The sequence below is a fragment of the Protomyctophum parallelum genome (assembly GCF_964188405.1).
Source record: "Protomyctophum parallelum genome assembly, chromosome: 9".
Taxonomy (NCBI): Eukaryota; Metazoa; Chordata; class Actinopteri; order Myctophiformes; family Myctophidae; genus Protomyctophum; species Protomyctophum parallelum.
In genome coordinates this window covers 17368186-17489751 of record NC_139706.1, presented here as the reverse complement: position 1 = coordinate 17489751, position 121566 = coordinate 17368186, and the positions used below count along the sequence as shown (strand labels likewise).

Below are 121566 nucleotides of genomic sequence, written 5' to 3'. Positions count from 1 at the left end.
CAAATCAAAATGCTATGCACTGGAAACACAATTCGTACTGAGAAAAACATTAACAACAATAAACAAGAAAATCTTAAAATAAAACGTGTTCAGCTATTTACAAGTCTGCACCTTTCCTCCTAGTGTTTTGCGATTGTTATGTCCATACATGGAAAGTGTTTCAAAATAATAACATTTTTTTTGGAAAGTGTTTCAAAAGAATAACTTTTTTTTTGTATGCACTATCTAGCTGTACAGGATAAATACTCTCAGGCAACAGGGTATATGGATGATTGTATATTTGACGATCATTGAATGACATTAGTGACACAGCTCTCTCTCTCACCACGAGTGTGCACGTGGCAAGAGTGGACGACACGCCTCGATAATTAGTACCTGTTCTCTAGTCCCCCAAGTTAAGGTTTCGCTTCTTATTTTACAAATTATACACATTGAAAAAACCCTGACAAAAGGCACACCATGGATAAAACGTCAACATCTCAATTATATCACTAAGGACTAGTTATACATAATCTTTCTATGTATAATATGTACAATTAACTGTGGAGGATTGACATACGGCGAGTCCATCCAAAAAATCCAGAATCAAGATGAATGCAAGGGGTCTGTTAGAGACACAGCTCCACCCCCTTACTGCCTTGTGTCACTTGGTCCATCTTGTACTGATAGAGGTGATGGCTGCACTCGGAGTGCTTAGGCTGCTAATGAGGAACGGCGAAAGGGACTCAGAACTTATTTGTTTTGTTGTGTGGATGTAGCACCCCCCCCCACCCCTTTGTAATTCACTTGACCTTCATAATATCACACTGTTCTGGTCCAATCTGCCAAAGCTGTTCAAGGTGAGAGCTATTGGCATTTCTCCACCCAATACTCAAGTAATCTGAAGAGTCTTGTAATTAAGTGGAGGGGAGGGGGGGACGACGACGACAGTGGATTTCCTCCCACCCCCAAGGGCCAAGTTCATACACGTGTGTGTGTGTGTGTGTGGGGGGGGGGGGGGTCCTGTGTATTATGTACAGTTTACATCTCGTCTTCCAAAACACCAATTGTTTGAGGATTCTATTCACAAAAAAGGAGACTGAAGGACTGAGACAATGACACACAATGGCTTATTATTCACCTTAGGCCATCTCAAAGCTTCAAATATAAAACAGAATCTCAGTCAGAGTTTTAACTTTGCCCTCACAACTTGTATTCCCCCATTCACTTAATGCTCCTGATGAAAAATCCCCCTCCCCCCCCCCCCCAAAGAATTAAAAATAAATCTCTTGTTCTCTCTCAGAGACCACAACGACAACAACGACAACAACAACAACAGGATCAAACTAATAAAAACTGTAAAAAGAGAAGTGCAGCATGAAGTCTGGCTAATGGGCCAGGGAGGGCATTGTTCTCTCTCTCTCTCTCTGTGGGTTTTCCTTTGTTTGTTCCCCCCCCCCCCCCCCCCCCGTTTTCATGGTTCATACTATTTTCTTGATGCTGGGTCTCTTGAAGCTGCCGGCGCTGCGCTGCTTCTGCACCTGGCTGGCCGAGCCGTGGCGCGTCCGTCCACTGCTGGACAGAGCCGAGCTGGGGGACAGCTGGACGTTCTCCTTGTCCACACCTGGGAGGAGGAGGAGGAGGAGCAGAGCGAAGGTTGAAAAAGGAAGGAACAGCAGTGGTGGGGAAAAAAAAATACCAAAATCGTTTACTTAAGTAAAAGTATCAATAGTGAAATATAGAAATACTGCTTGAGTAAAAGTATTGGCCACCAAAAGCAAAAGTAATAATTTTGCAGAATGTCCCATTTCAAGTTTTCAAATGTATAATAGTTAGTCTAGATAGATGAAACGGGGGAACCACGCTCATTTTATTTTTCTTAATCGCTGGAGGGTGTATTTTCAGATTCGGTCAAGTAACAGGCTATACATAAGAGTTGATTAAATCAATTAATTATCAGCTGCATTATTATTATCTGCTGGGCCTGCTATAACAGCCTCTGTGTCAGTTTCAGCGCAGATAGGAACCAAAATTCTCTAAGACGGAACTATTGTGTCCAAAATTTGGTGCCCAAATGCTGAATCGGCGAAAAAAGGCGGAAATAGACGGTCTTTCCGGTGCTTCAAACGCCACTGAGCAACTTCCACTGACATGAATAGCGGGGGGGGGGGGGGGGGGGGGGGGGAGATCAGTCTATCCTTTTAATACTCTATGGTATATACTGTATGAATAGTAACGGCACCCGAGTGCATTCTGGGATGGAATGGGCCCAAAATTCACATGAATGCGCTGCCGTTGACTATCATTGCACGCATTCACGTGCGTTCACGTATGAAACAGCGTTCACATGTCATCGTGAACGTGCACAATGATAGTCAACGGACCAGCGCGTTCATGTGTTTGGGCCCGCGCTGCAATACCAAATTCGGCCACTATGTCCATTTCGCCTCAGGGTTTCCTCCGGGTGCCGTCTCTATTCATATATACTCTAAGACACACGCGTATCTATTCTACGTCCGAGCATAGACATGGTAACGCCCCCGCCTGCATCTGATTGGCCTACCGACAAATGCCGGCCTTTCCAGACTTTCCTCCGAGGTGGATAGCTATATGCTGGATAGTCTGCCATGAGGTTACTCCGTGGTGGGAATTAAATAAATAATACAAGTATGATATAATACAAGAGAATGACAGCTTGGCATGCGCTTTTATTTTTTGTAGAAGAGGCAAACTAATATATTGTCCATGCTGTTTATTTGTATACATGTGTACAGTGTAAACTTGAAACATTATTGTACTGTAAAAAGGTCTCTTTTCCTTGATCTTTATCTTTTTTATTATTATATTAACAGTTTCCGTGCTTTGAATGGATTACTCCAGGTTAATGTCGCTGCCATATCGGACATACGCGACTTTTGTTTTATGTGTTTAATCCGCCGCAATGTAAAAAATAAATAGAAAATCCTTCTTCGCCGCGGAGAAAGAGAATAGGTGCATCTGTTTTGACGAAGAAACCGGAAATCGTCACATGCTGTGGGCTGCTAGGGCTTCTGGGAAATTGAGGCCAATGCAAACGCATGGGGTTCAACGCCTCATGGAGGAGGGTCCTGTGCTGCGTCTTCCGGGTGTACCAAGATGGCGGGTGGTCCGGCCGTTCATAACAAACGGGGGAAGCTTTTTTCGCTCGATTTTCGCGGATTAAAAGCCCAAATAATTCAGCGTATGCTCTAAAGGTAATACAACAATCTCGGCAGTGAAGGGGGGTTGATTAAAAGTCTGGTAAATCGTTTTCCGCAGTCAAACTGTTAAATTAATACATGATCATCAACATTGACTAATTTAGAACACACCCAAATCAAATCATACAACGTACGTGTTCAATCAATCATTCAATCAAAGCAAACGGTATAAACAATATTAGTTTGCCTCTGCTACAAAAATAAAAGTTACAAGTTACTGTCGCGCGTGACAAGCTGACATTCTCTTGTACTTGTATTATTTCTCACCACGGAGTGACCTCGCCTCTCGGAGGACAGTCTGGTGAGACCATGGGGGCAAGACAGGCCAATCAGAGGCAGGCGGGGCGTTACCATGTCTATGCTCGGACGTAGAATAGATATACGCTACACACACACACACACACACACACACACACACAAAAGTGGATGGTTGGCTAGAGTTGCGGCAGCCAATGAGAATGATAGCTTGCTAGTACGGCCACTACGGCAGCCAATTAGAGAGATAGCTTGCTAGTCCAGAAAGGCAAAGCGATCGTTCATAGACCAGCTCCGCTGTGCTTCACACTGGTAGCTGGTAAAAATGTCCCATGGGGTTCATTTTTAACCCCTTCTTACTGCATCTGTAGAGCACTCTAGTGCATCTGTACACCACTCTAGTGCATCTGTACACCACTCTAGTGCATCTGTACACCACTCTAGTGCATCTGTACACCACTCTAGTGCATCTGTACACCACTCTAGTGCATCTGTACAACACTCTAGTGCATGTGTACACCACTCTAGTGCATCTGTACACCACTCTAGTGCATGTGTACACCACTCTAGTGCATCTGTACAACACTCTAGTGCATGTGTACACCACTCTAGTGCATGTGTACACCACTCTAGTGCATGTGTACACCACTCTAGTGCATGTGTACACCACTCTAGTGCATGTGTACACCACTCTAGTGCATGTGTACACCACTCTAGTGCATGTGTACACCACTCTAGTGCATCTGTACAACACTCTAGTGCATGTGTACACCACTCTAGTGCATCTGTACAACACTCTAGTGCATCTGTACAACACTCTAGTGCATCTATTCTGTAGAGCACTGTCGTGATCTGTAGAGCACTGTAGAGCATCTATTATTTTTTTCATTTTTTTCTTTTCATCCATATTTTGAAAATTCCTCTAAAATGGGGTACAGGTGATGACATGCACATTACATGCATAATAGAATTACAAATTCTTTCTTTCTTTATAATGGGCACTCAGAGCCTAAACTGGTGACCACCAGGTGGCGCTGAAAGAGTTTTTAATAGCCACTTTAATTAATTCCTTGGGTCCAAATTGTATAGAAAAATAGGTTAATTTATCTCAGTAGGTCGTTTCCTTCAAAAGTTATGCTTGTTTCTATTGTTTTCATCTTGCAGTTTAGGGTCAGGATATGTGTAAGAAAGGTTTCAAAGTCAACCTCATGGGACTTCCCCCCCCCCCCCCCCCCCAAATACCTGGCATAATCATAAAATACACCCTTCAAGGATTAAGAAAAAACAGGTGGCGCCAAAATCCAAAATCCATCCTATGCGTGTGGACTGTGGACCCCCGTTCCATCTAGACTAAATCTTTTGAAAATAGCAGATCTACATGCTCACAAAGTGTTGCATCGCAATGCATTGTGAACATGTAGATTGGCTATTTTCAAATGGACAAAAGCTATAGGCTGTAGTGGTTAATGTTTTGTAATAATATAAAATCTACAAAAGTAACTACTAACTAAAGTTTTCAAATAAATGCAGTGGATCAGAGATGTAGTGGAGTAGAAGTAAAACTATTAGAAATTGGAAATACTGTAAAGAACAAATACCTCAAACATGTACTTAACCCATTTTGGGGCGGGAACCCCTTTTGGTGTTAGCATTATGTTATGCTTCAGCTATTGAAAAATAGCAGACCTACAAGCTCATAGCGCGCCACAGAGTGGCGCGCGACGAGCTTGTAGGTCGAAGAACCACTGACATAGATTTTTCAGAAAACTGTCAGGATGTAGAAGATTTTTTTTAGAATCTGATCACAGGTCAAAATGGGTTAAGTATAGTGTACACCACTGAACAGCAGCAAGAGCAGTTAGAACAGATAAACGCTATCCTGAAACAACACTTCAATCCAAGCTGCTTTTGCACTTGGTGGCAACTTAATGTTAATATCACTTAACTGTGAATATCCATATAATTTGCGTAAAAAAGATTATCTAAGGGTTTACATCGCTGGCGACATTTGATAGCCTATCCCTTAAATAGAAAAGGAGACAGCTAAATGTCACATCCTTTAAACAGTCACATGACACAACACAGGCTTATTCCTAGTGGGGGGATCAGGTTTCTGAGTAGTGTTGCTTTATGCAATAACACCCACTAGAGGGCGCCACCGTACAAACATGGGTAAACTGCCCTTATCCCTGCATTTTAAAAAAGGCGCTCATGGCAGAGATTCATTTTCAACAAAAAAAAAAACAACTGTACCCGCTAAGAACTTACTGCTAGAGCTGAAAGCTAATAGAACATTAAAGCATATTCTTCAGCCTGGGGCAAAACTATGAAGTGAACCCCGAGATATTCGATTGACACTGGGATCATTCCAACCAATGGGGAAGGGGCTGAAGGGACGTGATCGACCAATGACTGACCTCCAGGGTCACAGAGGGTTAAAGGTCAAAGAAGAGTACCTGGGAGGAAGAGGAGGTGTGGCGCAAAAACGGCAGACTTTGAGCAAGACAGAGAGGCTTTACAAAGAGAGAGAGACAGACACAGAGAGAAAATGGGAGAGAAAAAATAAATGACAATGATGACAACGAGAACCAAACAGGAACCAAAAAAATCCGCACATGAGAGCAAAAAATATAATAAAAAAAAGAATACGTGAATGACTAAGTGATTCATCGTCACTGGATAATTGGCATGAACTGATCAGGGAAAAATAAATGAGGGTATATGGTTTACACTACAGGAACACATACGCACAGCAGGTAGAGGTACGGTACGGCGGGAGGGAGGGGGGGATGACTTTTCACACTGCAGTCAGTCAGTCAACCCAGCCCAATCAAGAGGAATAGAACCAGTAGAACTCAGTGCCAATGTTATAGATATATATTTTTAAGTGCATATATTCTGTTCGCGAGAGGACTAAAACGTCGGTAGGTTTTATGTACCGACCTGGGATTTAAACCCAGGGTAGGTACCAAACATTTACTGCTCAGTCGAGATGGAAGTTCCACATGGACAACCAATAGGTGTCCTACCCGACTACAGACAGGGTCTCGAATAGATTAAATCGTTGGAAGAGACCAACCACTGCAGAGATGCTAGTTATATAATAGTATTAACATACTCTGCCATACAGGTTGGTTAAATTAACCTTTAATTCATTATACTAACAATCTTTAACAAGCGTTGGCCCAGTGCTAATTGTACAACTTAATAAAACACTAGTTGTACGCATTGTGCATCATGTCTGAGAATAAAACAAAACTATAAATGTGTGCAGACTGGGAAATGGGGAACTCCTTTTTCCACACACTTCCAGAGCTGCTACAGATAACATTGACAAAGTCATTCTGAACTGGGCCTGTGTTAAAGGGTTAAGCTCAATTTATACATAAAGGACTAGTCCGTACTAAATAACATATAGGCTCATTTTGGGGCCATGGGATCGAATTGCCTGTTGTCCAGTGTAACCAGCAGACCTCATAGCATAGAGTGGAGACCATGAGCATATTACTACTTGAACTCAGACCCAGCCAAAAGTGTACGTATTTTGGCGGATATTTCTTCCAAACCCCACACCGCCCACATTATGCTCCACTTCCGCCAACATGGCATTTTCGACGGACGAAAACAAAGGAAACGCATGGATTAGTGGATCGTTTATGCATTTAATTAATTAATCAGTTTATTAGTTGTCGTTACACATGAGCCGCCACAATCTCGTAAATCATTGGTGTGAGCGTTCGGTACAAAACGCCAATCAAAGTGACTGTACTGGCCAATCACAGTGCGCCTTTTCCTGGGACTCAGCAAAACACATAACATCTGTTTATCAGACTGTGGCGGCTTGTGAGGGAAAACCAAGGCATGGATGCATGGGTAACGACAACTAACAGGGTCTACAGGGGAAACTGGAAGACGGGGGCAATTCACCCGTGGGTTGTGCCCCTCTTCACACCCATTGGTTGCTGTGTCACGGTTGGACAAAAATCCTCTCTCTCTCCATCCACTACCATTGAAATAACAGGTGTTTTCAGTTGCTTCGTATTGACATTCTGTGCGTTCAATTCATATTTTAAACGTCGTGTCGGTAAAAAGGAACATCACAGGCGCAGCATGGTGACTGGGCATATCATCATATCGTTTGTTTTTAGTTTTTTTTCCAAAAAAATTATGTTTTAGTAAATTCAACATAAACAAGGCGGAACCAGGGTCGGGCGGAACAAGGCATTAGAGCCTGCTGGTTAGTCAGTCAGGGACCAATCAGAAGGCTGACAAAGGGGTGCAAATAGATGGCCAGTTATTTGGGGATCAATATACTGCAAGTAGGAAAATGAGTCTATACGTTACTTTGGTCCGGACAAGTTTAATAGTACACTTGTGTCACGCGCCAAAATCTAAGTGGTGCAGCCGTGCAGTGTGAAAAGAGGCTACACTAGCCTTTGGCTAGTGGCTAGCCCAGGGATAGGATTACTGCTGGACTTGCAATATGCAGGGGTGAATATAGCATTACAATTCTCATCTCCATTTTCTAGACGGTCTATACATACAGTTCAGGTACTAAATGTGTATATCCCAAAATAGCGCTCAACGCTAAATTTGTTGTTCATTTTCAGCAGGATGTGGGCATGATGGGGGGGGGGGGGGGGGGCAGACAGAGGATGACCAAAGTCCAGTTTCCTGGGTTTTATCTCATCTCAACTGCCCCAATAAGAAATTCAGCCAATCCAAGAGCGCCGTGGCGTGGCAAACTGGCAAAACATCACTTTTTATACAGCACCTGAACTGTGCGAGGGAGTCTGGCTGGTATAGTATGCATTACGATGTCTTAACTTGTACTAATAATCACACACACACACACGCACGCACGCACGCACGCACGCACGCACGCACGCACGCCCAACTACTGCTATCCTAAAGGCAGACAGGTGAGGTTATCAAAGCAAGCACAGTGAAAACACACAGAGAATGGACACATGAGTTACCACAGCATTTCAGACTACAGGCTGGGGGGGAAGGGGCATTAGCTGCCCAGAGAAGCTCTATAGCTGGGCTTTGTACCAGATGTTTTGGCCGCCATCTCCTCAGCAGGCTTGGGGTGCGACAGGGTCGGGGAGCATCTACAAACTACTCAACCCACCCGCACGCACGCGCATGGAAATGTTGTTAACAGACAAAACCAAAAAAGGCAAAAAGAAGAAAAAAAGTGAGTGGATTAGAGGCAAACAGTGGCCAGAAGAAAGATGAGAGAAGCAAGAGAGAGAGAGAGACAACATGTGAAAGCACACGCAATGTCACGTTTTGAAAATGGGAGCATGTGTTCCTCGATTTGTAACGGCAGACTTCTGAAGGTTGCGGTTTTGAATCAAGCTAGCCCCCTTTGGTGCTGTGTACACTACTAAACCCAGTAGACATTTACTTATAGTGTACTTATATGTTCACAAAACATGTCTTTCACTTAAATGAAAATGTCAGATGTTATGCAGCTCTACGGAACTTGTTAGTTCAACGTTAATCAACTGTAACGCAGACGGCGTTCATTTACCCTGTGCATTGTGAATAGAGGCTAGCTTGAGCAATACCTAATTCATACACAATAACAACTAGATACTGTATGTATGTTAAGCAGGCCGGGGGGGGGGGGGGGGGGGGACTGAGGGACATTCACACAGTCATCGACCGTGACTTCTCTGTGATCACACATTAGAGCTTACCGATGGACACACTACTATAAATGACAGACCAGTTATTAAAAAAGTATAATTATCACAGTAACTAATCAACAAAGTAAACATTTTCTTTAACCCCATTCTGGGGGCGGGAACCCCTTTTGGTGTTTTAAAGCATTATGGTATACTTTAGCTATTGATATAATATAATAGCAGATAGCTATATAAATAGCAGATCTACAAGCTCGTAGCGAGTGCCGTGCTATGAACTTGTAGGTCTGCTATTTTAAAAAAATCGTGAAAATGTGCCTCAAATCTTTGAATATATATTATTACAGAGTGGACATTTTAACTCAAATCTTTGCTTCTGGGGAGGTCCCTGGAACAATATATTTTCAGATCCGCCAGGATTTTGAATTTCGACGTCAGGCCTAAATGTTTTTTTTTATAAAGAAATAAATGTGGTCATGTGTGCCGTGCCGCGCATACCTGGCGAGTGCTGCGAGGTGGCCAGTGAGGTCATGGAGTTGGACAGGTTGAGGTTAGCGGTGATGCTGAGCTGACTCTGACTGGTGGGGGGGTAGGGGGAGGTGGGCGTGCGGAGCAGCTCCTCGCTGCGCTCCTCCTCCGCCGTGGGGAGGTAGCTGTCAATCAGCGCCTCCAGGAACTTCACGATCAGCTCGGCGTAGTCCGGGATCTGGGTTTGCTGAGGAAGGAGGAAGGAAGAAAAAAAAAAAAAAAAAAAGAGGGAAAAAGGAACGGGAAACAATTAGGGAGGAGGTACTGTAACGTTTTATTTGTATAGGCCACGCCCACTGCTATGCTCTATGGCTCGTCGCAGTCCCGCCCCCTTTCATGACGACGCCAGGTACAAAGGACTGTCTAAAGAGGACGAGACGCGAAGACAGTACGGGCGACGCCATGTTGCTCCATGGAAGGAAAGAAACATGCGCAGTTGAGACCAGGAAGTTGTACATGCACACATTTGGGCATGTACAACATCCTGGCAACATGGCGTCGCCCGTACGGTCTTCGCGTCTCGTCCTCTTTAGACAGTCCTTGGCCAGGCCCAGGAAATAATTCCCAATGCATTTTTCCCATAGACATTTCAAAATTAAAAAGACCTGTTAAGCGTCGTACAAAGCCAACTCGAGTCGTGACAAATCAACAAACAATATTTAGGACCAAACAACAAAACAACAAAAAAAGTGTTTTTTTCGAATTATTTGTTCGGCCCAAAACATTGTGTTTATCGTCATGATTTGTCACAACTCGAGTTGTCTTTGTCTTTAAATACATACTTTTTAAAAGTATGAGGAAAATGAACGGGTAATTCTTTTCCGGGTCTTTCGAGGGGGCGGGATCTGCGACACTCTATACCAGAGGTTCTCAACCAGTGGTCCGCGGAGCGCCAGTGGTCCTTGAGGGGGTTCCAGGTGGTCCCCAGCTAAATGATGGAGAGTTGGTGACCAAATGGACCCTTATAGATCTTTAACTCGAGAGCGTAAAATGTTACGCAAACCGAACTGTGAAATTTGTCAACCATATCACCCATAATTGTAATTTCATCAAACATGATGGCACGTACACAAACATGATACAACAACTACGGTCAAAGCACCATAGTCAATTAGTGAAGTCCTTGTTGGTACAGTCATTTTAAAAAGAAAATTAACTGAATGCTGTGTTTTGTACAACTGATCCGTGGTTATAAAGGCCAACTATCTCCAACTCCTCCGTTTATGGTGTGTGTCTGAGTGTGTGTGTATGTGAGCACACTGATCGATACATCTCCACACCAATGGGCTCCTGTGTTGGGAGTGTAATTGCTATAGCACATTGGATTGCTCCAGTGTGTCTCTGCAAGGATGAGATAGTAAATAATAATATGATGAATGAACCATACCTTTGAGAAGGGCCCAGCAAACCTCCACAGTCCGTTAAAACCAAAGCCTGTGAAAGGAGAGAGGTGGGGGGAAAAAAAGGTAAAGGGAGGGGAGAGGAGAGGAGACAAGGTGAGAAAGAACAGAAACAACCATAGACATTTTATAAAGGCTAGATGGCTCAAGGCGGTAGTCTCTGATGTAGTTACCCGGCGGCCATCTTGCTGAGGGGCTACAGTACAGTATGTTCTATGCAGCTCCTCAAACTAAAAGAGTCAGAACTCCCTCAAGTCTTGACGGATATTACAAACGTTGTCAACATGGCTATGATTCAGGACGCTTATCTGCTTCATTTAGTGTTTTATATGAACGTGGTATAAAAGCATATAAGTATGCGGACGTCTGACGTTTATAACGTGTAATTACTAAGCTGGACAAACCACATTAGCCATGTCTGTAAGAAAATATCAAAATCCATTGGCATTATTGGCAAATTCCGTAGTATGGTTAATCAAAACTGTCTCTTTATTATAGCTTAATTTATCCATATCTTATATATTGCAATATCATTTGGGGAGCTACTTATAATACACATCTTCACAAACTCCACATTTTGCAAAAAAGATTCTGCAGGATTGCCACATACAGTGATTGGTCTGCTCATTCTGCCCCTCTTTTTAACCCATTCTGACCGGGCACCCATTTTGGTGTCGGCATCATGTTATGCTTTAGCTATTGAAAAATAGCAGATCTACAAGCTCATATCGCGCCACCGAGTGGCGCGATACGAGCTTGTAGGTCTGCTATTTTTGAAAAATCGAAGAGCGACTGACATTTCTAGAATCTGATCTCAGGTCAGAATGGGTTAATCAGACCAGTGTGTGTCCAGCGGAAACCTCGTATGAATCTGATCTCAGGTCAGAATGGGTTAAACAACTCAATATTTTACCAATCTTTAATTTAAAATGTTAAATACATACCAAACCTGCAACTTTATTTTCAAAGTATTGTTCCAGCCAGTTTAATTTCCTTTGCCATGTAAAGACTTTTTCCAGTTCAACAGTGATGTGCACCACTTCAATACGAGACAGTCAAATCATTTACATCTCCCAAAGTTCCGTACTGGTCTGTGTCAGTTCTCCATCAGATACAGGGGGGCCCAGCTATGGAACACCTATACAGCAATCTCATCAAATTCTACTTCATTAAAAAAAATTCAAACGTAAGTTTAGGACCCACTTAATTGACCAGATCACCTAATTATATTTCTTTGTATCATCTATTCTTTTCTCTAATCATGTAAATAACCAAAAAATCTTATATTCTTATTATGTTTTATATACTGCAATCATGTTTTCTGGATATTCTATATCTCATGTACAATGTTTCATTTTAATCTATATAGGTAGAGGCCTCGTATAAGCCCCTTGGGCTTTTTTGCCTCAGCCTAGCACCTTACCCTTCTCATATTTATATGTTCACTGTGTTGTTTTTTTATACTGTGCAGAATAAATAAATACAAATACAAATAACAAACCAAACCGTTTGAAAATTGGCTGAAGTTATGGTTATTTAAAAGTACATGCCCCATAGACACAATGTTATGAGAGGTTATTTAAAAAGTACATGCCCCATAGACACAATGTTATGAGTGGTTATTTAAAAAGTACCTGCCCCATAGACACAACGTTATGCTGCCCCGAGGTAAGATGGCCGCCACGTAGCAACGTCGCTCTCCATTGGCCAGAGTGCGGGTGAGCCATCTAGCTTTCTTATATATATATGGAAACAACCATAGCAAATTGGTGTGTGTGTGTGTGTGTGTGTGTGTGTGTGTGCGTGCATTACTCTGTAGGTAGGAGGGCTGGTACTGAGGTGGAGACTCCTCATGATAAACCACACTCTGAACGATGCCGTGCACAGGGTTCAACAGGTTGGTGTCCTGGCACATGGACAGCAGAGTGTTTATCTTGGAGTCCAGGAGGTTGTGGCTATGAAGGACACACACACACACACATTGAGGATTATTGCCATCAAACATTCATTGTAAAATGCTTTGATAAGATGAGTACAATCATTCAGATGACAGAATCTCACACACACACACACACACACACACACACACACACACACACACACACACACACACACACACGTCCATCCCAACGAATTAGAATAAAGGATATCTGAATCAGCAGGTCGTTTTGAACCCTTGTGGCCTGGAGAATAAATTGTACATTTGTGGTTGGTGTGGGTGCTGCATCTTTCCCAGGGCATGATGATGCTTGCTGGGGTACTACTAATAATAATAATAATACTTACACCACAGGAAAAACCTTTGGGAAGACAACGCTAGCTTCGGCCAGATACTCGTAGAGAATCCTTTGGTCAAAGTCGTCGGTGGTATATTTGACCTGGGTGGCCTGGGGGGAAAAACACACACAGACAGAGCCTCTTAGAAAACCTCAAAATGCACATTCGGCGCACGCTCAGGCAAATAATTTAATTAATTAATCCATGCAAATAATTTAGGTAAAGTGTGTCAAGTAGAAAAGTATGACAAACTGCTTAATATGTTTACCCAGCAGCCAAAAACGACATAATATTATTCCAAAACATGGAACAAAGACAAGCATTTACATAATGAGTGAAGTTGTAAACGTCACAAATTATTATACTACCAACTATTCAATTATTAAAATCTGTCCATCGATTAACTGATTACTTGATTAATAATTTGACCATTATCTATGATAGGTATGTATTGTATTTGTGAGTGAATGAGAGAGATACAGCGTGTGTGTGTTGTGTACGTGCGTTTGGGTTGTGTACATGCGTGTGTGTTGTGTACATGTGTGCGTGTGTGTGTGTGTGTGTTTGTGTGCGTGCGCGCTCACCAGCACAGTGAGCAGTAGGGCTTGGATCTTGGGGTCTGTCAGCACCTCCTCATCCAGCAGGACGTTGGACTCAGACACAGATACCTTACGCAGGTGGGAGTTGCCAATTCTTTGGGTTTCTGCAAGGGAGACAGGTGGTGTTACATCAGAAAACTATCCAAACGCCGATCCCAGTTCAAGGGGAAAAGAACAAAATCACTGTTTAAAAGCACAATATATATTTTTTCCTTTGACCCATTTTCAACCTATCTTCATATAACAGGTCCTCACTAATGTCCATCGTATGTGTGACCATTTTTGTCTCCTCTGTCTGTATCTCAGAGGAGGGCTGTGGACAGTCCAGAAACCCGCCTACCAGGAACAGAGAGCCTGCCGTTCCAATTAAATCCTTTGCTGCCATCTAGTGTTCAAAAAGTTTGACCGCTTCACTGCCGCACATTGACTCCAATGTTACGGAGCTTGTCGTCCTTCCGGGTTAAACAGGAAGGTGAGGGCTTCCGGAAGTGGAACGACTCATCACAACACAGCCCACAGCCTTTAGCTAGCAGAACAACCAGCTACATTTTCGATGCGATGCGATACAAAAGCACATATGATTTATGATCGTCGGCAATAAATAGCGGCAAATACAAGCGGCCGAAATGAGTTTTCTTCGACAGGTGGCTGCCATCTCCCTTAGAGATAGGGTGAGAAGTTCAGTCACACGAGAGCGACTCGGAGTAGAACCGCTGCTCCTTCGCCTGGAAAGGAGTCAGCTGAGGTGGTTCGGGCATCTGGTTAGGATGCCTCTCGGGCACCTCCCTAGGGAGGACCTCGAAGCACGTCCCACTGGGAGGAGACCCCGGGGCAGACCAAGGCACAGTTGGAGGAAATCGACTCACTGGCCTTGGAACGTCTCGGAATCCCCCAGGAGGAAGTCACTAATGTTGCTCTGGAGAGGGAAGTCTGGAGCTCTCTGGTGGAGCTGTTGCCCCCGCGACCCGACTACGGATAAGCGGTTGAAGATGGATGGATGGATGCATGCATGCCGGCGCACCATGGACAGCTCTCGAACCTTTGGAGATACGGCGCTTTGAAAATCGGGTTATAATGGATGCTCAACGGAACTGGATTAAAAAAAAAAAAACATTGCTGAGATACGTGCAGGGGCGGGGTGGGGGGGTGGGGCGGGACGGCGGGTAGACTCCTGGGGGACGGCGGGTCAACAAAGAAGCTCACCTATCTCATAATCGTTCTCGGCCACACGCCTCATCTTGGGCGGGGTGGTCATGCCCGATTCCATCTCTGGCCTCTTTGGTGCTTTGGAGTCCGATATCAAGTGGTCGAAGCTCTTCCGCGTGCCTGGGCGCACACGGCATGAAACAGGCGTCAGCCTACAATCAATTTATTTCACTTTAATAACACCTGACTTAAAGCCGGCCGTCATTCATGAGGTGGTCCGCTTTCATAAATACTGCACTGAGTCACCGCCTATAAATACAATTGTATTTCAATAAGTGTTGAAAGACAACAGAACTGCACTGGGAATTCTTACTGACAATGTGTCACTCTGCTTTGTACTATAATAAAAAATCGAGCAAGCTGGCTAGCCAACATCAGGCCATTATTTAATTCACCCACGTCAGGGCTGTTTATATCTCGCTTAGACATATCGCTGTTGAAGATTTAAGCAAGGTAGAGCCAAATAAACAATGAAATAATCAACAAAATCACAAAATGTCTCCAATGTAGTTTATAGTAGGAATAAAAAGGAAAAAAATAAATCACATAGGAATGAACGCTGTTAAATAGTACAGCTGTCACGTTCTTCTCGTTTCTTGTCCGAATCGGAGCCAATAAGAGCCATGCCGATGAGACATTTTGCATAGTATCCGTCTGGGTGGTCATACCCAGGAGTTTCTTGGTGTTGGCCTGGGAGGGCTGGCCCATGTCCAGGCTCATGGACTTGCGCGTCCGAGGGCTGATCTGTCCCACCGTGGGGTAGTGGGCGGACAGATACCGGTCCGACACCTTTGGGGAAGTCCATGGCTGGTTCTCCCGCAGGGCTCTTGAGGGGGAGGGGGGGTTGCAGAAGAACATCTGGTCACTCACATTTTCATGTCAAGGACCCCGAAAAATATATGTAATTGGCCGTCGACCCCAATCTGAAAACATGTGGTTCCAGGAACCCGCCCAGAAGCAAAGACTTGAGTTTAAAAAAAACGTTCGCTCTGAAAGAATATATATTCAAAGATTTGCGCCACATTTTCGCGATTAAAAAAAGAAAATAGCAGACCTACAAGCTCATAGCGCAGCACTCGATGCCGCGCTATGAGCTTGTAGATCTGCTATTTTTCAATAGCTAAAGCATAAAAATGCTTTAAACACCAAAAGGGGTTCCCGTCCAGAATGGGTTAAAATCAGCCCTAAGCAGGGAATCAAAACACGGTTTGCTACCTGTACCTGCAGCTGGGGGGGTCAGTGTGGTGGACGGAGTAGGTGTCCATAGGAACCGTCTCCATCGCGAGGTCAGAGAGCAGCAGCGACTTCCGGTGCTTGAGGCTGCAGCGGCTCCTCACCTCCTCGGACACAGTGAGCAGAGCTGCACAGATGGAAAAAGCACTGTGACACACCAGAACCCCCACACACACACCCATAGCACTGGGTCAGACACATCCAACCCAGAGCAAAGCCAACTCATCACTCTAAAAGTCTCATTTCATAGTCTGGATTTTTCGGTTGGTGAGGTGACCACCGCTCCGGTGGTGAGGTGACCACCGCTCCGGTGGTGAGCTGACCACCGCTCCGGTGGTGAGGTGACCACCGCTCCGGTGGTGAGCTGACCACCGCTCCGGTGGTGAGCTGACCACCGCTCCTGTGGTGAGCTGACCACCGCTCCGGTGGTGAGCTGACCACCGCTCCGGTGGTGAGGTGACCACCGCTCCGGTTGGTGAGGTGACCACCGCTCTGGTTGGTGAGGTGACCACCGCTCTGGTTGGTGAGGTGACCACCGCTCCGGTGGTGAGCCGACCACCAGAGCTGAAATAATGTTGAGGGGTGATGAGTAAAAACAGAGAGAAGGGCTTGAGCGGTGGCGGTGGTTTGCTCTTCACCGCGGCTCGTGACGGCATGTTGTAGTTCGGCGGTCACCTCACCACCGACAATCCAGACTATGGGCCGATTCATACTCCTATTTTACCGCTGTTTCGGCGCTGTAGTGCCGAAATGATTTCGGCTCATCAGAAATTTTCAGTAGCACCGAAGAGCCGACTTTAGGACGGTACCCGCCCCCCGAACCTCAAATGACGTCACATTGTAGGCTCTACAGAGCCGAACCGACGTTTATTCGGCTCTATAATAGGAGTATGAATCAGCCCTTAGAATGAGCCTTAATGAAACACTGCAGGTTCCCACCCATGTTTTTTTTCCCCCCAATGAAATTACAAAACCTTTCCAGGATATTTTAAGCCAATTTCTAGGACTATATAACAATCAGTCGGGGCATTTTGCTCTCATGCGCTGCAGCTGCACAGGTTGGTGTCGTGTGACAAAAGGAACAGACCTACAAACTAACTACACATCACGCTGAAGCGAACTGTGAGCTTGTAGATCTGTTCTTTTTGTCACACCCTATACATTATGCTGCAATCACGCAGCCCGTTCTGAGAAAAAAAAAACTACTTTTGTTACATATTTTGTGTAAAAATGTATTGGAAATGTTTACAAAATAATTACTTGATATAATTCCTAGGACCTTTGATCCATTTCAAAACTTTTCCAGTACTGGAAAAAGTTTTTTCTAAATTTCTAAACTTTTCCAGGAATTTCATGACCGTGGGAACACTGTATAAACAACTTCGCTTATTTCAATTGTTTCTGTATTTAATCCATACGTTTCTTTTTACTTTGTCTTGTGTATTTTTCATGATGTTTAAGTGCTACATAACAATATTTGTATTTTATTTAAGATGAGACCGATAGCCCAGCTACAGTATGTCCGATACCGGACACCGATCAACAAAGTATATATAGATTGAAGTTGTTATCAGTCACCCCAAAAATAGATCTGAGACAACCCGGTTGGCGAGAAGCTTGTCGGGGACTTACCAGCCAGGTAGGCCACACTTTGAGTGTTGACTTCAAACTTGTCACATTTCAGATGCTTGCCGATTAGAGCCAGCAGCGTGTGGAGAATACGAACAGTCCTCGCAACGGTGTTGGTGGACGGGTGACGGTAACCTAGATGCATACAAACAAACACACACACGTGCAAGCACCGTAAGCACGTACAATTTATTTAGAAATGTAGTTGGCTGCATCACGCATGGGCTTATTCACACTTTTGAAGAGAGGAGAGTCCGCACACAGGTTTGCTCCAAGGTGTTTGCTTTTTATTCAATACACCATAAATAAGGCACAACGTTTCGGCCGTGAACGGCCTTCATCAGGTGACAATTGTCACCTGATGAAGGCCGTTAATATAATAAACGTTATTTTACTGGTGTTTTTCAGTAGAAACAAATTATTTTGAGGCATAAAGGTGACAGCATGCAGTGGAATAGGAATAATTAACCCAAATGTGACTTCTATGGTGCGCACCATAGAAGACATGACATGACTTTGTCACATCTGGGTTAATTATTCCTAGTGAAGAGTAGAGAATAGTGAAGAGTGCAGGAGCATCAAGCCTTTCAGTATTTTACCACCCTGTTGGAACACCTATTCTATTGAGAACAGACTAACAGCAGCCGGGAATGTGGGATGGGACGGGAGGGAAGCCTCTCCCCCGTGGGGGCGAGGCTTCCCTCCTCGTCACCTCCCGGGACCCCTCCCCGTGTGCAACCGGAACTGCCGCACACACAATCGCAATGCATTATGGGCTGTATAAAAGTGTGAATACATGCATCTCATATAGAGCGTCGCAGTCCCGCCCCCTTTCATGACGACGCCAGGGCCCAGGAAATAATTCCCAATGCATTTTCCCCCCCAAAAGTATTTATTTAAATACCTTTTAAGCATCGTACGAAGCCAACTCGAGTCGTGACAAATCATGACAACAAAAAAACTTCTTTCTAATTATTTGTTCGGCCCAAAACATTGTATTTATTGTCATGATTTGTCACGACAAGAGTTCTTTGTCCGCGGGGAATTATTTTCGGCACTGCGACGCTCTATGCACCTCTGCAGTCTGCATAAAGTCTCATGACAATCACTAGCTTCAGTTGTTGGTACACACAGTTAGCCAGACATTAATGTAAACAGAGACAGAACCACACAACAACAAGACCTAGTGCTGCTGCCAGTCTCGACATAACCAGGCCACAGTGATACATTTGTCAATAAGCCTCGTTTAACTCAAGTATTTACACTCTCGAGGAAAATGGCTTTTCTTCACAGACAGGTGTTTCCCTTACTTTGATTGAGTGTCAATTTACCCACACAGAGATGGTACAATAAGAGCTTCATTAAACCCCAAACCAACAAAAAACATTATGTCATAAACATTTGGGACAACAGCAAAAATACAACAGAATAATGCACAAAAAAAATAATACCAGTAGCAAGGAATGGAGATCATAGAAGAATAAAAAAATGAGTTAGCAGTGGAACTTAAAATGTAATCATTGACACACACACACACACACACACACACACACACACACACACACACACACACACACACACACACACACACACACACACACACACACACACACACACACACACACACACACACACACACACACACACACACACACACACACACACACACTATTTTGAGTGGCAGTCCGTGTCTTTACCTTTAAGCAGGTGTCCCACGAGGGCAAAGTTGAAGTTGGAGCTGAAGTTGAGTCCCACAAAGTGATCCATCTGCTTACAGTGCCACTCCAAAGGATGGCGGATCTCCATGAACACCTCCTCTGGACTCTGCACCGTCACGCCAAGGTTACAGAAGATGGGGAGGGAGAAGGAGAAAGGAGATTTAGGAAGTTATATTTGCACAGGCATTGTCTTCGGTCGGCTATTGGTTCACGGCAACCAATCGAAATAGTAGCAAAAAGCAGACGACGTCGTTGTCAATGTGGCTAACCCGGTTGCTAACCAAACAAACGCGGTCAACGAGCGCTTACCATGCATGTGAACAAACACGGTACATCAGATCGGTGAACCAATATTCGCCAGCGGTTGCGCCTTGCGCGCCCCGCCCCTCTAGACCCAGAAAGCAGTCTGGGCTAGGCCATGTTTCTATGTCACAAAATATATATACATATTTTTTTTAGACTGGAGACTAGAGAGTATAGAGACAGGGAGAGGAGCCCTGTGTGTGTGTGTGTGTGTGTGTGTGTGTGTGTGTGTGTGTGTGTGTGTGCTTGCGTTAACCTTGTCATTGAAGACGCGATGCGTGTCCAAGGTGTGGAGGTTCTGCTCCATCAAGGCCGTTCCAGCAGAGTACAGGTTGATCTCATCCAGCTGAAGAACAGCCACAGCCACCCAGAACAAGGCCTTGTGCATGGGAGACTCCTGCAGTGACACACACACACACACACACACACACACACACACACACACACACACACACACACACACACACACACACACACACACACACACACACACACACACACACACACACACACACACACAGAGAGGATGTACCATGCCGTTGTCCATTAATCAATTAATCAATCAACTGAATTCTAACAATCTACAGTGATGAGTTTGGTGATGCATCACAAAATATTAAAAAAAGTTCTGTGTCGTCTCTAAAAGCCATTTTGACAGACAGCCACCTATGTTCTTGCACTGATCATTTCATAAACCTTATAAAGTAATCGGTACAAACGGTACCGTAAAGATTGCACAAAGGACAGATATTTAGATTTCCATTACATCGGTGGATTATGTGCAAAAATACAGAATACAGTTGTCTCTCATTTTCTTCTCTCGAAGGTTAAGAGCGGGATAAACAACGTGCACACGTCCATATGAAGTGTATACCAGCTGCATTACTGTACCTTGTTGAGGAGAGGCTGCAGCTTGGTCAGAGCAATGACGGTAGCCTCTATTAGCACCTGGCTGTTGTAATTATCTGGTCCCTTTAGACAGCTCTCTAAACCCTGAGAGAGACAGACAGAATGTGAGACGGAGGACAGATGAATTCATGCATTCATTAGACTGATGAATTGGAAGCTATAGGAGATTTTTGGTGTTTGCATTGAAAAAAACCTATAGACATCCAGCATGACAATGAATAGATACACGATACATGTCCAATTATAGTGTGTGTGCGTGTGTGAGAGTGTGTGTGAGAGAGAGAGAGAGAGAGCACAAACCCGGTCTATGCTGAGCAGAGGGCTGGCCTTGCTTAGAATGCGGATGATCTGTTTGATCTGTCCGTGAGACACTCGTTTACTGATGCAACCAAACACAACCAGGGCCCGGGGCTGAAGAGAGGGGTTGTACTGGAACGCAAACCTGGACACGGCAAAACACACACAAACACATTGTTTATGTCCTGGGATGTCTTTTTACAGTCATGTATATTATAAAACATATTAAGATATTAGAGGTCCATACTTTTGTGCGAGTTCTGTCCACTGGTCCAACCACTTGCATGCTGGTATGTCTCTCATACACGCCTAGTAGAGAAACGATGAAATTAATGTTCGACAATTAAAAATAATAATAAAACAAGTTTGGATTTAAAACTAAAATGGTCAAGGCTAGTACATGTGTGACATGTCTACATTGTGTGTGTGTGTGTGTGTGTGTGTGTGTGTGTGTGTGTGTGTGCGCGTGCGCGTGTGTGTGTTCGTGTCATTAAAACCCAATCCTATAATTTATATATTTTTAAAAATAACTTTTTTTCAAACATTTAAAAAAGGGGAAAAAATGAACTTGTAGATCTACTATTGCCTGAATTTTTGTGCAACACTGTTGTAAGTATTAAATAGGGTTTAAGTGGTTAATCACACATATATATTGTCAATATTATAAATAAAAAAGTGGTGCAACAGCACCCCTATTGGTACTCATCGGGACATGTGTTGGACATTATTTAAAAATAGCAGATCTACAAGCTCATAACGCGGCACCGAGTGACGTGCTACAGGCTTGTAGGTCTGCTATTTTTGGAAAATCGTGAAAATGTTGTGCAAATCTTTGAATACATATTCTTTCAGAGCAAACGTTTTTAACTCAAATCTTTGCTTCCGGGGGGTCAACTGAAACAACATATTTTCAGACAGGGGGGGTCAATTATATATAGTGTGGGGTCCTTGACATGAAATATTGAGCACCACAGATATAGAAACATGGGTATTTCAGAACCGTCAGGATTGAGAAAAGGATTTTTCTTGACAAGAATCAATTCATCTAAAACAAAGAAAATAAAAGTATAGTCGCAGCGCTCCCTCCTCCTCACCTCCATGATCTCCAGCAGAGCCTCAGTGACGGTCTCCAGGGACGAGAGGGCGAAGGTCTCCCTCTCGTACGAGCCCGGCGAGAACGAGCGGTCTCTGTAGCTGGAGCGGAAGGCGATGACCGCCGCCGACTTCACCTTGCTGATGCCAAACAGCAGGTAGAACTTGGGCAGCGAGAACTCCGTCAGGCTCAGCCGCAGCACCTGTTTGGTCTCCTCTGCAAAAGGGATTGAAACAAATGACACGGTTATTGCCAAGGAGAAAAATTACAATAGTCCTGACGTCACTCGCTGACCCCCCTGGTTCGCTGAAGTTTTTCCTCTATGGAGCGTAGCATTGGGTCATCTTAACGGTTTAAAGGACAACTTTAGTTTTTTTCAACCAAGGTTCATGTTTTAGGTTGTTATTAAAGAAAGTAAATGTGTCCATCTTTTTATTTATTTGCTGCTTTCTTTCGTTCTAGCGATTTTAGCTATTTTTGACAGGGGGGCAGGGGCATTCGAACATGGGGCTAAATATGTAAATCGTAAAAAAAAATAGCTATAAGATTGTGTAAAAAAAATACATATTTGTGTAATGCCCCCGCCCCTGTCAAAAATAGCTAAAACGAAAGAAAGCAGCAAATGAAAAAAATAATAACACTCATCTTTTACTTTCTCTAATAACAACCTAAAACATGAACCTTGGTGGAAGAAAACTAAAGGCTAAAGTTGTCCTTTAACTGCTTGTGACATAACGTTCCGCCATAAGGAATCCAACCGGCAACTGCTTCTGGCGTAATGTTCCGTCTGATAAGCTTTATTATTGATATCAAACCGGATCGCTGATTTCTATTATTTTTATAAAAAATTTGGCTTGGCCTTTCTTTCTTTAGCGATCCTAGACCGGGTTGCGCAACCGCGCTCCCGTCTGCCTCCCATTATACAGGCTGCTTAACACTAGGACGTCGGAGCAGCCGTTCTGACCGAATTTGAGATTTAAACGTTTATTTTCTTAGCCCAATAACTCCTAATCTATGGAGCTCTCCATGGTTTGGATAAAATGCCCGATGTTCGGAGGTCTTTGCTGATATCCGGTGGTTTAGATGGAAACATTGGCGCTTTCTAGAGCAAGGATGGCTTCATTTGCATAGCATTGACACTAATTATTTAGCATTAAAGATGGACGCTCCAAACAGGATGTCAGTGGAGTGTGTGCAGCATTGAAATAGGCTCGGCAGTCTGCGGTTGGCTCTGCGTCCAGCAGGAGGCAGTATAAGGGTTAATCAAATCAAACTGGTTGATATTTTTTTTTTAAGATTTTTTTTTGCGGCTTACGCCTTTATTGATTTTTTAAGGGATAGAAAGTAGGCTGACAGGAAACGGGAGAGAGATGGGGGGATGACATGCGGTAAAGGCCGTGTCGGGTCCGGGAGTCGAACCCGCGGCACACCGCGACTGGATCACCAGTCCGGTGCCCAGACCGTTACGCTACGGCCTGGGCCAAACTGGTTGATATTTAACCCACATTCTGACCTACGAGCTTGTAGGTCTGCTATTTTTGAAAAATCGTGAAAATATTTATTTCAGAAAACTGGAGGATTTAGAAGATTTTTTTTTAATTTCGAGGTCAGGCCAAAATGGATTCATCTATGAAATTAATTGACACCACGGTGGTAAAATGACCTAACAAGCAATGAAGCACAATAGACAGACAGGTGTCAGACGGCAGAACATATTGTACACTACATTCAAACAACTGACTCAACGAGAACATTACGAGAAGTGAAACATGCTCCATACACAAAATAAGCTGACAAATTGCCAACTGTGCAAATATCTACGTTCACAGCACAGACTGTAGGGCTGTCCCCTCCCGTTTTGTGGTTATTGAGTCGGACAGCAGGAAGACGGCCCAGACGACACAGGCAGTCAGGCACAGGAGAGCACATTTTCAAGACTTCCGAGACACAAACAGGCCAGCAAGGACATTTGTGACCAGATTTGACTGAGAGCCTGCCATCGTGCAAATTCCAGCTTTTCACCAGAGGAATCTTTTATTTATTTATTTTTTCCAAAATGAGTTAATAGCACAGGCAGACTCTTCACATACTAGAGCATGTCTGAAATAAGTGTCAGAGCTGAAATCGACATGTAAATATGAAATAAATGCTTAAACATGTAGCTAGGTGTAATGTTAGAGACCACAGAAGTGAACCTTTCAAGCCTGTTTTCTCAACTCGCCGTTTCTCTGCAAGACATTACTCTATTAAAGCGCAAATAACATGCATTTTAAAACGGCTTTTAATATTTAATATCATATTGTCTATGTCCATCAAAGTTATTTCTAATGGTTTGAGCCTCAATCACCACTCTGATATAACCAGGCCTTGTCATTTCTTTCTGGACTTTGAAAGCAGTTTTAGCTGCAATACCACAATGTCCTGAGGTGGTGGGGGTGCTGATATGCAGAATATTTAATATTTGAGTCATTATAATACTGATGCTAGAAAAAAACAGATTCGTTTCCATTCCATGCCAGCTTGGAAAATCAACAATGGTGGACATTGTAAACAAAGTGGAAATGCAAATTTGAAACTGAAGACTGAAGAAGGAGGAAATATACAAAGTAGGGTGACATTGATGACATCACGATGAGACCAAAATCAGTTGAGCTGTTCCTGAGAGCAATTTCCATTAAAGCACCTATATGATATGAAAGCCTGATTGTTCAAAATTGGTTATTTGTGGGGAGAGAAAACACATATGGGAGCCCCAAAAACACAAAATAAATTGAAAAAGTTGAATTTTATGTTATAGGTCCTTTAAGCCATATCTCTGAAACTGGTGGGTCAAACTGAACAACCAATATCTCAATTTGAAGCTATGATTCCCTGCTTCGACATGAAAATAATAATAATAATTAAAAAATAATCCAATGGCCCTCAGTCAAAATTCTGTCACATGTACCGATCATGAGAAATCATAGTATAGAGCAGGAACAGCATGACTCACCACCAGTGTTGTTTTTGGCAGCAAATTTCTATTTTAGTTTTAGTCATATATAGTCTCTACTCTCTTGAATAGTTTTCGTTTAGTTTTAGTCACATTTTAGTCACCCGGCATGTCTTATTGTTAGTCTAGTTTTAGTCAACTAAATGTCATAAGATTTTAGTCGACTAAATTTACAGGTGATTTAGTACTGAAATGTATATGTATATGCGTTTTATGTATATATATCATATCATATATTATGATATATGTATCGGCTATTTTCAGCATGCAACCAAGTGTAAAATGACTCATACTTGTCCACTAGTCCCTTCCTAACATTTTAGTCTAGTTTTTATTTGTTGACGAAATTGTAAATATATTTAGTCTAGTTTCAGTCATCATAGCTTAGTTTTCATTTAGTTTCCGTTTAGTTTTCGTCAGTGAAAAAAAAGGTAGTCGGCGAACATTCTTCGTCTTGGGTTTCAGTCGACGAAAACAACACTGCTCACCGCTGAAGTTGAGCTGGGAGCAGGTGCACAGGGAGTGGATGATGTTGATGACCAGGCCGTGGGTGGACGCGCGCAGCGAGAGCGGCCCGGTGGCCACCAGCAGCGTCACCACGTGGAACAGGTAGGGCAGGTGGGCCGCCACGTCCAGGGAGTTGTTGAACGACAGCATGAGCATGTACCGCGCCAGGATGGCGATGTCGTCCCACATCAGGTGCTGCTCCAGCGTGGGCGTGGGGGACAGGCAGGTCTTGTCGATGATCTTGCACATCCGACCGATGACCTGGGATCGAGAGAGAGACGGGGGGGGGGGGGGGGGGGTCAGTAGATGGCTTGTTTAACCCATTCTGAATCTTTGAATATATATTCTTTCAGAGCGAACGTTTTTTGCACCTGGGGGGGTCCCTGGAACAACATATTTTCAGATGGGGGTCGGAGGCTAATTGCATCTAATTTTGGAGGTCCTCGACATGAAAATGAAAACGACTGACGGAAACATGAGGTTTTTCAGGATTTAGAAGACATTTGTAGAATCCTCCTCAAGGTCGAAATGGGTTAATTGGCTGGAATTCAATATAGGCCTTTTCCTTCCTCGCTTATCATGCAAGGAGTGGTGTTTGGGTAGGGTCCGGGGGTCCAAGATACGGCCATGGCAGGCCCTAATGTAGCACTAATGGGTGCAGTATCCCGCTGACTTGGGGGTTTACCACCTTGATCCAGCCCCCACCTTCACTTAATGTGGCCCTCAGGTTAATGTCAGAATACTGATACAATATTGGTTTCAGCTGTTACAATTACACAACATGCAAACATGACCCACTTCAATTACTTCAATATAAATTAGTAGCTCATTGCTCAACAAGTATAATTAAAGGCATTTGAAATGACATAATTAATTTTCAGGATTCCAATTCAAAAACAGCAAAAAATAATTAAAGATTTCAATTCGATTATAGCAAAAATAGCCGCTCAATCGGCTATTTTTGCTACGAAAGTAATATATGGCCCTAGAGAGTGAGTGTGGAAATATAGTGGCCCTCTCCATCGTCAAAGTTGCCCACCCCTGATCCAGCCAATGAATTCTCTGAAAGTGTATAATAAATGCTTCTGTGATCACGCCAGGGGGTGCTCTCCCATAGGCGACACATTTAGTAAATAATATGAAGGAATAAACCACGTTTAGCAAGCAGCTGCGAGAGCAGGACAGGTTAAAAATTACAATTATGTCATATTTTAATAAATTCAGCTATTTTCAATTTCTAGCGAATCGGTCCTGAATGGATAGAGAGAGAGTTAACCGTGTGGTCGCCCCATCCATCCCTAATAATTGAATGCTGGTTTTAATATCTAATGACAAGGGTAAACATGGTTGTTATCCGTCAGGAAAATGTAATTGGTGTAAAGTCTGGGGTGACAGAGGCTGACAGGGACAGACAAGGGTCTATTGTGTCCAACAAGACTGGCCTGTCATGACATCAGTTGCGGCTGGCCATGCCATCCACATAAGAGACCGCCGTGTGGATAATATGAATATATAAAACACTGAAAACCCTATCACACACACCATAATCAACTTGATATCCTAAAATACTTTCCAATAAAGTATAAAATAATCCCCATAACATTTAGGCGAGGGGGGGGGACCCTGCATTTCAGCACCAATAGAGTGTCTGTTCATTTCTTCTGAGGAAAAACAACTTCACAATGGCTACCATTCACTGCCATTCCTTACAGTGTGCGACCATAATAGGAGCCGGGGCCTGGCTTTGCTATTGTTGCATCTGGGGCTGTGTGTGTGTGTGTTGCGTTTGTTTATCTCAGTGCGAGGGTGAATTGGGATCCAGAGCACACAGATAGATGATGGACATTGAGTGGAGGACGTCGTCACTTTGTATACTGTAACCACGGGAAAGGATTCACCGGGAAAGGGATAATTTGCCTCAAGTGGTAAGCGTACTTTCATTTAATTTGGGCAATAATTATCATTCAAGATCAAGATTAAATGCGTTACTTAGTGTACAGTATACTAATACTACACAACTGCTACTGCTACACAAGAATAAAAGTAACTGGTTCCGGATCCTCGACACTGTAAATACGCGATATTTAGAATTTCACTATAGTATTGGGACTAATCTATAGCTATAATAAAATCTGTTCCAGTGGGGGGGGGGGGGGGAGAAAAAAGCATTGATATGAAAATAATTTGTGATTAGACTGAAATGTAATAACAGTCAGTAGTATAATATAATACTGACTGTTTGACCATATTATGGTCAAACCGAAAAGTGTTTTAGTTCACTCATATCTGTTTGGGACACAGAGATCCCACGTCTTAATTAATAAATGGTTAAATAATATTCTAACAGTTTGTTCCTCTCTGATTGGCAGTATTTCTTTAAAAGTGCATATTTGTTTGTTACAAATCCCTTTTTTGTGAGCGGCTGATACAGTGCGTGTTTGTTAGAATGACCCAACCAATCACTGCAGACATATCTCCTCTGTAATCAAAGGGAAACTAATCTAATGTATACTCACTCGCACGATGGTGTCCCGCGACAAAAACAGCCACTCTACATGGACAAGCTCACAACTCGTCACGATGGGACACATTAGGAGCTTGCCGTTGTACGACTAAGTATAAATGATACTAATTATTTTAGGTGTATTTCTTTTTTTATGCTGTGTTCCCTTTTTCCTGTTTTTTAAGCCTAATGGGCTACCGATGATACTAATTGAGGCTCTGTTCCATTTAGTTTGCAGTGGTTCTAAAACTTTTTTTAATTTCAAGGACACCCCATAACTCTTGAGTGTACAAATGGAACCTTTTCATTTGTACACGCTCAAAGTTACACACCCTTACAGGGGCCATTTGGAACCCACTCAAGAACACTTTGAGAATTGAGACCCACTGTTTTTCACAGTGAGCCAACATGCACAATAGCAGCACCCTGACTCTGTTTGACCAGAATGGAATGGAGCCTTCATTAGCATCATCGGCAACACCTGTGAAGGAAGTAAGGAAGTGGACCAAGTTATTTCCAAAATGGCGTGTGTGTGTGTGCATACACAGTAGCCCATTTGGTGGCTAGCTACAGATAGTTCGAGAAGGAAAAAAAATCCCATGCACAAAATCTACCTCCTGTAAAGCCCTAACCACACCAAAGGGTCACCATGGAACTCCTTGGGTCAAAACGGTTCCAAGGAGTAAACGTTAAAAACGTCTTGACCCTTTGGGTGTGGTTTGGGCCATTGAATTCCATGCGTTGAATCACTAGGGTCAACGTGGGTCAACGTGCAACAAGACATATCACACCGCAGGGACAACGCTAAAACCGTCTTGACCCTTTGGTGTGGTTAGGGCTTAAAGAATAAGAACCAGGGGGGGGGGGGTTGCTAGTGTACACCTGATGAGTTCAGAGTGGACAGTCTCACCTTGCTGGAAACCAGTTTGACATTCCCTGAAGCCAGAGCCACCGCCGTGTCAGCCATGACCTCAGCCTTAATGGAGCCCAGACCCCCTGTGGCGCTGGTCTTTATGAAACTGTCCAGAACCACGTCCAACAGGTCCGTTATCTGAGGGTTAAAGTGGAGGCCAGAGGGAATGGGAAATGACAGAAATAAGCAGGGCAAAATGTCAAATATTTACCATCGGAATCTCAAAATCCACTTGAAATCTAAATGTGTGTTGAAATATGTCTTTCATTCTCCTCATCTGCAACGTATGACGGCCTCCCATCTTGAATGTAGTTCTTTGTAATCATATTTCATACGAGTTACTGGACGAGGAGGCATTTTGCATTAAGCAAATTCATGCTGTTTTACAGTGTTCCCCTGAGGGGAATTTATTTATTTTTTACGATTTTTGAAAAATCGTAAAAATCTTTGAATATATATCCTTTCAGAGCAACGTTTTTAACTCAAATCAAGTTTCTGGGGGGGTCCCTGGAACAACATACTTTCAGATGGCCGTCTGCGGCCAAATACAGATAATTCTGGGGGTTCTTGACATGAAAAAAGGTTGAGCACCCACTGATATAGAAACAGAGGTTTTTCAGAAATCAGTCAGGATTTTTTTGTAGAATCGGCTTCAGGTCTAAATGGGTTAAAAGAATGCAATGACTTTAGCGTCTTTAATATCTATGCAGAGGTTGAGAGAAGGTGTTAGGTATGAAGGCCCCACCTGTCCCAGGCTGCCCCAGATCTTGGCCTGGATGGAGGGGTACATCTGCTTCTCATTGATGGTCATGGTGATGAGCTTGTCCAAGATGGCCGTGACTCGCTGGCGCTTGGCGTCGTCGTTGTGCTTACAGAAGCGCACCAAGTTGAGCAGCCAGGGAGTCATGTACTCCAGACACAAGTGCTTCAGCTCAATACCTGACAAGACGCACGCACTCGTTACTCTAGAGTCAGACAGACATGACATAACATACTGTACAACAGAACATATGCCCTGAACAGCAAAATCACAGATTTCTCATCATTTGTTTCTCAGGCAATTCTCAGTATTGGAGCAGCAGGATACTTTAAATGTGATAGAGAGGATGACAATGGTACAATTCAAACCCGTCTTTCTTGACGGCCTGTCCCTATGTGGTACACTTTATTTAAGGGAAAATTGTCTTCCAACATCTCATGCCAAGACAAAACCTGATGTTTGGTGAAACAACACAGACTAAGTGTCATACAAGAATGTATGCACATCAAGGACAGACTGGGAGATAACATCAGCTCCACTGCCCTTGGGGCAGTGATGGAGCACCACCTGAAAATGGATGGACGCTGCAGCAGAGAGCAGGAGGGTGTCTGTGGACATGCATGAGTCTCGTCTTAAGTGGTGGTTTGTTCATCGAGTGAATGCATGGCCTGTGATTGAAAAGCGTGGGCGAGCGAGGAGTAGATGGTCTGCACCCTCGTGACAGCCACGTTGAGTGATACGCGACAGAAGGAGCACACCACACGGCTAGAGTGGGTATTCGTGTGTGCGTGCATTGTGTGTGCGTTACTGCCAGAATGCACATTTTGGCCCAAGACATGCTGAGTCACGCCACCACCAATCGACTCACTGGATTTGCTGAAGCCGGAGATGCACTCTTCCAGGAACTCCAGCGTCAGGTGCGGCTCGTTGGCGGCTAACGTCTTGCTGATGGACACTATGAACAGGGTGTTGTTGGCCGGGATGCACAGGCCCGACGTCTCCAGGAGCTGGCCCTCGATCTTCAGGTTGAAGGTGCAAGTTAAAGCACACAAGAGGTTGTAGGCTGCAGACCTGGAATAACAGTAAGGGACAGATAGGACTACTTCAGTGGATCCCGAGACATCATGAGAAGGAGACGCACATTATAATGTGGTTTTGGTTAGATTTACAAGCTCATAGCGCGGCACCGAGTGCCCTTTTTCTTGACATGAAAAAGGCTGAGCACCACCAACATAGAAACATGGGTTTTTCAGAAAACTGGCAGGATTTTAGAAGACATTTGTAGAATCGTTCCCAGGTCTAAATGGGTCAAGCCAAAACTTAACTGAACGTCATAGTGACAACATAAACCATGGTCAAACCGAGACGTAACCCACAGATTAAACATCCCAACTATGGCCAATAAATGGCCTCATACAGTGAAAACACACACAGTCCCTTCGAGTCCCAACCTGAGACTGGGGTCGGAGCTGCCCAGGTTCAGCAGGGCGATGTTCAGCAGGGTCCCGGGCACGTCCTTGGGTCTGATCTTGGTGTGCTGCGGGATGGAGTCGGGCTGCGACAGCTCCCAGCGCGTGCGGATGTGGATGATGGACTGGACGATGGCGTCGCACTCCTGGTGCATGAAGGTGAGCGGCGTGCCCTGGTTGGCCATGGTCAGCGTGAACTGGCTCTCGTCCACCAGGCAGATCTCCTCGATCTCCGAGGCGTAGTAGACGTCGTTGAGGAAGACGGGCTGGCCGAGGACGCGGGTCCGCTCAGCGGACGTCACCTGCACCGCCGACGAGCCCACCTGGCGATGGGTTACAGAGACGGGTTAACACATGTTGTGCACTTGTATTCTTTCAGAATGGCGATGTGGACCCCCCCCCATGTTAATTGGATGATTTTTCAACACAAAATATACCCATAGTAAAGTTCAGTAGAGTACCCAGCCTTTTTTGGACGATGTTTTTTTTTTTAAGTAAAAAAAAAAAGTGTGGGTGTCTATGGCTAACTAGAGTCACACATACTTTCACGATTAAATCAAATCGCCTTATAATCTTGTGAGAAACCAACAGACCACCTCTAAACCCACTTGGTTTAAAGTGCACCCAAACAAATCCAATCCAATCATGAAAATCAGGGCACTGAATACGTGACATTACCGGTACCTACCAACGGTAGAAGGCTTGTTCAGTACTCTGCTTTGTTCACCCTTTTAATACGTTGGTGGTTTGGCTTCTCTAACAACATTCAAAGGTCCATTCAAATACCCCTCCACCTGCCTCGGGGCATTACCTTAATGGAGACCTTGGTGTCTTTGTGGGCCAGCTTGAGGGCGTTGTGGAACACCTTGAGGTCTTCCTCCAGCGCCAGCGTGGCCGCGGGCAGCTTCTGCTGGTCGGGCTCAATGTGCTCGGCCAGCTTGCCCGGGGAGTCGATGAACTGGAGCCGCTTGCTGCCCTTCAGGCCCGTCAGGAGCCTCTCGTGGTACTTGGTGTACTCCCGCACCCAGGTGTTGCAGTTGTACACGTAGACGGCCGCCACGTTTTCGTAGGCGAAGCCCGGGAAGACCACGAACCACTTGGAGAGGAAGTCCGTCTTGAAGCGATTGCTGGGTCCCACGTGCGTCAGGTCCACCACGATCTCGTAGGGCTTGGCGTAGTAGGGCTTGAGGGTGAGGAGGACGTGGTAGATGAGCAGGTCGCCGTTGATCTGACCCGTTTTGAACCTGAAGACAGGACAAAAAAAATAATCAGTCAAATCAGCGAGCATCAAGCCTGTTAAAGCAGCGATGAAATGTTCTCATTTCAACATGAGTGGGTAAGCAATTTGAAAGCCTGCTCAAAACCCCTCCTTGCACATTTTATTTCTCTTTTTGAGCGGTCTCCATTAAAGGAGAATTCCATACTAAAAGGCTTTCTTACCTTTCTTTGTAGTTGTTACGTCCCCATCAAAGAGGTCCAGGTGTTATTTTGTGCAAAAGCTCCTTATTGGCTATTTCCCCTACCATAAACCCTAAATGAATTGCATTGAATTGAATGGGATGTATGGGGTGTTGTGCTAATTTGCTTATTTCCATCGCTCAAAATTATATTCTTTTTGTATATATCCTCTCTTCATAATGTAAATAATAACCCAAGCGGCACACTTTACTACTTATTTAGATGGAAATAAGTGAATTAGCACAACACCCCATACATCCCATTCAATTCAATGCAATTCATTTAGGGCTTATGGTAGGGGAAATAGCCAATAAGGAGCTTTTGCACAAAATAACACCTGGACCTCTTTGATGGGGACGTAACAACTACAAAGAAAGGTAAGAAAGCCTTTTAGTATGGAATTCTCCTTTAAGTGACTTTGTGTGTAGGTCTGTCTGAGTATGTGTGACCCATTGAACCCTGCAGCTGCACACTTGAGCAGATTGGCGCTCGCACACACACACACACACACACACACACACACGCACACACAATAACAACATTATAATATTTGCACCAGTTCGCACGGGTGTGATTCTTTATTTTAATGCCCGATTTGGAAGCAGCACTGAAATGGCCTGCTTTGTAGTAATTACATTACTTTTAGGTAATTCAATTGAAGACATTGTGTAAAACAAACAAGCATGTACAATGCTTCCTTCTTTATCTTGTTTCTCTTACAGAATGCATTTAAAGAGTGGTACCAAGATAGAGACCAACAAAAAATAACTTCGCTGAACAGATCCCTAGAGAAGGGACGAGAAGTGTGAGTCTGGTTTGCAGCAGGTGTCTCCTGTCTCCCGATATTCACACCACATCTTTCACTCAGCAACAGACCCAGAAATCAAGGTAAAAAAAATAATATATATATATTTTTTTTTATGAACTCGCTGAAATATTAATTCAAAAATTCTAAATGGAGAAAAATCTATCTTGGCAATGGATAGTCATCATCATAAACTCTTCAATTTGACTAGTTTGAACAGAAGTTTTAATGATTCTATCTTATTTTTTTCTTGCTTCGTTTTTTCCCCCTCCCATTACAGAACACAGAGCACAATGGAGAACTCTGCCATCTCGGTGTGCCTGTTCCTCCTGCTCAGACTGTCGGCGTCTCTCGTCACAGCAAACCAAAGCGGTGTAACATCACCACACCAGCCTTACGTCGACCCAACCGAAGCTCACGAGGAGAACTCCACCGCCGGCACAGGGACTCGTCCCGCTACCGCCGACCAGGCAGACCCCTTCTTCCCCGTCCCGGACAACGGCACCCGTGCCGACTGCCTGATCGACACCGAGATGGGGCTGATCGCCGTGGCCTCCGCCGGGGCGCTGATCCTCTGCCTCCTCGCCACGACCGTGGCCCTGGCCGGCCAGGTGTGCTACCTGCAGCGGCGGGCGTGCGCCGCCCCGCGCCGCTCCCGAAGCAAGGCGGACCTGGCGAGCGCCGCGGGGTACTGGGGCGCCGCCGCAGACCGCTCCAAGGCCGAGGGACTGGTGGGACCCTGCGACGCCAGCGTCATGCTGGAGGAGGTCAGGGCGGACAGGGAGGTGGAGGGCATGAGGAAACCAGGGGAGGCGCGGCCAGAGGCGGAGGTGGGGCTTCTGGAAGGCGTCGAGGAAAGCGACGGCCAGGAGGGGCCGCGGGCGCCGCGGGCGAGTTCCAGCTCCAGAGACTCGTGCATGGACAACCCCAGAGATCTGGAGGACATGCCCCTGGTTGTGTGAGGACGGAGCAACACCGTTGCCACACAGCACGGATGAGCAGATAAGGCAACAGCTGAGCTCCAGTCGGCGCAGAATCCAGGACAGCTCAGCAGTACACCTCCATGAAATTTTAATGAAATGTTCCATTTCTAATCTTACTATTTCATATCCCAGCAACATTGTCTTTTAAGATTATCTTTCATGGTTCATTTGGGTTGTGGGTAAATTTCACCCTGTATAATGGCATTAGATTGTTATTAGTGAATATGTTATGGATTTGATGTATGGTAGTGTCAATACTCAAATGTATTCATTTCTCATTTTTTGGACAAGGAGGACAAGGTTGGTCAGCGTAATAAGGATTACATTGGAATGTGTGTCAAGAATGCCAACTGCACAAGTTAATCGCACTCACATTTAAGGTTTTAGAATAATTAGCATGGGAGAGTGACTCATCTCAAATGGTCTCCTTGACAGCTGAACCCCAAGTGGAAGTGAAAATATTTTAACTAAATAGCCCAAGGGAGGTGTACATTTTCATTATATCAGATGCATACTGACAAAGCAAGCAACTTGATTTTATATTGATTATGTATAATCTTTAATAGATCTAGCAAAGGGGAACAACATTATACTAGCATTATGTTGTTGCTTGCAAACATCCAGACAAAACCACAGTACTTATGCATATTTTGTTCACTTTCAACATACATACACATTCTGCTTACATACTGTATAACAAATTAAAGCGACTAGATCAACTTTAGACACCCAAACGACAACAAGAGGGCAGTATAACGACAACCAGAACCGCAGACCGATTAAAGTCTCATATCTGAAGCCATCTCAATCCCTGTCCACGTTTTACACCCGAGTCCTTGTGCACGGCACTCCCAACTGTAGCGCGTGCATTTTTCAAAAGCTCCGTTGCTGCGACAGGCGAAGAGTCAGGGTCAAGTACATCCTTCAAACTCCTGTGCTGACCTTCACGCATCAGTAAACTGTTCTCTCAAGTCTTCACTCTACTGCAGACTTCCTTTTTGCAACTAAAGCTTCTAACTCTGCTCTATGTGGGTCCTAAATAATAAACCTTTGGATCTTTTTGAATAGTTGCTGGTTTCAAATCAATGGATGGATGGAAACGGTCGTCAAGCAATCGATGTGAGGCGAAGTGTTACTGAAAGACGTTGCTGGAGCAGATGTTAAAGACGCTTAATTGTTCATGCCGTTAAGCTAATCACATTGAGATAAAGATCTAATGACTGCCTGCTGAGTTGGCCTGAGGCAACCTCATGTCATTTCAATGGATGTCTATGAACTCAATTACTATTATCTGAACATGTCTAACATGCATGGGGATGTCAGAAAGACTATGAATTAGAATCTATGAATTATCATTAGACATAAAAAAAACTGTTTAGCATCATATTTAGCAAGCCCAGTATTTTGACATAGAATAATAATTGAGTTAAAATACAAAATATTGTAATGTCCAAGAAAAAAATTATTTTCATTGCAGGTGTTTTTAAAAGAGACACACCAACCTAACACATTTTGGGCGGGAACCCCTTTTGGTGTTTTAAACATAATTAATGTTAATAATTTAGCTATTGAAAAATAGCAGATCTGGCGCGCTACGAGCTTTTAGGTCTGCTAATTTTTTTTAATCGTTAAAATGTGCCTCAAATCTTTCCGAAAATTGTCATGATCTAGAAGATTTATTTTTTAATTTCGACGTCAGGCCTAAATGGGCTAACTGTACAGAACCCTGGTGGCTGGTGTACATGGACACATCACATACAGTACACAGTACTATATATAGATCTATAGTAGAGTTCTATTGATCCTGCAGGGGAATTTTAGTCGGCCAGAGCCAGCACAGCAGTTACAGGTACTGTGTAGACAGCACACACACGTGCACACACATGTGAACGCGTGCACGCACGCGCCATCAATTTTGCACCCTACTTAATTCCAACGCAATATAACAAAAACTATTTAATCTGTGGAGAAGTAGCCTCGGTACCAGGCTTTCATTTTTGTTGGTGGAAAAATTGAAAGCCTGGAGGAACGCATTGGCCGCTCTGGTCTAAAAGTGGGAGTCAACCCTTCCGGGTGGGCGTCGCTCCAAATGATGTGACGTAGCGCTGCACTAGGGGGGAGAGGAGGGGCCGGGGGTGACGGACAGATCGATGAGATCCAATCAGGGCGTGCGCAAATCTCAGCCGCGACACGCCCCTCTAGACCAGAAACCTAACACGTTAGCTCAGGCTAGTGGAGAAGAGGCGCACTTTGGCGCCCCTATAGGGATTTGCCACCCTGGGCATTTGCCCATACAGAATCATAGACAGATATTACACACACAGCCATACATCAGATGAGTATAGACGCAGACAGGGTATCGAACCATAAAGGCATAACTGTATCTCTCCATCCCTGTAGGTTTCTACAGAGCGGTGCTGGAGCACAGCAGAGCACAATACAACACACGACACAAGTTACACAACACAACACAACACAAGTTACACAACACAAGTTACACAACACAACACAAGTTACACAACACAGACGGGACATCTACACACGGTAGATGTCCCGTGTATTGGTGATGCAGAGGAACACACGCGAGCACACACGCACACACGCACGCAGGCAGGCAGGCAGGCACGCACAGAGCATTTTCCCAGTTTACCTAGTCGGTACATACTACAGTATAGGCCAGCCGTGCTTGTCGCCTATTGTCACATTTTTACTAAAATATGTATACATTCTGCTTTGTATATAGACAAAATCATAACACCATATGTGACCGGATATGCAGCCGCCCTGCGCACCTCCACCCGCTCCAGAGACCACATCACTCCAGTCCTCCGTGACCTCCACTGGCTCCCCATCAAACACAGAATTGAATTCAAACTACTCCTCACCACCTACATGTCACTGCACAACCTGGCTCCCCCCTACCTATCCGCCCTCCTCGATCCTCACGCACCATCCCGCTCAAAAGAAAAAAAAGAAAAAAAAAGTGATGTCACACGCATATCCTCTATTCATTAACTGGAATTGCCGTTAAGCAGAAATCAATATGCCATCAGGCCACAATGGTAAACGAAACAGGTATTTTGGTCTTCCACGATGAATAATAATAAAGTGTAAATCTATTTATATTGAGGAAAGTGAGATGGGGTGAAACATTTCTTCCTTGGAGACACTCAAGGCCTAGACTTTTAAACTGAGTTCTTGAAGCGGTTTGTCAGCTCAAACAAGTCTAGGAAAACGGTTTCATAGCGGATATAATGGTAAAGTAAGTGTAACGGACTTTCTAATGTTTATAGTTTAACTATAAATACGCGCAGACGATATGTATGATGTATGAAATTGCTCAAATAATAGTGAATATTAAACATTAAAATGGAAATGCAACGGGCCCGGGGCGGTTAGCTCAACCGTCTGGGCACCTAGGCTGCCAAGCCAACCGGACGGCGTGCTGCGGGTTCAACTCCCGATCCCGACAGCCTTTGCTGCGTGTCACTACCCATCTCTCTCCCCCTTTCCTTTTCATTACTGTACCACTACCCTATCAAAAAAGGCCCAAAAATATATTTAAAAAAATAAAGGAAATGCAATGCACACGACAAATTAAAACTTGTTCAAGGGGCCCACAACTCCACAGGTTTGTGCTTCATCTCTCTACATGGTATACACTTTCAGAGAGAACAGGTGGCTTCTGATGTTACGCCACACCGTCAGATCTGAATGTGACAAACGGTTTACGCCACACAGTGAGTCAATGTGCAGAGCACACCCCAGGATACAGAATTCTAGAGGTGACGGTCTATTTTTACTTCAGACGTAAGTGTGCTGTAACACTTACACTTCCTGTAAATGAGGCAAAAGTCCTCAACTCTCCCTCCTTGGTGCTTTAACTCAACATGAGGTGGACAACTGAAGAACTATTTGTACTTTCACACATACCGGAATAAGACCACTACTGTGCCCTGTACAGGTTTTGGTAAGTAATTTCTTCTTTGGGTTAATATTTTCATTCCCCCCCCCCCCCTCAATAATGGCACATTATGGCAGAAGTTACCACCACTTATCAGCCAAATGCTGACAATTTATTTTGCTAAATTCATTCTACCAGTCACATGCACAGTAACAAATTTAACTTGAATTTTGGAATTTATCAGCTATTGTGGTAGTACATGAATAACACCGTCTTGAATATATGTAGAACGGCTAGAGCCAACACTGGGGCGAGGTGGCCGCCGCAAGACTTCTAAAAACGTTAGCCGGGCATAATTTAGTAACTACGTGAGGATAAATGCTTATTTGTACATGTGGGGTGGACACCCAAGCACAAGTGGTGTAAATCCTTCCAAATTAATCTTAGTTCAGTATTAGGAGGAATACAACCTTGTTCTGTATTCTATGTCTGCATACCAAGGTTAATTTATTGATGAAAAACACATTGTTTAAAGCTTCAGAGCATACAATGAGTGAACCACTTGTATTGGCCGTATGGCTGCAACACCCTGGGTCAGATTCCGGCCTTTATTGACCATTACTACACGTCATACTTTCTCGTTATCACCAATAGTCTGACTTTCTACACCGTCTTGTTATCCTAAAAAGGGAGGGAAACAAGTGCAAACCTATATATATTAAGGAAAAAGCGATGCATTAAAGGAGAATTCCATACTAGAAGGCTTTCTTACCTTTATTTGTAGTTGTTACGTCCCCACCAAAGAGGTCCAGGTGTTATTTTGTGCAAAAGCTCCTTATTGGCTATTTCCCCTACCATAAGCCCTAAATGAATTGCATTGAATTTAATGGGAATTGAATGGGGCTATGGGGTGTTGTGCTAATTCATTTTTTTAAATATATATATATATCCTCTCTTCATAATGTAAATAATATCCCAAGCGGCACACTTTACTACTTATTTTGATGGAAATAAGCGAATTAGCACAACACCCCATAGCCCCATTCAATTCAATGCAATTCATTGAGGGCTTATGGTAGGGGAAAGAGCCAATAAGGAGCTTTTGCACCAAATAACACCTGGACCTCTTTGGTGGGGACATAATGACTACAAAGAAAGGTAAGAAAGCATTCTAGCATGGAATTCTCCTTTAAATCTACCCCACATGGAACTTTAAAATACAATGCCTAGTGACCAAAATGGCACTGTATGTGGGTGTATACATGCGTGCGTGTATGTGATCAGGTTTTTTTTTAATTATTATTAAATTTTAATATATATATTTGGTTTTTTTTACCTTGCGTTCTTTCTTCCTCTCTCCCACCGTGTTATGATCTGTTCTGTTGTGTTATGTTATGTTGAAGAAAAACCCAATAATAATTAAAAAAAAATATATATATATATATATATATATATATATATGTATATATATATATACATATACATACCCACACAATGCCTACATACAGTAGCTGCATTTTGAGGAAATGACGATAGGCATTAGGTTTCAGAACACTGGCCTTTTTGCACCATCTCTTGCACCATTTCTTCATGAGACAGCATGTTTATAGATCCCCTATCAAGCCTAAATGACTAAATATATTATTTTCCTTTCTTTCTCAGCTACCGAGACAAAGCAGGAACCCGTCAGAAAAGAGAACAAAAGCATGAAGGGACTGTATTTTGTGTGCGCTGTGTGTCTGTGGCTGCTGCCACACAGACTACATGGCACAGCCACAGGGACAACGGCACAGGCACTTAACATCACACATTTTACTGACACTGGGGTAACTGTGAGCGAAACAAGACAGCCAAACACGGCCCAGCAACAAAACACCTCTGCATCACAGGTTAACGACTACCTCTCAACAAAGAACACGGTCATGACTAAATCATTGTCAACAGGTCTTTCCACAAAAATTGGCCCAACACCACCAGCATTAACTACTAGAGCAACATACTCCAGCAGCTTCTCCCCAAAAAAAGGTGCAGACAAGACCGTCTCCCCAACAAAAGGTACAGACAAGACCGTCTCCCCAACAAAAGGTACAGACAAGACCGTCTCCCCAACAAAAGGTACAGACAAGACCACCGTTTCCCCAACAAAAGGTACAGACAAGACCAGCGTCTCCCCAACAAAAGGTACAGACAAGACCACCGTTTCCCCAACAAAAGGTACAGACAAGACCACCGTTTCCCCAACAAAAGGTACAGACAAGACGACCGTCTCCCCAACAAAAGGTACAGACAAGACCACTGTCTCCCCAACAAAAGGTACAGACAAGACCGTCTCCCCAACAAAAGGTACAGACAAGACCACTGTCTCCCCAACAAAAGGTACAGACAAGACCGTCTCCCCAACAAAAGGTACAGACAAGACCACCGTCTCCCCAACAAAAGGTACAGACAAGACCACTGTCTCCCCAACAAAAGGTACAGACAAGACCACCGTCTCCCCAACAAAAGGTACAGACAAGACAGTCTCCCCTGCTGAAAATGACTCAAGTAGATCCAAAACATTGAGTACTCCATCACCAGTGCCAAAAAATGCGAACTGTCATGGTAGAATAGCGGCAGTGCTGATAGGTGCGGCACTGGCGCTGATGATGCTTGGCTTTCTTCTGATCTACGTGAAGAAACGTAAACTCAGAAAGCAGCGGATGGTCACGGCGGACTGGGCTGGCCCTTGTCCATTTATCAACAACGGACCGGACAATAATGGCGAAGTGCAACGGAGGTCATCCAATCGTATCTCTTTTTCCGGTTTCCTGCCACAGAGGCTCTCCAAGAGGCTGTCCTTGTTCAAGGACATGGAAATGGGGCAAGAGTTGCAGGAAATCACCCCAGTGACGACGTTTCGGAGGAAGGTGGATGACGAGGAGGAAAATGCAAGCAATGGGACCGCTGTGGTCGTTTTAGAGGAGACACGGCAGCAGAAAACCCACAACACAGAGAGAATTCCCTCACTCGCGCCTCCTGCATCCCCGTTAGTGGACGTTGACCTTCGGGCACCTGCGCCTCCTGCAGCCCCTTTAGTGGACGTCGACCTTGGGGAGGAGCATTCTGAAGTGTCTTCTCCGGTAGGATCATCAACGAATGAACCCTCGTCCATACCTCCACCTGCTGCAGCCCCTTCAGTGGATGTCGACTTCAGGGAAGAAGAGCGTTCCACAACTTCCCCGGCTCCTCCCGATGCCACAGGGGATGACACTCCATTGCCACAGGTTGATGGACCAATGCCACACTTGGATGAGCCCAACCCGAGTCTGCCCCCCTCATCGGATTCAGCAGTTAACGTCACTGCGCCAGATCAACCTTCATTGGTTTCCACATAGCAAAACACAGGAAACACATATGTGCATCCTTGAACAAACCAAAACCAAAAGCACAGCACACCGATACCTATCAATGTCGCCACTGCAAATAGGGACACAAATTGACATTTTGTTCTTTAACTGGAGATAATTACATTTTTTTTTACAGGTTGAGTAATTTATTAATTTTGTTACACCTTTGAAATGTGTAATAAGTTGAAAAGGTTTAGTCAAAACTTTAATCCATTAAAGCCAGGAAATAGTGACCAATGTGTTTGTAAGGGTGTCTACTAACATATCCCACATTGGTTTCCATTCAACCACTCTAGGGGAATTTTTGACAACTGCTGAAAGTTGGGGTATCATCAACAATATATGGCAAAATATTCTAAATTTCATTGTACTTTAAGTAGCATGTGATGTGGTGTTTTTTGTGATTCTGAACCCATTCCAAGCATTAGTTTTGCACGAAAAAGACTCCTTGGGCTAAATTCGGCCATAGCCCAAATGTGCTGACCTCATCACAATTGTGATGACAGCTATGTCCGTTTTTAGCCCAAGGAGTTTGTTGTGCAAAATTAATGCTTGGAATGGATGCTTCAGAATCATGGAAACCCCCTAGTTTGACACGTCACATGCTACTTAAAGCATAATGAAATTTAGAACATTGTGCCGTTATATTGGTTATTCCCCTAGGGTGGATGAATAGAAACCAATGTGGGATATGTTAGTAGACACCTTTACAAACACATTGGTGAAGACAATTCTTGGTAATAAGTTTATTCCCACCCGTGTCATTTTAGGATTCAGAAAAGTGATTTTCAAAAATAGCAGATATGCAAGCTCACAGCAAGCTTGTACATCTGCTGTTTTTGTCTAGTGTTTCAAGATGTTTTTCAAAAATAATGTGCCACGCTGTGAGCTTGTATAGCTTCTATTTTAGTTATTATTATTATATTTATTATTATTATTGTCATCATATTGAAAGTGAAAAAGCCTAAAGCTTTATATGACCAAAACAGAGCGATCTATGGCCTAAAGGCCAATTTATGCTCTGAGTGACAAAAGTCGAACGAGATGTCACATGACAAAAAGTGAACCAAAATTGTGTAGACGCTTCATAAAATGTATGTGTATAATGTAAAGTGTATAAGCTTTAGCCACAGAAATGCGCGACACCACATTCAATGTCCTCGTTTACATTTTCTGGTGAGGCAAGCGGACAGTAGTGGACAGTAGCAACGCTCAAATCTCATGTCCGGTTGTATAGCGGCACCGAGGGCCGCGCTACGAGCTTGTAAATCTGCTATTTTTGAATAATCGTGAAAGTGTGGTGCAAATCTTTGAATGTATATTCTTTCAGAGCGAACGTTTTTAACTCAAATCTTTGATTCTGGGGGGAATCCCTGAACAACATATTTTCAGATGGGGGTCAGCGGCCAATTACATATATTTTGGGGGGTCCTTGACATGAAAATGTTTGAGAACTACAGACATCGTCCTCAAATCTAAATGGGTTAACATGAGACATCAGGCAAGGAAAACAAAGACTCAAAGAGGCATACATCAGGCAATGGAAAAAGCGTCAAACGCAAATTTTAGCTGGCCTTCTCATGTTAAAAAACTGCATGCACTACCGTATATTCACTAATTCACTCATTTTGGTGGCAAAGGGGGATTACTGAGAGAACAAGGTCAAACCATCCAAGAGATTAATGTATGTTTTATTTCAACAGTGCAATAAATAAAGCTTGTAAAAAGGAGACTACAGCATCCTGAAGTGTGGTCATTATTTCAAAAGACATAATTGTGCTAGAAAACAATGGTATGCGAGCAGGTAAATAGAACAGAAGACACTAGAAGAAGTGAATGAAAGTCAGCCGGAGGGAGTGGAGACTGGAGAGACTACGAGAGGCAGGCCTGACACCATTAGAAAGTGAGTAACTGCAATGCTGCGGTACTGTAACTCCCCGTGTAGATCACAGCCGCCCGGCTGGCAATAGTATAACAACCATACAGACGTAGAGCTAGAAGAAGAAATGTCAAACATCCTTTACAAAAAAAAACATAAAAAAGCTCTGCAGACCTAAAAACCACATCACTGACCGTGTAAAAAGGCAACTTAACCCATTAAGCATTGAACAGCCAATTCGGTTTGGAACGATCATTGTTTTCTAGCAATGCAGGCTCTGTACAGTACATGCCGACCGAGACTGTGGTGTGGAGGCAAGCTACAACTCCTCTGCGAGTTGAGCCGCGGCAATTATTGTACTTCCACAGATCTTGTTGCTAGGGGCCGGGGCATAACTTAGCCTGCTGGTCGTGAAGCATCTTCTGCTTACCCAGAAGTGTCAGCAAACCACCAACACCCACGCAACCCACCTCAACCTCCCAACTTTGCACAACTATCTTCTCTCACAGACATATCACCGCTTTACGCTCCAATTCCAACACACTCCAATACCCGGGCTTAAAGATACAGCCAGCCGGCCTGCCTCTAAGCCTCCACAAACTGCTGTGGATACCGTGTGAGAGAATGCAGTACTGTGCCTAGTGTTTGTATGCGTTAGGTGTGAAACTGTCTGTTTCGAGATAGATTTTGATATCAAGACAGATTAGCCGAAGTCCTTGCATTGATATTGCATCAGATAGAAACAAAGGGGGAGGGGGAGAGAAGGAGAAGTAGCTAGTTGAGTGAGCTCACACAATATGCTAATGGTCACTTCTATTCTTACATGCCAGCCAGAAGATCCATTTTTACAAAGGATTACATCAAACATCATACTATAATTCTAACAATGTCTGTCTGTCTGTCTGTCTGTCAGAAACAAACACTTATCTCCTCATTGCCTGCACCAATCACTCCCACTTTTCACACAGGCATTGACCATATGAATATGGAGGTCTTAACGGAGCCCTTTTTTCGATTTGACACATTAATTATTAATAATGAATTTATTAGTGAATTAAAAACGCACCGGGCGCAGTACCCCCCACGGCAACCAGGGGGGGCAAATATCTCACAACGGGTAAGGGCTAGTGTTTATAAACACAGTAACACACCAATAGTAATAATTGCTGATATTACTATTATTGTTGTGATTAGAGTTACTTGCTGTAATGTTGTTTGTCCGTGGCTGCGTATGACGTAATGATTAATTTGTGCTTGATATGGTATTGGTTTCAGATTACATACATGTATACATAGGGACATTACCTTTAATCCACCCGACACTGAAACATATTATTACGTCACCATCGAGAGCCAGTTATTCGCTGGCATTGGTACATATCTTCATTACGTCATACGCAGCTACGGACATACGCATCGAACGACCCAAGTAACCACAGTATACTGCTAATCAACTTACAAATTACATATACACATATACAACTTACATATACATACATGTATATATGTAATCTGAAACCTATCTTTATTACGTCACCATTGCGAGCCAGAGATTTGAAAGTTCCTAGCCATGACAATACTTGTCCCACTAGTAGGTCATTTATGCCCTACTTGTGTGCAAAGCGCAAGTAGGCACTCGACAGAGTGCAGTTCTAGTTAGTGTGGTTGCCCTAACAGGGCAACCAGACTATTGTTATTGTAAATGAGCGATACTTTGCCGCACTACTCCTCCCAGAGTTTTTGCCGCACACACTCGAGCCATATGTCAAATTGTCCGGCTTCATCGGGAATCGTGTGCTTGTATTTTGCTAAGAGATCCGTTGTATAGTTTAATTGATGAGGGAGGTTCATAATAATTATGAAAATTAATTGAAAAGGAATTACATCAGTCGGCCTCATGGTGGCGCTATAACAGCCCACTTTACGTTTTTCCCTATAACTCTTGAACCGTAAGTCGTAAGATCAAAATGTCCTTTTCCATGGATTCCTTGGGTCATGATGCATTTCCACATATAGGCCACGCCCATTTTCGTCAGGAAGGAAATTCCTGCAAATTTGAATTTTCTCCAAAACACACTTTTGGCTCCTCCTCCTACAGATTTTGTCCAAATCTCACAAAATCGGCACACATGATCGCCGGACCTATCCGATTAAAACACCAACTGCAGAATTTTGGTAGTGCGTATCGTTCGGCCGCAATTGTCGTCCGAAGATAGTAGGAGGGGCCTATTTTACAAAAAATGCCATAAATCACGAACGTAATGTCCGATCCATTCCAAATTTGAATCGCATGTCTCGGGTGGTTCAATCAACCAAGTTCCAAAAGCAATTCCATTTTCATCCATAGGGGGCGCCGCAAATGGGAAATGTAACAGTTTGTCGCAAAAACATGATTTTTGGGAGATAAATCTCATCCGAAGTAGTTATGCATGATCACAGGGGTGACATGACATTGTAATTGGCTGGCAAAATTAGCGGGAGGGGCCTATTGACTACTAGTTTATATTCATATTTGAATAGAAAAGAGAGGTCGCACACAATGCATCGCGACGCATCGTGAGCTTGTAGATCAGCTATTTTCAAATGGTCGAAATGTATATAGGGTTGAAGTGGTTACAGTAATGTATGTTGGCAATATTAGTGGGAGGGGCCTATGTAAGCGACTGTGGCAACCACACTTTGCAATTTTGAAAGATTGCGACCTTTCTAGTTGTAACTATTGTTGTTTCAGTTATAAAAGGCCAGACCGCACCAATGCAACAATTCGCAACTTCTTGCAACAAAACGGTTTTGAGGCCAGTCCACTCCCTGGAACTGCCATTGGGGATAATGTTGCAAGTAGCTGCATGTTGCAAGGAGTTGCATTGGTGTGGACAGGCCTTTACCGTTGTCCAGGCAGCTTTTGTGTCCCTCCCCCCCCCCTTGTTATCATTTGGCAATATAATAAAATGTAATACACATTAAACTAAATCTATTTGGTCATCGTCTCCTACATCTCTACATTTGTTTTCACACACTTGTATTGAGGAAGTTGCCAATTTGAAAACAAAGTCAAGTGTCAACCGTGTTTCCTTTGCATGAGAAGTATGTCACGTTGTGACGTGCAGCTCAAATCTCAAATGTCAACATCTTAACACAAAAGCCGCTTGGTACAACAGCCCTTCACACATGTTGACGGTAGCCGTTAATATGTGTGAAGGGCTGTTGTGAAGTTGCGAAGGCACTGTTGAGGCCATCGTTGTGAAGCTGCCATGATAGTCTTGGTCAATGTGTACGTGCGTGCGTGCGTAATACTAGCGTTGGTAAGTCCCTGAATCCACTTTACATTGGGAAGTTAGGAAAGTACAAAGTACATCCTCATTCATTGCAATGATGTGTATGGTGTTAACATATTAGAAAAAAATAACGTGTTGCTTCCACACGCTACGTCCTGCGGGTTACAAAATCGTGGGATGACAATTTAGAAAAGCAAATAGTATGCACAAAAAAAACATGCATGCAACACATTCAACATTGACATCCCATTTAGCATTGGATTCTATATATTTTGCTAGCAGGGCAGCTGCAAGCAAGCTTGCTTGCTTGGCACTGTCATCATAAAGCAAAAGGCACTGGGCAGGGTAGTCATTCTACCCCCCTCTATCCCATAGCTCAGCACTTTTCAGCTCGGATAAGTTCTTCTTATTGCAGCTGCCAGGGGGCTTCTCGACAGGTCCAGAAATGGACCACATTACCAATAATAGTAGACGTTGTAAAGCTGTGACAAAGACAGTTCTCCTCTCTCTCCAGTACTACGGACCACACCGGTCTAACCACTAAGAATGTTACATGACGACAATTGATATATCGCCATTATGTTTTGAGAATCAACATATCTTTCCTAGATGTTCAAAGCCAGTGAAACAATGCTGAACACATACATCAAAGCTGTGTTCAGACACAGGTCAGGTGTCAGACACAAGGCAAGTGTCTTGAATGCAGCCCAGTAAGGGCATATGTCGACCCCGTCCGCTCACTTGCGCCCGACCCCCTCCTGGTGCTGCGGCCATCTTGGAAACTAAACATAGAATAGATTTTGCCCTAACGGTGGTGGTAGAGTAAATCCAACGGGAATCAGTGTAGTACTTGGCAGCACATTTAGAATTTAGTTTTAGTCATCTGGCTGGAATGTGTTAAGTCTAGTTTTAGTCGACTAAAATGTATTTTGGCGGGCCTTGATGCCGTCGTAATGACTGTTTTTACACTTCTAGAAGCTCACAATGAGTCACAGTGAGACGCATTGTGAGCTTGTAGATCACCCCTTTTCAGCAAGCAACCAATTGTAAAATTACTTATACTGGACCTCTTGTCCCTTCCTAACAATTTAGTCTAGTTTTTATTTGTTGACAAAATTGTCAGTATATATTTAGTCTTAGTTTTGGTCATCATAGCTCAGTTTTTATTTAGTTTCCATTTAGTTTTCGTCAGTGGAAAAAGGTAGTCGACAAACATTTTTCGTCTTAGTTTTAGTCGACGAAAACAACACTGAATTGGGAATAAAAAAAATCAGTAGGGTTGGGGGCTGGTAGAGCAGCCGGATGGAGCAGAAGAGTGTGTGTGTGTACAGGTGTGCGTCAATTTAACAAAAGGTGCAGACGATCAGAAATCAGCAGAGAGTGATCGACGTTTGCGCTACTCTATGCGTGGACTTTATTTTTTCTCCATGGAAATAAAAACGTCGGACTGACCAACAATCCGTAACACTAAGAAAGTTGATGTAATCGTATATTGAATAAGAATCTTAATTTACAGATTGGAAAAATTCAAATCCCAACACGTCGAATAGACACCAAGGATCACCTTATCACATTTGGAGGTCCCTGCTAATCACAGCATCCAGCGAGCAAAGAGTAGCAATTAAACAGCCCCTGTGCTGCAAGACTGAATGATACCAATATAAGGTGACAACAATGCAGCACCCAGACCTGACCAACGACTGCTGCAGGTGCCAGATAGTTCAGTTGTCAGGCAGTACTGTGTGCGTGTGTGTGTGTGTGTGCGTGGCAGGGGTGAGGGGGGGGCATTTGTATTGAGCCAGAAAGATATCCCTTTATAGTATGAACTATGAACTGCAAGGCTGATGTGCCTTTGCAGAACTATTATGAGGAAACTTGCCAAAGAGGTTGAATGTGATCGCACTATCCGTGTGGGTTTAAGGGGGAAGTCATGAGTCATAATGAACTCTCTGTGTGTGTGTGTGTGTGTGTGTGTGTGTGTGTGTGTGTGTGTGTGTGTGTGTGTGTGTGTGTGTGTGTGTGTGTGTGTGTGTGTGAGAGAGTGAGTGAGTGAGAAAGAAAGAGAGAAAGAAAGAAAGAAAGAGTAAGACAGTATCCACTCCAAAGAGGAAGTCGAGGTTCTCAAGGTGTGTATATTGTCTATATAGCTAGGGGAACTAGATACATTAAAAATTCATCTTTCAAATACTGTGTGCAAGTATGCATGAGAGGAGAGATAGACAGAGAGCCTTTTTCTTAATAAAACCCAAGGGGGAGGGCCAGAGAGAGAGAGAGAGAGAGGGCGGGAGCCATAGAGAGAGATGCTCGGAGAGTGCCCGGATACTGATTATAAAAAGATTGGAGTCAGCAGAACCCCCTCCCCTCTTTCTCCTCCCGAACCCCCGCCCTTCTATCCTCAGCAGCGGTAGGGGGACTGCTCTGTGCTGCATTTCTCCCTCTCCCTCCATGTGTTCCTCCTCCATTCGTTCCTCCTGTAGCAGACTGTTCCCGTTGCCCGTTGCAGAGCGCATCAGGAGCCTGCAGAATACAGAGGAGGAGTGCACGGCAGGGCAGGCTGGGAAACAGGGGGGGCCCACTGCCATGTCAGGACATCGCTGCCAGCAAGAGAAGGGCTGACAAATAAACGACGCTACACCCCCCCCAAAACCCAGAGAGAGAGACGGAGGAGGAATAATCACACGAAGAGGAGAGGAAAAGATCGCAGGAATACAAAAAAATTAAACGCAGGAAAGACGAGTAGAAAAAAAACCAGACGAGGTTTGAAGGAGAGAGACATGAGAAGTATTTTGACCTGATAACCTCTTTTGTCCAGTCAGCTGCTCAAGAAGAGAGAAAGGAGGAAGGAGATAGTGAAAACGAGAGAGCAACAACGGTGGAATAGGTGTGGAGGAAGGACACCGAAGGCACACACGGAGAGATGACAGATTGAGAGGATGGAGAGGATGAGGTGAGTGATTTACACAACAAAATGAGGACTCGCACAGGAAGGGCACGCAAGCGAGCACATGCAGGCACACACACACACAAATACACACAGACCTGATTTCCAGGACGGATTGTGGAGCACATTAGCCCAATGGACTGCAGTGTAGCAACTCGTCTTTGACAGGCTACGAGTGCTCGTGAAAAGAAATACACCCCACCTTAGAATCATCTCGTATACATGTAGTACCATGTACCATTATCTGCTTGGAACCCGACAATGAGATTGCAGTGACCGTCATGCAAACATCTGTAATTACTGAAAACACCTGCTGTGCTACGGGGGTGGAAGAAGTTTCGTGAATGCTGCACACGTTAAGCATGGAGGGGTGTTGGCACATGACACAATCATCTTTGAGCATGGCACAAACACACACACACACACACAGTCACCTCAAACCACTCATCTCCTGGCACTCGGGAGACGGCAAGTCTGTGTGAATCATGTGCGAGTGAATTCGGCCGTCTCCCGCTGCAGTATTTCAGCGCTGCCTTGCCCCAACTGGCAGGGCTTGATACAGAATGACTGGGACCGTTGTTGACCGCATCAGAGTCAAGCCAAGCTATTTGGCCAAGTCAAAACACAGGACACCCCCATTGGCAGTGCCCTAAACGTTTCCAACGTGAGGGGAGGGGAGGAGCAGAGGCCACAAAGTGTTTTGGTCATCATATAAGCTTATGTCTTCCATTAATGCTTATGTGTTCCATTAATGCTGATGTTGCTTATGCAGGCCATTTTACAACAGCTTTCCCAAACCAATACAATGGCTGAATTCAGACTAAAATAACATGGCAATACATTTAAAAACAGACTCAAGCTACAGACCATTTGTTAGAAATAATATGTGATGGGTGCTTTATCGTGATAGCCGTGGGATAAATGATTGCAAATAGCACCAGCAAGACGACAATAAAGCCAGTTCTGAGTAAATACAAGACGACAGTGACACCATGCAGTCTACTTGAGAAGCTATTGTAGCTCGACGTCTACTCTGAATTTACAGCTTGCTACACCCAAATCTCTATGAAAGAGGACTTAAATTCACAGTTAGTTGCTATTCCGCTCTCTGTCTTGTAAGAATATGGCATGAATCAAACACTGATCGTGCCAACTGGTCAAGAACAATTAAAATCTCCACCAAACCCATTGATGAAGCAATGGATTTATAATTTACAATTAGCATCCGTTAGCATGAGCGCTCAAACCAGAGCAAATTAGAGTGAAGAGTGCTATGGAAAAAGCAGGAGATGAAGTAAACAATGCTTGGAGCAAAGCAGGAGCACAAAGAAGTGCCTAATAGGTCTAACATACACTGTATTGATCTAGTCAATAGTCACTGGCACATATATTCAATTTGTCCTTTCTTGGCATTTCCATGCAAAAGCTACAGACTGGTCAGCTGGGTCCTCAAATGTAGCTTGTAATCAGGGACCACTCTTCCATCCCCATCACTTCAGTTACGTCCAATCAACTAGAATTTTTTTTTTCTCCACCTCCTCTCACATTTCTAACACCCTTTTCCCCCTCTTCCATCCAATTATCTTCCCCTGTCTCCCTTCTTCTGAAACCCTCTCTCAGATCACTCACGATGCCTCCCCACTGCGCTCCACTGGCCTGTGTGTTGGTCCTCCTGGCGTCGGGGCTCTTGGGGGGCTGGGTCCGGTCCATCTGCCCGTCCATGTGCTACTGTAGCCGGGGCCACCGCGTGGTGGACTGCTCCTCTCGGGGCCTCACCAAACTTCCCCCGGGCCTGCAGCACAACATCCGCTTCCTGAACCTGTCCTTCAACAGGTAAAGAAACTACGCTCCTTCTCTCTGTTGGGGGATTTGTAAGTGCGTCGAAACCAAAGCTCAAACGGGCCCAGGGGGGTTAGGAGGAGTCATCTACGAGGATGTGAGAGGGTCCAAGGAAAGTTCTAGGGTAGGAAAGCAGGTTCAGACTGTGGTGGAATAAATCAAAATGGCGGATGCATTCTGTATAACGCTTCTCTGTTGACTTAGTCAACGTGTAAAAGGTCATATTCAATTTGTCAAGAGGAGTGCAATCAGTGGCATTAACCGTGCGTTGAAATTGAAATGACACATTTAAAAAAACTGCTTTCCTTCTGTCTCCGTCAGCTTGTGGGAGCTAGACAGTCAGCTCAGCCACTATGCCCACCTGCGGACTCTGGACCTGTCCTTCAACCGACTGGAACATCTCCCTCCCGCCCTCCCAAAGTCACTGTGGGACCTCCGCACGGCGGGGAACCACCTGCGCTCCCTGGACAAAAACGACACGGCCTACCACTGGAACCTGAGAGTCCTGGACCTGTCGGACAACGAGCTGGAGAGGGTGGTCTTCATCAACAACACGCTGCCCAGCCTCCACGAGCTCAACCTCAGCCGGAACCGCTTTTGGACCGTGCCCACCAACATGCCGCACAACGTGGAGGCCATCGACTTGTCCCACAACTACCTGGTGAAGATCCTGCCGGGCACCCTGGATCGACTGCCCAGGCTGGAGCGGTTCTACTTGCACGCCAACCGTTTCTCGTGGCTGCCCGGCGGGATCTTCAGCAGGTTGACGCGACTGGAGCTGATAACGCTCGGAGATAATCCGTGGGCTTGCGAGGAGGAGGAGAACATCACGAGGCTCGTGCGGTGGGCCGAGCAGACCCGCGCCACGGTCTCGGGCTGCCCCTGTTACACGAGGCCCACCTGCGGACAGGCTCATCTGGCGACCCCTGGGGGGGAATGGCACTTTGCGGCACACACGGAGCTACCGCTCGGGGCCGGGAGTGCCGCGGACGTTGGACACGGCCGTCCAAGACCTCCGGCAAGGACTGCGGATGCTACTTCTGCTTACCAGGCGAAATCGGCACTTGTCGAGACCAGCATGTACGGAGACGAAGAAAGAGAGGGAGCGAATGCATCCGTGGACCAAATGCTGTTTGACTGGACATCTTCCACGTCCTTTTACAGCCTCTCTACGCGCACAAGCACAACTGTGCGGCCGCGCTCCGCGGCCAAGAAGCCGAACATGGGGAACACGCGGAGCCGAGGCCACAGACTCTTTGTCCAGAACCCCCGAGCGGTCACCATGAATGTTTTAGTCATTGTGGCAGCCTTCAGCGCATTCTGAAACCCACGTTGGACTTGCCAGAATACAAGACTCAATGGATGGTTTTGGAAACTGAATGTACGACCAAGAATGATAGGACACACTCTTCTCTTCCGTTATATATATTTTTAACTGTTCTGACTGTTACTGCCTAAAATCACTATGATAATGTCAATTTTCTGTCATCTAACAGCTAGCTGATCTACAAAGTGCAATATGACAATGTCTTTCAAACTCTTATACATACTATATCCAGATGAATGTACTGTATACATAAAAGAAAACAATTAAATGATCCCGATACACTTAGTGTGATAACGTGAATGCTCTGCTCTCACTATAATGCTTGTCCTTTGACAGATGCTGCTGTACTTTATGATTTATTTGAGATAAAATACGAGAAAACAGCTGGAATGCATTCATCCATTGGTTTGGGCTATCACTTTGCATACTTCACACATCCTTATATCAACCTAGATCTCCAAAAAGGATAGGCCTTGAAATCACGACCCTCTTGCTGAATGCATAGAAGTGAATGTATAGCAAGGTAATTCCCATTAATAGCAAGGGGGTCTGGAGTCTGGACCACAAAAAGTTATCACTCCATGGGTGACTCCTTGACATGGTCGTTTGACATCAAGATGCATTGGTTATGGTTTTCATAGCAATAATAATTGTCATCGGATACCTCAGTGAAGTAGGTGTTTGTGAAGTGTGAACACGGAAGTACTTGAGGGCTCTTGTGACCCATCTATACTTTTATACTGTATGTATATATGATCTATGTATATAAGCTAGCATAGCTTTCCCTTTCTACAAAAGCAATAGCCTGCCGGTATATACACAGTCCAGATTCTTCAGCTGAGCTGGAACTAACGGGCTATAATCTGTGGTCCATGAAGGCTGACCCGGGCCACACACAGTCAATAACCCTTGCTGGGTTTCCGAGGCTACTGTGAACATTGAGGTGCACTGCAGTGCATATAGGATCAGGTACGGTATCATACAGACACAAGTACAATAGTTAGGCTATTAAAATAGTACTCCAAACCAGTAAGTCATTAGCATTCTTTTCCCCGCTTTAATTACCCAGAGTAGTAGCACGAGTGTTCATTTTCAGCAATGCACTACAATTATAATTATTTAAATAATGTTGTCCTATTTAGTTGTTGGGGTATTTGTCACTGTACATTTGCATATGCGTACGTACGTGAAATGCATACTCTGCATTTACTCGACCTAAATAAGGGAGTGGAGCAGTGGTCACCTTTGTCACGACTGGGTGGACCAGATAGGCTGTGGTCATGCAGGAACAGACCATCCTCTTTTTTTATGAGACAAAAGTGTAAATGAGGAAACGGCAGAGTAGACATTTGGCTGATCACCATCCAGGACACAACTTCCATACCATACCATACCATACCTACACACTGGTGAGTAGAAAAACACCTCAAAACCCTGTTTTATATGTTTATATATAACCCCGCGATATGGCTTTATATGGATGCAACAATGCCATTGTCTCTATGTCTGTCACAATTATATTGTTGTCACATTTTCTTCCTCAACTTCCTAAATTTTCTCAGATTAAAAATGGGAATAGAATGAGGTTTTGGCGAATCATTTCAAGATGAGAAGATATTTAATCTCAATATAGTATTCATTAAATTGCTGTACATGTTATGTTAGAATCTGATATCTTATCAAGCACTAGGCAAGTTTAGGGGGAAATTATCACTTTATACAAAATAGCTAAATTTATACCACAGCTACTGTACCACCACACGTTTTAGATAAATGTGGTGAGGAAGGCGGAAGCTATGCAGAACGCCTAACAGTGGCAAAAAAACAACTTTATGGCCTTCACAGCCCATCCATCCAAACAGAAGTCCTATTATGATTGTATTAAGTGACGTTAAACTCAGTTTGCCACTTGATTTGCCACTAACTTTATGCATGCGCATAACCTCTATACAAATCTAAATGAATGGGGGGAAAAAATAAATCCTGCCACTGCCAGTGAATAATTATATGAAAATAATTAAAAAAAAAAGAAAAAAAAAAAAGAAGAAAGTTACACAGTATGAATTTAAGTCAGACATCTCAATTCAACCACTTAATAAGTGGTGTGTGTGTGTGTGTGTGTGTGTGTGTGTGTGTGTGTGTGACTTTGTACTCCCAGGTTAAGTAGCAAGCCACCATGAATAACCGGTTTGTGACTGGGCTCATGGCAGTGATGCTAACCATGGCGCAGTTCCAGCCGGCCGAGGGGAACAACATAACTACCACCACAGCCACCACAGCAGCCCCCGTCAGCTCCTCTCCGGTCGGAACCGGCGTGGGACCAGCACAGGTCGTGACGCTGTGCTTCGCCTTCGCCTGCGTCACAGTGCGGTACATCACCGCTGGGTAGAGAGAACATGGACGGCTGCCATTCATGTCCACTGTCGTTTATGTACGGTTCCCTTTCTATTGTGTGCGAGTGGAGAAGTGGCATGCACCATTTTACCGATATGTCCCCTGGCTCTGCATTTGAAAAAAAGATGTCATATATATCCTATACACTGCATCTGATGTAAGAGTGTTGCTACATTTAGGAATGCGCTGGATTGTGGAAAGTGCAGCACATCAATGTAACTTTCAAATCTTCTTTATAGAATAGTTTTCACGTCAATAAACAGTGTGAGACTACACCAACTTCTCTCTTTTTTTTCCTGTGCTACCTTGTGACGGCTGGCTAGATCTGTTTTTGTCGTTTTTTACAAAATGGAGGCAGAGGAATAGGAAACCATGCAAGGCACCAACCTGCTTATCAGGAGCAGCTGGTGCTTCAGTGTCTTGCTCAAGGACACTTCAACACTAACTAACACTCTACCTCCAGTTATTGATTCCAAATCAATAACTGGACCTTAAGTTCTAACCCACAATGAAGACGGTCACAAGAAATGTCTCTGTATATTTGAGTGCAGAACTTAAATTCATGAGTCTGTTTAAGTGAGGCATGCCAAAGAGCAAAGCACTCACTGTCAATAGGATTGCCAATACTTGCCAATTGGTACAACTAAATCTACACAATGTAAAGGATCAACTGATCATATTCACACAGCTTCCATTTTGCTCTTACATAACATTCGGCAGAGTTTACTGTTAAGGTAAAATGTAAATTCTAAAACGGGTAGTCCCGATACTTCATTCGGATTGGCTGGTTACCGTCACGTGACCGGTGTAAATTTCACCGATAACCCACTCCTTCAATCACTTTGTATCATCCTGCAGCCTTGTAGCTGAACTGGGGAAGGGGAGCGCTTGATTGCTTTACAAACACATGCCGTGCGGGCGTCTAAGCTCATATGACTGTGAATGTGTGGCTCCAGGCAGCCCCGTAAATACATCAATCGCTATTCTACCGTCACATAGGCTACTTGCCGAGCAAAACAAGGAAGTGTTGTGGCTCTGGCTCGCTCACTCTGGTGGCGCAAAGCGTAGCTACTTTTGTGAATTTAATAGTTTTATTAGGTTAATATTGGTATATGTTTGTAACCGTTTTAGAAAAGCAATAAGCCACTCGAGGCCCCAGCTTACCGGGTATTTTACACTGGCTGGGGGGGTAGAAGGCCTTCGATCCTTACCTGCGAGCCACATAGTAGAAGACAGGGTTGCCGGTCTTGGAGGTGCCCGCCTGGTAGAATATGTTGAGGGTCTTCAAGGCTTTGAACTCCTCCTTCTCATGGACTTGATGTCTAGGAGGACACACAGTCAAAAGGCACAATGCTCAAGGCTCGAAGACGTGCAGAAAGTGTATTGTCTTGTGACTGTATTTTATGTATTGTAACCTCGGCTACGTTGAAAATGAGGGCTTGCCCTCAACTGTATTCAGAGTATAAATAAAGGTCAGAGAGAAAGAAAGAAAGTACTGGGAGCTGATGGTAGGTGTTGCGCTCCACCTCAGCAATCCATCTCACAGAGGTCTAGCGCATTGAAACAGGGATAGACTCCCGCACCCTGGCTGATACAGACAATAATCCTCTCTGACTTACTTATTTAACACGCACTATTTATAGTTATACATGGAATGGACAATGTGAAGTTGTGTTCTACTTTACGACACTCCTTTACGCATGCGCAGTGAGCGCTGGGCCTCAGATGTGAATTGTGGAGGGAACTGTGTTTACATGTCCCGCCGGTGTGCGGTCAATAAAGTGAGTTAAAACTGAATAAACGTCGTGTTTATTAAGTCCTGATCAAACAAACAATATTTTTGTTTTATGCATTTCAAAAGCTAGGTAAAAAAAGTGAACCGATACTGTAAGGCCACCCAAGTCAAAAACGTCTGGACATTTCACTGGGCCCAACTTCACAGTAGAGAATCGTTAGAAAACTATATATTGTAGGCCGTTTGTCCATGTCTCTCCACACTCATCATGTCCAAAAAAACAGTAATGTCTTCAAAATAATTAAACATTTGAATTACAAAATAGTCTTTAGGGAAAATAACAAAATCATAGTTGTACCTGGTCATGAACTCCTCAAACTTGGAACTGGTGAGGTTTAGACTGGACCAGTGGGTATCGGCCACAGGCTTGTGCTCAGGGGGTCCCAGGTAGGCCAGCAGGGTGGCCATCTTGTCAAAGGGCCGTCTGCCCACGGCCTTGTGGTCCCTGGAATGTGACAAATGGCATCAAACATTAGGCTGTTTTAGAGGCTCATGTGTTGGTATTGATAATCTCACTTTTATTGTTAAGGCTACACGTCAGTCAGTCTGTGGTACATGGCGCCGGATTATTCCTCGCAGCAGATTTTCAAGCGTAACCGATTCCCTCCCGTCAACTACATGTCTTCATGATATACCTTTATGTTGAGTTAAAACGCAGCAGCAGCCTCAGTCAACTACATGTCTTCATGATATAACTTTATGTTGAGTTAAAACACAGCAGCAGCCTCAGTCAACTACATGTCTTCATGATATACCTTTATGTTGAGTTAAAACGCAGCAGCAGCCTCAGTCAACTACCACCACCAAACCACCACCACAACCACCACACGTGTTGGAAGAAGTAAAGTCAAAGATAGCGAACAGTGATACGAACGGGTAACGGGTCCATTTTTTGACGGGTCTGGGATTCTGTTTTAGAGTATTATATAAATCACGGGTAACGGGCGGGTTGCGGAAGTGATGATTGACAGGCGGGGCGGGTGCGGGTTTCGAAAATTGGACCCGTGCAGGACAGGTGGTAATTAATGACTCAATTAATTATAGCCACAATATGTTACACCTGTACCACAGATGACACCACAGACTTAACAGTTCATTAAAACCAGGAAAGCATCCGTGTCATTTTTGATTTGAGCAACATACGTTTTTCAGTAAGATTCTTGGGATTTAAATCAGTGGTTCTCAAAAATAGCCGAGATGCAAGTTGTTATTTTTGGAAAAAGGTTGAAAGTGAATCATTTAGCTTTTTTTTTAACACTACTCTTCTTCTGGGGGTTCCTGGCACAAAACCTTTTCAGATGTGGGGTCCACATCCAAATACATTTTGGGGGTCCTTGGCATCTCTTGATTCAACACAAAGTGTCAGATGTGCACATGAGTTCTAAGTGTGTATCGACAGTGAAAGAAAGAATAAACCATATTGACACATTATTTAAAGGAGAATTCCATGCTAGAAGGCTTTCTTACCATTATTTGTAGTCGTTACGTCCCCACCAAATTGGTCCAGGTGTTATTTTGTGCAAAAGGGCATTATTGGCTATTTCCCCTACCATAAGCCCTCAATGAATTTAATTGAATGGAATGGGTGATTGGGTTGTTGTGCTAATTAGCTTATTTCCATCGCTCAAAAATAAAAAAAATTAATCCTCTCTTCATAATGTAAATAGTATCCCAAGTGGCACACTTTACTACTTATCTCGATGGAAATAAGCAAATTAGCAAAAAAAAAAAAAAAAACAATTGAGGGCTTATATTAGCGGAAATAGCCAACAATGCACTTTTGCACAAAATAACACCTGGACCTCTTTGGTGGGGACGTAATAAAAAATAAAGGTAAGAAAGACTTCTAGCATGAAATTCTCCTTTAATACCGACCCATTTCTTGTTGAGGTAGTCATTTTCAGCAGTCCATTTTCTACTGTTTGTTCACAATTCAAAATCTCACGGCACCCCCGTATTCATTTCATAGATAGATAGTGGAAGAATTGCTGCGATGATTTGTGAGCTTGCAGATCGTATACATTTTCAGAAGCTTTTAAGAATGTGTGAAAAGATTACAATAATAACAAAGACGAAAGCTCACAACTCAATTCTATGCAATGTTTGATCCTTTTTAAGATTTTAAGACATTGTGATACGAGTGAAGGGTATAGTTCTGTGGTACATTAAACAGCAGATGGACCGTCACCTGCTGCAGCGCTAGACAGGCTGACGTCCAAACCCAGACTAACAGATGTTACACTCCTCGCAGCAAACACTATGTCCCCTGCTGTCCGCTTGCCTTAAAGCAGTGTTGTTTTTGGCAGCAAATTTCTATTTTAGTTTTAGTTGTTGTCTCTTGAATAGTTTTCACTTAGTTTTAGTCACATTTTAGTCACCTGGAATGTTCTAGTGTTTAGTCGACTAAATGTCATACGATTTTAGTCGACTAAACTACAGTTGATTTAGTCGACTAAAATGTGTTTTGACAGGCCTTGATGTCGTTGTAATGACATATTTTACACTTTGGTTGCATGCTGAAAATAGCAGATCACGACGCGTTGTGAGATTGTATATCTTCTATTTTCAGCATGCAACCCAGCATAAAACTGGATCTCGTCCACTAGTCCCTTCCTAACATTTTAGTCTACCGTAATTTCCGGACTATAAGCCGCAACTTTTTACCCATGATTTGAACCCTGCGGCTTATACAACGGTGCGGCTAATCTATGGATTTTTACAGCTAACGCAGAGCCATCTGAGGCTCTGAGCTAACGTAACGGCCACTAGGGGGCCACCTGCGGCTTATAGTCCGGTGCGGCTTGTATACGTACATATTTGGGATTTTCCCTACATTTGGCTGGTGCGGCTTATATTCAGGTGCGCCTTATAGTCCGGAAATTACGGTAGTTTTTATTTGTTGACGAAATTGTCAGTATATTTAGTCTTAGTTTTAGTCATCATTTTTATTTCGTTTTTATTTCGTTTTAGTCAGTGAAAAAAGGTAGTCGACGAACATTTTTCGTCTTAGACGACGAAAACAACACTGCCTTAAAGGAGTGTGTACATGTGTGCGTGCACGTCTGCAATGTATATCCTCTTACTATAAACAAGAGTGTCTGTGTGAGTGTCTCTGTGTCACTCTTGTGTGTGTCTGTGCGTGCATGTTCCCAGACCTGTTGGAAGACAGGTATTGTCCAATCCTTTCCTGGTTGTTCCACAGTAGCCGGTGGAGCGCGAGCACGTTGCCGTCACTGATGAAGGACAGGCTGTGGTTGACGGAGTCACTGGGGGGCGAGTCTGACGCAATGTCCAGAAAGAACCTGCCGGGGGGGGCAAGAGGTTAGACACCACGGTGACACCTCCATACAACACACAGCTTCTAAAAAGATGATCTGGCATTAGGCCTGTAATGGCCATTATGAAGATGAGAATACTACACTGCCTTGAAAACATTCACATGAGTCATCACAGCTGGGAAGCAGGCCCCTCACAGTTATTACACAATCGCTAATTATTTGAGATAATTGCAATTCTTTTACATAACCGTCAGAATTATATCCAGTCATCTGTTCAAACCTTTGCATACATTTAAATTAAAGAAAAATCACAATAATTTGCCCACCTCCGGCCCTCTGATAGCAGCGGTTAATAACAGATCTACAAGCCTACAACGCCTTACTTAGTGACGTGTTGGAAGCTTGTAGATCTGCAATTTCTGCTCTTTTTTTATATTTGAAAATGTTTTCCAACATGTAAATGATTATAACAATTATTCAGAAATAAGTGTTAATAAATGTGACACGCGCGCGTGTGTGTGTCAGGGAGTGCAGTGCCTGGTGTTGTCGGACCAACTTTGGTTGTCCAGAACTGCCACAAAAGGCCTCTGGAACATAGACTGTAAAAAATATGGACAAAGCGTTCCCCGGGTCTAACATGGACGTAAAATGAAGCCTGTAATTCCTTGCACTGTAAGTCGCCATATTTCTAGATCCGTTTGGGCCCAGCTGGCTATTGGCTGGCTCCGTTTGGGCCCAGCTGGCCATTGGCTGGCCCAGACAACGAGGCGGGACTTCCCCCCTTACTCTTCGTTGGTTTTTATTTTGACTGAACGGGGGGTGGCTCCCGTTCATAGACTGTAACGGTAGCCATGCCCCTCAGAACATACGCGACTTTATGGTCATTTCTTTAATAAAGGGACCATAATTTTCCAAAAAGAATATTATGACATGAGAAATGAGACTTTAAACTAGTGACTGGAAGCAGAAAGTATTCATGACCATGTTTATTAAGGTAATACAGTCTAGGTGAAGTTGGGCCCAAATACATGGGCCTCTATGGAGATATGGGTTTTTTTGGGCCCAATGACAGCGCCTCAACAGGCCATTATATGAACTTTTAGGAAGTCCTGATTTTCTTAGTGGCTATCTGTCTGACTGCCCCCCTGCTCTGGACACTAGGGTCCCTGCCCAGGCTCCATATATGGAGCTGGCCTGTGCTGACATCACAACACTCCATATGTGGGCATGCCTGACACAGAACTCCATATATAGGAATAAAGGGACATAGAGAGAGACACAAACAGAAATCTCCATATGTGGGCATCAGAGGGACACAGTATTACAGGCCGTCAATGGGAGGGAAAAAAAACAACTGCACTTTTATCCAAGTTCCTGAGAATGTGTGATAATGGATGTGTTTTGCAGCGCTTCTTCAACTCCGGGGACCGAGTATACGGAACCCTTTCTTCCAACATGAGGACATGAGTGAATTAAGGCATTAATTAAATAAAAAAAAAGCTTTGCAGGGATTATGCGCCGGTTGCCTTACCGCCTGGCAGCGTCAAAGTTGCTCTTCACAAAGTCATTAAACGGCCTCATATGTTCCTCTTTAGTAAACAACACATGGTTGGCAATGCTCTGCAGGATCTGGAGGGACAAACATGGGAAGCAACTTTGTTTGATTAAAAAGGAATGCCTAAATCAAAAGCCACCACTGTGGAAAAACCCAGGCTTCAGGAACACCACTATCTGATGGATGCCTAGTATCAATTACCTTTCACAGAACACTCGTTACGTTTCAAGATCTTTGTTTAAAAAAGAATTTGCTTCCTATTTTTGTGGGGCTTTCAGACATGACGTCATGTGGCAGCCAAGTCTATGGACCTTTAATGTTTGTCTTATTCATGTTTTATGTCTATGGACATAAAATAAAAACTAGAACTGCACTCTATTGAGTGCCTACTTGCGCGTTGCACACAAGTAGGCCATAAATTGCCTACTAGTGCACAAGCAGAGCATGCAAGTACTGTCGGCTGTTACCTTTAATCCACCCGACACTGAATGCCTATATATGTATATGTAATTTGTAAGTTGATGAGTAGTATACTGTGGTTACCAATGCCAGGGTATAACTGGCTCTCAATGGAGACGTAATAAAAGGTAGGTTTCAGATCACTATACATGTATTTATGCCTTGCTTTTCTTTGCTTTCTTTCTCCGTTGCTCTGTAAAGCAAATCATGCAGCTACGGCATACGCACCGGACAAACAAATTACATCATCGTGACCCGACATGTCTATTTGCTCAGACACTATGACGTAAAATTGTCCCATTCATTGTCAATGGGAATTTAATCGCGTAAGACGAAAATGTTAGCTGCTCCTAACAAAAACAAAACAGGCCCCCCCAGTCGTTGTGACATCACATGGCAGCCTCAGTGGGCACCCCTCAATTCACAGGTGTGATGTATTATTTATAGGCTACTTCAAACTGCATGAAAAGTCACAATAATGTTATTTATTCAGCATGTACGGTATATAAAAGTAAATGTATTCCCTAGTGGCCATGGAGCCACACTGTGGTGTTCCGCCAGGAAAAGTCATATCTTTTATCTCTCTGTGCAGAGGGTGTGGAAACAATCAAAACGACTAAAAGAAAGAAAAACAAACACAACAAGAGAACCAGACTTTGTTTCTAAATCATTGCGTCGTCCCCGACAATAAGCCTCACTCCCCCCCAGCCTGTGTACCTTGGACATGAGTTTGAGGCCACGTTCTATCCTGGGCAGGGGCTTCTTGTCCAGGATGCCCGCCTCGTACGGAGAGACGATGGCCGGGTTGATGAAGCGTAGGAACATGGCACTGCCCACCGCACCGATGCTGTTCTGAGGGAACCGCTGGCTCACAACCTGCAAGGGGGTGGAGACAGACAGGCAGACAGACGGACAGACAGAGAGAGAGAGAGAGAGAGAGAGGGGGGGTGAGAGAAAGACAATGGGGTGAAGAGAGAGAGAGAGAGAGAGAGGATGAAGAGACAGAAAAAATGAAGTGCCGTGAGAGGACGAGAGGATGTATAGGGGAGAAGGGGGTTTGAGATTGAGAGAAAGAGAAGGATGGAAAAGAGGGGGGGGGGGTGAGAGAAAGATGGGGAGTGGAGAGGAGAAAAGATGCAGGGATGGGTGAGTAAAGAAATGGGGCAACACAGAAAGGAGGGCAAGGTTAAAGGATGGAGCAAGGTTTGAGTAGAAGGGAAAAAACACGTTTTAAACACAGAAAAACACAATAATACGCAAAAAAACAAAAGATGGATGGAATGAGGGATTTTTTTTAAGAGACACCAATGAATAGAGACAGGAGCAGAGTAGGTTGAAGATGTGATCAAAAATAAGGGATGGGGGATGGAGGGGGGTCACGGAGGAGAAGAAGGAGGAATGGAAAGACATTTGGGGGGAAAAGCCATTTTAAATTTATTTTTGCCACTTTGAGCGAGCAGTGCACAGATCTCAGTGCAGATCAAGACACTCAGAATGATGATGATAGATGGGAGTCTAATGGAATCCAAAAGATATGATGAAAAGACAGCGTCATCTCTGTTAGGAAACGATGACGCAGTAAAATAATTTAATCATTGTTCATTTAACTCTGAGCGACCTGTAGCCGGAGATCCCATTTGGGTGCACTTTGGTTCAGTGTCGTTTCTGGCAGCACATTTTTTATTTTAGTTTTAGTCATGAGTCTCTTGAATAGTTTTCATTCGGTTTTAGTCACATTTTAGTCACCCGGAATGTTTTAGTGTTTAGTCTAGTTTTAGTCGACTAAATATCATGAGATTTTTGTCGACTAAATCTACAGTTGATTTAGTCGACTAAAATGTATTTTGGCGGGGCCTTGATGCCGTCGTAATGGCTGATTTTACACTTGCTGAAAATAGCAGCGCAGCGCGACGCGTTGTGAGCTTGTAAATCTGCTATTTTCAGCATGCAACCAAGTGTAAAAATACTTATACTGGATCTCTTGTCAACTAGTCCTTTCCTAACATTTTAGTCTAGTTTTTATTTGTTGACAAAATAGACAGTATGTTTAGCCATAGTTTTAGTCACCATAGCTTAGTTTTCATTTAGTTTTCGTCAGTGGAAAAAAGGTAGTTGACGAACATTTTCCGTCATAGTTTTAGTCGTCGAAAACAACACTGCTTTGCTTCCCTTTCCACCTCTCTCTATGGGCCTTGTGTATCAATAGAAGATTAGATCCTAGCCCCGGAAATCAGGCTCAAGAGTCAGACTCACGTGTGATTTACAGAGCGGTCGTCATATCACAGCTTTAAAGGAGAATTCCATGCTAGAAGTCTTTTTTACCTTTCTTTGTAGTCGTTACGTCCCCACCAAAGAGGTCCAGGTGTTTTTTTGTGTGCAAAAACTCCTTATTGGCTATTTCCCCTACCATAAGCCCTCAATGAATTGCATTGAATAGGAATTGAATGGGGCTATGGGGTGTTGTGCTAATTCGCTTATTTCCATAGAAATAAGTAGTAAAGTGTGCCGCTTGGGATATTATTTACATTATGAAGAGAGGATATATACAAAAAAAAAAATCCCATTCAATTCAATGCAATTCATTTAGGGCTTATGGTAAGGGACATAGCCAAAAAGGAGCTTTTGCACAAAATAACACCTGGACCTCTTTGGTGGGGACGTAACAACTACAAAGAAAGGTAAGAAAGCCTTTTAGTATGGAATTCTCCTTTAAGAACGTCAGGTGTTTTGATCCGCAAGTTTTATGACATGGAGAAGCGGAAGACTGACAAGCAAAGAAACCCCACCAGTCAGTCACCAGGATTCACACACACACACACACACACACACACACACACACACACACACACACACACACACACACACACCTATTTACATAGACAGCCCAGAAGCCAATCATATGTGCGGAATGAGACAGGTCATTGGTATACCCACCAATAACCTCACAGGGAGGTAATTCCAATAAGAAATAGGCTTCCTGTTTTGTGGCGTGTTTTTGTTATATTTGTCTGTCTGGGGGGGGGGGGGGGGGGGGGGGGGCAATCGCGGCTGCATCAACGGCACCAGACCATTCTAACCCAGTAGTCACTAACTTCTATCCACAAGAAATATCCTAAAGGAAAACCTAAATCAGACACTACATAAATAAAAAATAAAAGTGATGAACGAGGTCCAGTTTCTCTGCATCGTGCAGTCCCGAGTTCTGGCCGAGATACAATTTAGGCATTTACATTTACACTAAGCATGAATAATAAAAACATGGTAATACATCCAATACATAAAAATTGTTATCCTGAATCATACGTAAGCTAAGAACCCAACATCCTAATACCTAATATCGATATAATGAAACTATGCGTATACACTATAAAGTGCCATGTCTACATAAAATGCTATCCAAGTTACATAAACTGCTCCCTCGGAACACTCCACCTATACCACCCCGTTTATGCAATAATATTTCTTATGGCACTATCGTCCACAAGCCCACAGGCCAGAATAACTGACAATTCCAAGTAGTACAGTGCGAACGCATTTCACAGTGACTGTTCAAGCTTTAAGCCCCCGTTTAAATAGGTCAAGCATCAACAGAACCTAACATGATATATTGTTTTCAACACCTAGATTTGAAATGCTTGTAATGACGTCACCTAGTGTTAATCCTGTAATTTCCACTATACACATGGTTAGATGTTAAGATTACATAATTTGTACGTGAACAAGGACCTGGCGTCAAGATTTGAGCCGTGGCTACGCTCACATGAAATTGATGATACAATAAATGCCGAATGGCAGTTGCGTTGAGATCAGAGTCAGCGTATGCCCATTTCTTTGGTCTTCGCAAGTTTGATAAATGATGGCCCCCCATTAAGTGTAAAAGTGTACACAAATCCTCTCGACATGTCACTCAGAGTTGAACGGACAATATGAATTTTACTGTGCGGAAAAACTAAAAACCTTGAGGTGTGAGGACACTTGAAGCCTCAATCTCCCCCCACACACACACAGTTCCACAAAAAATAAAATAAAATAAATAAGAGTGAGACAGATGTGTGGAGCAAAGCGGTGAATGACCCCCAGCCTATATAGGTGACCGTTCAGACACCCCCGGTCACACATCACAGCCTGCTCTGGACACAAAGCAAAGCCTGTGTGTGACTATACATTCCACCGTAACACACACGTACATAGTGACCAACGACATGCATATTGTGCATTCACACTCACAAAAAGACATTCACCGACAGACAAAGCCAGATAGAGCCCCACCCATGTGGCTTCAAAAAATCATCGGCATGATGGAATTTGGACAAACAAAAATATAAATAAAGTTAACATCCACACCGGTCTGCGTGTAAGGTATGTTTTCATGCACGCAAGAGAATATCAGACAAGTGCAAGTTTCCATCTACTGTAATTACAATCCAAAGTTTGTTTGTTTGCCTGTGCACAATACTGTAATGTGCGAAATACAAAACCCTGCACAGACTTAGCACGGTATTTTACAGCAACAGAGTACTTGCAGGAGGAGATTCCACAGTTCATGATATCCAAGTTATGAGTTCATAATATTTGAGTTATGACTGCATAATCTCTGAAATGCAAAAGCTAGTCGATTCTGAATTAAATGTCTTCCTTTGGATTTCTACAGATTCTATGCAGGAGCACTCGGTATTATCCAAGTGAGAGGTGAACGTCAACAAGATTAGACTTTATAAGAAAAGCCAAAACCAGAGGTAAAGCTTCAGTCCATGCAAGGGTCTATTTCAAAATGGCAAGAGGACAATAGATCCAGAATTAGCTGTGTTGAATAACCTCCCCAGTATTGTGGCATCTCTGTCAAAATGGCAACCAAACATTAACATACCTACTATATGCCGTTTCTAAATGCCTGAGCTGACATTGCACTGGCAGACTGCCAGTTTCACAGGAAAAGTTATGGTGCTGCGTGAAAGCTAATAGCCACAGAACTTAGTTTACAACAGAAAACCTTAAAGGACAACTTTTCAACTTGTATTATCGTAAGAATGATGGCTTCCATTATCACATTGCAGTTTCTATTAGCTTGGATTCCCCATCGATGATGTCACTGGTGGACGGGTTTCTGAACTGCCCACGGCCCTCCCACGAGACACAGACAGAGTAGGAAATAATTGTGGCATTTGATCATGAACATTAGTGAGGACCAGTTATATGAAGGTAGGTTGAAAAGTGGTGAGGTGGTGCTTTAACTAACCCTAAGCCAAATAATGCATACTGATGAAATGTGAAATAATGTTGAGTACCTGCATTGAAATACATAGCAGGGAGGCAGTGTGGGAGACAATGTGATGGAATGATAAGAGACTCGGAGACTGAGCAGTTGTCACTTCATCTATGTTGCATTAACCCAAGTTGGTAAGTTTGTGGCAGTCACCAGTGGGTTATTGACTGCTCCTTTTTCACCCCTTTATCTTCCCCCCCCCCCCCCCCCCCCCCATTTATCTCGCAATTTATTTAGCAGTTCTCCAAAATGTAGTCTGTCACTTCTTAACCCCTAATGTTTGGTCTCGGGGCTGGATGTAGACAACCAAGTGTCTCCTCCGATACAGATGACATCATCGCCAGCCACTTCTTTAATCCCCCTGAGAGCGAGGTGTTTCACCGGGAGGGTGCAACGCGCATGCGGAGGACCACGTTATGCTTCCTAATCCGTCTCCCCGACCAACCTGTGGGAGAGGTTGGTGCGACCACTCGCGGCCAATCGCATTCGTTTGGAGCACCCAGCCATGTCGGATGCACCGTGCCTTTTAAAACCGTGTCCCCCACTTTGGTGAGAAGGAACCTCTGTTACTTCTGCCACTATGGTAGCTGTACAATGGAACGTTTGCATTGGGCTTTGAAATAATTAAAATAATCTCTGTAGCATATATTACATGACATTTAACACATTTTGTTCAAAAAGATGATTTCCAGACCATCAACACACATTCTACAACTTTTGAACCACACTTGATTAACATAAGTTTCAAATAAGCGCAGATTGCAGCTTAGAAATTTGTAGTCGAGATATTAACACGGGTGAAATTTAGATTTAGATTATGTTAGTCTCACAGACCTTATTTACTGCATAAAACGAAGACCCTATGGGGAAAACAAGCACTGGAAGTATGCGGTGGAAATCCATTTGCAAGGTAACTTTTTTGTTGTACTACAAAGTGTAAACTTCCATTGTTCACATTCCTTCAGTAACTTACAGGTCATCCATTTGTGACCAGATTTGACTGAGAGACTGCCATTAATGAGTTAATAGCACAGGCAGACTCTTCACATACTAGAGCATGTCTGAAATAAGTGTCAGAGCTGAAATGTAAATATGAAATAAATGCCCAAACATGTAGCTAAGGTGAAATGTTGGAGTTCACAGAAGTGAACCTTTCAAGCCTGTTTTCTCAACTCGCTGTTTTCTGCAAGACATTACTCTATAAACCATATCTCCGAAACTGGTGGGTCAAAGTGAACAACCAATATGTCAATTTGAAGCTATGATTCCCTGCTTTTATATGACATGAAAAAAACGAAAATTCTAAAAAAAATCCAATGGCAGTCCCTCAGTCAAATTTAGTCACATTTATTTTGATAGCCGTTAACAGCAATGCAGCTGCAATCGAATCGCAACTTTGCAACCGTGTTGCAACTTCCCACAGTCTGTGGATTGGAGATCTAGCAGCTTCATAGATGCAGTGTGCACACTGCCGGACTACATCTAAGCCTCACTAAAAGCGGCACTCAGCAGCCAGCTATAGCCAGCCAGCAGGCCAACACACACACACCCCCCGAAAAAGCACCGAGTTGTTTTGAATTGATGGTAAGTCCTCTACAACCCAACAAGAGAAAACTCAACCCAAAAACACAAGCCATGTCATTCCCCTTTGAGCTTGGACAATTTGTTTGACGTTTGTAATTCTCAGAATTATTATGTGAAAACGACTTTATTTCATGAGCTCGATGCCAAAGATCGGAGAGTTTTGCGTCGCCACATCATTGGCCTTATGATGTAGGATGTAGAATAATTGAAAACATGTTAGATGTTACAGTAGGTCTAAGCCAAGGGGTCCAAGGTCAAAAGGAATAACTAAGCGTCCTCGTGTTCCATTGGTGATCTTTCTCTTCCATTCCAATTCTGGTTCTGGACCAGTCAACCCAGTTAAACCCCATGAAATCAGTCACTTTCAGAACATTTCATCCAAAGCCAATGTTCATGTCTCAGTTTGTGTGTGCGTGTGTGCCCGTGCGTGTCGCATTTAGACTAAACTGATTATGATTGATCTTGCATTGCTTTCTTTTTATACTCTAATATATGTGGAATTTAACCTAATTTATGTTTTAGACTGAAAATCCAAACAAACAAAGAAAGTAAAGTAAGTGTGTGTGTGTGTGTGTGTGTGTGTGTGTGTGTGTGTGTGTGTGTGTGTGTGTGTGTGTGTGTGTGTGTGTGTGTGTGTGTGTGTGCGTGTGCGTGAGAAGGGGATTGAAAAATCTCCCATTGGAATAGTTATGCAAATGGTGGTATGTGATTTTCTCAACAACAATGAAACATTTTGATGCAGATGAAATGTTCTGAGAATCAGTTTTCTCCTGGAGAGCAAACAGCCGTGACTAGAAAGAAAGATAAGAAAGACTAATGAAAAACAAAAAGTGAGATACAGTATTGTGAGAAGAATGCTACTGGTTTTTGGAGAGTTGTTAATCGGAAAAAACAAGATAAAAAAAATAAATGGAAGAGACTCTGTGCCGGTATTAGTATGATGATTTAAAAAGAAGGTTGCACACTATGGAGAAAAATAAATAAAATGAAAACATCCAGAGTTAAACCAAATCAAAAATGTAACGTATGTGTATTTGTGTATATATTATATAAAATAGATATAATGAAAGAAATCAAATGAACAGAAATGCAAAAAAAAGGCTTATTTTTTGCTTTAGGGGGTAGAAGGTTCTCTGAACTTACTGCTTTTTTGTTTTCCTTTTTTTCTTTAACTGTTGCTTTATTCAGTAGAGAGTGGCAAGTTGCCTATAGAACAGAGATGAGCAAAATCATGTTCACAGCACCAGCTACACACACGCGCACACACAGAAACGCACACATGCACACACACAGAAACGCACACACACACACACACACACACACACACACACACACACACACACACACACACACACACACACACACACACACACACACACACACACACACACACACACACTTGGGTGTCCACATATAGCAGACGTTGGACAAGACAGTACTTTGAGGAACTGCTTTCCGAAGAGTTTTAGTCACTGCCCACTGGGAGGTTGTTAGATGCGTGGTTCATGCATGCTTTTTGCGTGGTTTTAACTTCAGCAGCATTGTGTATAGTAGTATGGCACGTGGACTGAGTTAGTGCGCACAGCACTTGCCATGAGGAAAGCGAAAGAGGGGGGGGGGGGGGGGGGGATGGTTAAAGTATCAAAAAAGAAAAAAGAAAAATACCAAAACCCAACAACAACAAAAAGCCCCAAATCAACATTACTTGACTCTCCTATTCCATTGGACATACTGCACCACTGTTAAAGAGCTGTGGTTCAAAAAGCCATGTTGAAATGTGTAACGAAATGACCCAATGCAAATCAGTGATACAGTCTTTTGGCCACCATTGAGCAGATAGACGGTTTCAAACACCACCACCTTCAGGAAAGTTACAACCCATATGAACTTTGTTCTGGTTTTGTGTATATTAAATAAATACGAGAAGGACTTGCTGGCCAGCTGTAAGCTTATAGCTAACTAGCTATAATGTCCATTAGGTATTGTGGCGGGGGAAAAAAAACGTAAAGTGGGAGAAATATCTTGTGGGTTTCTCGCTCTTCCCGACTGTTACCATTTGTTATCTACATTATGATAAACTGGTGAGATGACAGCTAATGTGGTTGGGGCTTTAATGGCGTCGGACCTGATTTGGAAAATGAGTGTTTGGATGAAACCATCTATAGGCAAATTGGTCAGTATGAGAGAGCAGAGCATTGTAGCGTCCTTAGCGAGGGTGTGGCAGCAGCCGCCGCAGGCTGCCTATTCTGAAGCACCAACACTCACAAAGGCAGGCTTTCCTACTAACTGGCTTTCCTACTAAGAGAGTGTGTGCGTGTCTGTGCGTGTGTGCGTGTGCGTGTGTGTGTGTGTGTCTTGATCCAGCAGCGTGTGCAGCAGCATAAAGGGGCACCTCAGAGTAGCTGGAAATGTGCCAGTGGGAGAAAGAGCGCGCACACGCACACACACGCACACGAACACGAACACACACACACACACACCCCCACACACACAGATGAAGGCAGCTGAAGGTGGAAGTGGCGTGGGTGGGCATGGCGGGTGGATGTAAGGTACCGTACCTGGTAGAGACAGTGGCAGACGCTGCGGAGCTGCGGGGGGAACTCGCTGGAGGAGCCGATGATGGCCTGGAAGAACCGCTCCGTGATCTGCAGCAGGTTCCTCTGGTTCTCCTCCAAGTTCTCCCCCTGCTCCAGCCTGAGAACCAACACACACACACACACACAGGGGCAATTATGTATTGTATATGCAGTGCACCGATTACAAATACAATAAAAAAAAGATATGTTGAAAGCCTTGAGATCTACAAGCTCAAAAATAGCAGACCTACAAGCTCGTAGCGTACCACTCGGTGGCGCGCTACGAGCTTGTAGGTCTGCTATTTTTGAAAAATCGTTAAAATGTGGCATAAATCATTGAATATATATTTCAGAGCGAGCATTTTTAACTAAAATATTTGCTTCTGGGGGGTCCCTGGAACTACATATTTTGAGATGGGAGTCCGTGGCCCAATAGAGATAATTCTGGGGGTCCTTGACATGAAAAAAGGTTGAACACCACCGACATAGAAACATTTTTCAGAAAAATGTTAAGATTTAGAAGCCTTTTTCTTTTTTAGTCGACCTCAGTCCAAAATGGGTTAACATATGAATGGTCAGTCACCAATTCACTCTCGGTCACACACAGAGAAACATGAGATCACGTGATCGCTAAATCTCAGTCACCGTTCACTTCCTTGTTATTCCATTTGGGAAAGCCAGGCCCCTAGAGCGCTGGGAACGGTGATGACGCCCTACCCTACTGGCCTAAAGCTGCAACTGCAGGCGGGCGGTATACATGCAAGAGCATGTATAATCGTTCATGAATCAATTCAGGCGCGTTCATGCATGGAGGTTTGCACTTTTTTGGTACCAAATGTTGAGTACTAATACATTTGTGCACAGTATGAGCACAGGGTGATATACAGTGCCTTCGGAAAGTATTCACACCCCTTCACTTTTACCACATTTTGTTTTGTTACAGCCTCATTTCAAAATGGATTAAATTCGTTTTTTTCCTCATCAATCTACACACAATACCCCATAATGATGAAGTGAAAAAAGTTTTCTCAAATATTTTGTTAATTTATTAAAAATAAGAAGCTGGAAAAACACATGTACATAAGTATTCACACTTTTTTTTTTTTTTTATATATTATTTTGCGGCTTACGCCTTTTATTGATTTTTTAAGGGACAGATAGTAGGCTGACAGGAAACGGGAGAGAGATGGGGGGATGACATGCGGTAAAGGCCGTGTCGGGTTCGGGAGTCGAACCCGCGGCACACCGCGACTGGATCACCAGTCCGGTGCCCAGACCGTTACGCTACGGCCTGGGCCAGTATTCACACTCTTGACTTAGTACTAAGTTGAGGCACCTTTGGAAGCAATTACAGCCTTAAGACTTTTTGGGAATGATGCTACAAGCTTGGCACACTTGAATTGGGGGTATTTTCCCCCTTTTTCTCTGCAGATCCTCTCAAGCTCTGTCAGGTTAGACGGGGAGCGTCGCTGAACAGCTATTTTCAGGTCCTTCCAGAGATGCTCAATGGGGTTCAAGTCTGGGCTCTGGCTGGGCCACTCAAGGACTTTCACAGAGTTGTCCTAAAACCAACCCTTCGTTATCTTAGCTGTGTGCTTGGGGTCGTTGTCCTGTTGGAAGGTGAATCGTTGACCAAGTCGGAGGTCCTGAGCGCTCTGGAGCAGGTTTTCATCCAGGATGTCTCTGTACACTGCTCCATTCATCTTTCCCTTTATCCTGACAAGTCTCCCAGTTCCTGGAAGACTTGTTCTCCCCACAGCATGATGCTGCCACCACCATGCTTCACCGTAAGGATGGAATTTGCCAGGTGATGAGCGGTGCCTGGTTTCCTCCAGACGTAATGCTTGGCATTCAGGCCAAAAAGCTCTATTTTGGTTTCATCAGACAAGATAATCTTATTAATAATGGTCCGAGTCTCGTTTAGGTGCCTTTTGGCAAACTCCAAGTGCGCTGTGACGCCCGGCTGTCATGTGCCTTTTATTGAGGAGAGGCTTCGGTCTGGAGGAAACTAGGCACCCATCACCTGGCAAATACCATCCCTACGGTGAAGCATGGTGGTGGCAGCATCATGCTGTGGGGATGTTTTTCAACGGCAGGAACTGGGAGACTTGTCAGGATAAAGGGAAAGATAAATGGAGCAGTGTACAGACATGCTGGATGAAAACCTGCTCCAGAGCGCTCAGGACCTCCGACTTGGTCAACGATTCACCTTCCAACAGGACAACGACCCCAAGCACACAGCTAAGATAACGAAGGATTGGTTTTAGGACAACTCTGTGAAAGTCCTTGAGTGGCCCAGCCAGAGCCCAGACTTGAACCCCATTGAGCATCTCTGGAAGGACCTGAAAATAGCTGTTCAGCGACGCTCCCCGTCTAACCTGACAGAGCTTGAGAGGATCTGCAGAGAAAAAGGGGGAAAATACCCCAAATTCAAGTGTGCCAAGCTTGTAGGATCATTCCCAAAAAGTCTTAAAGCTGTAATTGCTGCCAAAGGTGCCTCAACTTGGTACTAAGTCAAGAGTGTGAATACTTATGTACATGTGTTTTTCCAGTTTCTTATTTTTTATAAATTAACAAAATATTTGAGAAAACTTTTTTCACTTCATCATTATGGGGTATTGTGTGTAGATTGATGAGGAAAAAAACGAATTTAATCCATTTTGAAATGAGGCTGTAACAAAACAAAATGTGGTAAAAGTGAAGGGGTGTGAATACTTTCCGAAGGCACTGTATGTCTATACCTTAGAATAGACCTATTTGACAGAACGAGCGTCAACGAGCACTAGCTGAAAATACAAACACACACACACACTGCAAGTCTGTCTAATGTCTCTCCAAAAGCCCTTGAATATGATAGAATATAATTTAGGATTACTGTCATTATGATAATCTAGCACTTTATATATTGCACACATCATACCTGTAACTTTCTCTCTAAAAAAAAAAGAAAAAAAAAACTTTGTACATTCTTTTATGTTTTAGAAAATTATTCCAAGGGCCACTAGGTTGTTGTCTGCTGGTCGCTCGCGCAAAGTTTACAAGGACGGACACATTTTTTGTATTTGTAATCGCAATGGCACGCATTCTCCCTCCAAGGAAATGTCGGGTCAGCAGCGTAGCGTAACATGAAACACAAAAACGCTGATAGCTGATGCTGAGCCAAACATATATGAATGGAAAGGCTCCACCACCGGAGCAACCATTTGTGCTCGCCTCGCCAAGCCATTATGTTACATTGCTGACATGATGAGACCGAGGCCGTGTTTATTATGGTGAATGTTTCATTTCATATCACACAATATGCACTCGTAGGCCTATAAACCAAATTGCACCAGAAGACATGATTAACATCACATACAATACTTCAGTAAACTAGTGTTGCACTGGTCAGCAACATCAAAGGGTTTCATGGTGGGTTGTGGGGGGGCACTTTTACCTGGTGGGGTCCACTTCAAAGCTGATGTGTTCAGCGGTGGTGATGACCCCTCGTAACAGCGGCTCCAGTAGCTTCTGCAAGTAGGCCGCACCGTACACCTAAAGGCACATGCACAGGGATTAAGTGTAACGTTTCCCCTTCCCCGCTCAGTAGTTCATGTTGATCAGAAGACATTCTAATATGAAATATGTACGACACGGTATTCAGCGTTTAACAACTTTAGTTTTTTTCAACCAAGGTTCATGTTTTAGGTTGTTATTAGATAAAGTAAAAGGTGAGTGTATTTTTTTATTTATTTGCTGCTTTCGTTCGTTTTAGGGATTTTAGCTGTTTTTGATAGGGGGGCGGGGGCATTCGAGCCCTGGGCTAAATATGTATTATTTTACAAAAATGTATAGCGATTTATTTTTGTATTATTTACTATAGTCCTACTAGACTACTAGACATCTGGCCACAAAAGATCATGGGATCTACTGAATGTGTCAAACTGACATATTGAGCCTATGACACACAGTGTGGCTTCCCCCCAGTAGGCTACCTTCACATTCAGTAGATCCTGTGATCTTCTGTGGCCAGATGTAATTTCTTGGGGTCTAGTAGGACTATAGTAAATAATAAAAAAATTAATTGCTATTAATATTTTTTCGCAAAAAACATCAGTCTGCAAGGACTGCCGGCGAAAACAACGCAGCAGTGTGACTAATTTCCTTTCTTTTTTTTGTGGTGGTACTGTAATAATGTGTACCTGATTTCCATGTTGCGCATTCTCACCTTGAAACAAAAGGTCATTATTTTGCTGGCCAGGCTGTTTCCTCTGAAGAGAGTCTGCATGGAGTCCGCCAGCTCCACTTCTTTGGAGAACATGTTCCACAGAAGCTGGTAGAGCAAGTGCCGGGAATCGAACAACGTCACCAGCACACGGGCCAGCTCGTCCTGAGGACAGAACAGAACATGCAGAGATTAGAGTGCCATAGACTTGCTTATATAATTTGAAATTGGCTAGTTTTTTAGTCAGTCAGAGACATTCACTTTTAGGAGGCTGGTCCGACTGTTGCAGTCTAGCCAAAAATAAGCAACAGTATGGCTTCTCTGTCCAACCTTTAGCTGTGGATAGCAGGTTAATAGATGTTCGGTTAATTAAGGCCTAGGCTGTTTTTGAGACTTTTCCCCTAAAATGACCAATGACCAAAACCAATGAGTAAAAATAGCTCCAAGGTAGATCAGGTTTTGTTGTAGTCATATCACCAGGGAATAGAGTGACAGCAGGTAAGCTTCAGCAGGAATTCAACATTTTTTTACCTCAGCCTGAACAAAACTTTGAATCTGAACGTGAAGAACGTAGCCAGTAACCATGGATGCACTGAATCTATTCTATAACTGAAACTCACACAAATTTGGTGACATACTGTAGAAGTGAAGCACAACAATTCCAAAACGATTTAGTCAGAGTAATACTAGAAGTAATACATTTTTTTTCTACATTTGAGTGTAGAACCAGCAATGTCCGTGTACACCTATGTGGCCATGAGCACGAGTATATGACTATAGGGTACCAGTAGGGGGCGCCAGAGAGAAGAGAGAAGAGAGAGAGAGAGAGAGAGAGAGAGAGAGAGAGAGAGAGAGAGAAGAGAGAAGAGAGAAGAGAGAGAGAGAGAGAGAGGGCTGCACCACTCAGTTCACACGGGTGTGATTTTTTTATCCCACGATTGTGGGATAAGGGTACCTAATACTTGTTTGATTGATTGATTGAATACTTTGACGGTGGACAACATTGGAACCAGAAGCCATTTGTGCCAAATGTCTTTTTTTGGATGAGTCAAACATTATTTCATGTACTGCCTGAAGGAAATTCTTGCTCCGTTAGCCACCACCCTTTCATCAATACTAATTATCTATCAAGGGAGCCACTGTAAAGGGCTGTTTATTTTAGAGACATAGAAAAAAAAACATGATGCCGGACCAGGGGGGCAGTCAGACAGATATCTTGTGAAGCTACTAAGGAAATCGGGATTTCCTGAAAGTTCATATAATGGCCTGTCGTGGCGCCGTCATTGAGCCCAAAAAAACCCCATATCCCCATAGAAGTCCATGTATTTGGGCCCAACTTAACCTAGACTGTATTACCTTAATAAACATGGTCATGAATACTTTCTGCTTCCAGTCACTAGTTTAAAGTCTCATTTCTAATGTCATAATATTCTTTTTGGAAAATTATGGTCCCATTTATAAAAAAAATGACCATAAAGTCACGTATGCTCTGAGGGGCGTGGCTACCGTTACAGTCTATGATCGGGATTCCCCACCCACTCGAGTAAAAATAAAAACCAACGGAGAAGAAGGGGGGAAGTCCCGCCTCGTTGTCTGGGCCAGCCAATGGCCAGCTGGGCCCAAACGGATCTAGAAAGATGGCGATGTACAATTCAAGGACTGACAGGCTTCATTTTACGTTCATGTTAGACCCGCGGAACGCTTTGTCCATATTTTTTACAGTCTATGTGCCGGACACAAAACTGACTACAGACTATCAAATCCCTCAATAAATTAACCAAATCTCTCCGTGTGTGCACATGTGTAACATTCTTTCGCATATCTCGAGAACCCTGCGACCGTTCGACTTCAAACACGCCGTGCGTGTCGCAGGCGACCCGAGTGACCGTGCCGCATGGTCTGAAGGTTCAGCAATATTGTAATAATAATTGCAATAATATGTTCTCATAACCGGTACATGGTCATATCAGCGGTTGGGATCTCCATATATACTAGAATTTCGCGGGCGCTTCGCGGCCGCTCATCCCAGTTACCTTGCCGCGCACTATGGGAAGAAGGAAATTGCGGGAGGTGACTCCACATGTAGTAACGGATGGGTTATTAGTTATTATTATGTGTCCTTATTAGTGTATTGTAGTCAACACTTTATGGCTCATACACACTGCTACCCACTGGTATTTGCTCCGATTATGCTGTCGGGGAGCATTTTTGGCGCTGACCGACAAAACGGCTGATCTGACGTTAAGCGGTGCCCAAAAGGTAGATCACGATCTACCAGTATAGATCACAAAGGCTTTGCAGGTAGACCACATGACATGGCCCTAAAAATATATATAATTTTAATATAAAAAACGATTTTTGCATCTGCCGCTTGAGATGACCTGAGATGACTTGATTGACATCAAAAAGGGCCTGTCAGCTCAAACACACAATGCAATACTTGTTGTTGCGTACAATCATCAGTAGCAAAGTCAAATACCAAAAATAAAAACCAATGGGATGATAGTTTTATTTTGCTGGTCGTTTTGAAAGTAGCTGTGAAGTAAAAAAAGTGTGGGCAGCCCTGGTATAGATGATTATATATATATATTAATTCCGTGGGTAAATCCCTGTAGGCTCCCCACATATTGGTAGCATATTACCTATATTAGCCCAATATTGGCGTTACGCATTTCAGTTGAATAATGTTGTGTGCGCACGTGCGCGTGCGGAGAAAGACAGTTATTTAATGAAACTCAAGATTATAACGTCCTGTCTCGCTGGCGCCGTGTATAGGCTGCACGGCTATTCCTGTGTGTGTGTGTGTGTGTGTGTGTGTGTGTGTCTGTGTGTGTGTGTGTGCGTGTGTGTGTGCGCAATGAAAAGTACTCGGCAGGCGAAATGGCGAATTCGAACGGTGTAATTGTAATAGTTTGGAACAAACCAAGTAGTGTGGAAGAACAATGTTGACGTAACTAAGAGTTTCGCTGAGTAAGCGATATTTTATATACAGTGATTTAGAAGGAATAAGCAAAATCGTGAGGCGAAGATTCCTCTCCTTCCTTGTGTTTTTCTCCTGCGGACAGGACTGTCAGGGAGACTCGGAGATCAGAGCAGCACAGGGGAGTGACTTAAAAGACGGGGTAGTAGTTGCCAGGTTTGCGAATTGTAAGCGAGTCGTAGTGTGTGTTGAATGGCATTTGAATGGCATTTGTGGGCTTGTGAATGAATTTTCTGCATAGACCTGGCGAATTTAGCGTGGTGAAAGGGCAACAGTGTTCCGGGGGTGTGGGTGCTTCGGGCGATAATGTTTGTAGTAAACAAATGCATTGGCGGCGTGAGTGTGGAAGGGAGGCATTTTTGGTGGCAGTGCCAGTGCCAGTGTTTGGCGGGTGGTGTCGAGTTTTGGCGTTGGGCGCGATAGGAGGAGATAGCGTTGCAACACTGCAAAGGTAAGTGTGTGACGTCACTGCCGTGTGAGTGTAGTGTGTAAGATGGTGTTGTGGGTGTTTCAATAGCGACGTAGCTGTTGTGGCTTTGGGTTTCTTGCCATGTGTTGGGTACAACTTCTCCAATATAGAATAGATATATATATATATATATATATATATATATATATATATATATATAGGCATAAAAGGGACACACACGGACAGATCCAGAGATCTCAATATTTGGGCATAAAAGAGACAGACACACAGACAGTATGCGTAGTGCACAACTGGAGAGGTGTGCGACTGTGCGTTCCTAACGGACACCGGGGTCCAGTACAGTCAATTTACAACAAAAGCGCAAAATACACACGTGAGATATTAAATACATGACTAAATACAGTCGAGTGAAGGCCGGCCAGTATTGATTATATAGCATCACACACCCATTGAGAACCCGGTACCACGTTGGCTAGTGCCATTGCAATGGGTAGCTCTCCCTGGTCTCCCATCATGGTCACGAGTTCCACCAGTCTCTCGAAGCGGTCGGCCAGCACCGTCTCGGCCAGGGTGTCGAACTCCGTCCCTTGCTGTAGGATCTTGGTCAGCACCTCCATGAACGTAGCTCGTGTCTGGAGGTCTTTGTGATAACCCAGGCCTGGTGGGAGCACAGACGGTTGAACCTGACTTCATCTACAGAGCATTTTATTTGAAACCCTTGGACTGCCACCCCCAATAGCAGCTTTTCAGTGCATTCTGCCAGCTCAATTCATATCTTTTAATTCATCATTTTAATGTAAAACAAATCCATGATATACACACTATATCTCATTTTCACGGGGCAATCATATAGTATATTAGGACACCCAGTCCTGATGGTGGTGGTAACTTCACCATTTTACCGAATCGGGTGTCGTCATTTCCGGTTAAACGGAACATCAAAACATCCGCTATCTTTCTGCACTGTGTTACACAGTCATCTGTCCACGATGCTATGCGATTATCATTTATATTTTCATATCTAAGTCAAATTAAGCTCTAATCAAGCCCGAATATCGCATTTTACGCAGCTATGCTATGCTGAAATATGGATTTCGGACGGTTTTAGTTAGAGGACAACGGCCGTTGGCCAAACATGCTAAAAGTTGCTACATTATTTAAAACAAAGCCCCCGATTATAGGGAATAAAACAATGTCAATCTCGTCAACGGAAGTTCTGGATTTTTTGATTAATTACTTCAAAATCGTCAACGGTAGTTCAATTTACAATTTAGGCATTTAGCAGACGCTCTTAATCCAGAGCGACTTACATTAAGCAAGAACAAAAGCATGGGAATACATCACATAAAAGCATTTATCATGAAACATGCGTAAGCTAAGAAAGTAACAGTGGAATATCTATATAATGAAACTATACATATATACTACTATGCTATACATATGTACTATGGCGTGCTATGACTATATACAATGCAATTATAGTGCTGTCTACATAACATGCTATAAGTCTGTATCAAATGCTATCTAAGTCTACGGAAGTGCTATCTAAGGGGGTAGGGTAAGTGCTATGGGCCATGATGGAGTCTGAAAAGGTGGGTTTTCAGACTACGGCGGAAGATTGGGAGTGATGCTGCAGTTCTGACTGCAATGGGAAGTGCATTCCACAGTTTTGGAGCCAGAAGGGAGAAGAGTCTGGGACGTGTGGAGCATTGTCCCAGCGTTTTTAGTGAGGGTACTTCCAGCTTCCCTGCGTTGGCTGATCCGAGTGCGCGGGAGGGTTTGTAGGGTTCAATCATACTTGCAAGATATGGGGGATCCATACCTTTGGTTGCTTTGAATGCCAGCATCAGAGTTTTATATTCTGTGCGGGCAGCGACCGGGAGCCAGAGGAGGGAGCGGAGCAGGGGGGAGACATGTGAGAATTTTGGCTGGTTGAAGACCAAGCGAGGGTTAACTGGCTTATGGCCAGCCTAATTAACAGTGGATTGTGCCTTCTGCCTGCACTATTTATATGTTTAATTCGTCATTTTAATGCCAAAAGAAAAATCTTTGATATACACACATCTCATTCTCACACGGCAATCCTATAGTATTAGACACTGAGTCCTGAAGGTGGCGGTAACGTCACCATTATGCCGATTTTGACCTCACCAAATAGAGCGAATCTGACGATGTCACTTCCGGTTTAAGGAACAACAACATCCGGTACTAGCTTTGGACTGTGCAGCACTATCAGATGTCCGGTGATGCTAAGTGATCATTGTTTATTTTAATAACTACGTCAAATTAAGCTCTAATCAAGCCCAAAATATCGCATTTTACACAGCGATGCACATAAAGACCGCGCACATGCGTGATCAACCGTGCACGCGCGGATTTCGGCCGGTTTTGGGTAGATTACATCGGCCGTTAGCCCAACAAGCTAAAAGTTGCTACATTTTGTTATATTAAGCTCCCGATTACAGGGGATTAAACGATTACGTCAATTACGTCAATATGCCATAAGGGATTTATTGATTCATTACGTCAATAACGTCAATAGCCACATAGGGGGTTTAATTACCTATGGAGTGCATGAGGCCACTGTCCACGTTGGCGTTGAGCAGGTTGGACATGGCGAGGACGGTGCAGTGTCGGAGAGACGCCAGGCGGCGCGACATGCCTCTCTTCCTGCCGCCCACCGGCTGCCCGTCGTCCTCCACCTCGCTGCAGTCGTTCAGCAGGTTCATGAACAGCGTGAAGTACCTGGGAACGACGCGGACACGCCACAGCAGGAAGACAATGCTCTCAAACACCACCATACTGACGATAATAGCAACTTAACTTTCATTCGATGTTCACTTGCTTTATTAGATTGGACGTTGGAGCAAAATGGAGCTGGGAACGTTTTTCCCCTTGTAGATCCCGCCTTGCCACTGCCAGGCTTTTTAATGTTAACCCATTTTGGGAGGGAACCCCTTTTGGTGTTTTAAACATTGTGTTATAATTTAGCTATTGAAAAATAGCAGATCTACAAGCTCATAGCGCGCCACCGAGTGGCGCGCTATGAGCTTGTAGGTCTGCTATTTTTGAAAAATCGTGAAATTATTTATTTCAGAAAACTGGACTGATTCAGAAGACATTTTTTTTAATTGCGACGTCAGGCTTAAATGGGTTGATTCCATGTGTGGAGAGAATTACGAATGATGTTGTTCCTCATTTACATGCCGCACCCGTCATTCGAATGAACCCCTTTTACAACATAGAATATATTTTAGAATATAGATTGTGATGGGTTCATTGCGGGTGGACAGAGAGGACACATACTGTAACTACAGCATGACAAACAGCGACTGATCCATTCAATCCTTACTTGAGGAAGAGCTGGGACTTGGCCTCCATTAGTTCTACGCCATCTCCTTCTTCAGGCTGCAGGGGCAGGCCAGCTAAGAGAGACACCACTGCCTCCATACTGGCCTGATCCAAGTCCCTACAAAACCACCGGAATACAGAAACACTCGCAGTTAGCCTTTTTTGGAGTATTTCTCATTTAGCGTCAAGCTAAAATGACATTGCAAACTCAATTTACGCGCAATATTAAGGATGAGCCCAAAGCTTCAGAATACAACACTGAAGATAGTAATTTTCCACATCGTTCTTCGTAGACCTGTAGTAGGCGTTACTGCTGGTTTTCTATTGTTTGAGGTAGTTAATTAATTGCATTCAAATGGCATTCCAGCTCGGACAGTAGGTGAATGCACAGGAACATGAAACCAAGATGCACCTTGTCAGACACTTGATGTCATCATCAGCGGCTTGGTTTGAGGTCCCCATCACCCAGTCAGTCAAGTACTCCACCATCTTGTTTCTAAAGAGAAGAGACAATGAACCTCCAGCATTCCAGGCCACCCACCAGTTCTACAAAGTACGTCTATTCATGTATTTATTTATACAGCCTTGTTTCGCAGTCAACACATTGCGTTCTGTTGAGACCCCTAACATAACAAATATGAAAACACAAATTATACCATGTTATACATGGACAGAAAAGGTGGCAATGGCCTCCAGCCCTGCAGGTGGTGCTGTAACATAAGACACACTCACCTGAACTTCATTTCCTGGCAGAAGGAAAGGTCATCTCTCCTCTCCATCATCACCTCCACCAGCTGACATAGTTTGGTTTTAATCTGGATAGCATGGACCATGTTGCCAAGGATACGGACGTATCTGGAGGTGGAGGGAGGGAGAGAGAGAGAGAGAGAATATCATGATGTTTGATATATCCTTACTGGTTTTACTGGTTTGTGCTGCTTTGGTGTTATTACAAATGGCTACCTTGTTTGACCAAAGGGTCGCGTTGGGGGTGGCAAAACGGTTGTTAAGGTAAACCCCCATAATTCAACTCATTGAGTTGCAAGGAGATGCATTGGTGTGGTTCACCGTTTACCTTAAACGTTTGGTCCCAAACCCGACCCTTTGGTGTGGTTTGGGCTTAAGAGTTTGACCGTGCGCTTTGTAAATCACTCTTGATAAGAACATAATTATTCTATATGCCTCAATTGTAACATTGTAAGAAAGCCTTCAATAAAGCAATTTTTAGACAATATCTTTATCAAATCTTACTATATTGAATTGAAAATAAATAAATAAATAAAGTAAGTCTCGGAGCTCTACAAACTGGTGTGCGGATGTTCCTCCTCTTCCTTCATGCACACGCAGCACACAAACTGACCTGACCAGGTTGAGCATCATGGTTTCGATGCTGGCCTGTCCCAGGTGTTCAGAGCTGCCTTCAGTGTGACTGTCCAGCAGGTTCTTCATGATGGCAATGGTCTGCTCCACAAACTGGGTGTTGGTGTCATTGATGGGGACCTGAAGCAGTGGCACACAACAAACACAGTGTCACTGATAAGACACTTCATCGACACTTCTCTGACAAACACGCAGCATGTGCCTTCTGCAGCACGGCTAGCACTTAAATCCCACAGTATGTACTTTGTTGACCGGGAACCCCCCCCCCCCCAGTGGTCTACATTTTCCCCCAAACCAAATCTTTTTTTGCAGGAAAAAACTGATCTAGGGGGCACAGTGGTGCAGTCGCTAGCTTACAGCTAGAAGGTCATGGGTTAGATTCCCACCGTGGACACCGGGGACGTGTTCTGTGTAAGATACCCTCATGAAAAAATGCTGTAATCCTGGTCTCTATACTGCCTCCCCCTGGTCAGCCCGGGGTGGCTGATGGAGGGGAAAGGAACTGGTTGGAATAACGTGTTCCTTCCATGCACTACGTCCTACTGGAAAAACGTCCCCCGTCAAGTAGTCTCGCGTTACCAGACTGTTGCCTCCGCGATTTCCAAACGCTTCATCATACAGTCTGGGCCAACGGAAGAGAGGTCATGAATGAATGAATGAATGAATGAATGAGTTTATTTCGAACATTATTTGAAGTCAAATACACAAAAAACACTGAAACGAAAGAGAAAATACTCGTAACAATGTCCGAAAGGGAGTAGGGTGAAGTGTTAAACTTATTTGGCCCCTACCCCCCTGGGTTTTTTTACCCTTATAACTTAATAGTATATATACATTTATAATAACCCGGTTTATCATTGCTTAAAGGAAGACATGAAAAATAGAGCAATAAAATAAAATAAAAAACAATCTCGGAAAATAATAGAAATAAAGTCAATACAACTGGTAAAACCAGTACTTTAACTAAATAAGAAATAGAATAAAAGGTATATATTTCCAGAGGCCCACAATGGGCTGAATTAGCACAAAGGTGCTAGGACAGACAACCAGTTGTGTTGACTCAGTGCGTCAACACCGCCCCTCCTCGTCTAAATACCTCCTAAATATGATCATTTTATATGACCTCTTAAAGTGGTTAATGTTAGGGCTGAGTTGCACCTCGTTACTTAGTCTGTTCCACAATTGGACTCCACAAACTGAGATGCACATACTCTTCGATTTTAATTTAACATAGTGTACTTTGAAGTTGAGTTCTCGTCTTAAATTATAGCCCCCCTCTCTGTCACTGAACATTTTTTGTAGGTTACCTGGTAAAGTATTTATCCTTGCTCTAAACATAATTAGTGCAGTTTTATATTCAACAAGGTCCATTAGCTTCATGATGTGTGATTGTAAAAATAGTATATTGGTGTGGTCCAGATATCCTGCCTTATTGACTATTCTGATTGCTTTTTTTTGAAGTATGCATAGTGGTTTTAGATTACTTTTGTAGGTGTTTCCCCAAATTTCTACACAGTAATTGAGATATGGCAGGACAAGCGAGCAATATAGTAAATGTAGTGATTTATGATCCAAAATGTGTTTGGTTTTCCCTAAAACTGCAATGCTCCGTGCAAGCTTTGTTCTCACATAATTTATATATGAGTAAACTATAAAGCGGAAGTGGAGCCTCCTCCCCACTTCCGTTCCGACACCGGGTGAAAAATGGGTCACAAAACCGTGGGATATTTTGAAACTAGGTTGATTTTTCTACCACAACTAAAAGCATCAACCTGCATGAATGAGACATCACAATTAAGTCAAATTTCCATATCGCTTATTCGCATCGCTTCTGGTGTTATTTGTGCAGTGCACATGACAATAAAAAACGGCACCGCCGCCAACCAAGAAGGCCCTCTGCCGCCGCCGCCACTCACCGGCCCCTGCGTGTCGAAGAACTTCCCGATGTTGTTCCTCAGCTTGTTGAAGAGCATGGGGTAGAGGGCCGGGCTGAGCTCCAGCCCCAGCAGGTCCTTGACGTTGGTGCGCACGTGCAGGCCCACCCGGTCGTGACCGCACACCAGCAGGGCCAGCAGCCGGTCGAGGAAGCGGCCGAGCGGAGTCTCGCTGCAGGCCGCCGCCGACGGGGCGGAGCAGGAGGCGGAAGCGGCGGAGTTGGGCGTCTCGCAAGAGCCCACGGAGATCATGGAGGGCTTGCGCTCGTTCACGGGCCCCATGGGGGGGCTGTAGGTGGCGGGGCCCGGCGTGCTGCGCTGCTGCAGGCACACGCCGCCCAGGGCACACAGGAAGCCCGTCATGTTGATCCACTCCTGCTGTGGGGGAGGGGCAAGCGAGGACACGGAGTGACCGGTAAGAGGACAAAGGGAAGAGCGTCTTATATGGGCTACGTGCACAGTACATCAGTCGGTGCACAGAATGTGTGTGGAGTTATTCATACCATTTTGATGCCTTTTGCTATATGTTGCTTGCATAAAATTAACCATGGCATCCTTTCTCTCTCTTTTCTTCAAAACAACCTACTGAGTAGACATCCTAGTGATTGAGACCAAGCTTTAGATAGGCCTTGCAACTAAGAATTGAGCCGTGTGAACACACGATCTAACATCTAAATGGACTAACGGTATGTTCTTCTATTTCTGTAATAACAATGTATCATTGCATATAGTACTACCAGTTAAATAGCTGTAAACATAATGTGCTATTTGCTCTGTCTCTTTGTTTTCCATACAGGTTTTAATTACCTGATCACCACTGATCTGACTGATCTGACTGATTATTACTGTCTTGTTTAATCTTGCTATTCTCGCAATCTAGAGATTAGGCCAACAGGCAAACTGAATCCATTTGTAAATACTACCAATCTGTACTTTGATTATGTGTAATAAATAATGTAAAGACACTGGTTTGGATTATTTAAACACTGGCATAACAGTTTCAAGCTTTAAACAGTATATACATTTCTGAGTAATTCGCCTAATAGAAACTATTTAGATGTTATAGGCCTTCCCAGGGGCCTTAGGTCTGATATAATTACCTCAATTGTGCACGATTGAACAAATCAATTAAGTAGGCAGCAATAAAGGTGAAAATATTCAGGACCCAAATGTGGGTCACAGGAGGCATCCATTGGGGGTCATAGATTTTGTGTAGAGCAACATTGAAATGGCAATGCAATGACATAAGGCCAAGTAATTAAAAACTATATTTAGTTAAAGGAGCATTCAGTGATTTGGGTGATTTGGGGGGAAAAAACCCGGTCCGCCCCGGTAACAAGATGCACGGGAACGCGGGTTACGCAGTAGTCCTGTTCATTTAACTCTGAGAGTGTACAAAATAAACCAAATGGAACCGTTATTTTATTTAACTACATCTTTGAATCCTGTTAGATTGCAAGAAGAAGAAGAAGAAATATATATTTTAATTATATCCATTTTTGGGTCTTTGTGGAATCTTGAATGTTGCCATCTATTTGTCTGCTGGATGACAGCATGTATGTGCAAGTAGATCATTCAACCTCTCTTTTGCAGTTCTTGAATAAATGCTGGAAGACAGTGAGGAATAACATGCAAAACAAAAAAGAAAGAAAAAAGTTGCATTTCCTTTGCTTTTTATGTACCTTGGCTACTTGAACACTTGAACGTCCCCTTGGGGATCAAAAGCGATTTTCTTTTTCACCCCGATTTAACCAGGAATAAAATACCATTGATAATTAAAAAATCTGTCTTTCACGGGGGTGGGCCCAGAGAAGAGTAAAAAAATAAATAATCATCCAGTTCTATGGCATTAATATTCAATGAAAATAGCCGAATAGCAAAATAAAATAGGGCTCCACAAACTCCCAAGTCACACCAGGTGCAATGCGTTTGCGGTACATCTGCTATTTTCAGTGTCACCGGCACACAACACAGTATAAATCAAACCTTACCTGCCCGTCGTCTCCCTTGTTTTTGGGGAAGTTGAGAATGTGTTTGGTGGTCTGGTCCCACTTCGCATGCGTGTCTTCCCAAGCCTAAATGACATGGACCGTCTGGTCAGTGTGGAACGTTTTGAATTTCATCTGAGAACCATCTATCCATCCATATTAAGACTTTAAACCATTTAGTCTTCTGAAAGAATATATACCGGAATTCAAAGATCTGTGCCCATTTTCACGATAAAAAACAAATAGCAGACCTACAAGCTCGTAGCGCGCCACTCGGTGGCGTGCTATGAGCTTGTAGATCTGCTATTTTTCAATAGCTAAAGCATAACATAATGCTAACACCAAAAGGGGTTCCCGCCCAAAATGGGTTTTAACTAGCCATGTTCCCCTCCTCAAAACATCTACACGGACCTTCAAGAACACAAACTCCATAATCCATAGAAGAATAACAAATTAACAATCTGCCTTCCTGTCTGACTGAGAAGAGTTGTTTGATCTTTGATCTTCTATGATTTCAACCAGTCGTTTATAAATCTTTTCTGGATCAGGGCCCACTTGAAAATCTCAATTTATAGATGACAACAAAAACTAATTTGTCAATGTTTAAAACAAAATTACTATTTTTTCCCCACCCTAAAACATGATCATCAAGTATTATTATAATATAAGGAGGAAGAACGTTTTCCAAAAAGTGTACAGTATTTGTTAAAATCATGCTTTTATGTGGACACGCCCACCAGTTCATTAAGTATGCCTGGTTTGCCTGGTGGGTGGTGATGGGTGGTGATCCACCTGAAGCCGCACCCACAGCTGTAGTTGTATGATAAAGGGGGAGGGGTTAGGGGAGGGGCTGATAATGTGATGTCACTATATTACTGTTTATTTTATTTGCCCGTTTGACTGTCAAGGGTTCAGCCTCCAGGAAAAAACCCTAAATACAAAGTTAATACACCATTGCACATAAAAACGACTCCAGGGTGTCTAATGAAGTACTGTCACCTCATACGACACATGAAAAACTGGAAAAATAAAAATAAATTGTGGCACTCCATCTTTAACATTCATTATTTAAATATAATATCATCAATAAAGTCGGCCCCAGCCCACAGGCTGAGAATCACTGGATTCAACCGATGTTCTTACTTCAATGTTCCCCGGTGTGGGATGTTCTATCCTCCTCAGCAAGGCCATCACTCTCTTCTGCAACGTAGAGCGGCCTAGCAAGACATAGACACGCCGATAAAGACAACTGATAAAAGATAAATGGGAAGAATATCATATAGAAGGATAATGTATGTATGTGTGAGACAGAGAGAGAGATCTAAACAAGCAATCCCCTGCCGTACAATAGGGGTGATTTAGACACGTGACGTCCTCTCAGGAAATAACAGTTCAACGGTTTTCCTATTCATTGCTTGCCATTTCATACAAGCGTGACTTCAGCTATGATACCATAGCGTATTACTGATGGGTTTGGTGTTCCTGATGTCCAAGGTGTGAACGTCTGTTATGTGCATTTATTTTTTTATCAATAACGATGTGCCATGCTGAACGGCACCAAGTCCTTGTAGATGTATGCCTGTGTGAACTACACAATACCTGAATTTCTCCTGGGGAAGTAAGTAAGCCTATCCACCCGCCAGCCAGTCTGACCTGTGCCCATCATGTTGCTGACGGAGGCCAGCTCGCTGAAGGTGACGTAGTTGGGCAGGATGTTCTGGACCGGCACCTCGTCGGCGGCACTGCGGATGTCCGCCTCCTCACAGAGGTGTCTGAAGCAGGACATGGCCACCAGCACCGCCTCGGCGTCCGGACTCCAAAGGAACATGTACAGACACACCTCCAGCTTGGTCTGGGCTTGCCGGCAGAACGGGATGCCACTGCCCAGGGTGGCACACTCCTGACAGGAGAGAGAAAGGGATGATGTTTACGTCTGGGTACAGAGAACCGCTGGTAAACTAGAATGAGATACCTTTATCTCTTCAGGACGATGGAGAGCTGCACCTGCTGTGGGTCAAAACTATTCCTTTTCATGTGATAAAAGCATGTGTTGCAATAAAAGTAATGTAAGAAAAAATATTTTAACATACTAGTATATCTAGTAAATCATTATTAGGGGCACCGTTTATTAGCCTAGTTCAGTGGTTCCCAAAGTGGGGTCCGGTCCTTGAGGGAGTTCCAGGAGGTCCCCAGCTAAATGATAGTTTGGAACCAAATGTACCCTTAAGGGTCTGTAACAAATGGAATCAAATGGACCCTAACGGGTCCATTTGGTTTAATTTGTACACTCTGAGTTAAATTAACAGGACTACTGCGTAACCCGCGTTCCCCGCTATTTAATCAAATATTCTACGCTGCCTAGATTGTTTTATTACCTTTGCAGCATACGCCGAAGTATTTGCACTTTTGATCCGTGAAAAACCGCTAGTAAACAATCCCAGCATTTGTTATTGAGCCGACAATAACACAGACAAAGAGCAAAGCTTGGATTGGGCTCAATTTCCCAGAAGCCTTAGCAGCCCAGAGAATGGGTTGATTTCCGGTTTCGTCATAACGTGACGGCCTCGTCACCAGGTCTGCGACAAAGCCGCAGTTTCTTTTAAAATATTAAACAAATAGCTATTAGTGTATTAAGCAGGGTTGATCGGTTCATTAAACAATTTAAAGCCCTCAAAGTGTTAACATTGATTGGGGTCCCAGAGATAGAAATGCCATTAAATGGGGGACTGTAGACTAAAGCCCAACACACACCGGCTCCGTCCGACGCGACGCGTTGCCGCGCGGCGCCGCTTGGAAAATAGAACTGGTTCTATCGGCGCGCCAGGCGAGGCGTCAGTGCTGATAAAACATTAATAGAAATATACTGATAGTAATATACTGATAGTAATATTAATATACTGATTGTAGTAATACAATCAAATCAAACCTTGTTCTTGAGTAGGAACTTGTTCCTGCAGATGAGGATCTCCCTCAGCCATTTGAGCACCTCTGTCCCATTCACGATCTGGTGACCAATCAGCTTTCGGCAGATGAGGAATAGCACCTGGGAACTGAATACATAAATGGAGTGAATACACAATGTGGAAGGAGCTCAGACCAAGACATCAGGAGTCAGAGGTCCTGACCAGCACAGGGCAACCCACATGCTACAAATGTCACTGCTTGGTGCCTAAACAATGCCACGTCTTCTACCCATAGGGGCACCAAGAACGCAGCCAGTTGCACCGTTTGTTGTACAAGCTATTAGCCCGCGCAACTTCCTCGGTTCCCCGACAGCTGCAACCCACAACTGAAAAAAGGCCTGGGTAGGCAACCCGGACCTGACAGAGATCTGCACTCAGCGCACGTTTCTACATGTTATTTATATTATTTTCAAATATAATATAGTTGGGTTGGCAGTGGCAGTGGCCTAGAGGTAGCATAATATAGCTCAAACTGGTTGTCCCGAGTTAGAACCCGGCGCAGTGGTGTCCAATTAGAACTTAACCGGGATGTCGAAGCTTCTTGCATAACGATGTCTGCGACTGCGTTGTAAAGCCAGATATCGCCGAGGATATCTGGGTTGTATAAGGCCAAATATCACGTCTCGTACGGCGTACGTAGGACCATGACGACGCCACGCGTGTATACCCACATATAAGGTTTCTACATTAGCCCATTCTAAATGCCTTCTAAAATCATGACGGTTTTCTGAAAAACCTATGTTTCTATGTCAGTGGTTCTCAAGCTATTTCACGTCAAGGACCCCCCAGAATTATCTGTATTTGGCCGGACCCCAATCTGAAAATATGTTGTTCCAGGGACCAAAAAACGATTTAGCTAAATTATAACGTAATGCTTAAAACACCAAAAGGGGTTTAGGCATATATGGAGCCTTCGTTACAGGTAGAGAGACCACATAAAAGGACTTACCGGTACTGTATCTGACTTAATGCAATATGCTGTATATCTGCCCACTGCGCTTAAGTACATGCATGAGAGACGCTGAGGATGATTAATTACCTGATGTCCCAGAAGGTCTCAATGGGACCGTCAGGGTTCCACAGCTCGATGGTCTCTGGTTGGTGGAGGACTAACAGTGCCTGGAGACACAGGACACGACACAACGGAAGGATAAAAAGTTACACACTAGTTAAAGGTGAAGATTATTTCATGCATTACTTTAAGAAATTAGAAATGTAAAACCAAGGGTGCATTAATGAAATACGGCCCGAGACTCCGCTCCGATTTCAGAACAATTTGGTTTCAGCGTCAAAGAGCGCTCCGTAATCAATTAATTTACGAATGGTCAGACTATATAGACTTCTTAACTAACGTTTCCATTTTCATTCACCTTTGAAATGATCATAATTAATTACTGCCGTTACCAGACCTGAATGTTAATAAAGGTCTATCCTTCCATGTAAATGCCCCCCTATTCCTCCCTATTCAAAAAAACAATGCATTGAAGAAATTAGGAATAGTCTCACCTCCATGGCTTCCTGGGATAGCTGGGCTGAGTTGGCCAGAGGAACCAGCTGTACCAAGCCTGTGATGAGCTCTGCTGCACTGCTCTGGATCTCTGGGGCCTGCTTCACTGGATTCTAACGCAGCGATAGACATAGCAAACCAAGAGGTCTTTACATGAGAACGGTGTTCATAGAAAACGGCAAAGTAAAGTATCGTTTGGCTGGGGTCCCTTTAGACGAGAACGGTGTTTTCAGGAGGTGAAAAGTGAAAAAGCAACAAAGTGAAACCACCTCCCAGAGTGGAAATCTTTGAGAACGCCGTATTATCCCTTCTCCGTGTAAACGGGCAAAACTGTGAATCCGCAAAACCCATATAGTATTAAAAGGATAGACTGATCAGGCGTGAAGCATAGTAAACTAGCATCAAGAAGAGATACAAGGGGAGTGAAGTGCTAGGGGTGAGCTGGAGACTGCATAGGTCAGTCTTCAGACAATGGCAATAAATTGAGAGTGAGGCTACAATTCTGAATGCAATGGGGAGTTGTATTCCACTGTTTGGGAGCAATAGCGGAGAAGAGATTGTGTTATAGAATTGATAGAATGCCTATGTGCGTAACTGCATATTATACTTCACAACCGGGGGTCATGATGACACAGACCCTTTGCTGCCGTCGGTCAACAGTTGAGTTCAAACACTTCTACTCTTCTCCTTCTGAACCTAACCATCTTTGTTGTAAATCAATGTCTCTCAGTCCATTGAACAATCAATGGATTTTTCGGGCCCTACTCACATGCAGCATGAGTTTGGGGTCTGCATGGATGAGCTTGACCAAGGCGAGGAGGAGGCACTTGTAACTTCGTGTGTCCAGCTCTGCGCCTTTCTCTTTGAACTTAAGGCTGGTCGTCATCTTCTCCTTGAAGGTGAGACTCTGTTGGGAGCAGAAAACGGCACCATGTGTTGATATGGCTGGGGTCATTATGTATAATATATGCCACAGTGATGTAAATAGGTTTTCAATGTAATGAGTCCCGGGATGCAGGGATGGTCTTTAATTTAGACGAGTCCCGGGGACATTTTATGAGTCCCACTTCGACGACGTTAGGAGTCATATTTTGCCATTTTTTACAGCATTTATATCCCATTTAATTTGATATGGTAATGTGGTTATATTCATGTAGAAAACAGAAGAAGAAATGATTGTTATAACTAAAGCTAGCAAAATAAAAATAGAATAAAAAAAAACAGTACAGTATAGTACAGTAGTGCATGCATCACGTGGATGCAGAGGTCGTCGTTTTATTGCATCCCTTAACTATAAGGGATGCTAAATGCACCCTAATGTAATCTCTGATGCCATCAGGCTCAGTCCGTGGTACGCTAGCATGGCATGGGTTCGGGACGTGGTTTTCCGTATGTTTCTTATTTTATTTTGTTGTCATACTCCATTATCTGTTCCGGGAGGTCATAGAAACATAAAAAAAAGAGGTAGATCTGCTATAAAAGAAAATTACGTGAAATTGTGGCGCACATCTTTGAATATTTCTATTCTTTCAGAGAGAACGTTTTTAACTCAAATCTTTGCTTGCGGGGTCCCTGGAACAACATATTTTCAGATGGGGGTCCGCGGCCAAATACAGCTAATTCTGGGGGTCCTTGACATGAAAGAGGTGGAGCACCACTGACATAAAAATGTTCTGAAATGTTTTTCAGAAAACTGTCAGGATTTAGAAGCCTTTTTTTTTTTTTTATCTACCTCAGGTTTAACCCCTTTTGGTGTCAGCATTATGTTATGCTTTAGCTATTGAAAAATAGCAAATCTACAAGCTCATAGCGCGCCACCGAGTGGCACACTACGAGCTTGTAGGTCTGCTATTTTTGAAAAATCGTAAAAATGCAGCACAAATCTTTGAATATATATTCTTTCAGAGGCCTAAATGGGTTAAAACTAATGAAAAGAGAGAGGTTCAGCTGCAGCACAATTGGTTGAGTCACCAGGGGGCCGCAATGTCCAATGAACACAGCATATCACAGAGGTCTTTCTAGCTGTGGAAAAACTAACCAAGGTCATATCAAAACAAACAAGTTTCAGCGGTTCATGTTCATGCGTTTCACACGTGAACTGCTGCCCCCTAGTTCTCAAACTGTGAACTTCTCGTCAACGGGTGTAAAGTAAAAAGGCCTTGTGCGGATGCTACCGAGGTGTGTCGTGCTTGACATGTGATTTATTTGCGTCATACCGGCGTCATGCGTAGAGGGGCATGTGTGTTGAGTCCCTGGATGACCCGGTTGAGCGTGTCCGAGAACATGAAGCGCAGCTCTCCAGAGTAGCTGTATACTGCATCAATCTTAGGCCACCAGTCCAGATGGGACTGGGAGAGAGAGCACACACACACACACAATTCATTCAAGTTGCCTGGTAATAATAATATATCTGTACAGACCACGTAAGTATACCATACACAGAATACACGTACATATTAAGCCCATATAACGCATACCTGTACAAGTGTACAGTTGTCCAGTGATAGATATATATACATACACACACACACACACTTCTACAGAGTATGCCCCTAGACACTATACTGTACTTGTACAGATTATTCCCATATGAAGTATGCTATGTCTGTCCATAATGTACGCATACGGTATGCTCGCCCATACACATTATATCCAGTGCATATACAGTACATTAGTGTACAGATTACTTACATTGGTGATGATTCTGTGCAAGGAGTTGACCAGGACAAAGTGAAAGATTGAAGGAGAGGAGGCGGCCAAACAGACCTGCAGGGGGAGACAGGGGGAAACTAAATCCTCATTTCTATAATTACAATATCTCAATGTCAGGGAGAAACCACCCAACTCCAAAATGTTTTGTTTTTTCCCCCCAGGAAATGAAGAAAATCTTAAAACAATGTAATACTGCCTCATCAGTATTGTTGGTATTGGTATTGTGACTATAATATATTGAATGAGAGGGGGAGAGGTAGTGGAGTTAGCTGCTTTTGCAGCCAGTTTGAGGGTCCAATGGAGTTAAAGAGTTTTTTTTAGCATGTACTCTTATCAAGAGGGGGGACATGGACCCATAAACCTTACCATGTCCCATTTAGACCCGAGGCCCATTCTAAACACGCCTTCTAAATCCTGACCCACATTTAAAGAAACATTTAAGAGTTTCAGTTTTAAACATTTCGGGTTCGATCCCTGGCCGGGTCATACCAAAGACTATAAAAATGATACCCAATGTGTCCCTGCTTGGTACTGAGCATCAAGAGTTGGATTGCAGTATACGACTATTAGCGTCATGTCCAGGGAGTGTACTTGTATATCAAGCCGCGTTCCCAAGTAGGCCGGTGGCCGACTGCGACGGGCACGTACAGGTCTAGTAATAATAATAATTCCTGCCTCTCCAATTTGTGTGAACGTACCTTAAAGTGCTGGTTGTTGTGCGGATTGATGCGGAAGCAGGAGACAAAACAGTCCATCATGAGGTCCACGTCGGCGTTCTGACTGCCTGTCCCCCGCCAGAAGGGCTTGGCTGGGTTGAACAGCAAAGTCTGGAGGAAGAGGGAAGGAAAAGAGACTCATGTCAACTCAATACGCTTCATGTTGCTCTCCAAACATAATTCAAATATACAGTTGTTGCAAAACATGTGCACATCGGCGGAAAATTATAACTTCAGTGATTTGGAAAAAGAAAACCCGGTAACAAGATGTGCACATGCACGCACTACAGCGGGGGGACACGCGATAGGCCAACAGCATGCACACCAAGGCCCACCCCCACTCTCTATCCTGATTTGATGACAGCTGGGCAACCTAGCAAAAACCCCAGGGGTTAACTGGGGACAGGGAGGAACTCTTTACATGGTCAGCACACTCTATAGTAGAGAGGATTATCACAACAAAACAAAAAAAGAAGTGATATTTGAATTAACACAGAGGTGGTGGAGTTAGCTGCATTAGCAGACAAGTTTGAGAGTCGAATGGAGTTAAGAGTTTTTGTCCGAAGCACTTTATAATTGGTTCAATTTTAGTTTTTTACCCAACGGGTGTTGTAAAGGGTGTTTAATAGCACCGATTAATTTGATTATCAAAAGATTTATGGTTAGAACTAAGACTAATCGCTACTAAAGTAATAGATAGCTGCAGCCATGAAATACTGTGAGTAATAGAAGGGCCTGGAACAGCCAGACTCACCTTGAGGTCCATGACGATTGACTGGACGAGTAGGAAGATGACAGAGTGATCCTCCCAGTTGATGTAGGTGGAAGCTTTACACAGTTTGACACAGGCGATGGCCGCACTCTCCGTCAGCTGTTTGCTGCCACCCTGGCCGGCCAGCGCCTTCCGCATGCTGTCCAGAAACAGTTTCTGGAGACGGACACAAGTCGGGGGACGCACGTGTTAAATCATGTTTCTGCTCGTAAAAGGCTGTCCGTGTGCGTGCGTGCGTGCACCGAGTGTGCACTGAGTGTGCGTGTGTACTGGGTGGTCTCCGTTTCGGATGACATTACCAGTTCCGGAAGAACCAGCTGCAACTCTGAAATAACATTTTCATTTGTTTTTTTGTTCAATGTTTGAATAGCTTGTGTATATCTTAAGTTCTTGTGTATAAAACAGAGTAACAGACCTGTTCTAAACGGGTCGATTACGTGTTACAACCCGAGGTGTAACGATACAGTAACTGCATCGATTTTAATTTCAACGATGACACTATCGATACGCGAACAGCAAAATAGTGTAGTTTGACTTAGTATCGATTATTTGCATTGCAGAACGATTCGATACGATACAAAGTACTTGTGCGTTGTATTTAGCCATTTTAAAAGGAAAGAAAAAGAGAAAGAGGCATTTTAATTACATTTCCATTCAACATCGCTACATTTGGTCGATCGACAAAGGTGTGTGAGTTTGAAAATATGTATTTGAATAAATATTTGAAGGTTTGCAGAAAACTATAAGACATTTTTAGAATCGGCTTCAATCCTAAATGGGTTAAAATATGTTTCTATTTATATTTAAATTGTGTTGTGCCAATTTGTTGATTTGTTGAGACAGAAATGGTCTGGCCCTAGCGTGTGTGTGTGTGTGTGTGTGTGTGTGTGTGTGTGTGTGTGTGTGTGTGTGTGTGTGTGTGTGTGTGTGTGTGTGTGTGTGTGTGTGTGTGTGCGTGCGTGCGTGTACCTTGTTGGCCTTGCTGTCCTCCACCGTGTCCCTGGAGATGGTCTGTGTGATCTCTGGACAGAGGATGAGGAGGATGATCTGCAGTGGCCACACCGCAGCCTTCCTCTTGGCGCTCTCTGCAAAGCTGTCCACCAGGTCAAACAGTTTCTCGGCAGCTTCTGATGGGAGCGCACGCACACAAGATTCAGACTCGGGACACACACACACAAATGCACGTGCACATATGTGCACGCAGGCGATAACGAACGCACACGGCTATTCGCTGTAGTGCCATGATCCCCCCCCCCCCCCCCCTTCCCTAAAACATGATCATCAGGTAAAAAGAAATCAAATTGAGTCACATTCAGAGGTGGTTTCAAATCTGATTTCAATCCGATCTGAGGAGATATCCGTCTCAGTCTGAATGCAACGACCAGATGATGTGACCCAAGTCACACATCAAACTATCCAAAACTTCACTTGCAGCGCGACCCGAGCGCTACTGACTTGACCAGGTCATGGTCACTTGCAAATGGTAGTGTGAATGGTCGGACCAAAAGATCGGACTTGAGGAAAAAAATAATCTGATTTGAAATTTTGAATCGGATTTGACTTGATGTGACTGTCGTCAAAAATCGGGCCTTAGAGCTGGTGACCCCCGGAAATGCTTTGGCCATGTCTTGCAACCCCGGCCCCCTCCCCACCCCCAATACAAATTGACCGCTACAATAACCTTAACCCATTTAGACCTGAGGACGATTCTAAAAAAAAAAGAATATTTTAAGTTCTCAGATATATATATATCATCTATATATATATCTATATCAGTGGTGCTCAACCTTTTTCATGTCAAAGACCCCCAGAATTATCTGTAATTGGCTGCGGACCCCCATCTGAAAATATGTAGTTCCAGGGACCCTGCAGAAGCTAGTATTTGAGTTCAAACCGTTCGCTCCGAAAGATATATTCAGATTTGTGCCACATTTTCACGATTTTTCTAAAATAGCAGATCTAGTTGCACCACTCAGTTCACACGGGTGTGATTTTTTTTTTTTTTTATAATCTGGGGACTCCCCAAAATACTTTGGTCGCGTCCCCCAGGTTGAGAACCCCTGTATTAGAGTAATGTTAACTCCAAAGAAACTCCACAAAAGTAAAAAAAATCACAGCACTACATCTTCAACTCTAAACGTTACGGCTGCGTAATCACGGTGAGGTGTGCGAGACTAGACAAGAAACCCATGGTTTCTGGTAGATTTCTCTGGCACCCCCCTCCCTTATCACCAGACAATGTTTCATGACCGAGGGGGCCACGGTGAGGTCAGATCTAAACATCTATAGGAGGAATGTTTTACCTTAATCTTCCAAAAGACATTGAGAGAGGCCACGCTAATTGGAGCCAAATCCAATCGGAAGCTTGTTTGGAGCCAAATCTAATTATCCAAAACTAATAAACAGGATCAGAATCAAAAACTCATGTTGCCTTCCTCCTAAGACTCCACTGGTATCGAAATGTTGACTCGAAGCAAAACGTCTTGTTGAATTTGGAAAAAAAAGAGATCCGTTAGAAATCCTCGTTTTTCAACCATTCAATAAATGAGGTGTGTTGGGGGGGGGGGGGGGGGGGGGTTTGAGTCCATCTTGGGACCCTTTGTCACGTCCACCTCTCTCCGACCGTCCTCTGCCTTATGTGTCTCTCCCCTCTGCCATCTAGTACCGAGTGGCGCGCTACGAGCTTGTAGGTCTGCTATCTTGAAAAGTTGTGAAAATGTGGTGCGAATCTTTGAATATATATTTCAGAGCAAACATTTTTAACTAAAATATTTGCTTCTAGGGGGTCCCCCGGAACAACATTCTGAGATGGGGGTCCGTGGCCCAATACAGATAATTCCGGGGGTCCTTGACATGAAAAAGGTTGAGCACAACCGACATTAGAAACATTTTTTTCAGAGAACTATTAGGATTTAGAAGCCTTTTCAGTCCAAAATGGGTTAAAAAATAGAACGCCCCTTCAGTCTGTACCCACCTGCCATGTCTGTCTGTGGTCTGCGGTAGAGCATGGTGAACTCATCTGGGTAGTTCTCCACCCAGTTCCAAAACGCCTGCGGAGAAACAACGCAATTTAGTGTCACAATGACCTCTACTGTATGCACGCACGCTCGCTCGCACACACGCACGCACGCAGGCTCAAAGCACACAAAGCATCTGCCTTCAAAAGAGCTCTGAGCTGAGCTGCATTTTCAGCAGAGCACTTTAAAAAGTTCAGCTAAGTATATATACATGTAGACCATTATTTGCAACAACTGCTCAGCTAGCAATGGCCTTCCCAGAACTGTATACCTTTGCATTTAGAAGCATGACATAATGCCATCATCTCCATGCAATGGTGGAAACTGGTTAGAAAAGATTACCTTCTCCAAACTGTTGATGACAGCTAGTTGGGCGGGCTTCTTAAGGGCTTTGAACTTCAGTACGGTTTCTGAAAAGTAACGACACACCATGGAGGTAAGACGACATACGGTACGATTCTCCTGTTTCTGCCCGATATCTCCCCCACCCCAAAAAATACAGGATCTTAGCGTAACATCATAAGGAAGGGGAAAACAATTTCACCTACAGTAGTTTAACCTCTAGAAAATAACTAGTAAAAAGATAAAGCCGACCAAACCTAGGGCTTGGTAATATGGACACAATTCCACATCACAGTACGTGCGTTTCACCAAATAACCTCAATATCGATATTGCGATGACATTGTGGGGGATTTCACAAATAATTGACAATGTTTGATAAATTATCATCAACAAATGGTTGCGAGGACATTAGGGCTGACCTTGGAGCAACCTCTTGAGCTTGGCACAGTCCACGTTGATGTACTGCATCAGTTCTATGTCATGAACGTCCACTGTGTCCTCCGAGCACACGGTCAGCTCCTGTAGCCTGGGACAAGACACAAAACACTTTGTTCACCAGTACAGGGTCAGCTCCCTGTAGCCTGGGACAAGACACAAAACACTTTGTTCACCAGTACAGGGTCAGCTCCCTGTAGCCTGGGACAAGACACAAAACACTTTGTTCACCAGTACAGGGTCAGCTCCCTGTAGCCTGGGACAAGACACAAAACACTTTGTTCACCAGTACAGGGTCAGCTCCCTGTAGCCTCAGCCTGGGACAAGACACAAAACACTTTGTTCACCAGTACAGGGTCAGCTCCCTGTAGCCTGGGACAAGACACAAAACACTTTGTTCACCAGTACAGGGTCAGCTCCCTGTAGCCTGGGACAAGACACAAAACACTTTGTTCACCAGTACAGGGTCAGCTCCCTGTAGCCTGGGACAAGACACAAAACACTTTGTTCACCAGTACAGGGTCAGCTCCCTGTAGCCTGGGACAAGACACAAAACACTTTGTTCACCAGTACAGTGTCAGCTCCCTGTAGCCTGGGACAAGACACAAAACACTTTGATCACCAGTACAGGGTCAGCTCCCTGTAGCCTGGGACAAGACACAAACATGTTGTTCACCAGTGACTTTAGTGACAGCCCATCATACTTAAAAGCCCTTGTTGGACCGTATTACTTTCAAAAGCAACGTCTGCGGTACAATTTACTGGCGCAATTGCATGTACTAATTGAGATGGGATTGGAATCCCCAACATCATGAAGTCTCTGGAGTCAGTGCATCACACATGTATCAAATAGAACCGAATCCGATCCATGTGCTTAATGTGCTCAAAGACACGCGTCCAACAAGCTTCAAACTGAACAGATTGGACCTTCCGTTCCACAGATAATGGTCAAAACATCTTGAAAACAGCCATTAAAATCACTGATTTCCTTTTTTCCCCCTCTCTTTTTTTCTCTCTTTTTGGTGGCAGGATTTGAGGACTCAATTGAGACCACCACATGCACTATTGTGTCATGACATCTCTAGTTTAATTTAATCACCGCGCTGGAGGCGGGACATGGTTAACACGGGTTATTTAATCCATTAAATCATAACGCCAAGCGATTTATAGCAACGGAGCTGGCTGGAGCAGCTAAATGTAGCCAAAACACTCTTTTTCTTTTCTTTTTTTATATATTTTTTGCGGCTTACGCCTTTTATTGATTTTTGAAGGGACAGACAGTAGGCTGACAGGAAACGGGAGAGAGACGGGGGGATGACATGCAGTAAAGGCCGTGTCGGGTCCGGGAGTCGAACCCGCGGCACACTGCGACTGGATTACCAGTCCGGTGCCCAGACCGTTACGCTACGGCCTGGGCCGCCAAAACACTCTTAACGGCGATCGACAACAACGGGAGGCATGATTAAGTCTAACGCGACTAGCAACTAGCAGGGGGCCGTCTAACACAGGATCCTTTCTTAGAATTGGACGGGATGATTTAGATTGCGAGTTATTAATGTTTTAAGATTTCCGTTGTTGTCGGATAAACAGGGGGGGAACATTTTCGATGACATCCCACTCTTACGAAACATTGAGGATTGTGCAACAGGCACTCCCAGGCTGTAGAGCGATGCGATCGGTTTTCACATCAATAAACTTTTGGATAAAACTTCGTCCTGGGCGCTGGGTGTTACTAATAGAAAGGACGGTGAACTTCGTCCTGGGTTAAGTGAGGAAGCGAACTTCAGAGCTAAATGTCAAAAATAGATACATTTATTTAAAGAAATCACACAGAGTTAAAAAAAAGTTTTCACAAATTTTCTAAAATAGCAGACCTACAATCTCATTGCGCTGCACTGTGACTGGGACTGGGCTTGTAGATCTGCTATTTTCTCAAGCGTTATATTTGTCGGTGACCAGACAGTGGAACCAGTTCGTAACAAGGACAGTGGATCGACATTGAAGGGTCCCTTGATACCGCCTTCCCAAATACAGAAAATGTAAACAAGGTCTATGATCTGAAAGATTAACAGTAAATGTTGGGTTACCAATAGACCATATGGACTTACAGAGTAAACGTAAGTTCAGTCGGACACTGCAAAATAAATGTATATAGTCAGACTACGCGCTGTGTGTGTGTGTGTGTGTGTGTGTGTCTCTCTCTCTCTCTAAGGCTTTTTTGGCTGCCATTTCACAGATTGGCATTGACTACTGGCTGTAACTACTCGATTTGTGGGAGAAGCCAATGACGACCCAGTTGTTTTGTTTCGAGCACCGGTGTATTGAGCACCCTTTTTGTAGCAACTCAGCGGACCACGGGTGACAGCTCGCCGCCTCACAGGAAACGAGACGGAGCTGGCCGTTGCCGCTGTGAGACACGGCATGGATTACAACGGTGCTCGCGTTGTCCGACTAAATCGAACCCTTAACCCCAACATCGCACGGAAGTGAACCTGACCTTGAGGTTAGGGGACTTACTTGGCCGGTTATGACTAGATTAGGGGCTAGATTTTGTCGGACAACACGACCAACACCCACGTCGAGATTCCTAATCGCAGCCAGTATAGACTCCAGTATCGATAAGGTCGATAAGATCGTCTTGATAAGTAACCTACCGGTGACGATTGGTTGATTTTTTCATTTGAATCCGCTACTATTTGGTTCCATTTTTACACTCCCAGAGTTAAACTAACAGCGATTTTACAATATAAATTGGGGGTCCCAGAGATAGAAATGCCATTAACCCATTTAGGCCCGACATCGAAATAAAATAAAAAAGTTTTCTAAATCATGAAAAATTTCTGAAAGATTTGAGGCACATTTTAACGATTTTTCAAAAATAGCAGACCTACAAGTTCATAGCGCGCTAATAGCTAAATTATAACATAATGTATGTAACCACCAAAAAGGGGTTCCCGCTCAAAATGGGTTATATGGGGGTTCCGTAGCCTAATGCATGTCAAACTGGGGGGGTCCTTGAAATTAAACGGGTTGAGAATCTCTGCTAGAGCCGTAAAGATCTTCTCTTATGGGGCTCCCTGGCATATATTTTCAAATGGGGGGGCTGATTAGTGTCAATTTGGGGGTCCTTGACATGAAGACGTTTGGGAACCACTGCTGTGTAGCTCGCTTACCTGGTGGAGATGCGGCTGAACACGGCGTTGAAGTTGTTGCAGCTGAGTGAGAAGAGGACGCCCGAGGCCGAAGCACGCAGCTCAGCGGCGTGCGGGTGGCCCTCGCGGTATGTATGGATGAAGTGGCAGATCTCTGGAAGCAACTGCTTTACTAGCATGGTCTCATCCAGACGCAAACAGTCCTTAGATTGCTGTAGAGAGAAGGGGGAGAGAAGAGGATGGAGAGATATAGTTAGAGAAACTAAATGTGTGTGCAAAAAGAAATGCTTACCACTAGCTTTCTTCACAAAATGTGTTCATTAAGGTGTTAAGGCTACTTTCTTTCCTTGCAGGTGATTATTTTTGGAAGTGTGTTGCACTTTGGAAGTGCTCGTTAGACATCACTCAACATGCCCTGCGTACCACCCGTTTTGAATTTGCACATAATGCAGGAGGCAGCAGGACGTTGCGTTACTGAAAACGAGCGCTTCCAAACTCTGATGGCAAGATGGCCGCGGTCTGCAAATGGTCAAATGTTCAAGGGGAACTGGCTGAACGACTAAATACAATAAATGAAACGAGCAGTAAACAATGAAACACAGGACTGCAATAAGTAGCACCTGTCTATCTTATGAAAGACAACTGAACTGAAATCATCATGATTAAAGAGAGAATATTTTTAAACGAGCAAGTCTTTCCCGTCTGTCCCCTTTTTTGAGGGGCGCTAGCCCCTCCTATATTCAGCGATAGTGTAGATTTTTGTCCTAACCCAAACATTAAATGCCATTGACAATGAATGGAGAATTTACGTCATATGGAGACAAGCAAATCGGCTATTTTTGTCCTACACAAAGTATTCCCATTGACAACGAATGGATGATGTACGATGATAAGAGCGCCCCTCATTTCACACGGGTGTGATTTTTAAGGGGCGGCAGCCCCTTCTATAAACAGCTTTTGTCCGCACACGTCTCAAGTTTTGCCATTGACGGCGAACGGAGAAATTATGTCAGATGTCCAAAATGTACAGTACATCATATGTAAGCAAGCAAATCAGCTAACCAATCACAGGCAACAGGCATTCTTATTGGCCAGTATGGGATGAGTCATGATGATAAGAGCTGATAATTCCGCAAAATATGACGTTGACAAGGGTGTGATTTTTTTTTCTAGCAACTCACCCATCATACTTCTATTTGAATTCAATGAAAGCTGTCAGCTTGATCCATAGCCCAAAGACGTTAGCGATGTCTGGATTATACTACACGGCCTATAAGCAGTACATTTTGAGCTTTGAAAAAAGGACCTCAACATACATTGACATATCAGGACCAGAAACCAAACTCGATTGGTTTTACAGAGAGGGAAAAAGACATTAACAACAGAGAAAAGAGAGACTTAAACAAGTATGTAAGTATGTGCAGGATAGCAGCTGGCTTCCATCCGCGGGTGCGCTAATGAAAAGAAAAAAAAAAAAAAAAAAAGAAAAAAAGGCCTATACAGGAAACTAGCCAAGGCTCCCATCGGAGGCCCAGCCCTGGTCCAGAGCCCTGGGCCCAGCACTAACTCAAGTGAAGGAAACACCTGCAAATGTAATCTGGGGCCTGCCGGGTCACTGAGGTACCTCTAGGAAAGGAGGGAGCGCAAGGATTGATGGGGGCTTAAGTACATTACCAGAGAGGACCGTGTCTGCTCGAAGCGCAGAACAGAGACGTTCGATAATTTTATGCCTTTTTGTTTCGGAAAAGGCTTTCAAGTAAATGCAGATGAATGGGAAGATGGATGGATTCACAGGTTGGGCTGTCAGGGACTTAGCCTGGCTAGTCGGAAACCGCTATCTTTGGAGTTGGACAAGTAGAGGGAGGGTACTTGTCCCATACGGCAGGGGTCTTTTTCAGCCCACGGACCCCTTAACCCATTCTGACCTGAGATCAGATTCTAAAAATGTCTTCTATGTCAGTGGCTCTTGGATTTTTCAAAAATAGCAGACCTACAAGCTCGTAGCGCGCCACTCGGTGGCGTGCTATGAGCTTGTAGATCTGCTATTTTTCAATAGCTAAAGCACAACGTAATGCTAACACCAAAACGAGTTCAGGCCCAAAATGGGTTAACTGAGAAAGAGACCCCCCCCCCCCCCCCACTACAAATAAAACTGTATAAAACTGTTGCAGATGAAACTTTTTTATGGATTTCATATATATAGTTGGAGTCATGCTAACGGTGTAATGTCATGCTAACGTGTATTTTCAGTTAACCTTTTAAACCATCAATATTTAGTCAACTTGACCGTTAGCTCTGTACTCGGTCGGCTCATTTTCGCTCTACACAAACTCTGAAAATAGCTGATCTATTCTACAGATCGGCTATAATGCTTCCTATCACACAAATATTTGGCGGACCCCCTGTAGTAAATCTGAGGACCCCCTGTTGAAGGCCCTTTACTGTAGAAAGAAGAGGTAAAACTCGTACCCGTGACGGTGTCAAGTGAGGGGCGCTCTTATCATCGCACATGACGCGATGTGTCGATTTGCTTAGACACATACGACGTAAATTCTCCAGTCATTGTCAATGGCATTTAATGTTTGTTTTAGGACAAGAATCTACACTATAGCTGAATACAGGGGAAAGAATCACACTTGTGGGAAGTGAGGGCCGCCTTTTATCATCCGCCACATGTTTTGCACTCCGTCCGTGAGAGAGTGTGTGTGTGTGTGTGTGTGTGTGTGTGTGTGTGTGTGTGTGTGTGTGTGTGTGTGTGTGTGTGTGTGTGTGTGTGTGTGTGTGTGTGAAAGAGTGAGTGAGTGAGAGAGAGTGCACACACACTCCCTGGATGCCAACGATGAACCTCTGCCCCAAAATGTTATAGCGCCACTAGGAAGCAGACTTTTGAAACCCCGTTTTTTGCAATTACTCCTTCAGATTCTGTCCAAAAATCCCACAAATCGTCACACACTATCTCTATAGTCATGTGTTCAAGACGGATCTGTCTGATATTTCATATTCCATCCTGATTGGCTAACATTGCTTTCAAAGTTTGCAGGATTGGCACGTTTTTAACAAAAAGCCTCAAATCATGAACACAGCGTGCAATTTACGTGACATTTTTCACTGACTTTCCTACTAGGCTGAGGAATATATCCCACCCTTTTCACATTGGCCTGTTATAGCGCCACCAACAGGTGCATTTTTGCAAAACACATTTTTGGAACAAAATCCTCAAATCATCCAATTGCCATCCAAGACGTAAGAAGAAATGGCACACTTTTCACATTGGCGTATTAGAGCGCCACCAGGAGGCCACATCCTAACCTCCGCTGTGCCCTGAGGGGCACTTTATCTAGTTGATTTTATTATAGATTTTTTTTTTTTGGCCTTTCCTTCTTCAGCGATCTACCGTCTGGGCGGCCTCTGCATGATGCTCAAAGTTTGGTCTGAGGACCTCAAGGGTTCCTTGAGGAAGTTCCAGGCAGTCCACAGCAAAATATGGAACATTCTACCACTTTTATCCCATTTTATACTTTGAAAATAGCCAATCTACAAGCTCACAAACACGTCCCATTACTGCCCATTTTGAGCTTGTAGATCAGCTATTTTCGGAACATATTGATAAATCTTCAAAACATTTCCCTAGCAGAAAATATTTTCATATGGGGGTCTGCAGAATGCATATCAATTTGGGGGTCCTTGAAATGAAAATGTTTGAGAACCACTGGTTTAGAGTTTACAACCCAACCCAAAATATACCCACCACATAACCCCCACCCCACCCGCCATCAGCGCGCGCGAGTAACCATTTGTTTTAGATTATACTTAAAGGATGGAAATGACTGACAATCTCTTATTGTCAGATGTACTGTATACAGGCCATTCCAGATTGAACAGCCCTGAACTGAAAGGATGTTTTTACCAAAAGCGGTTTGCCGGTACGGCACCTGGCAGTCCCCTCTAGCGGCTGCCCTAGTGCTGACCTCTCTATCAGGCTTCCCCTTTATGAATTCCCTTAGGGGAGGCGGGACCAGACCATGTAAGCCGGTATTGTATATATATAATAGTAACCCGTTTAGATTTTCAAAATAATTTACAAACTCTTAGTGGTTATATCCTCTCAAACAAGGATAAACAAAACTTAAGAGTCAAATCGCAATATTGTAAAAGGCCATGGCCATAGTTTCCTCCCGAAATTGGATGAAAGGGACTTTAAAGTGGGTCCTGATAACATCCATTGGAAAAAAGAGACAGGCAAAGCAATGCTTGAAAATTGGCTTACTAGTTTAAACTTAATGACCCCATAAACCAAGAAAGGAGGGGGGGTAAGTCAAACATAATTAATCTGTCCCATTACTTCCAGCCAGATCAACACCAGACCGAACTGACTTTCATTTGTTCCGACTCTGGACATCTACAAACAACAAACCAACAGGTTAAAGAAAGACCTTTCCCAGTATCACCGCAGACTGAAACTAGCCACACACTTTGGAATGGACCAGGGAAGGGAAATGCAACCCTTTTGACCAGGATCAAACTGGGAACAGTGCTCCCTACCAGCCTTAAACAACTAATCCAGGAGGACATAAATACGGTAAAACGCATACCAGGACATATTAAGGAAAAAGATAATCTCACAACAGAACAAACCAGGGCACTTAGGGAACTAATCAACAACAAACAAATCGTAATCAAGCCAGCAGACAAAGGCTCCTGCATAGTAATTATGGACAGACACCAATACCTGTTAGAAGGTGAGAGACAGCTCAACAATCAGGATCATTATAGGCAATTAGACCAACCAATTTACATAGAGACAGCTGTAAGGGCCAAAGCCATCGAAACAGACTGAGGGGGAAAAAAAGCACATAAATGCCAAACAACAATATTTAATAGGACAGGACAGCCCACGAGCTAGGATATTTTATCTTTTACCAAAAATACACAAAAGCCCGGATTCATGGACAATACCATATGAAATTCCACCCGGGAGACCAATTGTGTCGGACTGTGGCAGTGAGACTTATCAGACAGCTTATTGAATATTTCCTGAACCCACTGTCGATAAAACACCCCAGTTTTATAAAAGACACTTGTGGACCAAATTAAAGCTATTATAGTAGGAAAGGAGGCCTTTCCGTTTTCGATAGATATAGATAGCCTCTACACAAACATTGAGACAGAAGCAGGCCTACTAGCAGTTAAAGTCTTTAGTAAATACCCAGACACAAATCGACCAGAGGAGGAATTACTCCAATTACTAGACTTAAATCTAACCCAGAAAGATTTTTCCTTTAACAACAAGTTTTATTTACAAATCAAAGGGACGGCCATGGGAAAGTGATTTGTACCATCTTATGCAAACATTTACATGAGCATATGGGAGCAGACAGCACTAGAAAAATGCAGACATAAACCGACACATTACTATAGGTTTCTGGATGATATATTTGGAATATGGGAACATAGCAAAGAAGAATTCCAGGAATTTATTGATTTTTTAAATAGCCATCATAGATCCATAACGATAAAATATGTGACACACACTGAAAGGATTGACTTTCTTGATGTAACAATCTTCAAGGGCCCAAACTTTAACACAAATGGGAAACTAGACTTTAAAGTATTTTTTAAAGAAACAGACACCCACGCCCTATTACACAAAACGTCATTCCACCCGACACACTCCTACACAGGGATAGTCAAATCACAACTACTAAGATTCCATAGGATTTGCACGCAAAGAAGTGATTTCAAAATAGCTTGTAAAACACTATTTAAGGCCCTCAGACTAAGAGGATACACTAGGACATTCCTCCGGAAAGCTCAAAATACCTTCTTAGAAATAAGAGTGCGGGATCCAGGCCCTAAATTGGCCCTGATAACCAGTTATTCAACACAGAGCACACTAGCCAACAACAGAATAAAAAGGAATTTTGAGAACCGAACGGATGATCTTCGGCCTACAGAAAAAACAAAAACCTTAAAGATTATCTAGTACACAGCAAGCTAAAAGAAATCAACACACCAGCACGCCAGGGACCAGAATACTTCAAACCCAAACAATTAGTCAAAAATAGAACTACAAAACGCGTGTTAGAGATTAAACAACAAATAACAGCCAGAACCAGAAACTGCATTTACTTAATCACATGTGAAAAATGTGGTTTACAATGTCGGAGAAACGGGTAAAACAATAGGTACAAGGCTGGGACAACACAGATACAATATTAACAATGGAAAAAAGACAACCACAAGGTTTGTGCAACATTTCATGGCTCACGGCATTGAAGCTCTAAAATGCGCTGGACTTCAACACAATCCCAACTGGACAGTAGGACAAAGATGTTTTAATGAAAAACAGTGGATTAAGAATCTCAACACGGATTTTCCTGGAGGCTTAAACATGCCTAAAATCAGATCTTGAACACAACAAAACTTAAACTCAGGATTAAACTGGAGAAATCTAAAAATGATTGGATCAGACTTCCTTCGGATACATGGCGAATGCATTTATTCCTTGCATTGTGCCTACACATGTTGCGACTTGCGGTCGCAACATGTGTAGGCACAGTGCACTGAAGTTTTTTAATTCCCCCCCATGAACTGGCACACCCCTTCAAGTTACGAGGATTTGGATTCATCGTCATAAGAACAAGCTTACGAACAATTCTGCCTACTTAAGAACGTTTCATGAATCTGACTGGACTTCTCTTAGGAATTCACTTAGGAAGAAATGTAAGAGGAAAAGTTAGGAACTTATTGGCGCTTCTAGAGAGACTTTAGATGTGATAGCGTTAAGTAGAAATGGAAGATTATACCTCGCGGTATTGGGGAAATGGAAGGCAGGACTTTTCAGAGTAAACGCTACCTCATCTGCTGGCACTCTAGCTCCATTATTTTTGAAGTATTCCCCGGGAAAAAAACATTCAAAGTCCATCGAAGTGGGCCCAGGCCGTAGCGTAACGGTCTGGGCACCGGACTGGTAATCCAGTCGCAGTGTGCCGCGGGTTCGACTCCCGGACCCGACACGGCCTTTACTGCATGTCATCCCCCCATCTCTCTCCCGTTTCCTGTCAGCCTACTGTCTGTCCCTTCAAAAATCAATAAAAGGCGTAAGCCGCAAAAAAAAAAAAAAAAAAAAAAAAAAAAAAAGTCCATCGAAGTGGCCCAAATGCTTAAGAGCACTAGACTCAATGTCCTGAGATTAGGGGTTTTGAGGTGTCTTTCTGTTACAGAAGGAGGAGATAATAAATGCTCACCCCAGCCAGGCACTTCTCCAGTGTGTCCAGGATGACGAGCTGTGAGAGGTAGAGGTTCTTTTCCTGGACATCCCCAAATATCCGCTGCGACACACACACACACACACACACACACACACACGCACACACGCACGCACGCACGCACGTGCGCGCGCACACACACACACAAACACACACACACACTTTTATGCCAAATGTAATTCTGTATCTGTATTGTAAGCTTATTTTTGTTTGTGATATACACCATTATTATTATGTTATGAGTGACCACCTGGTTTCTACATTTTGAAGACACAAAGACAAATGTTGGATCAGTCAACCCAATCCTGGATCTTTCTATGTCACCCTGCTTCTCGATTACTGGTTACTGTACAAGCAATTCAAATTGATGTTTTAGAATGCAACACGTCAACCAAAGCTCATAAATGCATGGTTATGTTTATTTTAAAGGTTCCTTAAAGTGCCACTTAATGGTTTACAGATTAGACTTTATCAGCGTAGGCTAAATTCCATCTAAATCGTTGGAACTTGGCATTGTGTATTTTCTTCATTGTCTAATGGAATATCGCTGGACAGCAGAAACCCAGCTGGTTATCATAACCCAAGGGATCCCCTAATCCAAATCTACCACCAGTTAGGCAAAAACACACTTAATCCCGTAGAGTGGTAGCAGTGGCGCTGCATGTTTATCTTGCATGTGTTTAATAAGAAGTCCGGTGCGTTTGAGATTGACAGGTGTCCCCGGCCCCGTTGACCACCTCCCCCTCCAGCTTCTATCTTTTTGTATGCATCATCATTTATGAATCTTAGAAATCTTCCACAGTCCTTTCCTTGCATACATGTGCACATTCCAATCAAATGATTACGTTTGGGGACACCCCCATAACACAACGGTGATGCTGCTTCCTTGACAAAAAGGGAAACAAATATACTGTTCCCGAATAGTTTTTTTTTTTTAACTCCACTCACCATGTTGTTGACATTTTTGAGGATGCCGGTGAGCCCGCTGATTACCAGGGAGAACTTGTACTTGGAGATGTTGATCAGACACTCCTTGTTGTGCTCTGTGCTGACTTTGGTGTGGGTGTTCTGGTGTCCCGCTTTGATGGGAAGCTTTGGAAGAGAAGAACACAGTAGCTGAAAGAGTATATATTCAAAGATTTGCACGATTTTTCAAAAATAGCAGACCTACAAGCTCGTATTTTTATAGGAATAGGACGTCTGGGTTGTCAAGTGTCCAGTAACAGCACATGGATGACTGATCACAAAGCTTGTTCAATAACCAAAGTGACTTTAACACCCCAACATGTATTCCACCATTATAGTTTCTGTTCTGTTTTTGTATGGTGTAACAAACATAATAAATGATTACACTATATCCGATTAGATAATGACAGTTTCTTTTTTTGTGTGTTAGTCTAGGTATTGTGTTGTCACAGTTTTTATACACCAACTATACATAACCCGTCAATGGACAGGAAGGGGAGATACAAGGGAGGAGAGCAGAAATAGCTAAAAAGAGAGATAGAGAATTAGAGAGGAGACAGAAACGGTAGAGTGAGTGAGAGCAGAAAAAAAGAAAGAGATGGGGTGTGTGTGTGTGTGTGGGGGGGGGGTAGACATCCTACAGTGGAGGAACAAAGAAGCCTTGTCCTCAAGCCTCGCCTTATACCGCACGCACGCACGTGCACAGTGCACACAAACAAACACACATAAGACACCGACTATTGGTAGGGAGGGGTCCATGTGAACTTCCGATCAGTGGGTAGTTTGTTTGACATAAACAATTCACCAAGAAGCTTTGACACTTCAACTGCACAACTCGAACACGCAACAATGACATTCCACCGAGATGTGTGCAGTAGTCTCGTAGAAAAAAGAAATAATACTCGTGTGAACTGTGAAGTGAGCGGTGCCTTTTTAGCATGATGAGAACGTCATCATACATCAGCCAATCAAAGTCATCGATTCCGTGCTCAAAACGGACAGACGCACAAAGCTATGCATAGGAAGCGGCGCCGGCTGCACCACTCAAATGAAACAGATTTATATAAGAATAGGGTGATGATGATGCTGCAACACAATAAGAGTAGACAATGTAGTGACCAAGTACCCAGTTTGATTATAGCCTGTCTAGTACCCATTTAGACCCGACTTAAAAACATTAACTTTGAAAGAATATATATTAAAAGATTTGCGCCACATTTTTACGATTTTTCAAAAATAGCAGACCTACAAGCTCGTAGCGCGCCACTCGGTGGCACGCTATGAGCTTGTAGATCTGCTATTTTTCAATAGCTAAATTATAACAATGTTTAAAACACCAAAAGGGGTTCCCGCCCAGAATGTCCTGTGTCAATATAAAGCAAGATTGCCACAAACATTAATCATGCACCTCGACTTGGTGTGAAAGGAAGGATGGGTGAGAGAGGAAGAGGTTGAAGCCCTATGTTGCACTGTCCCCTAAGGTAGGTACCCTCACAAAAAACATGCAGTAATCCTGGTCTCTACACTGCCTCCCCCTGGCCAGCCGGGGGACGCCTGATGGAGGGGAAAGGAACTGGTTGGAATAACGTGTTCCTTCCACGCGCTACGTCCAACCAGGGAAACAACCCCCTGTCAGGTGAAATGAAGCGGCTTGGACACCTCATGCATAGAAGGAAGCATGAGGTCAGTCTGTTGCTCTTACATTAGATAATTGACACTGGGTGAAGAAATGGGTTGCAAAATCATGGGATAAAATTAAATAAAGATTTTCTACATATTCACCTATGACGACATCTGCAAAATAGGGGCGCCAGGTCTTTGTTTTAGCCGTCTGTCACGGAATGTCCGTTTGAGCGCCAAATGTCCGTGACGTCATGTTGTTGACATCATTGTGATGAAAGGCACTCGCTCACTTCACACCAATGTGATTTTTGTTGGTTTCTTTCAACATGGTGACAGATTGTATGTATACTTATTGATAATATATGCATGTCAACTCATGTCAGACCCAGTGCCAAGTACTGTATAGGGGGACCAAGTATAGACCCTTGGGGAATCCTATAAGTTACACTACAGTACATAAGGTATAAGTGTGCAAGTATTTGTTCAGCTGTACTCCGTTCTTAACTCTGTTAAATCCATCTTTTATCAGCTGAGGCTGTTAGCCAAAGTCAAGTCTTCTGTAACCTTTTCTGATTTTGAACGTCTTAGCCAGGCTTTTAGCTCAACCCGAGTCGACTACTGTAATGCACTTTACGACTACGGTTAGTCCAAAACGTGGCAGCTCGTCTTTTAACAGGGTCACTGAAGTATGATCACAATCTCCCCGATTCTCGCCTCCCTACACCAGGCTGGCTCCCTGTGCGTTACAGGATCGACTCGATTGAGTTTAAGATTTTATTGTTTGTTTTTAAGTCTTTAAATGAGTTGGCACCATTGTACATATCAGAACTCGTACCTGCCAAAGAAAGAATATCAGTGTTTCCCTTATATGATATATAGGCCACCACAGTATGATTAGTAGGCGGCCGTGAATAGGCAAAAGAAACAATATCAGCTTCTGGCTAGGGCAAACACTGAATCTACAAGGGTCCCGAGCTCGACTGACCAGGCACTTCTTAAAGGGTTAGTTCAGAAGATTTTTGGACGCAATACTTGCCATAAATATACTGGTTGCAATTAATATAGTGGTTGCAAAGGTGTTCATTGATTGCCTGAGTCGACCATGTGGGAGTTGTGGTCTGGTTTTGGTGAATATTAACCCATTTTGGGCGGGAAGACAGTTTAGGACCAATGACAGAGCCATATTTACCATATTACCATATTAGAGCAACTTTCGTTCAACTTTGACCAGTCTGTCACATGTAACTATGTTTTATGTCCAGTATCACTACGAGAGCAGCAGTACAAAACCATAGTTCCAACTAGTGACAGAGGGGTCAAAGTTGAACAAATGTTGCTCTACAGTCTATGGTAGAAAGAAATACCGGTAGGTCAACAATACAAATCACAAACACAGATATTTTTTTATGCGTCGCCCTAAACTACTTAAAGGACCACTTCACAAATGGCGCAATTTTTTTCTACTCGGTCTGTGTCTCATAGGAGGTCTGTGTCTCATAGGAGGGCTGTGGGAAGTTCAGAAACCGTCTTCCAGTGACATCATCGATGGGGAATACAAGCTAATAGAAACTGCAGGCTTTCTAGTCCTGAAAAGTTGCAATTGGAAAATGGAAGCCATCGTTCTCACGATAATGAAAATCTAAACATTTTTGTAAAAAAATCTTGTTTAAAAAGAAAATCTGCCTAATGATGATGTCACTGGAAGACGGTTTCTAAACTGCACACAGCCCTCCTATGAGACAGACTGAGTAGAAAAGATCGTGCCATTTTTACATGATTATTAGTGAGGACCTATTATATGAAGATAGGTTGAAAAGCGGTCCTTTAATATTCACCAAAAACAGACCATAACTCCCACCACGGGACTCGGGCAATCAATTAATACCTTTGCAACCACTATATTAATGGCAAGTATTTCCTACAGCTTTAAGTGAAAAGAATCTGAACTAACCCAAACACAAAGCTGAACTCCCAGGGAGATGGATCATTTTCCGTTGTATCGCCCACACTGAGGAACTATCTTCCACCTCGTGTTAGAGCTTCCTAAACCTTGCTTGTGTTTAAAATCACATTTGAAGACTGGAGTTTGAACATGCTGATTAATAGTTTCCACTGCATTGTCTTTACGTTGCACTGTCTATTACATGTATGTATTGCTGTTTTGCTCTCAGTATTTTATTTTAGTATTTTTTATATATTTGTTGTACCGAGTGTACAAAACAATTGGTTCAAAATACAAAACATACAATACAATACAAAACATTGGTTCAGCAATGTTTTAAATGTGCTTTATAAATAAAGTAGATTGGATATGCATTGGGGGGTTTCACCTTTCTCTCTCAACTAAGAGGTCCTTGGCATGAAAACCATTGATGACCCATGACCCTACAATATATCATTCCACAGTCATAAGCTCTCAAATATGGGATGACAGCTTGAAAATGTGCATCACAGGTGATCATTTGAAAATGCTTACGTTTCACAGAGACTGAATTCCATGTCTCGATATTCTCTTGAGTCCGCAACACTGGTAATATTCAGCTCCACTGGTTTATTCAACAGTTCGATCACTAGGATCTTCTTCAGGAATTTCAGGAAATCTCCATTTCTCCAAAATCGTAGTGATCGAAACGTTGAATCTTAACCCATTTAGGCCTGACGTCGAAATTAAAAAGGTTTTCTAAATCATGACAATTTTCTGAAAGATTTTTCACCTTTGTCAATATTCTCTTGAAACATTCAGTTTGTCATAATGTTTTCCCTAAACTTATTTGTAAGCAACGGAGAGATAGAAAGAAGGTGATTTTTTTTGTTTTGCTAATCATTTCCCCATATTGTTGAAAGCATGTTTTTGGTATCTGAATCCATGAATTGTAGAATATTCACTGAAATAATTAGGAATTCAAAATATTGCCCAGCCCTACAGTCCCTTGGCGCAAGCATGCACTCAGAGTGACACACACTCACATGCACATAATGCACAACATGTAAACAGACCCAGCCCCTGTTTTGGATCTGGCACGGCACAGCATGGTCAGTAACGTCTTTGTTTCACAGAGACAGGGCTGGACATTCCTCAAAAAAGGCACACAGAGGAGCCATCTTTTGCCTTATGCACTCTGACTTAACATGTGGCACATAGACACCCGCTGTGTGCATATTAGCCCTACAGGATGTACGAGGCAAAATACCATCTAGAAAGTAGAGGTGCTCCGATCGATCGGCCACCGATCGGTGATCGGCATGATTTTCACTCCAAATGACTAAATGACTAAATTGCCGATCGGTGATCGGCAATTTACCTGATCTGGAGAAACCGTCTTTTATACCATTTAAGTGGCATAAACGTCAATCAGATATATAGTATAATATCGTTTTGCATCTTTGTGACCGGCCTAAACATGCCCCCCTTCCTCCACACACACAGTTTTCAGTCCGTTTTGTCATATAATTATCATTTTTATCCCACGATTTTACAACCCATTTTTTCACCCAGTGTCAATTATCTAATGTAATCCTGGGCGCTACACTTCCTCTGCCAACATGGGGGGGCAGCAGACTGACCTCATGCTTCCTTCTATGCATGAGGAGTCCAAGCTGCTTCTTTTCACCTGACAGGAGAGAGTTTCCCCGGTTGGATGTAGCACGTGGAAGGAAGACGTTATTCCGACCAGTTCCTTTCCCCTCCATCAGGCGCCCGGCTGGCCAGGGGGAAGTAGTTTAGAGACAAGGATTACTGCATGTTTTTGTGAAGAAAGGACCTTTTGCAAACCACGCCTCTGCACCTCGGGTATGGGCACTGGTGGTGACGCGGAGGAGAGAACACGCCCACAGCGTGCCCAGTGGGAATCGAACCCAGGACCTTCTAGCTGTGAGGCGACAGCACTACCAACTGCCCCCAATCGGCCAATTGTGAGAAAAACAATCGTGATTGGGCTCGGCCGTAAAAAAAACCCTGATTGGAGCACATCTATATTGAGTAATCAATTATGACTTAGTACTGATGTATATGGCAGCCAAGTCTATGGGCTTTTTAATGTTTGTTTAGAGCACTTATGAAGTAAATCGAATGGCAGCCAAGTCTATGGACTTTTAAATGTTGTTGTTTAAGGCAGCAGTCAAACACTAACGACGTGAGACACCATGTGGCCAATATAAATACAGTGGGTAGCCCTCACTTTAGTTGGCAAAATCTAGCTATTACATGGCTTGAAAAATATCAATAGTTTTTACTTAAATGTGATACATGCAGTTGTTGCCCGGGGGGTGTGTGTGTGTGTGTGTGTGTGTGTGTGTGTGTGTGTGTGTGTGTGTGTGTGTGTGTGTGTGTGTGTGTGTGTGTGTGTGTGTGTGTGTGTGTGTGTGTGTGTGTGTGTGCGTGTGTGTGACGTGTGCGTGTGTGTGACATGTGTGTGTATGTGTGTCATTTTGCATCAGTACTGTAAGAGCCATGCTTTGCAGGACCCAGGGGAGGTATTTTAGATGGGTCCCAGGGCCATTTCTGAATTTAGTGAGTCTGCAGGATGCAGGCTCTTTGCATCACTGGTCACTTTGCTATTGTTGAACAAATAATTAAGTGACAGAAGAATCTACATTTCAATCCATAAAAGAATACTAGTAAACATAAAGGTCAAACTGACTGAAGCCAAGAAATGCAATCCCTTGATTTGAAGGCTTGCAGAACAGCTTGTAGTAACAACAAACAAGAGATTGACTTAATCCCTTATTTCACTTGCTTCAAACTGTAATGATCTGAGCTGATCCACTAAACTCGGCTCCAATCCCTAATCTGTGGCTACCGACACCAGAAGCAGAGACTTATACCGCTGGATGTGTAAGTGTTGCTCCCTTACAAATTACAAAAATGTGTTTTACTCACCTACTCACACTGTTAATAGCTTTCTCTGTTGGCACTGTACATGGTTTATGCCCTATGTAATAAGCAAAAATATTAACTTGACATTTAAGACATCATGGCTTTCTGCATCTCTTACAAATCAAACTTGTACTACTAGTACTTAAAAGTTAGGTGGCATTCACAAGTCATGGGAAATCGAAGCAACGTTATGCAAGATATCGAATAGTTAGCCAGACCATTTATTTGCCAAATCAAAGAGACAACCTGTAACTGCAGGTAGCTCCCAGCTTGCATGTTCATAGTCTATAATGAAAAAGTATAACTCGTCATAATAATAATAGCACAGCCATTTCCTCATGTGAAGGAATGGTGCCGTTTCCTCCTGTCAGTCCAGTGTGTGGCGATTCAATCACACTTCATTTGTTTACATTAGCTAGCTAGGCCAGCTAACGTCCACAGCTAGCCCCTTTGGCATGAATGCAAGCGTTATATACTTCATATCACTACACCGTAAGCGTTATCATCAATCTACAACAACGCAGACCATGAAGCCAACCTGGGATCCATCTGTTGACTGACCAAATTATGAAAACAGTCTAGAGAAGAAAATATACCGAGGGTTGCTGCAGTGACGTCACAATCAATCGGAAGTGTGTGTAGCCTCTAATCGCCTAAACACTTTTTTTTAATTCAGTACAACTACAACTAAAGAAACGTCATTGTTGGTGTAAACATCACACACACACGCCCGCCCGCGCGTGCTTGCTTGCGACCACCCCAACGAGGCTGAAGCACGGTGACATCACTGACGGATCCTTGGGGTATCTTTATTCTAAAGCTAGCACAATAATGTAATTTCGACCACTCACTTCTAGTCGGAAGAAATGCACCTTAATGTGGCGTCCATAAAAGAAAACAATACTCGCCGCCGTTTGTCGAACAACAAACGCAGGCGGAACTGTCTCGGGGCCTTTTTTTAAGGGCTGCAAGAAATGCTCGCGACACCAAACACTCACACACACACACACACATACACACACATCAGACAGAATCAAATGTATTAATCATCATCATCTAGTTGTTGTTGTTGTTTTGTTTTTCTTTACCTGATCATCAAATCTAGTAATCACGGCCTGGACCCATTCCACTGGTTTGTGCGCCGCCATGGCCGGGCGGATGGCAGCCAAACCGCGGACAGCTTCTGCTCGCAGATCCGATGTCTAGGGGCCGATCGGAAGTCACAATGTTAAGATAGGAGGCATGAAACCTGGTCCCGGATCACCGACGCATGGGGGGGGGAAGAAAGGGGAACGAAGAACGATAGGGGCGTCTTGTTTTTTTTTCTCTCTCTCTCTCTCCCCCTTTCAGCGAGATTTACCATGCCACCGCCATGACACACCACCGGAAGTCTTCCTCCTCCTCCTCCTCCTCCTCGGCGAAAATTTGATGGGACACATGAGGATGAACAGAATCAGGATGTGAGGGTGACGTCGCAAATAACTGACTGTGTGTGTGTGTGTGTGTGTGTGTGTGTGTGTGTGTGTGTGTGTGTGTGTGTGTGTGTGTGTGTGTGTGTGTGTGTGTGTGTGCGTGTGTGCGTGTGTGTGTGGTTTCAAATGGCCTTCCATATATTTTATACTGCATTTTATTGCATTTATTTGTACTGTACAACCATTTCCCCTCAACCAAAATGACGGCTGCATACATCTGAATCCCCCCACACACCCCTTTCCCCCCTCACTATCATGTTTATTTTATATTTATTTTTACCTCCTATGATGATTTCCTGTTTTGGCTGTATTAGAAGTGTATATTTGTAGTACGCCTCTAAATGTTTTGATGAATTGAACATGGTGGACCCTCTTGTAAACAAGTGTATTGCTTTAGTTTATGGTGTCGTCCACAGTTAACGCAGTACTAGAAATGTACTGTAATTCTCCAAACTGTTAATAAATACAAATAATCAATCACGTATTTTCAAAAGAAAAACGTGTTGACCTCGTTAATTTGGACAAAACATATAAATAAAGAATGAAATGGCGGGTGTACTGATTCAAGCATTACCTGTTCTGATATTGGTCCAATAAGGGCCCCCAATCTTGATGTTGTGACATCACTGACGAAACCTTACCTTGTTATCGTTATGTCAGTGGGAGAGACAGACGTGTGCGGAGCGCGTGCGTCGACTGAACTTCATTCAAGATGTTGCATCGAAATTGGTGACTTAGTGATTTCTGCGCCTACAGAGGTCGAATAGGTATAGCGAAAGGAACGAAGCAACCAAATTACCTTGTGTGTGTGTGTGTGTGTGTGTGTGTGTGTGTGTGTGTGTGTGTGCGTGTGTGTGTGTGTGTGTGTGTGTGTGTGTGTGTGTGTGTGTGTGTGTGTGTGTGTGTGTGTGTGCGCGTGTGTGTGTGTGTGTGTGTGTGTGTGTGTGTGTGTGTGTGTGTGTGTGTGGGGGGGGGGGGGGGGTGTGCGCGCGTGCGCGTGTGCGCGTGCGTGAAATCCATTCAAAGTACTGAATGAATAAATTTTCTAAACATTTAACATTTGTTAAGGGATATTTCACTTTCTAAAAATGGGTCAGTATTTAGATTATTTGAGATTTTAATTTTAACCATGATTTATTAATTTATTGAAGAATTTCATGATTTTCCAGCAAAAGTAAAACTTCTGACCATCAATTTCAAGAAGAACACAAGTCAAAGTTACAAGGTCAGGTTTTGATCGACCCCTGACAGAAGAGTAGGACAAGGAATCAGGATTAGGCGGGCCTACATGTGTCTGTGAATATTCCTCAGAA

General features: G+C 43.6%; 3 protein-coding genes across 15 annotated transcripts; 2 read left to right on the top strand and 1 right to left on the bottom strand.

The window, feature by feature from the left end:
* Positions 1-1455: 1455 nt before the first annotated feature.
* On the bottom strand, positions 1456-120151 carry nf1a (neurofibromin 1a). 13 transcript variants are annotated; one of them, XM_083773863.1, is made up of 58 exons: positions 119870-120151; positions 112265-112408; positions 111296-111379; positions 104070-104260; positions 100881-100987; positions 100461-100528; positions 100076-100151; positions 98071-98228; positions 97084-97257; positions 96312-96440; positions 95593-95667; positions 95118-95249; positions 93671-93808; positions 92901-93014; positions 92434-92513; positions 91358-91481; positions 90230-90331; positions 90085-90160; positions 89575-89648; positions 88435-88518; positions 86426-86821; positions 84490-84629; positions 83862-83984; positions 83542-83625; positions 83131-83247; positions 82342-82523; positions 80225-80436; positions 76372-76533; positions 75601-75698; positions 72147-72282; positions 70732-70794; positions 63459-63617; positions 62259-62356; positions 60605-60751; positions 57748-57894; positions 56866-56976; positions 32275-32707; positions 31446-31786; positions 30863-31065; positions 29980-30173; positions 29232-29372; positions 25800-26079; positions 22321-22535; positions 21474-21535; positions 21230-21371; positions 20912-21013; positions 20277-20417; positions 19697-19823; positions 18003-18134; positions 16353-16497; positions 15806-15963; positions 15135-15257; positions 13917-14035; positions 13342-13442; positions 12868-13010; positions 11043-11089; positions 9626-9842; positions 1456-1603 (listed from the first exon to the last, which is right to left on the bottom strand). In XM_083773863.1, exons 1-58 carry the CDS (start codon positions 119927-119929, stop codon positions 1461-1463), a joined length of 8274 nt encoding a protein of 2757 aa, XP_083629989.1. In that variant the 5' UTR covers positions 119930-120151; the 3' UTR covers positions 1456-1460. The 13 variants fall into 13 exon arrangements, with proteins under 13 accessions (XP_083629989.1, XP_083629988.1, XP_083629994.1 ...); XM_083773862.1 differs by having other exon boundaries at positions 90031-90331; XM_083773868.1 differs by having other exon boundaries at positions 16359-16497; positions 90031-90331.
* LOC310864131 (uncharacterized protein) lies at positions 33684-35310 on the top strand. Its single transcript, XM_083772703.1, has 2 exons — positions 33684-33809; positions 34007-35310. The coding sequence occupies exon 2, from the start codon at positions 34020-34022 to the stop codon at positions 34686-34688; it is 669 nt and encodes a 222-aa protein (XP_083628829.1). The 5' UTR covers positions 33684-33809; positions 34007-34019; the 3' UTR covers positions 34689-35310.
* Positions 49958-53257, top strand: omg (oligodendrocyte myelin glycoprotein; the record flags this gene model as incomplete). Its single annotated transcript, XM_083772437.1, has 3 exons — positions 49958-50100; positions 51715-51927; positions 52255-53257. Exons 1-3 carry the CDS (start codon positions 50087-50089, stop codon positions 53255-53257), a joined length of 1230 nt encoding a protein of 409 aa, XP_083628563.1. The 5' UTR covers positions 49958-50086.
* Positions 120152-121566: the final 1415 nt, after the last annotated feature.

What these genes read in the sequence shown, in the direction of transcription:
- LOC310864131 (XM_083772703.1), top strand. Translation starts at nt 34,020, where the DNA reads ATGGAGAACTCTGCCATCTCGGTGTGCCTGTTCCTCCTGCTCAGACTG.
- nf1a (XM_083773862.1), bottom strand. Translation starts at nt 119,929, where the DNA reads ATGGCGGCGCACAAACCAGTGGAATGGGTCCAGGCCGTGATTACTAGA. An exon ending in TGGCCTCATGCACTCCATAG is followed by an intron (nt 80,437 to 82,341) that starts GTAATTAAACCC and finishes TGCTCCCACCAG; the next exon opens with GCCTGGGTTATCACAAAGAC. An exon ending in CGTGGGACACCTGCTTAAAG is followed by an intron (nt 18,135 to 19,696) that starts GTAAAGACACGG and finishes GTATGCATCTAG; the next exon opens with GTTACCGTCACCCGTCCACC.